Source organism: Carica papaya, chromosome 4 (genome assembly GCF_054855325.1).
Source record: "Carica papaya isolate Zhongbai chromosome 4, ASM5485532v1, whole genome shotgun sequence".
Lineage (NCBI taxonomy): Eukaryota > Viridiplantae > Streptophyta > Magnoliopsida > Brassicales > Caricaceae > Carica > Carica papaya.
The window spans coordinates 25925474-26066460 of NC_142312.1; the positions used below are offsets into that span (position 1 = coordinate 25925474).

The following is a 140987-nucleotide window of genomic DNA, read 5'->3' on the forward strand; positions in this document are numbered from 1 at the left end:
ATATAAAATTTTCCCATTCCCACTCATAATTCGATTCAGAGTCTCCCTAAGGTCATATCGGAGCAAAAGAGATGGCATGTGAGCCGAAAACTGCAGTAAAGCCCAACGAAGTCGTCTGGCCAAAACCCTAAAATTCCTCCAATGAACCCCTTCTCGTTTTCTGTTTCACACAATTATTCGACTATTATGTTCATCATCCTTTTTTGTGTAGGTTAGCTGAAGAAGAAGCCCCAGCCGCGAAGGAGAATTAGCAAAGTTGCCGCATCTAGAGACCCCCCCATTGGTAGGTTCAGTTTCTTTCAATGTTTTGGCTAATCAAAGCCCCCTAACGTGTTTTTTTTATAAGGATACGTGCTAAACCGACCAAAATTGGCCAAAATTGGCCAGGTCGAGACGAATCACCACTGTGGATGGTGGAGCTGACGCCGTCGTGACAGAACCTTAAAATTGGCCAGAAAGAATTTTCAACACCGATTTTGAGATTTTGAGGTATTTTTAGGAATGTAACGTGTATTTTGATTCCCGTAGGAAAAATTCAAAAAATCCGAGACCCATAAGGAGGCGTAATAAACAGTATAGCATTTTGAAACATTGATTTAGGTAAGAATCTCTTACATAATTCTTTGTTACGATAAATTGAGGTTTAATGATGGATAATTTTGTGTTTTGTAAAAATTAAAAAAATCCTCAAAATAATTGCAGGTCACTAGTAGAGTCGGAACTGGTTAGTTCACATTTATTCTGATTCCATGTTTATTTTCTCATACTGCCTAAATTACTTACTATTATATTGTGTGTATTTAAATTGATAATTTTTGTGGTCTTTTCAATTATTTGGTTATTCGGTTTCTCCTGCATTGTTTATTTGGTATTTTAATTATTTGATTATTTGGTTATGCTAAATTATATCGCTTGCTTGAGTGTCGTTTGAATTAATCTATGAATATAAAATGAAATATGGGTATGCGTTGATGGTTATTTGGATGATAAGAATCTATATAAATAAAAGCTTGCTGAGTATCTTGGAAAAGGGTAGACAGACCCGGTATATAAGGAATCCTACCGTTGACATTACCTAAGTCGAATGGGGCTGAGAATTCTCATACCAGAAGAGTTTTGGGATATATGATTCACCCTCATACCGAATGAGCTATCAAGGCAATGGTGTTTTTAGCGCCCATTACCGGACATGGTATGGGAATGACAAGGTTAATTGTCAAATCTTGATACTGGGTCCACGAGTAGAGGGACATCCTTATGGACCCCCAAAAATCCTAGTAAATAGTTTAAAAAGAAAGAATTGATGATCTTATGCATGAAGATAAAATGTTATTTGAATATTTGTCTTCATAGGTTGATTTTGGAAAAAATCATAACAATAAGTATTATATATAACGTTTTAAAGTTTAATGTATTTCTTAACGTAATGGCTCAATTAGTTATTTTCTGATTTTTACCAACATTTGGTTTTCCATATTAGTGATTAGTGTGATATTTTTACTGCACTAGTGTAGCTCACATTTTTATTAACCATTTAAGATCAAGAAGACTAAGATCCAGATCCCAATCAACAAGAGAGTTGTGATTAGTTCACCTTCCGGACTCCATTCAAGTGTTAGTGAAGGTTACCCCTAGGATATCTATTTATTTATTTTTTTAATTAATATTTGTTTTTTTATGAATCAACGTAGAAGGGATATTCCCATAACCCTATTGGGTATTTCAATTTACTGTGTAAGGAATGTAAACCCTAACATTAATATTCGCTTATGCATTTAAAATATAAATTCATTTCCTTTAAGGTCCGAGCTATTATAGTTGATTCAAAATTTTGCCCATTTTTTTTAAAATTATTTTCAATTTCGTCCCTAATCCATTTTCTCAAAAAATTCAATAAAAATAAATTAAAATAAATTGAATTAGTTATTTATATAATTTTTTTATAAAAAAAAATTTTCAGGTCGATTTTCGATCCCAGGTATTATAATCAGCAACATGTACTTAATTAATCAAAGGATCGCCAAACTATTTATAATTCTCCATTTATTATTGATTTAGCTTTAATTTAACCATAATAGGAGAAAATGTGAGGGATTCTTACACTGGGTCAGTGTTCAGGACACTACATTTTTATCACGGTTCTTGATAGTTTTTTGTTCTTGAATTTTTTGGGTTTTCCTGGTAGGATTGAAAATGTACGTCAAAACAGCATGAACATACACAAGGAATGACGGAAAAAAAGCAAAAATCTCACCGGAGGTTGGGTTGGGGATTCGGTGCAGCGACACTGCTGTCGTGCTCCACCATCTGGTCCTCCTTCTCCGGTGGTTCTTCCTCTCAGTCAAACAAATTTTGGTTGGTTTTTGGTAAAAATTTGTTTAAATCATGGTTAGGGGGTGTTTTTCGGCGAAAGGAGGGGAGAAATAGGGCCTTATCGGTGGTTTTGGTCCTCCGGTGTAATAGCTCAACCGAGCTTCACCGTTCCTCCCTCGCGATTTGCGGCTTCTCCCAGTCACCCTGTATCGAAATCATGTTAGGCGGCTAAGACAGAGAAATGGGAAGAACAGGAAGAAAATTTGGCTTACCGGAGTGTTTTTGGTGTTTTCGGCACGGTGACGCCGGCATTCCTCCAACAACTGAGTCCCCTTCCAGCCACCCTTCTTCTTCTTCTCCGGTGGGTGTGTTGGCTAGGGTTTGGGGAGCCGGGTAATAGAGGTTTAAATATCTCTCATTCTTCAATCAGGGTCGTCCATGCGGGTCCACTGGCGCAATGAAGACCGTCTGATCGTGTCTATTTGAGAAACAAATCCAGACCATTCGATTGGAGACACGTGGGTCGTTGTATCAATCCTATTTGAAAAATTGATCTGGGTCATTCGTGCACGCGGTAGTGGCCCCGAGCAGTTCGATCGGTGTAACAGCCCCGGAAATTTAAAATGGAATGTATATTAAAAATATCAAATGCGGAAGCGAAGTCAAAATTTGAATAACATCCCTTACACTAAAACCAAAAACGTGCTCACAAAATATAAAAGATCAAACTACCTAAAGGAGAAACTTGAAAGTAAAAGCTACGAATATGACTATGGAGTCTTTAGGCGTCCCCTTCGTCGTCCTCCTGCGGAACCGGCTCGGGAACGATGTCCTCTTGATCTGAAATGATTAAATAAGGAATGAGCAACACTAGCCCAGTAAAGACATCACGATATCTCACCGTCACGGAGGTAAAGGTGTGTAGAAAACACAAAAAGACCAATGGAGCATAATTTACAACAAATCCTTTTATCAATAATAAAACCTTTACCATTCACTTACCTCGGTGAAATTCATAAAACAATATACGAAAGCAATAACATCATCATCATCATGAAATCATATATATAAACTGTATAACATAATACTTATCAAGCTTTTCGTAATTCAATCGTTACACAACATATTTTCCTCATTTACCAGCCCACTAGTATCCCTGGGGATCCATAGGGGTGTCCCGCTACCCGTTAACCCTTCACACTTGAAATCATTTTTTCAGGGCCGTCCCCATACCCCGTCCGGTATGGGCGCCAAAACTATAAACCTCATTACCCCGTCCGATATGAGGGTGAAACGGGCCGTCCCCATACCCCGTTCGGTATGGGCGCCAAAACACATAAGATCTCCATACCCCGTCCGGTATGGGAGACCACAATCCCGGTAGGGTTCCCTACGGACCCGGTCCGTCCACCATCTCCCAGGATATCTAGTCAGGCTGACCACATTATACAATTACCCATTTACATAATCTTTCATTCTCTCTTTCCCTCAGTCAGCATTATCAATCCACATACAAACAAGCAAAACGATAATTTATGCCAAACAGACAACATACAGTATCAATATCCCAGTCATTCAATCCATAATCAATAAAATAGTAAAAATATGCACACGAAACTATAAAATGAAAACATCAAACCTCATGCTGCATTTAAAACTGTAAAACAGGCCAAATAACAGTTAACCGACAAACACACTAGACTCGGGCTCCATTAGCGACCTTAAGCAATTTCACACATTCGTTGATTCATGAAATACCGTTTTATCATTTATTGAACTTTAAAACCGTGATAGAAAATAGGGTGAGGGGTCCTTACTCGTTTCAGGGTCTGAACACGGCTTCACAGTGCGCTTGCAGGCTGTCCCTAATTTTCCCTGAATTTTTTCCGGGGAACTGAAACGCACTACTGGTACCTGCACGTGTTCTAAAAAATCCCAAATTAGGCCCAGGGCCCCTTTCGGCCAATATCGCAACTCCGTCACGGCGGCTCCGCCGTGCTCCGGCGACGGCGCCGCCGCTTGCGGCGGCAGTTCGCTTCGGGTTGGCCGTTTTCGGCCGTTTCCGGCCGAATTCAGCCACACTCGCATTGGTTCCTGCGATAAAACAACCCTACGGCTCTCGGGGGGCCGAAAATTTACGGAAAACCGAAGCTTACCGGCGGCGGTGCTCTCGGGTGCGGTGGCTCTCCGGTGAAGTTCGTGTTTTGGTGATTCGGCTCCGATCAACCTGTAGAGGAAAGAATGGTGATCACGGTGATATAAAAATTGCATTAAACAGAGGCCGGGAAGGGCCTCATCGGAGGCAAAAACCGAGGAGGGGCGCGGCGGCGCTGCTGGCTTTCGGCCGTGTTTTCTGGCCGTTTGGCTGGGATTTTGGCTCCGATTTAGCCACTGGGGAAATCAGCGTGGAAAAACGAGTCGGGAGTATGAAATTTACCTCGATCGGTGGTCGGAAATCCCTCCGGTGCGGCGGCGGGTGGCGGTGGCCGGCTTCTAGTTCGTCTTCTCCGGCGAGGGCAGGCGGCTAGGGTTTGGGGTCTGGTGTGGGGGTCTTATTTATATCCTTTTGCCTTTTGATCTCAGCCGTCCATTTTGATTTAATCTGGACCGTTCGATCGCGCGCACACGGATCGCCAACGTGGCCCGTCCCCGGTCGACGTGGTTTTGCCACGTGGCAGGTCCTGGTTGGCCAGGACTGCTGACTGGGTCTGCTGACGTGGCGCGCGCGTTTTTTTTTTCTTCTTCTTTAATTTCCCGGGCGCTACAATCGGCCTGACATGTAGATTGCCATCGTGGCTTCCTGCATGGAGCCCATGTCAGCGTATCCACCACGCGGCGTGCGGTGATTCATCGTGCCACTGACTGGGCATCCACATGGCCCGTTTTTCTCTTTTTGTGATTTGACTCTTATTTTTAAATTTCTCTTTCAAAGATATCCTACTTTATTTATAGTTTGGTCATAGTTTCTAAAATTCATTTTCAAAGACGTCCAAAATATATATTTTTTAAATAAAACAATAAAAATAATTAAAAACAAGAACTTATATATTATTATTATTATCCATAAAAAATTAAGATTTCCTATTCCGAGCCTAATTTTGGACTCAAGATGTTACAAGAAACCTATAGTAAAGACTATTTGATCACTACTATAATGTATTTATTAAAAAAAAAAAAGTTCATTATTGTTCTTTTTTTTTATATTTTGTTTATTCTTTTCTTTTTTTTAATACAAAAGTTATTCATGTTGAGAGTTTTTTTTCTTTTATTTATAAACTAAATCAATTATTTGAATGGTTCCTGCATCTCTTTTTTTTTTTTTATAAGAAGTCGTGAATTCAAACTGAATTGATTCCTATATGTGTTATTATTTAGAGATTATTTTTATTGTATTATAATAATTGATATATATTTCTCACTAATTAATAAATGTATGAATTTATTAAGAAAAAATTGGTAAAATTAGGTAAACAATTTATATATACATATATATATATATATAGATCATTTGTATACAAAAGAAGACACGAATATTATTTATATCAATTTTTAATTTTTTTTTGGATTAGCCCTCCCAAATTTAAGGCATTTATCACCTTATTCTTTTTTCAACCATGACATGTCAACAATTTATTAGTATTGTAAAAGTTAATTATTACCTCGATTGGTTATTTGGTATAATTTTATGAAATAATTTTTAATAAAAATAATATAATATTTGATATAATTTAATATAAAAATATAAAAATGTAAAATGCGAGTTTTATTAATTTGATTAATTATGGTCACGTCTATTCTTTTACTGCCGTAGATCTTGCTATGCTTATATTGTTATATTCTTTCAATAATTATGGATTAATACTTGTAATAATTAATTTAGAACATTTTATATTCTTTCATTTTTTTCATAAAATTCTTGTATTTTGTAACATCCTTGAGTCCAAAAATCAGACTCGGAATGATAAAATTTAATTTTTTAAATAATAATAATGTGTAGATTTTAATTTTAATTATTTTTGTTAGATATATTATTTTGAACGCTTTTTAAAACAATTTTAGAAATTAGGACCAAATGAAAATAAGGGATGACTTATTTTAAAAAAAATTTAGAAAAGAGTGGTCAATTCGCGAAAAAGAAGAAGCGGGTAATGTGGATGCCTAGTTAGCAGCACAGCGAATTGTTGTACGTAGCGTGACGGACACGCCGACACAGGTTCCATGCGAGAAGCCACACTGGCAATCCGCATGCCAGGTCGATCAAATGGCTCGGGGCCACTCCCGCGCGCACGAATGACCCATATCAATTCCTTGAATAGGCTCGATCGAATGACCCGTGTATCTCCAACCAAACGGTTCAGATGCATTTTCAAAATAAGTGCGATCGGACGACCATTGTTGCTCCACGTGGACCTGCACAAATGGCCCTGATTAAAGGACGATAGGTATTTAAACCTCTCATTAGATCAGCCTCCCAAATGCTATCTGCCAGGTCAATCGGAGAATAAGAAGATCGGGATGCCAGAGAGAAGCCGAGGACGACGTTGGTAAGCTTGATTTTCTCTTTTTTTTCTCCTATTTATCTATTCCCGACCCCTTTTTAACCATTTTCGCCTTAGATTGACAAAAATCGTAGTCGAGAATGGGAAAACAAGTGTCTGCAATTGAAAGCCACGACCCAATTTTAGTAAGCTCATTTTCCTTCCTTTGTTCCCTTTCTCTTCCCGTATATACTGACGATTTGGTTTTCCATTCACATAAAAAAAAATAAAAAAATAGAATGGAAACAGGAAGGAAACAGTGGAAGCTGAGAGTAAGGAGTACCACCGCGACCGACGGCTGCAAGAAATGACGTCACCGGCGTCCCAAGGGTAAGAACACCTTAATCCCTCCCTTCTAACGACTTAATCAAAGCCTGAACAAAAAAAAAAAAATAAATAAATAAAATAAAATAAAAAAGACATTTATGAATGTATGTATACATGTGTACTCGATTAAATTGAAATCTAATTCGTGTTGTGAAATCCAATCTTCCAAGTTGCCGATGGAGCTAATAAACTCTTATTTATTGTTCTAATTATTTCGCCCATCCTTAATTTTTGAACATTTATTCCCTATTTTTTTCAGTTATTTTATCGTTATTTCCATTCCCTATATTTATGTATTATTTAGTTTTCTATTCTTATTTAGTTTATTAATCTTGTCCTTATATGTATTTTGTGTGACTGTTAAAAATTAGCACATTGATTATATGGACCGAATTGCTGAATTTCACTTTATTTATTGCATTTATCTTGTGAATGATTATTTTACTTTGTAGATTCCTTGTGTTTAAATTTATTTGTCACATAATGACTTTCATTAGTAGTGTTGGTCCAATCATGGAGTATGCGTTCCACTTGCGTCGTTTGGCTAGATTTTAATTTGGTCCTTGATGAGTAACAAAGTACGATTCACATGCTTCTCGTTTTAGTAGGGTACGAATTTCACATGCCATTAATCCATTGAAAAGTGCAAGATTATATGTTATTAAATGCATGTGTAAACATGAATATAAATCAAGGTCTTGCTGGTATCCTGGGAGAGAATGTACAGACTTGATACATAGGATAAACCCTACAGTGGATGTATCCTCAGTCTCACAAGACTGGGAAGTCCTATACTGGACGGAGTTGGGAGTTAATTAATCATGCTCATACCGGACAGGGTATTGAGACAGTTCTTGGTTATGGCGCCCATTACCAGATGGAATACGAGGATGATCGGTGATTTACAAAAGGAAATGTTTGTGTACCCATGTGTAGCGGGGATCCCTATAAGCCCACAGCGATACCGGTAATGAAAATAAAATGACAACATGTAATAAAAATGGTGATGGTAAGTAATCCTAGCTTGGGTAGGACGGTAAAGAATTAATCATATTCTCACTATGTCCTTGAATATACCTTATTGTTGTGTATGAGTGTTGTTTGGTAAGAACATAGGAAAATAAAATTATTTCTATAAAAGGAAGGGTGCGATCGCACCAGGTTTATTTTCAAGTAAAAAATTATTTTATCAGTTGTTTTATGATTTTTTTATAATTCTTTGATTACTGTGTCGATGATAAGGTTTTTAGTGTTCTTACTGAGTTAACGTATCTCACCCGCTTCTTATTAATCATTTCAGATCAAAACAACCAAAATTTGGACCTGGAACAATAAGAGACTAGCTAAGCAATCATCTCTTTCCACTTTGTCAATCGCAAATCAAAGTTATTGAGTACTTTGTAGTGTTATTTTCGTTTTAGTTTCGAACATTCTTTTAGCGTCTATTTGGGCATTCTAAGTAAACATGCAAGGAATGTAATATTTAACTCTTTCATTATTATTTACATTATTATTGCTAGCCTAAATGCTCGAAATCCATGATAGGGATTTGAACTTTTATATATTTTATTATTACATGCTTTAAAATTATTTTAAGTAAATAATATAGATGGTGGTGAAATAGAGTAAATAATCTACCTATATGATTCAGATAAAGTTAAAATTTTAAATTATTAGTGTGTTAGCAAAATTATAGTGATAAAGTTAGATATCATCTCAGTGAATCATGACATTTGTAGATAAAATAAATATTTTATGATATCATAGTTCCTTTAGTTAAGGTAATTATAATGAGTTAAAAAATATGACTTAGTCTTTTTCTATAAAAAAATATATATGATAATATCATTTAAATGCTTTTTATAACTTGCAAATATTAGTTTAAGACATTGAATAGAAAGATAATAACTTAAATACATATCTTTTGTCCATATACTTCTTTCGTTCAATTTAATATGTATGTAACATTTTGCGTCAAAATAATTCATATAATTTTAAAAATTATTTGAATTAGTCCATTTTTATCGGTTACTACTAACAGTATCAATGATCATATCACATATCATCAATTTATACACGTTATATTATTTAGTTAATTTTTAATAATATATAAATTGTAGAGCTAAAGTCTCTATAACCCTAACACAATTGGAGATGGGATCCTCCTTATGCTTGTATAGATAACCTTTTTCCATTCAAATTATGACAAATAACATCCAAGTTGGCCCAATTTTCATTCTTAACTGCTTCGTCTACAACAAGCCATCAAGAGATGTACCTATGAGATCAAGGCACTAGAGTGCGTTATGTTGCATTGACATTATTTTTCACTTATCAATACCTTATCCAGCTCCAACAATCATTTATAGAAGAAGTTCATTGACATAATAAACTATTCTGGATGGTGAATGCTACATATGGCCATTTATTTCTTATGGTTTTGAAAAGCCCAAAAAAGAAGTTTCACTTTCCACGCGAAGGGCATAAATTTTTTATAAAAAAAAGGCCGAAGAGCATAACTTTCTTGCACAACTCTGTTTGGATTTCTTACAGTAAAGAGAAATTTACATGTCATCTTTGTCTTTTTCGTCTTTTTCCTTGTCAGTGTTGCTGCAATTTCCCCCTTTGACTTCTTTGAGAATCAGTTCAAGGAGCTTCTGGTACATCGTAATTGCAGATTCAAGCATCTCAATTGCTCTTCTCCTGTCTTTTGCTGCCCCCATTAACACCTCCTCCATCTCCAATGAATCTCTCAATCTCCTGCTCAGCACCAAAGCTGATAACCCTAAATCATGGCTCCCCTCTTTCCCCATATTTAACCCATGAGCTTTTCCGTTAGCCATAACCATGTCACTGATCCCACCCATGTCATTTCCAAGAACCCTTATGACTTCTCCTGATTCAATATCCCAAACAAACAGAGAACCATCTTCTGATGCAGACACCATATTCTTCCCTTCATTAGTCATCACCACTGACACCACTGTGCTGCTGTGTTTTTGACCCAACATGATCCATTCATGGCTTCTCTCTGCTTTTCTCCCAAATTTCACCCACCCTTTGTAAATTGATCCATCAAAACCAGCAGCATAGAATTGGGTCTCTGTTGGGTCTAAATCCAACCCCAGAATTCCACATGGGAAACTCACAGTCTGCAGATGGGTTCCATTAAAAAGACTCCAGAGCTTACATGTGGAATCCATTGAGGAAGATACGAAAGTTGACATACTGGAAATTATGTGTGTCACAGAATCATCATGAGCAACAAACTTCATCGACATAAAATCACTCGAAGGATTCTCATCACCTGACGACATCTCAACGAGTTGGAAAATTGGGAGAATAGCAATGGTGCCATCATCGCCGCCGGAAATCAGAACAGACCCATCTTGGCTGATGTTGAGGCAAGATACAGGCTTCTTGTGGGCAGGAAATGAAGAGAGCAAGTCTCCGGAAGGGATGGAAAGGACATGGATATGACCAGAGAGTCCGCCGGCAAACAAGAAGAAACCATCAGAAGTGGCTGCTAGTGGAGCAACAGGTTCAGGGAGAGGAATGCTATGGAGAAAAGTAGATGAATGCCAATTGTAAAGGTGGATAGAACCAGAGGGACTGGCTGAGGATACATGTGAGACAGCAATAAAGGTGTTACTTTTGTTGCCGGCGACGGCGAGGCCTCGGCGGGGAGAGCGGCTGGTGATGAAACGAGCAATGGCGGTGGTGGATGAGGCGTCGTAGGCAGTGATGGGTCCATCAGAAGAGGTGGTAAAGAAAATTTGTTGGGAGGAAGAAGACATGGTTTTCTGGCAATGGATTGTGGAAGGGTTTGATTATGGGTGCATGTTTGGCAGGGCGTTGAAAACGAGGTGCTTATGGTTCCTCAAATTTGGCCGTTTGCTTTGCCTGGTGAAGTAAATTTGTTTTGTGGGTTTGGGTTTTTATGGGTCCCTTCCAATTTGTTGAGAGTAGTTTCTGTAACACTCAATCAGGATGAGGTTTGGAAGAACTCTGCATAAACCCAGAGATATAATTGAAGGAAACTGTCACAAGAAGTTATTTATGGCATTAATTATGAGCACCCACATTTGGGAAAACCATTTTCAAGGATATTTGATGACTAATCTGTATTGTTATGTCATTAAAGATGTTCACATGTTTTTTCATGGGTTGCATGAAGTATGGAAACTGGTCTCCTTGTAATAAAGATTAGCAAAAATTGTCGGCTACAGCAGATAGCTTATTACAGACTCCTTTGACATCTTCATGTTCTAACCTCCTCGTTTAATCAGTTTAAGATCACAACTTTCTGTTGTGTTTACATGGTAAACATCTTCATTGGCAGCATGCCTGTAAAGATAAGTTACAATCATCTTTATTTTCTTTGTATGATCATAATGTCTTTAACTTCCAAACTAGGCAATGAATATTTGAGAACGTGTATAGGTAAAAATACAAGTACTGTGCATTTTTACAGGCAGTATAACTAGAATATACTTACAAAAGAATTGACAAGAAAGTAAAAGATATATATTTTTTCCCCTTTTCTCCACATTAAAATTCATTAGTACAACAGTCAGCCAAGAATTGATCAAATTTAAGCCTGTTATGAATTTTATGAAAAATTCAAAACTAATATTCTTTGTCATCCATTTTTGTGGAGATCATGATAAAGCGTGCAGCATGAACTAGGTCTGCATCCTTCAGTTTCCAAGGGCAACTTTTTGCATCAAGACTGCTAAAATGCTTCCCACAGATATGTTGATGACATTTACAGCATCATTGGTGAGCTGCATGGCATAGTGGATTTGTAAGTAAGAAGCAGAATTTATCACATTGAAAAACTAATCAGACCAGCAAATCAATTCGTTAGCCAACAGAGATGATAGATACAAGAGACTCTATAAGCACGAGTTCAATGCTGTAATGAATCATCATTCCTCTCAAAATTTTGAGGCAGCGATAAGTATGCAGGCATCAACCCCGCATCAACATATACTCATGCCTCAGTCAATTTCTTCTGTGAGGTCAGAACTAGTTGCATGTCTCAAATAAGCCAACGTGAAACCAACAAAAGTTTTAACAGAGATTTGCATGATGAGTTTAATTCAAGGTTCCTTCCTCCCCCATTACCAGCACCCTTGATATGCAATGGTCAACCCAATATACACTTCTCCACCCCCAGTTGCTTAGAATGAGGAAGCAAAAGGCAAAGAAATACCACAATCTAACAGAAATATCAAAGACCAAGCCACCAACAAAATGGTTGCCTACCCATCGAAATCCTTCTTTATCCTGAAGTGCAGCACCTATTATGCTCTCACCAAGATTAGCAATCTGAGAAGCTATTACGCATATAACTGCCTTACGAGCATCTATCTGTTTCACAACAAAACAGAGAAAACAATCTTTAATAAATACCAAGATATTCAAATGGTCATCTGTTGATGGGTACTGAAACTGAGATGTAAGGATGCCAACTACTAATCTAGATCACAATGTCTACAATAATTTTTAGCACTTCCGTAAAATAACTGTTAGATTGAAGAACCAACGTTCTTTTGTGAAATTTCTCATAAATCCATGGAAAACAAATATACATGAAGCTTAATTTATGCACAAAAAGGCGAAGAGCTTTCTCTGAGTTAAAAAATCTATTGCATCCACAAAACTTCTGCTCGTAGGAGGCTAGGATCTAGCTCGTTTGTCAATTCAACCTGCTCAGGATGTACTTGCTTAGGGTTTATTGTTATTACTTAGGACATAGCTCATGGTCCCTAAAATTTGCTCCTTGTTCTTTTGTAAAAAGAAAAAAAAACTTTTATTATTCTAAGGATAAGGAAGCAAGTTAACTTAAATAAGGGAAGTAATTTGAAGTAAATACTAATAGAAATCTACACTGTATACTAATAGAAATACACAATTGGAAAATGTAATCATGAATACCTCGCCCATCAGACAAGCAATACTAGCAAGAAGAACTGATGCCAAAAATCCAGCAATTGTTCCTTCAACACTGACAGCCCCTTCAGTTCCTCTTGGTACTACCTTAAAATTTGTAACCAAGTACCTGCTCATTATGCATCAGGAACTGATTTATTAGACAATGTAGGATACATGGGCATGACAAGTGGAAAACTGCAATGAGAATAAGCACCTGGGTAGATACACTGCCCACCAAGCACAAAAGATCACTAGGGCATGGTACTTAAACAAAATATACAACAGAAAAATCTAAGAGTTTAAGTTACTATCTTGCCAGAATGTAAGAAGTTACCAATCCTTTTAACTCCACTTATTAATTCTTTCAGTTTATCCAAATTTTCCCACTTCCATAATCTGATAACTTTAAGGATCTACAGAAAAATGTGAAATAAAGAAGGCAATTTGAGGTACTCGTAAACAATAATGACTTCATCTCTTTTAAGGGATGAATTGAGTATTGATTAATTACAGGTAATTACACAAACAACATATACCTGTTTTATCTTTATGAAATGAAACTTAAATAGTTGCTGCAGTTCTTCTGATATCAATAGGGTTTGGCTACCAGTTCAAATAGAAGCATGCTTCAAAGCTTTTGGGTAACCCTCTCATGGTCTTCTTCAACTACAGTAGCCAACTAAACAACCTAAGGATTCCATCACAAAATGATTCTTTTCTAACAGAAAACACCACATTGACACTAAAAATACATAAAACAAGCCACTAGTCTCAAATTCCCCATTCATTTTAAGCACTAGTAAGTGATTATGATGAACTTCCAGTTTAGATTAAGATGCATCCACTTACGTTGTTTTGCCATATGCCTTGCCTATCTCACTGGAAACAGTGTCACTCAACTTAGTGCAGAAACTGGCAACAAACCCTAATAGCCAAAGCTGAGAAAGCGCCTGACCTCCTATTCCAAAGATTGAAAGAAAAGCACAAACACAACCAGCAGCACTGGAACCAATTACACTACCAGGCCCTCTCCTCCCTCTTCTCTTCTCAGCCACTCCTTGTGCTTCCTTCTGAGCCATTTTCACCTTTGTTGCTGCTGTTCCCTAACATGTTACAAGATCATCAAACAATATTAAAACCAAACAAGTTGAGGATGAACTGATCTCCATCACAAAATAGGCGCATGCATTGTATAGTTTAAACTCACAATGACGAAATAAGAGGCAACGAGAAGGAAACCAGACGATCCAAAAGCGCGCCAAGTGAGAGTACCGAGCAAGAAAGCGGCGCCAATCCCGGAAAGAGATAACCCAGAGACCAGAATCGGGGACCCCAAAACGAAGATCAGGATGTTACTGAGTAAGGCGGATTGCCAAGTGGGCGGCACAGATTGAATAAGGTTCATCGCCTCCGATACTGCTCCCTGCAGTGGAACCGCGTTGGCTCTCTGGAGTAACATTTTGGAAGTTTTGGGGTTAGGGTTAGGGTTACGGTAAAGGATATGGGCCTTCCTGGGTCGTGAAGAAAAAAGGGATGGTTGTAGGGGCTGGAGAGAAAGAGTTGGACGAGGATCGATGTAAAGCAGTACCGAAAGTGCCATTTTTTTGGTTGTTTAAGCTCCTGGTTGACAAAGAAGACCAGACAGAAAGATGAGAAAGTGGATCTTGTTTTCGGATCTCCAATCGGATTCGGGTCCAACCCAATTAATGTCACCGAATTACTGTTTTACCCCTGTCATGAAAGTTTATTTTCAGCCACTCTCAAAACTTCTGCCACAGCGAGCCCATCCATCTTATCCAGTCAGCACTAAACGAGAACGAAACAGAGCTGAACACAGTAAAGCCAGAGCGAGAGAGAAAAGAACCGAGGAGAAATGGCGGTTGTTTGTGCTTCCTCTTCAGTCGGTTTCGCGACGTCTTCATCTTCTTCTTGTTCAACAAAATCATTTTTTTTCTTAAACAAAACCAGTGCCGTTGCAGGCAGGAGGAGCCCGTTTCTTGGGTTCTCAGTAGCGTTTTCAAAACCAAAGGTACCTACCACGTTTTCTGCTGATAACCGGAAGAGTTTTCTGATTAAGTGCCAGGATCAGGATCTCTCTCTGGTGCCGGAAAACCAGCGGTGGATGTTCGAAGAGGATGAAGCTGATGGTCCGGTAATTGTTCGTTTCCCTTCTCTCCTTTCCTCCGTCTTTTTGTATTTGTTTATTGCTGTTTGCTTGCTGAGAAAATGTGGGGTATTGATGAAAAACTTGGTGGTGTATCTGAATATTTCTTTTACAAGAAAAATGTGGGGTTCAATATCTTTTCTTTATCAAAGGAAAAAAGAAAAAAACAAATCATAGCCCTAATTGTTTGATTTTATAGCACCTGGTTGAAGGTTGACTACATGAATTATGATAGTTTATGAGGTTTTCTGTCCAATTGAGAAGCTATTGTTTGGGAGTTTCAGAAATGTAGTTCATGTTTCTTACCCATTCTGGACTGCATTTCATTGATTTTCAATTATGGGCATTTTTTAAAAGTAATTTTGGAGGTGGTAAATAAATATATTATTTGGTGAACATTATCATAGTTTTTGGTGTATGGAGTGGCCTGGAGCTGGATTTCATGATTCTCTATTTTGCTGATTTACTCTAAGATTGTTTTGACCATTTTCAACTTAAAAATTATTTTTTTATCTGTTTCATGTTTAATTGACCAATGCAATGATGTTCACTTTGCTTAATCCTGTTTATACCATAAATGACTACAATCTTTAAGCAAATTATGGATGCAAGATTGTTTTGAGCATTGAAGTCCGGACACTTTGGACATATGCTACTTGCTCTTAATAATTCTCATTTTTTTCTATAAATTGAACTTATGTTTTTTGCTTTCAGGACATCTGGAATAACACGTGGTATCCGAAGGCTGCAGATCATGTGAACACAGATAAACCATGGTACGTTGTTGATGCGACGGACAAAATTCTGGGAAGACTGGCTTCTACAATTGCCATACATATCCGAGGAAAAAATTTGCCCACCTATACTCCTAGTGTGGACATGGGGGCTTTTGTAATTGTGGTATGTGCTTTCCTCTCTCATGACTGATTTTACTTGATAGCATGTTTAGGAATCTTTGTGTGTGTTTCCATCTCCAGATGCCATTGTGCATGTCTGTATCTCTGTATATCAGGGACATGGTGTCTATTGTGCTATGATGCACCTTTGTGCAAAAAATCTGTTTTTTGGATTTATGTTACTTGGCTATTTTGATCAGGCCCCTAAGCTACTGCCTTCATGTTATTATGCATATTTATAATTTGACCGCATGGTGGTCTAATAATAATCACCAAAAGATGAAATTGGTTTTCTTGAAGCTTTTTAATTTTACATATTATGGATCGTTATAAGGGTAATTCTAAGATTTTTTTATGTATTTGTATGTAAAGGTGAATGCTGAAAAGGTTGCTGTATCGGGGAAGAAGAGGACCCAAAAGCTCTACAGGAGGCATTCAGGAAGACCAGGTGGTATGAAGGTGGAAACATTTAACCAGCTACAGCAGAGAATTCCAGAAAGAATTATTGAGCATGCTGTACGTGGCATGCTTCCTAAAGGGAGGGTGAGTTCTCAAGTTATGCATGTTTTATCGTCATATTTATGGTTGACGAGAGGAATCTGTGGTCAATGCTTCTGGTTTCATGTTGATCCATCGGAAAGAGTGAAGTATTCTTTGTGCCATTTCTTTAGACAATTGTTTATGCTTCTAATTTACCATCAATTGTTACATATTCACAGTCTATCCAATTTCTTAATTCTGTGAACCAAGCATTGGGCTTAAGCTGGTTGTGATCCACGAGAACTATGTTGCTCAAGTAGACAAAAATAGTTCTTACTGGAATAGGTTTTGTGGGGCTCTATTGGTTAACTTTTTTCCACAATAAAGTTGGGAACCTGTCTATCTAAGTCGAGTATATTGTCGTTTCTTTTACTTTTTGGGATATGTCTCATTTGTGTGGAGACCTTATTGGCTCACTTGGCCTCCATACTATCATTTTTTTAATGAAAAAAGACATATTATTAAAGAGAGAAGAAAAGGGTACAAAAGCAGAAGATAAGAAACAGCTCTTAGGCCAACAAAGGAAGAAAAGAAAAAGAGATAAACATAAAATCAGTACAGCTGGACAGTATTATGAATCAGGAATGGTTGATGAAGGTGATTTCTAGAGAAAAGTAAAAAGTGTTGGCAAAAATTTTAATGCTACAGAAGGCAGCAATAGAGTGCAGGAATTTGGCTATAGAGTAATAGAGTGCAGGAATTTGGTCTATAGAAGGCAGCAAGTACCTGGGATAGGTTTAAAGCTTACAAAAACGAAAAAAGGCTAACGAATTAAGTTAATAAGTAAGAAACAAGATAGAGACTAGGTCATAGGGACTGATAACACTTGCAATTGGCATCTTTTGGGATGAGAAGTTTGGTTCAATACTTGACCGCCATTTTAAAGAAGCCATTAAGTTGATAGTTTTATTGTTGCAGTAAGAAGCTGAGTAGGATCAATCAAGGAATGATCCCTTTTTTTTCTTTACTATTATGACTAAGAATTTGCCAAAGCCAAGGCCATATTGGAATGATATTCTCTCCAATGTAAGCCCTATTACTGATGCCTTAGCCTCAGAACTCCCCTTCAGAATTGAACTCAGTATATATGAAATGACTCTTCATCCTAATGTATGTCCTTGACCACTGAGGCAGGAAGTTAGGGGACATTAGCTACGCAATGATCTGTCTTTCATGCTATCTAGTTTTGATGTTATGGTCCAAAAATTATGCTATTATCAACAGCAGTATTTGTGCAGGTACAGAACTATTCATTAGTAAGATAAATTGCATGAACTCATTGCTGATTAATGAGTTCTTTTTTTTTTCTTAATATATTGGTCTCTACATTATCCAAATCTATACCACCTCCCTGCTTTAATTGTGTCACCTCTGGGGCTTCATGTTTGCTCTGTTCCCTAGATGGCCTATTGCTTGGGAGATAATGGTGGATGTTTCTTCATCTTGCTGCCCACATTTGCTTATTGTCCAACTCTTGACGAAGATAAGAGTGTTTTTCTTGCAGCTTGGTAGGGCACTTTTCAACCACCTAAAGGTTTACAAAGGCCCAGACCATCCACATGAAGCACAGAAGCCTATTGAACTGCCCATAAGGGACAAGAGGATACAGAAGCAGAGATAGATATGCAGCAGAACTGGCTAGAGGGACACCAAAAAATCCGCATTTCGCCAGATAGTTCCAGTACTCATATGGTTTTGGTCCTGTTGGGTCTGAATATGACGTTTTAGCTCTTAATTGGAAGAGCTTGCTGCTCATGTATTTGCATTTTTTTGTAGATGTGCTCAAAATCTATCTGCCATCCAGGTCCTTCAGATGGATTGGAGTCGGAAATTTGTCTTATAGGTGTAAGTTGTTTAAAGGATAATAACTCTTGTTGAATACGAAACTAAGAACAATTTAATTTATTTACCTTAGAGGAAGGACAAGATCTAGTTACATTTTTCAACCCAGTCAAAGCTGCAATCTTTGTATCAAAAAGCAGTGTCAATTGTTGGATTTCCTTGGGGTGGGAACATTATTTTACATTTGAAATGACCTTTTCTAATTCAACTGCAATGGGATCAGAAAACTAACATAACAGGATGGAACCAATTGTAACTTTCATCCATTATCATGTCAAATTACATGTATAATTAGGGTTTAGTCCCAACTAGAACAAAACCCCTATCTGGCTATATACGAAAGTACGTGTCATCCCAGCCGCCAACACTGTCAGCCGCGCCGGTGGAATTGTACTCGGGAGATGAAATGGGTGTCTTCTCCAAAGAGGTTTCGAAGGGAATGAAGAAAGCACCTGAAGCCTTCATCTTTAATGGCGCTTTCTTGGGTTTCTTGGCAGGGTTTCTCAGTTCGTCTTCGTCTCTTCAGCACCACCATTTTCGATAGAGAGGAAAACACAGATCAGATGACACAGATATGGAGAGAGAATTCAAACTTGGATGGACCAGAAAACAGAGGTATAGTGAGAATTCAAACGAATTCTTATGCTCTACCTTGTAACTACGATAAATACAATCATCACCCACTTTTTAATAAATAAAACATAATGATAATAGTTTAAATTATTTTATTTTTCTATTTTTAATATTTTCTGTTTTAGTTTTTAAATAATTATTTTATTTTAGTGAAAAAAAAACAGAAATTGTATTAGTATGAATCTTAGTGTTTATACTGATCCGCCCACTTAAATTAATGCATCTAATTTTAAATTAGTTTAATTAGTATTCTATTTTGTATAGAATTTAAACTGTGTTGTATCATTGATAAGAGTAGAATGATATATTACAATTATATTTTCAATTATACTTAGTGTTCTAATTGTAAAGTTTATACTTACATTTTTTTTAAATATAAAAAAGTAAATATATTATTAGTAGAACATAAAACAATTTTCACGGAGTATAAGATATAATTATTTTTTCTAATTTGTAAAAGATCTGCAAATATAAATATATTAGATATGATTCATAATTTATGTATTTACATGCATATGCATATAGTTGTTAATGATTGATAAACATAAATATCAGAAAATACACAAAAAAATAATCTCTCTTAAAAATAGCAAAATAAATAAATAAATAAATAAAAAGATGATAAAAGAAAAAACTAGTTTCACCAATTTCATATTCTATAATACATATACCAATTAAAAAACTAGTTTCCAACCCCCAATTGGGTTGATCATTAAATCTGATTCTAACAACTATGATTTCAAACATCTAACATTGAGCAAGACAGAATAAAACCCAGTATATACCGAGCATTGCCGAGGAGTATGCTTACCCACAACCACAAGTTCAAAGCAGTTTTCAACTGAACATCAGTGGCATAGAATGAAAAAATCTACCCGACCCTTCCCGACATCCATTCAAGCCCATCCTTGACTTGAAAACAAACCATGTCTAATCAATAAACGTAGATAAATATATGTTTAGAAAACTGTATATCATCTTTCTTATTAACCTCATTCAAGCGTCAGTTCAATCTGGATACAGTGAATATTCACTAGAACCAATTATCAAGCTCCTCAAAATGCGATATCATAATTCTAAAAACAGATATCGCCACTTAACCAGCTTGAAGACAAATGAAGGCCTCTCTTTCCTACTGGATGACAGAATCAGCTAATATAAACCGGACAATATTTTGGCTAGAATACAGTAACATCGACAAATCATCATTGTAATTCTGTAATTCGAATGTTTCGGCCAGTGATCTAATCATAGAGGCCTTCGTCTTGCCAAATATCAACTAAAAAGTCTACCATCTCCTGCACAATCCAATAGTCAATCAAATAAAAGTAAGCAGCTTTTTCTTTTCAGGGGAAGAAAGCATCCAAATAAGCACCATGCTTCCAAAAGAGTTTCTAAATGTTCTCCCAAGAAAACTGTCTTTCAATCTAAGATTATATTTCCATATGCATATAAAGCACAAATATTCTCAAGCACCACTCCCAGGGACTAACTTACGCTGCCTTTTCTTTAGCACTTTACAATTGAAGCAATTTATATTTTTTTGAAATATACAGTTGAAGCAAATATTTCCTGTGACTAACTTAACATTTTTATCATGTTAAACAGAGAAGTAATGTTGTTTGTTTCAGCTGGTGATTAACTTAAGGAGAAACTCAGTAGAAAAGCAATAACAAATGAAATCTCAGTATGTACAATATGAAAGACGCAGAGTCGGATGACCAAAAATGATACATCTAACCTTTGTACATAGATTATAATAACATGCTTACTGGTAAGGGGATTGGCTTGGAGAAAGGCTCATTCGACGAAAGGAGCTCTTCATATGTCGTTGACCAGCTACAACAGAAAGTTATTGCAGTTATTATCTAAAGTTGTTTGACCCTTGTCGTAAATAATGAATGGAGAAAACCAGTGTTGTTAGATACTAATTAAGACATTATTAGATTGCATAAAAATTTAAAGCATTGTTAGAAACTAAATTGAAAGAGAGATTGATCGTTTATTGGATCAGGGTTGATGGTGGCCTTCTTTTATGTTGGTGCAGTCCCCTCATTAATAGTCATTAATCCCAATTATTAGGACCAGCAAGTTGCAGGGAATTCTGAAGTAATTGATTCATTTCTCAACAATAGATAAACTAGAGATTAAATATCTCTCGAGTTGATTCTCAATTTTTATTACAGACCTTTTGAAGCAAGAAAAACCTTCTGATTTGTGAAATAATAAATACAAATGACCACATCTCATGAAATCATCTAGAATGTAATACAATAGGATACCCCATTTCTTGTCTAACACTCATTGCACAAATATTTGAGTGTTTGAGTTGCAAAGACTTCTTGAATCTAATAGCCGTACAAAATGGTTTTCCAGTCAATCTATCTTCCATAAGACTTTTCACATAGTGGCAATTCAATTTTTGAATAGAACCCAATAAACCTTGTTTGGCTAAATTGTTTATTTTGTCGTGCTCAACATGGTCTAGTCTAGTATATAAAACATTCATATCTATGTTTTTATTGCTACTAGAAGCAATAAAGAGCTAATCATTTATAGAATTATAAAAAGAATACTTAGTGGACACCTTGTTCCTTATCTTTCCATCCTGTTTCTTCTTGAACCTTTCTTTGGCTCTCTTCGTTTTTCCACCACATTTCAAGTTCTTCTTGGGATTAAAGCCCAATGCTTTCCTAGAGCTAGCCTCTGCAACAAATGCATTGAGTGGGTTATCCCAAACCTTCATTTTCTAAGTGAACATGAGGAGCTAGATCATCAAATGTCTTGATTCCATCATTATGGGGTGAGGTTAACAATCATATACTACCAATCACCAGGATGCTGCTCGTCAGTAAGAGCGTGTTGGGCTAACTTCATCTCCTTAATCATATTGGGCATCTCTGGGAGATGTTGCTTGATAGTATGATTTGGATGTTTCTTATGTGTGAAGATTTTATTGTCAGCTGTCTCAACTTTATCATTGTGGTTCCCCCCAAACTTTGCTTTTACAACTATCCACAGTGTCAGCAGCAGTCTCATGCTACTGATACTTAAAAACAAAGCTCATTATATTTAATCAGGTAATTATAGTCAATTTCCATAAAGGTTGATCCCTCTTCCCGTTCATAGATACTGTAGCCAGTAGTTTCAGCAAGTTCTTGCACTCTTCACTGGTCCAATCCCTGTTACTCTTCCCTCCTCTGTACATTTCTTCAAGAGTGATCTATTTGGATGAAGTAGTGGCATAAATCTGAGGAAATTAATATCTAACTACATTTTTTTACTATTTCAGATTTAACTGGATTTTAGGGCCAAAAGCTTAATGCTAAGCATCCACATTATATCTAACTACATCTCTTTTGCTATATCAGATTTAACTGGATGTTAGGGCCAAAAGCTTAATGCTAAGCATCCACATCCACTAAGAGGTTATGAGGTCAAGCCCCTATCCCTACTTCCGTCCCCTCAAAAAAAGTTTGATGGAATTTTTACTAAGATATAGGGCTTCAACATACATTTTACATTTTCTTGAATTGCAAAAAGAGAGCTACCTGTATTTTAGAACCTACACTGTGGGTGGCTATAGTTAATCTAAGACAATAAATATGGAAAATTTACTGGTTAAGAAATAGAGAATCCAGGAAATTCTGACTGAAGGATGGCTATAGTTAATCGTTTCATGATAAAGCTTGCTCCAACAGATCAACATTCCACAATATCCTTGATCACTGTGTATACGGACTCTAACACTATTACTGAATATGAAGTAATGACATCTTCTTCACATAAACCAAGTTATCTGACATTTCAGAATCCAGGTACTTTTCTTACTTGGCTTTCATAAAGCTCATTTGATTCAATCCATTTCCAATTCTTTTTCTACTCAATCACTAGTTCATGTATGAAATGAAAAACTGCAGAATATTTTCCAAGCGCAAAACCTACTCGAGACAAGATAATTTTTATCATGTGCAAGATATCAAATCTCCTACCATTATAACAAATTACAACATAAAAATAACTTCACTTAAACAACAGTACCTTATAATTGGATCCTTTGCCATTCTATGTTGTTGTGGTTGTTCCCCTACCCACTTTTTTCTACTCTCCTGCCATGCAATTGCAGCTGCATAACATACCCAGCCAGATTATGCTCAAGAAGAGCAAAAGAAACAGAAAATTATGTGATTTTTTTGGAGTAAAAATTGTAAACTATATGATGAAAAGGAAAGAGAAAAAAAAATGAACCATGGCAGGGCAATATTAAATATCCTACGCTGTACGGAGATTGGAGAAGTTCTTTTTCACAGACAACAATCCATACTTAATCTCTTATTTGGCTGATGTTCCCATTTTCATCTAAGTACTAAAACATCTCTCCGACATAACAAACAAGCTGTCTTTGCAATTGTAAATCCAAATTTTCTTATTTACAAGCATGGGGCCATCACAATCATTGCCGAATCATATGAATAATTGTTTAAGGTCAGCTGACAACTATATTCCATGGTTGCAGTATTATTTTCTGACTGAACAGCAACTGTTGTTTTATGATGTCATTTCATGTAATCCTTCTTTGCTTGTTTTCAAAAAAAAATTATCTCCTTCCTCCAGCAATGACTAAGATGGAAACGTTAGATACCACAGTGACTAAGTGGGAGAGAGTTTAAGACCGAAATTAAATGAAAGCGGTCCCAACTCAAGCATTTGTCACTCACTTTTTCATACATAAGGATACAAGAAAGCCCATGTCATAGAGGAGTCCAATTGAAATTGGCCTAAAAATGCGCATCAAAGTCCGTGAGCCACTCCCCAGTATGGTACTGAAAGAACGTCTCTAAGGTAGAAAGAGAAGGAAATAGAAGGGTAAGAGAGACGAACAATGGTGGGAAAAAAGAGAGGAAAAAGGGATAGATGATGAAGAAAAGGTTATATGAGAATAAGAGAGGGCCAGAATTAGGAATATACTTCAACTTTTTTTCGATATCATAATGATGTTGTATTACATTTGCAGGTCTATTTTGAATGGTCATGACATAGCTTATTGGGAAGATGTTGGAGCTGTTATAGACCACCTGATCGACTGTTAATTTTGTATTTTGGAATGGTACTCCCTTGATATCTTTGTGCATAATAATATTTCTCTTTTATTTCAAAAAAAAAAAAGTATTACATCTGCAGATAATAATGTTGTATTACATTTTCACTTAGAAAATACCAAGTTCTGACTATTGATGAACAGTAGAATTCTGGTTAATCGATGCTTCCTGCATGAGGATGAATGCCAGTCAATCTACTATTTTCATGTTCAGAGGACAGAAGGCTGTGGGATTAAGCAATCAAACCTTCTCAGAAAGTTTTGCTCCCCATGGCCATCTTTGGATCATTTGGAAAGAAATAAAAATATTGGTTTTTTGGGGATTTTGATTATCCAATAGAGAAGAAAGGAGTACAAATGTAGAGGATAAGAAACATTCCTAAGCCAACAAAAAGAAGGGAAAAGAAAAGAAAGCCAGAACAACACTGCATCCAAATATTCGAACTAGAGATCAATGGTTCCAAATCCTTACGTTTGGTTGAAATACATTAAATTCTTATTTAATTCTAGACCTATTTCATACCTATAAGTTAGTTATAAATTACACACTTAATACATGCCTGGATCAACTTCACTCATATTCTCAATTTCACAGCCATGAACTTAAATTCTTACCCATTAAGGAAGGGTTATATAAACTCCCAACTTGAATTGGACAAAGAATCACCCAAAAATAAAAATATTATTTTCATTCAAATCTTTATCTTATTTGTATTTTATTACTGCTCTTATTCCACAGAATTGGAATTTGGACTAAAGTCCATAATGCATAAGTTAGTCATAATTTACATATTTATTGCACAATTGACCAAGTTGTGCTTATATCCTCAATACTCTTCTTATGAGAGCAGGTCTGAGGGGTGTCATAAATACTTTGATAAAGGTTTTTGTCTACATAGCTTTTATACATGGATGGCACCCTCTCGTCCCTTGCAAGTAACATTCTTGTTTTTTTTAATCCGAAGGATAAAAAATAATTCATTATATTGCACATAACAGTAGGCAAAAAGGGCAATAACAAGATAGTAAACAAAACAAACCAATAAGGCATTGCCTCATTTTCTTCTTTTAATGGCTAAAGAGGCATTGCCTCAAGTTGAGCCAATTATAAGTTCCACTACTTTGGACAACCAAAAAACCAATGCCGAGAGTAGGAGCACTTAAACAAAGACCAATATGGTGCCATTCATCCGACAGATTCTAACAGGCCCCCTCATCTTACTACTAAAAGCGAAGATTTTTCTTGAGTATACCAATAAAAGCTAAGATATCACCTAGTTCCACCAATGAGAAAGAAAAATTAAACCGACAAAAAAAAAGTGCGATCAATGTAAAATCAAGATTCAGATGATATTCAATTCTGGTTCCTAGGCCTATAAGGCCACGTTTATTTTCATTTTTTTTTTTTAAAATAAAGTCAAGTCTTCTTTCATGTATAAAGACCAAAACTCGATACAGTAGGTAGAAGTAGAAGTCTTTAATCATGGAATTCAACATAAGAATGGAATTGCCAATTGTGAATTAAAAAATGAAAATAATTATCCATTTCTACATATCAAGACATCGAGATTGAAGAATAGGTTGAAAATAGAATAGAAATTGAACCAAACAGACCATAAGTGAATTAAAATCTCTTTTGGAAAGGGAGATGATCCTCCATTAGTCAGGCATAAAAGAGGAGCATGTGACATTACTGAATGCAAGGTTAGTGGTGGAGTTGCTTTTACATCTACAACAAAAGTGGGAGGGCCTCTTTCACTAAACTATCGAGGTGGTTCAGAACTAGGAAAGCAATATAACAACAAACACAGATTTTGAGATTACACTCAAAAGCCAACCAACTCTTACAACCTGAACCTGATTGGTGCTCAACCAAGTCTAACACTTTTATCTAAGACTTATTAATTTAATTAAGAATTAATTATCAAAAAAATTAATTTAATTAAGAATTAACATGTTAAATACATAAATTGTATTATTTACACACTTGGAGTAAATAGTAAATGATTGAATAACAAACATCTAATTATCTATGTGTGAAGACACATTTTAATCAATTTGTGTTGCATTTTTAAATGGTGAAGTGAAAAAAATAAATAAAAGCAAAAAACCTTAAAATTTAAGCCATGTATCAAAATTACAAATAAAACTAAAAGGGATAATAAACTTAGGTTAAGCCAAACCTAAATTATCTAGGCGTTGATCAACCAACCTGACCAGGAGGTGAGGCAACGAATCCTTTGTCATATGATACCCAAAATGAAAATGATCCTAATTTAATCAACCTACACCCGAAATAACCTGATCAGAGCCAATAAAAACTGGAAAATGATCCAAACAAGCCTCATCCACCCTGCCTAATTACCATTCTTGTAGGATACATTTCCAGTGGTAATTTAGAATAATAATCATATACAAGAAGATTTATCCATTAATTCCAATATAAAGAAATAACAATCTTATATAAAATCCAATTTCATTTTTTCTAAGACATTGCACATACTCATCTAACATTTTGGTGCTCTAAATGACAGAGAAAATACACTACAGCTTATCTGAAGAAAGAGTCACTTACCATGATTTATAAATGTAGAGGTGTTTGGATTATTTTCTTTAGGTCTTTTTCCTTCCTTGGTAGGCATTGAGGACTGCAAAGATTGCTTCACATTGGAACGAGAAATTCCAGCATTATGCTCCATGGTCTCCGAATTGACTGAGCACTCCCTTATGTGACAATGCTTCAGTTGGCCAGAGTTTCCTTCCACAGGCTCCCTCAGACTTTTTTCTGCTGAAACCACCACTTCTAAAGTAGCAGGAGTACCAAAACAATGGCTCAACATAGACAACTTTCTCTGTGCAACAAAGAGCAAGCAAGAAAATATTTCGGTGTGAAAGGAGATAAAAAACTATTTGCAGAAATTCCGCGTTGTAGTTGGATTTTCCTTAATCAGCAAGGCAGAAATTCATAGAAAAAGAAGAGCTAGAAAAATCCATACATATATATATATATATATATATTCATTTATCATCCCTGGTTTTGCTACCAGATACTGTATACATTCAACCACCTTAAAAAGGGAACACAGAAGACGTTGCCACATCCTCGCAACATGACTTTGTAAATGCATTTCCTCGAATAACATGGCAGATCAACCAGTCTATATTATACACAACAAAATTTCACCACTAACTCATTCGTCCTCAAAGCTAATTTGCAAAGTAAAACATATACAAAAGATTCTACATTACCGGTCCAACTGGAAAAAAATGCAGCTGCCCTAGCCCCTTATCGCAAATCAGCAGAACTGAAGATTCCGGATGCTACCCAATCTCCCTCCTTTCCCTCAATCACTTTCTCCTTTTCACTTCGCTCGCTGCCATCCCATCTCGCTCTTGGGTTTGTCCTCCGCTTTTCACCCTCAAGAGTCCTTTTACAAATTCCCTTGCCTCCTCTGTTTCCCCAATATCCCTCTGCACTCTCCCTAAAAACGAAGAAGAAAAACCTCCCTTTTTGCCTAAATCCCGGCACGTCAAAAGATACCTAGAGCTCCAGCTCTCTTGCTTCTTATAGCCGCAGCAGCTTCTTCTCACGCAACGGTCCCTGAATCTTCTGTTGACAACCGCGCTCGACCACCTGGTCCCGTGTCAATCCTCACGTCGTCCCTCTGGGTCCATCACGCGAACCGGGTTGTTATTTTTAGGGCTTAAATGGGTCGGATACAGGGGCTGGTATAAAGTGTTAGGCTAAAACTAAGGCCCAATGGGCCTAAATTAGATCTGGTTTTGAGTGTAAACCGGTTTGGTGAATTTAATATATGAAATTTGAAAGTGAAAATAATTTTTAAAAAATTCATGGAAATGAAAATGGGCTTGAAATAAATAAATATTTATAAATATATCCAAAAATTTTATTTTTTAATTTTTGTTCTTTTAAATTTTTTAATTTTTAATTCTCATTTTTTATTTAAATGCAAAAAGTAGAAATTGTGTGTGTAAGATTAAGATATTTATCTAATTCGATCAAAATTTATTAAAAAAAAAAACATTTTCACTATTTTTTTAATATATAAAATTTCTGTCTAATTAATTCACAAAGCCTGTTTGGATTTCGTTTATTTAGTTAAAATTTATATCAATAAAACGATTTTTTATTTTATTTTTTAACCAGTATTTTGCCCTGGCAATCTGCATTTTTTTTTTCTTACACAAATTTAGTAGTTATTTAGAATGAGTACAACTTGTTCTACCATAAGTTGTACTCTGATCAATTAAAATGGTTGTTTATTAAAAGTATTTTAGTCAAAAATCATTTAATAATCAGTAAAAATAGTTATAATAAGTACTATTATTTTAAAAAAATAAAATAAAAGTTTTATATTTTAAAAATTTTAAATATAAATTTTTAATAAAAATTAAATTTATTTCTAAAAATTATATATTTTAATTTTTTACTTTAAACCTATTAAAAATAAATTCTGACATTCATTGTTATCAAAAGCTTTTTGTATTTTATCGTCTTAATTTAAAAAAAAAAAAATACCTTTCACTATTAAGCCTGTGCATATTTTCTGTCTATTGTCCTAGTGCTCTGCTTTCTGCTGCTGCACTGTGCTCACTTACATGTATAAATATATTCACACATGTAAAAATATACATATATATATATAACATGATAAAAATTTAAGAAAAAAAACACACAAAAAACTAAATGAGATGAATAAGAAATGTAAAAGATTTAATAAGACGAACAAGAAAAGGGAACTGACAGAGAATAAAAATGGATTGAAACCAAGTTGATGAAAATGAATTAAACACAACTAAACTAAATCAAAGCTGCATAAAAGAGCTGGTTCCAAGTATCAGGAGCACCAGGAAGACACCAATGGCTGCAGTCGTTTAAGCTTTTACCTCTGCCGGCATAAATGGAGGGATGACCATCTTTTCTGAGCTGGGTCAATACTGAAATGTCAAGTAAATAGGCAGGATTCTTCATCTCGTTCAACACTCTTCTTATAATGGCTTCTCCGTCAATCCCAGGTCCCGGATATTTCCTTCCTTCTACTGGTTTCGTTTGCCCTATGCAACTCTTTGCTTTAGCTTCTCCCCATTCCTTCCCACTGTATACTCATATCATTCAACGTAACACAAAATTAATTTGTTATAAATAGTGAAAATAATATATATATATATATATATATGGCTTACTTGATGTGAACTGCAGCAACTCCTTGGAAGAAGACTTGGGTTTTTGAAAGATCAATGTATTGATCAACCCACTTAGCCCAAGTTGTCATGGCAATCTTGTAAGCCTCCATACGATCCATCTCTTTGACAACTTTCTCTCCGACTTGAAAATAGTCCCATCTGCAATTTTACATGTTATTAGTTCCTTACATATATGGTATACATACATACGTATATATATATATATATATATATAGAGAGAGAGAGAGAGAGAGAGAGAATGAATAAAGAGTCGATGACGAGTATATACGTTTTCAAGCGGCCTCTATGAACCCACCAATGATAGGAATTAAAGATCAAGTAATCAACTCCAAGCCATTGATTGCCGGTGCTAATGCGGTCAAGCTTTAGGACTTTCCCTATTTTCTCATACGCAAGATCCACCAAGAACCCACTTTTCAGCAACATTACCGAAATCTCATGTTCCTATATATATATATATATACATACAGAAAGATATTTATATAATACGTATTGATAATTTTTGGTAGTTTTCCAAAAAATGAATCAGAAAAATGTGTTACCGGGAGAGAAAATGTAGAGAGCAAGCCTCGGACATTTATAGTGTAGTTGGGTGTTGAAGCCGCTGCATGAAGCATGCAGGTGAGGGAAACCCACATGTTATTGCTGAGGGAGTCTCCCACAAACATGATCTTCTTCCCTCTGTTTCTCTCCAAGAAATCCTTACCGTTGAATCTAGAACCGTATAATTTTATTTTCAAAATTATTAAATTAGCATCTGAAATATGTTTACTAAAATTTAGTTTTAGTAAACATATTTTGGGGCAATAAGAAGAACTAAAACCAAGTAATTATTATATTTAAAAACTTTAAAAATCATATTAAAGAATGAAATTAATTTATTCTTATCTTCAAAGATTAGCAGGAGCTACTGACTAAAGTTCATAAATACGTGTATATGCGGAATGTTACTTTCTATCTACTACTTCCAAATGCATCATTTAGGTAAATCATGCATAAATTATGTAAGATTAAAATTTCCATTTAAAAAACAATCAAATCAATAATTATTTAAAATAGTAACACTGAGTGTAAAATCTAAAATATAAATAATTAATTATTTAATTTTTAAAAGGAAAAGGGGTAGCACTGAACAGAAGTAGCTAACATATTATATCAATATATATATATATACATACACACACACAAAAATACCTGGGAATGTTGCAGTGAGTGGGTTGCCATCTATATTTGAGATAAAGCTTATCAGGTCTGCCATTTTTGATGCAATCAAATCCTTGTCCGATGAAGGGACACGTGGACGAATCATACGGTGGGTTCCACGACGGATCGTAGACCCAACTCCCTCTGAAGACGTTACAGTTCTTCCCTTTCTTCTCTTCTTCTACTCCATCTCCATGCCCAGCTTCTACCTTCTTCTGTAATAAAACCAGAACAACAGCAACTGCAACTCCCGAAAAGAAACCAGACCAAACTGACCTCATTTTTTCTTAATGCTTTTTTCCCTTTTTTTTGTCTTGTCTTGGGAAATTCTATGAAGACTACATAAACTTTATATAAACTCACATTCGAATAGGGGAAGAAAATTAGGATCAGATTCTGTCTTAATTAATTTGGATATTTTTTTTGAATATTCAATTCATTGTTTAAAACGCCTAGATTTCTCCCAGAATATTTATTACCGTATTAATCGTATACCCTTTTTAAGATGAAATCTTATTCTACGAGCAGCTTATGGATCAGAAATTACTTGTTAATTGTCAAAATAATTCGAAAATCTTAAATTTTTTTAAAAAAGAAACGAAAATATGCGTTCATTTTACCTGCAAACAGAGAAAATTGATGTTTATTATTTCCTTCGTTACTAAAAAAGAAAGTGTAATGTCCAAATTTAATTTAATGTAAATTAAATTAATTTATAAATATAATTTTTTCAATTTTTTAATTGTAATTTAGTGTAAAATTGAAGAAAATTTGATGGAGAATGAAATTGAAAATAATTTTAAGAAAAATATATATAAAAATTTGGATTCTTTTGTTATTTTTTTTTAAAAAATCAAAAACTGTGGGTCAAAATACAATTTGAAGAAATTGTGCCACGTGAGATGCCCGGTCAGCAACCCCGACGAAACAAGACACACCGCATGGCAATAGACGCTGACGAGGTACCACGCGGGAGGCTACGCGGGCGATCCACGTGCCCATGATCGAATGGCCCAGATATGCCCCTGCGGGCACAAACGGTCCAGATTAAATCGCGTTGAACGGTCCAGATTCACTCACTATTTAATCGCGATCGGACGATTCAGATCAAATGAGATAGATAGCCCAGATCAAAAGAGAACAAGTATAAATAACCCCCTTCACACTAAACTCTAACCCTAGCCGCCAGACTCCCCCTCGCTAGAGAAGAAGATCCAGCCGCCGAGAAGGAGGTTGCCGCCACCCCCCGTCGCACTGGAGCCCTTTCCGACCGCCAAAAGAGATAAAACAATTTTTTTTTGCTCAGAATTCAATTTTAAACACTTCCATGCCTAAATCGAAGCAAAAAAACCAGCGGATTGGCGAGAAACTGATGGGCAAAGTCCAGCAGCGCTGCCGTAGGAAATTTCACAAAATGTCTCCGATAAGCCCCTTCCCGATTCCTATTTTTCATAATTTTTCTACAATTGTAATTACTGTTTCATTCTCTACAGGTTAAATGGAGCAAAACACTCAACCGCAATGTGAGCCGGAGGAGTCGCTGCATCGGAGAGTCCCGCTGCCGATGAGTTTGGACATTTTGTATTTTTTCGGCCAACCAATATCCCTTAACGTATTTTCTCGCATGGATTAATGCAAAATCGGCCTAAAACAGCTGATCTGAGGCTGATCGCCACCGCGGGCAGCGACACTGTCGCTGGAGCACGACAGAGCCGCCATGCCAGAATTCCAGAATTGGCCAAAAATAGGTCCTGAGACTGCTTTGGATTTTTGGGGCATTTGTAAGTACTTATAGCTCGTTTTAATCCCCGAAAAAAAATTCAGAGAACCCGGCCACCGTCGATAGGCGCAGTCAACAGCTTAGCTTTTCGGGCATCAAATTGTGTAAGAATCTTTCATCATATTCTCTATTATGGAATTGAAGTTTAAATAAATAATAATACAATATTTTATGTAATTTAGAAAATATTCGTAATTAATTACAGGTTACTAATGGAGGCAGAAACAGAAATTATTTATTGTTTATTCTGTTGAATTATTTTAGAATTAATTGCATTATAGTATTTCATTGATCAATTTTATAGTTTTGAATATATATATTGTTTGATTTATGTGATTACCATTGAATTAGAAAATGGAGACTAAAAAAAATAGAAAATTGTGTGATTAAGTGAATAGATGAAACGGCAGCCTTACTAGATATTCTGGGAAATGGTAGACGGATCGGATACAATAGAGAACTTAGTGTGAACATTGTCTCATACCGGACGGAGTATTGAGACTTGGTAATTTGGCGCTCATAACAGACGGGGTATAGGCATGGTCCATTTCACCCTCATACCAGACGACGTATTAAACTTTAATAATTTGGTGTTCATACCGGACGGGATATAGAGACGGCCTGTTAACTGAGAATATTAAAGAAAATAGTTTACGTGTAGCGGGGACATCCTTATGGACCCCCATGGATACTAGCAGACTTATGGAAATAGATAGTTATTGTTTGATTTATTGAATATAAATTTATAATGTGCGCATGTTACCGATTGCATATGAAATCATGATAAGTGATATGTAATTGTCTCTATAAGTTATTTTTATAAATCTCGCCGCGTTAAGTGAACGGTAAATTATTTTATTATTAATAAATATATTTGTTTAATTAAGTACTCCATTATTTGTTTTGATTTTCTACCAACTTTTACTTCTGGGTCGGTGAATAGCATGATATTCTTATTAGACTAGTGTAATTCATTTCTTATTTAACCATTTTAAATCAAAAGAACCAAGATTTAGAACTCGATCCATAAAAAAATTGCGAGTAAGATGTTAGTTTTATTTATTTTTTGTATTTTTTTCAAAATTTAATTTTCGTAACACTATTAGATAATTTAAGTTATTGTGTTAAAAATATAAATTTTAACTATTCATTTTATTTTTACGCTTAACTTATAATTTTTTTTTCTTATATTCTAGAATCGTTACAAAAAAAATTAACATTTATTACTAAATAAGAAAATATTCTTCTTTATTGAAACAAATTCTTGCCTATTTCACTAGAAATGAATTCTTGATGTATTTTTAAATTTCATTTTTAACATATGTTTTAAAAATATTTTTATAGTTTTAAAATAAAATGCATTTATCTTTAAATAAATTATGGATATCGAATCAGAAGATATTTTTCTATCTTCAACAAGATAGAATTTCACATTTTCCTTCCAAATTAACGAACATCACATTCTCAAATCATAACAGTTTTTCATCAATATCACAGTAAAGATTTGAGTTTGATGTATTAAACCTCTACAATACACCTAATGAAACACAATATATATATATATATATATATTGAAGGTTAAGAAAAGGGAAAGAGTAAAGATTGATAGATTAAAGTTTGAGCATGCTCAGACTCTCTTAAAGAATGAGAGGATGTTCCCTTGCTTAGGATCCTTGGCATTCCCAGCCTTTTTGTTTCCAGCTTTGCTCCCCGCATTTGATGGAGCTGTACTACCAACTGCTAGTGATTTCTTAGCTGCTGAGACCCTGAATTTATAAACATGATATTTAGAGCATGAGTAATAGGCATTACCCTTCTTTATTTTCTTCATTATATTTATAAACATGATACTTAGAGCAAGATTACTGAGAAGAAGAACAGCATTAACCTGTTAACGCCATCTCTGCCCATATGATTCTCTGTTTTCTTCATTGTATTGTTGTCCGCCTTCTTTGTTTCATCACTTTCAACTTTCTTCGCCTCTGTCTCCTCGCCTTCCCAAACTACCTCGACTACTGCAGAGGATTGAAAAGGAAAGTTAACGAGAAAAGTAATCTTCTTGAATCTACTGGCACAAACACTTTTCATCTAGAGCATCCAACAAATGAGTATGCAGATGCATTTCTCTCTTTAAGCTTCACAGAGCATGTCCATGCAAGTCTAAATGTTCCAAGCAAAACATAATAGATATCGAGTTAATCCAAATTCTTAAATGATATCACTTTCACAAAATCTGTTGATCCAATATAGCATGCACCATGAACAGTTCACAATAACATTCTTCCAACTCTAACCGAACTGACCAAGAACACAAATGTAGGGCAACATGCAGTCAGAAAAAGATACAAAGGAATTTAAACTGAAAAATTAAACACCAATGAAACTGAAGTTTCATCTGTTGTGTACAAGAAGTTGTAAGTAACAAGACTTTCAACATTACAAGTAATCTAATGCAAATGATATTAATGTAAAGACCCAAACAACTTTTTTATTTTTACCTTCTCTTCCACGCTCATCTATCCTTGTCTTCAAAACTTTTCTCCGTTTAGGTGAATTATTAGCAGCTTCAGTTGGTTTCTCCTTATTTATATCATTTGCAGAAACACCATTTTGGATCTTCTCGGAAGAGGAAATGTCACTCTTCATACTTTTTCTTAAAACCAAAGAATCGTCCTGATGCAATTGGTTGGAGTTAGTTGACATTTCTTCCTTGACCTTTGGTTCATTTTCTTCCTTCAGTTCATTTTCTTTCTCCTTGTTCAGTACTAAGCTGGGTTTCTCTGGAATTAGTGGTTTACAATTTCCTTTTGTGCCCAGACTTGACTGTCCTGAAATATCAGGTGATGCTAAACTAACAGCATCTTCATACTCATCATCCGAGTAATCTAAGACTAACCTCCTTTTCCTACTGTCCTCACCATTGGAAGCCCTCGTTAAATTGACATCTTGAGCGTCTTCATCATCACTATCTCGGTTATCAACAGCTTCAAGAAAATGTATCTGAGCATCTGCATTACCTATTTAGACATATAAGAACATACACATACAAAACAAAGAGTCAGCCAAGGATCTGATCTGTTGTGGGTAAGAGAATATTAAAGCTCAGGATCTTGTGCATCAATAAAAAGTTTTGAGCAGAAGCTTGTTTTGAGGAAAATAAATATAAGAACATCTACAATATTGAAACTGCTTCATTCTAGCTAAGAGGGTCGATAATTCATAATGAAACAAACCAGTGGGATCTGTGATAGACTTATTGTCATACGCTGGTGCAGAATTGGGCTTTGACTTTACGGCTGCACGGCCCCATAAATTTGCCAAGGAACTTCCAGTTTCAGATGAATTATTGTCATTTTGGCTTTTCTTTTTATTAGTGGGCATCGGAATGACTTTCTCTTTATCCATAGAAGCTTTGGTAGACTGTTCATTATCTGCTTTGCTATTCGTTTCATTTTTGACATCTTTTACCACATTCAAAGACTGAGGGCCCACCTTTGGGCTATATTGTTGAACTTTATTTTGCTGAGGTGCTGACACAGCAGAAGTAAAAGTATGCCTAGAGGAGCCAGCAATTGCCTCACTTTTGGGCTGTGGAGCAGCAATGCTTGTTGAGCTTCCCTCAACATTACACTTTACAAAAGAATTAGAAATCCCACAGAACCTGATAATACCAAAAAAAATTATCATTGAGAAAGTGAAACCAAATAGAGGCATAACAAAAGTATGTTTAACTTACTCCTGCTAACTTTTGTTTATCCAAATGAATATTAGAAGTTCCTCAAAAAATACTGAATGTTAAAAGTAAATGACATTGAAAAAGAAGTAACCAGAATTGTAGATCATCTTCAATGTGTAAGAAGTTATAAGATGCACATTACAGAATTTAGAAAAAATTAACTTCCTAAAACAACCAACTAATTTGCTAGTAGCAGTTAAATGATTTTATTTTTTCTTTTGTTATCAGCAAGTCATAATATTTGCCATGATAAAAATATATCATGACAAGCTAGTGAAATATATGCGATCTATTTTCCAATTCATAGTTCACCATATGAAATTCCTCCACCAGAAATGCTAAATGCTGCAACAACTATCAAGCTCTCAGGTATCCAGATTATATGTACCAAACTAGGGTTTCACACAGGAAACAGGGACACCACACCTGTTGTCTCTCAAGAAATTATCAAAAGTATGCGGCTGCTTGAAGAGCTCTTCTGCCTGTACATATTCAGCATTCCAGAGTGAAGCTGGGTCTTCCGGGATGCTAGCTTGCACACTGTAGACCTGGAGTGAGCAATTTCCATCAAAATCTTGCTTGGCTTCTGCATTAAAGGCAGGGGAAAAGACAATTTAAATAATCTCTCTTTTGTCACCTCCCCCCCTTATAATAAAGAAAAAAGGACAAGAACAGTCAATCATGGCATGGAAAAAACACAAAATGAAGACTCTAAAGCCACACCTTTTTCTTGGGAGGTGATTTCAAGCCACACCTCTTCCATTTCCATTTTGTATATACATGTGTGTGTATAAAGAAAAGAATGCCTATTGTAGAACTTACCCTAGGAATGAGGCAGTCTATATAATCATGCCACCTCAGCATAAAACAATCACAGCAATAGCAATAAAACCTATAATCTAAAGTTAGATGTATCAAAATGAACACATTAACCATTGTATTTATGTCCTTTCAGAAACATATTTTAAGAGAGAAATCAAGAACAATTGAATAATTGTTCATATCAAGTATAGCAAATTGTTGCCTCCAATTGCAACATTTTCCCTTATTTACATTTCAATAATATCAAGTAGAGCTAGGAGTGGCAACACAAGGATTGACCTGGTGAACCTGAATTAATCCATCTAATACCCTACCAGTTTTTTACCCCAAAACCAGCTTAGTTATATATAGAATAGATACATTGAATTATTATATCACTCTTAAGCCCAAATGAACTAACCTGTCACACCACATCAGTTTTTTAACATGAAAACCATCAAATTTGATTTTGACTCAAGGGAGAATACCCAGTTTGCCATATGTACTCTTATTAGTTTAATTTCAATTAAATACATAACATATATTTATATTTAATACAATTAAAAATCCTAACCCTAGCATCTTGCTCTTCCAACAGCCACCAATCTTCCATTTCCTTTTTGTTATTCTCTGCTTCTTCCAATCTTCCTCTTCTTCTTCTGTTATCTTCTTTTTCCGGTCTTCCTCTTCCTCTTCTGCTCTGCACCGCAGCACCACTGGAGCCTGTACCACGCATTATCTCATCTTCCTCTTCCAGTCTTCACCACGTACGCTTCCAATCTTCCTCTCCCTCCACCAGCCTTCACCACATTTGCTTCTTCTCTCCGTGCATAGTCTTCCTTTTCTTCCTAGTTAGATCACCACTCATCTCTGAATTCAAATCTTCCTCTTTGTCTTCCACCTGCTCAAGACTCACTCTTCATCTTCAACTCTTCCAGCTCAGAGTGTCTTCCATCAGATTAGGTCCCAATCCTATCTGATTTCACTGAAGACTTTGTGCTCACTCCCCTTTCTATTCTTGAGATTACTTGAAAAGGAAGAAAAAAAAGAGTTTTTCAAGGGAATAACTCTTCTCTTGACAAGAATAGAGGACATTGTTCCATATCTTTGGATTTTTTTTTTTTTTTTGTAGAAAGTATATCCTCTTTCTCTAAGTTAGATCCAGAGACATTATTAATATTTTGATTAACATGTCATTTTGGTAATTGAACAGCACCCCTTGATGAGATGTTAAAAGACTTATCCTTTTTTTGCAAGAAGTGAATAAAAAATGAGAACTAATTTATGTTCCAAAAATGATGCGCAATAAATTAGCTATTGATTGTCTAAATAGATTAAAAATCATAACTTTTTTAAACATAAAATTACTATACCATTTATTAGTTTTCCTATTTGTAATAGAAGTAGTATTTCTAATCTTATTAATCTTAATGTTTCTTAATCCAATCCTACTCAGGAAAAGATTACTCTGCACTATAAAATCTTTTAGAAGTAAAATTGTACAATGTGGTATCAAGGGGATGCAACCGGTAGACAAAACTATTTGTATTTCTAGTAAAATATCGATAAGGTTCCCAAGATCCTCACTAGAGATACAACGATTGGCTCCTTAACAAAAAAAAGTTAGAGCCTGAAGCTATGAATCTTTAAATCTATCAAAAGAAAATTCATCCCCTTCAAAAGTTATTCTATTTTGCTCTCCTTCCGAATTGACCAAAAGATAACTAAAGCAATAAGCCTTAGGAATTGCTTATCCCTAGAATGTCATTCCATGCCCACAACCCTTAGAGTGCTAACAATAACCCAGCTTAACCAAAAAGGCCGTAGACCAAAGACCGAATGAGGGTGAGGAAACAGGCGTCAAAGGAGGATACGACCGCCTGTCTCTTTACCACTTTTACATAGATGAGTAGCTATTCACCAAGATTCTCCCCCTTCTAACCAACTTATCCAATGTGAGGATACTCTCCTTAGCCACTTCCCAAGCAAAAAAAGTCACCTTAGGAATCACCTTCACTTCCCAAATCATATTTGAGGGGAATTTATCATCAAATTCTCCTCTCTTGCTCAAATGCAAAATAAAGAGATCTAACATAAAACCATTCATTCTTCGTTGAGACTCCATACAGGCTTGTGCTCAACCCCATTGGCACTCCATAGATATCTTTAAAATTTCCTTGTGATCAACATTCAATTGTTTAATTACTTTGAGTATTTCTCAATACTTGTGTGTTATTCAATCACATCTTAGGCATGACAGTTAATAATCCTAGGTGTGATATCTACATTTCTATTCCCAAATCTGTGAGTAGGCAAATTAGCTGTAATTTGTCCAACATCAAAAAGGATTTCAAACTTATATAAAACCATTCTAACATACTTAAGCAAAAGCATTGAGACATGCAACAGATGCTACCATGGTTAACAGATGCAACTTTTCCAAATCGTTTGATGAGACATACAACCATCTACTTCTGTGGTGCCCGACGACCTACATCATATGGAATTCTGTCTTGGGTTTACTAGACTTAAGTGGATAATAGCTGAAAATGTGAGTAAAGAGTTGTGGGCTTGGACAGGTTATTGTAAGAAGAAAAAATATTTGTTCCTTATTTCCCTAACTATTTTTTGGGTTGTGTGGAAAGAAAGAAATGCAGGAGCTTTTGAGGGTATTGAGACTAACATTACAAATATTAAAGATAGATAGATCTATACTTTTGGTTCTATTTTATTAGGTTATGACATCAAAAATTAAGATGATTTTGAATGGGTCATGGACCACTTAATCAACTCGTAACTATGTTTTGTACATGAGCAGTACCATCTTGGTACCTTTGTGAATAATATTACTTTTCTTATATTTCAAAAAAAAAAACATACTTAAGGAAAAGCAAGGTATCCTTATTTTATTCATGAAAACAGTGCTTGTAATTGCATCAACCCATATATCAGCTAAAGACTTGTAGGACATACTAAAGATCTAACTTGTAAAGCCATCAGTCAAGGAATCTAACAGTGATAACCTGTTCAAATTTCAGTTCAAATGGCTTCTCTTGCCTATAATAAGCTCTGAGGAACCATTATTCTTTAATAGGAACATGGCCACGATAATATAAGAAGTTTGAGCGTTATGATAAAAAATCATGAATTTGATCAACCTAGCCCTCTTAATCATACTTTTTCCTTCTTTACAAACAAACACACATTGGTTATCATAATTTGGACAAAGGACAAAACTTATGAGGAAGCACACTTAGTCTTCATTCAGGCTAGAATGGTGATTCACAATTGATCCAATTGTCATATGTTTCACAAATTGGTTTTTCATGGCCTGCCCATCATACCAGCCCTTCATTAGAGTTGACTTTATTAGTTCCGAATTTTCCAAATTGATCTTCGTTTCTAATTAAAAAAGCTCTATTTCTCCTCTCACTGACATTGTTATAATTGAATCAACATGAACTTCAATACAAATCTAACCTGTGAGCTTAGAGCCAGAAACAAGCCTTATATGGTAACTTTCAGGACTGTCCTTCAGCCAGCCAGATAACGTATATAGCACTTCCACACCACTTCCATGTTTCTCAACAAACTCTTTAAGCAACCTAAACATACAATGACTTCTTTTAATGAAAAAATTAAAACAAAAGATCAGCCACTGAGTATATTCTCAAACAGAAGTTTTCTTACTGTTTTGCGGCATTTGATGACACCAAAAAATTGCGACTCAACCACTTGTAGGATACCTAACAAACATTTCAATGAAAGGAATCGATTATTCGCAGTTCAAGCAGACATTTATCAAAATAACAACACTACATGGACCCCTCACAAAAACTATCTTTACGTAATGCCAAGGTTACAAAAAAGAAGCTTTTGGATTATCCGTAGGACCTACTAAAATGTGAAAACAAAAATTTATATTTAGCAGAGTTAGCTAGAATTGAACATAGTAAGGCTCTGTTTGAATAAATTTTAGTGTTGGGTAATTAATGTATAACAATATCAGTGATTAAATGACAATGACATAGGATGATGATGGTAATTTTTTTTTATATTTGGATAATTATGTATTAATGTATGTTAATGACAGTTGTTTTATTTGGATGATAGAATGGTATAATTATATTTTCAGTCAAATTACTAATTTACCTATGTTTTATTATATGCAATAGTAAATGGTATATAAGAACTATGTAATGAAAAAAAAAATTATATAAAAATATGATTAAATTTGTATTTAAATAAATAATTATTACATATAATCAAATTAAATTTTTATATTTGATAAAATAAATAATTATTATTTATATTATCACATTAATTTAATTTTAATAAAAAAATTATTTATATATTAGAAACAAATAGTTGTAATTATATATTATTATATTAAATCTAAAATTATTTCAAGAACTAAAAAATTAAATTGTGTTTGAAATAATCATTTACCACAAGTTAATTTATTAAGCATATTTTATGAGAGTATAACAGAAAAAAAATTATCTGTCCATCACATACTACCGATTCGGTAGTTTTTAAAATTCATTCCAAATTTGCCAATCGGCTTCGTTTACTACCATCTCATTAGGTTGGAAGTTAAAACAAACAGAATTTTATCACACCTGTGAAATATTGTACATTAATTGAGTACCATTTACCACCAAACAAACGGGGCCTAAGAGTTCTTATTCATCTGAGGTCAGCCTAATTAACCAAAAAAAGAAGTGATTAAAGATTTAACTGAAATTGGAGTGCATAAACCCATGTTTAATTTCAGGAACAGCAAAAGCTTCTCATGCTTAGGTAGGTGCTCCTCAAGAAGACGCATTTGGGAGCATTTTGCCGCAAAAGCAATCAGAGGCATGTCAGGGTTCTGGCTCATGTGTAGCCTAGACCTGAACTTGTGACGGTTGTAGAGAAGAATGAGGGATGAGAAGGAGAAGAAAATAAATGAGAAGGAGAGTAGAGGGAAGAGAATGATAAGGAGAGAATAGAAAGAAATCGAAAAGACTGATAATATTAGGTTTTTCATTAGGAATCCCAATCTAAGGTACAGGATTATATAAGGAATCACGCCGGCTGGCCAGTACAGGTGCCAGGCCGTGCATAACGGTTTTGTCAGGACGTATACAGCGGCGACGAATATATGAAAATACAGAGAAAAGATCTTGCCTTATCCAACAATTCGAAACTCTAATTAATTAAGTTCCTTTACTGGTTCCTAAACCAACTAACTTGACATTACATTCCCGCCAATCATGATAAGTCATTCACAGTGGCTGTGAATATATGAAAATACCGAGTAAAGATTCTGCCTTAACCAACAATTTAAAACTCTCTTTAACCAACTTCCTTTATTGGTTCCTACACCAACTAACTTGACATTATATTCCCGCCCAATCATGACAAGGTATTTCAGGAAACCTAAGTGTATAGCAAACAACTATTTCAGTTTCAGCTAGGTAAAGCATGTTATATATTTCAAACAGGCTGGAAATGCTGAAACGAGTTTTCTAGACTTCTAAAAAAATAGCCATATTCAGCTCATATTGTTCCTTGCAGCTGAAGGACTTTTAAACAATTTGGCTAACAAGCTCAAAAAGTATCACAACTAAAGAATAATCTGAGATGAAGGAAAAAAAAAAGCTTAACTGGCCTTTTTATCAGGATCACACTCCTATAGCATTATGGTTGTGTTCCTAATGAAAGCATGATGAGCCCCTCAAAGCTCATAATGGCAAGAAAAGCCATTTCAACTAGAATTTTCACCGGGATATTAACGTTAAAATCCTCTTTTGATGTCGTTCCAAATGAGATCTTCTAATTATGTTCTATAAATGATGATTGGTTGACGCTATTACAGGCATTATTTTTATAAATATCGGGATATCTTGCCTTTCCCAAAGTACCTTATGTGACTTGGAGAATTTAAGACTTCTTTTGGTACAAGAAAATATTTCTTGGCGGAAGGTGATCACTGCCAAGTTTGAAACTGATGATGAGGGTTGGAGGGCAAAATAACATAGAGATCCATATGATTCAAGCATTTGGAAGAATGTTAATATGGGTGGGGTGAGTTCTATGATTGCATGAGAATGAGGATCAGCTCTAGGCATTGGATAAGGTATGATAATTATTGAGAAGGAGGGACCTTACACCAGCACTTTCCTAATGTAGTCTAACTAAAAGAAAATAAGCAACCATAAGTGAGTTATTCTCTTCCCCTTCTAGCCAGGGAGTATAGGCTATACTCTAGTGAGAAGTTCAAATGCCTAAGAGATTGTTGAATAAGCAAGCCTTCTTCAATACCTCTGCTTGCCACATTTCCATTTAGATGGAAATCATAACTGTTCCGAAGTTGGGCTCTACTTGTGCTTTGAAAGTGAAATCATCTATATGCATTGTGCAATGTGCATTCTGGCATGACCCAGGAGTGATTTCTCCAAGAAATTTCATCTGGAACACAGCACTTCTTCTATAATTGCCTTCTTTATTTGGGAGATAGCGAAAGGAAGGATCATCCAGCATAACTCAAAAGTGATTTCCTATTGAAGCTCATCTGGAAACTCAATGTGTCTCCTAGAATTGCCTTCTTTATTCTGGCAGCAGTAGAAGTACCACTGATTTTTTAAAAAAAGAAAAAAGATTGTCACCATTAATAATCTTCAAAAGAGGGAGAATGTCTAGTTAATGGTCTAAAGGTGATTGAGACTCCAGATCATCTCCTTTTGGCATATCCTTTCTCCTTCCATCTTGGTGCATAGCCCTTGATTCCTTACTTTGGGTTGGGTACTGGAAGGTTCCACAGGAGAAGAGATTTGGGGCATGGCATAGCATCTGGAGTAATGAGTGCAAAAAAGGTCATTTCTGTTTTTGAGGGCTTAGTTTCTTCCTTTGGTAGAGTTAGAGCTGTTTGGTTCCAATTGTTGTACTTTTTGTTCAAGGGTCGTCCTTTAACTTCAGATTATAGATATTCTGACTGGTTTTCCAAAGCTTTTATAATTGGGTTGTACTCCATGGTGCCCTCTTGATACAAGTATATTCCTTGTTTCTCAGTCCTAACACACATTTAATTTGCTTAGCCCTTCCACAATTTTCCAAACCAGTTTTTATTCTCAGAAAAGACTTAATCTTGTGTTATACTGATCTACTATAGCATTACATATTACCATCTGAAATGGAAAGCATAATCCTAAAAACAAGAAAAGCATAACAAGAGCAGCCAAGCAACAATCCCATCCCCATGGCACAAGATGCATTCATAGCATCAAATATTGAACATCAAGAACAAGAGACCCGCCTCAATTAACATATTTTCACAACTTATTGTCTCTAAATTTCCAGTTACATCACCAAAATAACTACATAAATATTGAAGAAAAGAAAAGTAAGGAAATTTAATAGGGAGGAAAAGAAAAAAAAAGAATTACTCCCGAACCGGCTTAAAGAGCATAAAAGCCAAAGCTAAACTAATGCCGCATCTGATTCAATTTTTTCCAAACACCCAGAACGTTATACCAAAAATTTAGCCAGAAAGAAATCTTCAAAAAAGAACCCAAAGCCCAAAAAATAAGTCTTAAATTATCATTATGAAGACTGAGACCAGAGCATAAGTGAGATGAATATGGAAAACTAAAGCAGAAGTGGCAAAATTTAAACTGACGGATCAAAGCGAGATGGAAATTAATCTTTCAGAAAATAAATTGTAGCGGAAAGAGGAGTAGCTTTAGTTACCACTTTAAGTTGATCAGAGACGAGAGCTTGGATCTCTTGGAGAATGCCTAGGGTTTCGATTTGCGCCATTTCGTTGACAGACAAGATTAGGGGAGTCTTCCCTCTTGTAAGGGCACTGATTTTCCCGCCACTCTCTAGCGGGAGCTTTAATCCGATGATCGAATCCGATATGTTTTTGGCACGTGATTGATTACGGTGTCACGTGACTTGGTGTATTTTTCATAGATTATTTAATTCTGGACGGATAAAACATCCTAATATGATACTTTTACACGTTTAAATGCGAAATTAAACAAATAAGATTTCGTATTAGTCTAATAACCGATTAAATATCTGTTTTGTCAAATTTTGATTATATTCATGTGAAATATTTGACTTGTGTAATTTGTCCGAATAATTTTTTTTATTAATATTATTATAAACAAATATGTAACACCCTGAAATTTTGAAATGAAATATGTGTATTAAAAAGGTCAAATGTGGAAGCGAAATAAAAATTATGATTAAACATCCCTTACATTAAAACCAAAAATGTTCTCAAAGTATAAAAGAACAAACTAACTAAAAGAGAAATTCGAAAATAAAAGCTATAAATATGACTACGGAGTCTTCAAGCGTCCCCTTCGCCGTCTTCTTACGAAACGGGCTCGGGAACAATATCTTCCTGATCTGAAATGATTAAATAAGGAATGAGTTACACCAGCCCAGTAAAGACATCACACTATCTCACCGTCACGGAGGTAAAGGTGGGTAGAAAATACAAAAGACCAATGGAGCATAATTTACAACAAATTCTTTTATCAATAATAAAACTATCCACTTACCTCGGTGAAATTCATAAAACAATATATGAAAGCAATAACATTATCATCATCATAAAATCATAGGATCTGTATAACATAATGCTTATCACGCCTTTTGCATCTCAATTATGACACAACATATTTTTCCTTATTTACCAGCCTACTAGTATCCATGGGGACCCATAGGGGTCCCGCTACCCGTGAACCTTTAACACTTGTAATCAGATTCCAAGGCCGTCCCCATACCCCGTCTGGTATGGGCGCCAAAACTATAAACTTCAATATCCCGTCCGGTATGAGGGTGAAACGGGCCGTCCCCATACCCCGTCCGGTATGGGTGCCAAAATACATAAGGTCTCCATACCCCGTCCGGTATGAGAGACCACAATCCCGGTAGGGTTCCCTACGGACCCGGTCCATCCACCATCTCCCAGGATATCTAGTCAGGCTGACCATATTATACAATTATCAATTTACATAACCTTTCATTCCCCTTTTCCTCAGTCAGCATCATCAAATCACACACAGACAAGCAACCAGTAATTCATGCCAAATAAACCAACATACAACATCGGATTCTCAGTCATTCAACCCGTAATCAATAAAACAGTGATTTATGCACACGAAACTATGAAATGAGAACATCAGACATCATACTGCATTTAAAACTATAAAATAGAACAAACAACAACTGACCAACAAATACACCAGACTCGGGCTCTATTAGCGACCTTAAACAATTTCACACATCTACTGATTCATGAAACACCGTTTTATTATTTATTGAACTTTAATACCGTGATAGAAAATAGGGTGAGGGGTCCTTACTTGTTTCGGGGTCTGAACACGGCTCCACAGTGCGCCTGCAGGATGTCCCTAATTTTTCCTGAATTTTTCCCGGGGAACTGAAACGCACTACTGGTACCTGCACGTGTCCCAAAAAATCCCAAATTAGACCCAGGGCCCTTTTCGGCCAATATCGCAATTCCGGCACGGTGGCTCCGCCGTGCTCCAACGGCGGCAATTCGCCTTGGATTGGCCGTTTTTTGCCGTTTCCAATCGAATTCGGCCACATTTGCATCGGTCATTATGATAAAACAACCCTAGGGCCCTCGGGGGGCCAAAAAATTACGAAAAACTGAAGCTTTCCGACGGCGGTGCTCTCGGGTGCGACGGCTCTCCGGCGAGGTTCGTGTTTTGGTGATTTAGCTCCAATCAACCTGTAGAGAAAAGAATGGTGATCACGGTGATATAAAAATTGTATCAAATGGAGGCCGGGAATGGCCTCATCGGAGGCAAAAACTGAGGAGAGGCGCGGCGGCGCCGCTGGGTTTCGGCCGTTTAGCCGGGATTCTGGCTCCGATTTGGCCACATGGGAACTCAGCGTGGAAAAACGAGTCGGGGTATGAAATTTACCTCGATCGGCGGTCGAAAAACTCCCCGGTGCGGCGGCGGGTGGCGACGGCCGGTTCCTTCGGCGTCTGGTTCGTCTTCTCTGGCGAGGGCAGGCGGCTAGGGTTTTTGTGGTCAGGTGTGGGGCTTTTATTTATACCCTTTTGCCTTTTGATCACAGCCGTCCATTTTGGTTAAATCTGGACCGTTCGTTCTTGATTGAATCTGGACCGTCCGTGCACGTGCATCTGGGCCGTCCGTGCGATTGCATCTGGGCCGTCCGTGCGCGCGGGGACGCATCTGGGCCGTCCGATCGCGCGCACGCGGATCGCTCACGTGGCTCGTTCCCCGGTCGATGTGGTCTTGCCACGCGGCAGGTCCTGGTTGGCCAGGGCTACTGACTGAGCTGCTGACGTGGCGCTGACGGGGCACAATTTTTCTAAATTGCGTTTTGACCCCCGGTTTTCGATTTTCTTTTCAAAAATACCCTCAGAATCCTAATTTTCACCCCTTTTTCCCAAAATCAATTTCAATTAAATCCAAATTATATTTTCACCTAATTTTACAATTATTATTATTTTTATTATTATATTAAATTAAATTAAAATAAACAAAATTAATAATAATAATAATAATAATAATTTAAAATTATTTGGGCGTTACAAAATAATTATCAAATATTATTATGGTAAATTATTATGTAAAGTAAATAAATAAATATTATTAATATTAACATATGAATTTAAGTTTATTAAAATTATTTTTAGTTTATAAAAATAAATAAATAATTATTGTATATTAATAAATATAAATTATTTAAAAGAAAAAACTAACACATGTTAATTATCAATTTTTATATATTTTATTAATTAAATAATATATATTAATATTAAAATAATTTTTAAATAAAAATAGAAAAATAAAATATAACTTAAACCCTCCATTATAAATTAATAGATATCACAATAAATTAGTTTCCTCATACCATTTAGGCTAGTATTGTAATGACTCCGAAAATCAAAAGAAAACGTATATATAAAAATTCTAAGTGCGGAAGTGAAATAAAATATTATGATTAATATCTCTTACACAATAACCAAAACATATTAAACGTATGAAAGAATAAGTTAACTAAAGCAGATACTAGAAATGAATATTATAAGAAAAACTATAAAATCTTTAGGCATCTACTCACCGTCTTCCTTCGGAATGGGCTCAGGAACTAAGTCCTTCTGATCTGAAATGGTTAAGTAAGGAATGAGCTACACTAACCCAGTAAATATGTCACACTATGTCACTGTCCCAGAAGTAAAGGTTGGTAGAAAAAAAAATGACAAATGAAGTATAATTTATAACAAATTCATTTATCAATAATAAAACCATTTACTGTCTACTTACTTCGGTGAGATTCATGAAAATAACTAATGAAAATAATAATATTATAATATCATGAAATCATACGTACTTTGTAACATAACATATGTCATACTTTTAATATTTCAATCATCAGGCAATAAATTTCATTTTTTACCAGCCTACCAGTATCCATGGGGATCCATAGGAGTCCTCGCTACACGTGAACCATTCACCTTAATAACTTAACTCCAGGGCCGTCCCCATACCCCGTCTGGTATGGGCACCAAAACCATAAAACTCAATACCCCGTCCGGTATGAGGGTGAAGCGGGTTGTCCCCATACTTCGTCCGGTATGAGCGCCAAAACATTTAAAGTCTCCATACCCTGTTCGGTATGATAGACAACGTTCTCGGTAGGGTTCCCTATGGACTCGGTCCGTCCACCATCTCCCAAGATATCTAGTGAAGCTGTCGACTTATCCATTTATCAATTCACATACTTTTTATATTCTTTTCTTAGTTTTCTGTTTCTCACATAATCATGAATATTTAAACCAGTAACGAGCATCCAACAATATAGGCATATCATCGGATTCACAAAATCAAGCAGTAGTGAAGCAAACAGTGATTCATGCATTCAAAACCATAAAATAAATAGATCAGACACCATAATGCCTTTAAAACTGTAAAATAACTAAAACAACAACTGACCGAAAATATATCAGATTCGGGCTCCATTAGCAATCTTAATTAATTATACATATCAATTAATTCATAAAATACTATTTTATCATTTATTAAACTTTAATGTCGTAATAGGAAATAGGATAAGTGATCCTTACTTGATTCGAAGTCTAAAATCAGTTTTTTACTGTGCCTACAGACAGTCCCTAGATTCTCTAAATTTTTCTCCGGGAACTGAAACACACTTCCGGTACCTACACATGTCCTAAAAAAATTTCAAATCAGACCTAAGGCCTCCTCGGCCAATTTTAGAATTCTGGCACAGCGGCTCCGCCGTGCTCCGGCGACGGTGACGGCGGCGATCCGCCTCTGGTTGGCTATTTTCGGCCGAATTCAACCAAACTAGCACCAGTTCCTGCGAGGAAACACATGTAGGGCCCTCGGTGGGCAAAAAAAAATAGAAAACTGAGACTTACCGGCGGCGGAGCTCTCGGGTGCGGCGGCTCCTCCGACGCGAGTCGCTATTTGGTGTTTTGCTTCGGTCAACTTGTAGAGGAAAGGACGGTGGTCACAGTGGTGTAAAAATTAGATCGAACGGGAATCGGGAAGGACCTCATCGGAGGTAAAAATTGAAAAAACTCGCGGCGGCGCTGCTGGGCTTCGGCGGCATTTTCTAGCCAATTGACCGATGGTTTGGCTCCGATTTGGCCACAGGTGGGTTTAGCATCGAAATCCGAGCCAAAGGGAGAAATTTTACCTCGTTTGGCGGCTGAAAAGTGCTCTGGTGCGGTGGCGGGTGGCGGCGGTCAGTTCCCCTGGCGGCTGGGTTGTCTTCTCCGGCGAGGGCTCTGACGGCTAAGGTTTGGGGTTAGGTGTGGATGAGATTATTTATAACATTTCCCTTTTAATCTGAGCCGTCCATCATGATTTAACCTGGGCCGTTCGATCGCTATTAAATTAGAAATGAATATGGATCGTCCATCGCAATGCGATCTGGGCCGTCCGTGCATGATTCAATCTGAGCCGTCCGCATATGTGAAATCTGGGCCGTCCGCATGCGCTTTTTATCTGGACCGTCCGTGCGCGCGGGAACGGATCTCAGCCGTTTGATCACGCGCACGCAGATCACCCACGTGGCTCCCTTCCGTGTCAACGTCTCTGCGACGCGGCACGTTTTAGTTAGACGGGGCTGCTGACCGGGCAGCTGACGTGGTGCAATTTTTTTAAATTACGTTTTGACCTCCGGTTTTCAAATTTTCTTTCAAAAATACCCACAAAACCCAAATTTTCACTCATTTTCACAAAATTATTTTCAATTAAATCCCTAAAATAATTTTATCCCTTTATTATTATTATTATTTGTTTATTTCCATTTAATTAAATTAAACTAAACTTAAAACTATATAATTATTACATAATAAATCAATTATAAGAATTAAAATAAAATAAAATAAAAATAATTCCAATAATAATAATAATAATAAAAGAATTAGGGTGTTACAACTCTCCCCCCTTAAAGAAATTTGGTCTCCCAAATTTGTCTCTTACTCCTGGTCGAACAAATGGGGATATTGGGCTCTAAAGTCTTATTCTAGCTCCCAAGTAGCCTCCCTTGGCGTGTGGTTCTGCCACACGACCTTTACAAATGATATTTCTTGGTTGCAGAGTATTCTACTCTTTTGATCCGTGATAGCAACTGGTACTTCCTCATAAGATAAGTCCTCTCGGAGTGGAAGCGGTTCATGAGCCAAAACATAAGAGGGGTCCGGGTTGTACTTACGTAGCATGGACACGTGGAACACATTGTAGACCTTGAAGGGCTCTGGAGGCAGTGCTAATCTGTAGGCGGCAGTACCAATTCTGTCTAAGACTTCAAATGGTCCAATAAATCAAGGGTTTAGTTTTCCCCTCCTGCCGAACCTACTAATTTCTTTGAAAGGAGTGACCTTAAGGAACACCCAGTCGCCTTTCTCAAACGCTAAATCTCTCTTCCATGTGTTCGCATAACTCTTCTGCCAGCTCTGAGCCGTCTGAATGTTTTTTCTAATTTTAACTATTTTAGACGTGGTCTCCTCCACCAACTCCGGGCCGAGTAATTTTTTATCGCCCACTTCTTCCCAACAAATCGGCGATCTGCATGGGCGCCCATATAACGCCTTCTACGGAGCCATGCCAATGCTCGCTTGGTAGGTGTTGTTGTAGGAAAATTCTATCAGGGGTAGATGATCGTCCCAATGGCCCCCAAAGTTAATAACACAAGCTCGGAGCATATCCTCAAGTGTACGGACTGTCCCTTCTGATTGTCCATCAGTTTGAGGATGGAAGGCAGTACTGAGAGACATTTTTGTTCCCATGGCCTGCTGAAAGCCACTCTAAAACCGAGAAGTGAACCTAGGGTCCCTGTCGGATACCACTGTCACTAGAACTCCATGCAATCTGACTATTTTTCGGATATACATTCTTACCAACTTTTCCAAGGGATCGATCATCCTGATGGCTAGGAAGTAGGAAGACTTGGTAAGTCGGTCAACAATTACCCAGATGGCGTCATGTCCTGAACGTGCCTTGGATAATCCCGTTACAAAGTCCATGGTGGTATGTTCCCACTTCTACTCCAGGATCAGTAAAGGCTGAAGTAACCCGCCTGGGCATTGATACTCTGTTTTGACCTGCTGACATACAAAGCATTTAAATACAAAGTTAGCTATGTCCCTCTTCATCCCATTCCACCAAAACTCGGGTCGCATGCTTTGGTACATTTTGGTGATTCCAGGATGCATGGAAAACTTCGAGCTATGGAACTCTATCATGATGTCTCTCTTTAACTCACTGTCATCTGGGACACACACCCTGTCCTGGAACTGGAGTAACCCATCGGCAGAGACTCAGAATTCTGAGCTCACTCCCTGTTCTGCATCAATCTTGCGGGCTACTAGGGCGGGGTCGACTGACTGGGCTTCCCTTATTCTTTGTATTAACTCGGGCTGGACGGTTAGACAGCCCAAATATGCGACTCTCTTCAGGTCTTGAAGTCGAACCAGTTGTGTGTCCCCAATTTGCCTATGTTCTGAAACCATCAAATGGGCTAAGACACCTACATTTTTCCTACTGAGAGCATCTGCCACCATGTTACCCTTACCCGGATAGTACAAGATATCACAATCATAGTCTTTAAGGAGTTCCATCCACCTTCTCTGACGCATATTGAGATCATTTTGAGTGGATATGTATTTTAAACTCTTATGATCGGTATACATTTGAAAGGTCTCTCCGTATAAATAATGGCGCCAGGTTTTCAAGGCATGTATGATTGCGACAAGTTCCAAGTCATGGGTGGGATAATTCTTGTCATGATTCTTTAACTATCTGGACTTATAGGCTATGACCTTCCCATGCTGCATTAGGACATAACCCACGCCTAGATAGGAGGTATCACTATAAACTGTATATCCCCTCGATCCACTCGGTAAAGCCAGTACGGGTGCAATGGTCACCCGCTCCTTTAATTCTGAAAAAATTTCTCTCACAATCCTCATTCCACTCAAACTTGGCATTCTTCTTTGTGAGTCAGGTTAGGAGAGCTGCTAGACTAGAGAATACTTCGACGAACCTGCGGTAATAACCTGTCATTCCTAGGAGGCTATAGATTTCCTTAACTAATGTCAACTTCTCCCAGCCAAGTACCGCTTCAACCTTTTCGGGATTCATTGATACTCCTTCCTTCGATATAATGTATCCTAGGAAGGCGGTCTGCTCAAGTCAGAATCTACACTTACTCAACTTTGCATATAACGTCTTTTTTCTGAGGACCTCAAAACATGGGCTAGATGGTGAGCATATTCTTCTCTGCTTTTTGAGTAGACTAAGATGTCATCGATGAACACGATAACAAATTGATCTAAGAATTCTCTGAAGACCCTATTCATCATATCCATAAACATGGCCGGGGTATTGGTTAACCCAAATAGCAAGACCAGGAACTTATAGTGTCCGTACCTGGTTCGAAAGTCCGTTTTAGGGGATGTCTTCTGTTCTTATTTTCACCTGATGGTAACCTGATCGCATGTCTATTTTGGAGAAGAACTGCGCACACTGCAGCTGATCAAAGAGGTCATCAATTATGTGAAGGGGATATTTGTTCTTGATTGTGACCTTGTTCAATCCTCTGTAATTAATACACAGTCTCAACTTTCCATCTCCCTTCCTGACAAAAGTGACTCCAGTACCCCAAGGAGACACATTGTGTCTAATAAAACTAATGTCTTGCAATTCAGTTATCTGTTTCCTCAGCTCTTCTATCTCAATGCGGCTCATGCGGTAAGGAGCAACCGAAATGGGCTGGGTGCCTGGTTGTAGGTCTATAATGAATTCAACTTCTTTGTTTACTGGCAGTCCAGGTAGTTCGTTCGGAAAATAATCTAGAAAGTCTCGGACTACCGAAATCTCTTATATACAAATTTCCTTCTTAGACTTGCCTAGTTATAGAAAATAGCAAGGTTAAAGTACCTGAAAATTAAGGAAACTTGCCATCAAGGAATAAGTATCAAATGATTTTATTAATTTGTAGATTGCTCCTCATTAGGAGGATTAAATACAACCTTCTTGTTTAAGCAATCTATGGTAGTGTGATACGCCGCTAACCAATCCATCCCTAAAATTATATCAAAATCCCCCGTGTCTAACCCTATTAGGTCTACATTCAGTTTTTTATTTGCTATCTCCACGGCACAAGCCTTGTAGACAACTTCCCCTAATAGTGTTTCACCCCCAGCAGTAAACACAAATAACTTTAAATCAAGTTTATCAAGTGATACATTAAGTTTGGATGCAAAAATATGTGAAACAAATGAATGCGATGCACCAGTGTCAAATAAAACATTAGCAATATAGTTACAAATAGTGTATATACTCTGTACCACGTCTGGGTCGGCATCGGCATCCTGCTGTGTGAGGTTGTAAACCTTAACCTGAATAGGAGGTCTTCCTTGGTTCTGGTTCCTCGGGCACTCTCTCGCATAGTGCAGGGCACTACCACATATGCGACAGGTGTTGTTGAGGCGATAGCATGGTCGGTCCCCGTGATCCCTGTCGCAGTGCTGATAGATCTTGCCACGTGCTGCCCCTAGAGTCTGAGGGGGAGCCTGGATCACCGGTCTGGGCCTCTTATTTTGTTGGACAGGTGCAGTAGGTGCTGGTCTGCGGGGTGGAGCTGAGGGTCTGTGACTCCATGCTGACTGAGGAAGGGTGTTGAAACTCCACTCCACGATTTGCGCATTTGCTAGAACAGCTGAATATGTCTTAAGTTCTAGTACCAATAAGTGCTGCTTAATCTCTGGGCAGAGGCCCCACTGGAACCTCCTAGCCTTCCTACCCTCATCTATCAATGTCTCAGGGGAGTATCGACCTAGCTCTAGGAACTTACGAGTATATTCTTATACCATTATGTTTCCGTGGACCAGCTGGACAAACTCCATTTCCTTTAGATGTCGGATGTGCTCGGGGAGGTACTCCGCATGAAAGGCTGCTAAGAACTGCTCCCAAGTGACTGGTGTAGACAGGGTGGTCTGCTTGAGATCCCACCAATGACCTACTTCCCCCACCAGCATGTAGGAAGCAAGGGTAACTCTCTGCTCGGGAACCACTCCTAAGATTTTGAAAGCCTTCTCTGTCTCCGCCAACCAGTACTGGGCATCTTCGAAAGAGGACTCCTATGCAAAAGTGGAAGGGTTCAGTCTCCTGTACCTCTCTAAGTAGCCCGGGTCAATCAGGGAATGAGCTGGGTCCCGTGTAAGAGGGACTGGGCCGGGCTGAGGATAGACTGGAGGGCCCTGTGGTGGCACTTGTTGATAGAATAGAGGCACTAGATTGTACTGTGGCGGTGCCAGATAGTACTGTGGCTGGGGCACCGGATTATACTGCGGCGGTGGTGCTGGGTGGTACTGTGGAGGAGCAGGCTTGTGCCGGGGTGGCTCGGGATCTGCTCGCTGTAGCGGTGGCTCAACCTGTGGTAGTGGGGGAGGGTCGAGTAACTCCCTTCTCTCCTCTCGGCCTTGCTGGGCAGCAATGATCCTTTCTAGCATTTCAAATATTCTGTTCACATCTTCCCAAAACGAATCATCCCGGGCTGCTCGGTTTAGTGGAGGTCTTCCTCTCCTCATCTTTTATTATTATTATTATTGGAATTATTTTTATTTTATTTTATTTTATTTTTTATAATTGATTTATTATGTAATAATTATATGGTTTTAAATTTAGTTTAATTTAATTAAATGGAAATAAAAAAAGTAATAATAATAATAAAGGGATAAAATTATTTTAGAGATTTAATTGAAAATAATTTTGTGAAAAAATGGGTGAAAATTTGGGTTCTGTGGGTATTTTTGAAAGAAAATTTGAAAACCGGAGGTCAAAACACAATTTAAAAAAATTGTGCCACGTCAGCTGCCCGGTCAGTAGCCCCGTCCAACCAGAACGTGCCGCGTGGCAGAGACGTTGACGCAGAAGGGAGCCACGTGGGCGATCCACGTGCGCGCGATCAAACGGTTAAGATCCGTTCCCGCGCACACCGACGGTCCAGATCAAAAGTGCGTGCGGACGGCCCAGATTTCACGTGTGCGGACGGCCCAGATTGAATCACGCACGGACGGTCCAGATTAAATCATGATAGACGGCTCAGATTAAAAGGGGAAGATTATAAATAATCTCATCCACACCTAACCCCAAACCCTAGCCGCCAGAGCCCTCGCCGGAGAAGACAACCCAGCCGCTAGGGGAACCAACCGCCGCCACCCGCCGCCGCACCAGAGCACTTTCCGGCCGCCAAACGAGGTAAAATTTCTCCCCTTGGCTCGGATTTCGATGTTAAACCCACCTGTGGCCAAATGGGAGCCAAACCATCGATCAATTGGCTACAAAACGCCGCCGAAGCCTAGCAGCGCCGCCATGGGTTTTCTCAGTTTTTGCCTTCGATGAGGCCCTTCCCGATTCCTGTTCGATATAATTTTTACACCACTGTGACCACCGTCCTTTCCTCTACAAGTTGATAGGAGCAAAACGCCAAATCGCGACTCGCATCGGAGGAGCCGCCGGTAAGTCTCAGTATTCTATTTTGTTTTTTTGCCCACCGAGGGCCCTACATGTGTTTCCTCGCAGGAACTGGTGCTAGTTTGGCTGAATTCAGTCGAAAACGACAGAAAACAGCCAACTAGAGGTGGATCGTCGCCGCCGCCGCCGTGCCGGAATTCTAAAATTGGCCGAGGAGGCCCTGTGTCTGATTTGAAATTTTTTAGGGACATATGCAGGTACCAGAAGTGTGTTTCAGTTCCCGGAGAAAAATTTAGAGAATCTAGGGACTGCCCGTAGGCACAGTAAAAAATCAATTTTAGACTTCGAATCAAGTAAGGATCACTCACTCTATTTTCTATCACGACATTAAAGCTTAATAAATGATAAAACGGTATTTTATGAATTAATTGATATGTATAATTAATTAAGATTGCTAATGGAGCCCGAATCTGATATATTTTCGGTCAGTTGCTGTTTTAGTTATTTTACAGTTTTAAAGGCATTATGGTGTCTGATCTATTTATTTTATGGTTTTTAATGCATGAATCACTGTTTACTTAACTATTGCTTGATTTTGTGAATCCGATGATATGCCTGCATTGTTGGATGCTCGTTACTGGTTTAAATATTCATGATTATGTGAGAAACAGAAAACTAAGAAAATAATATAAAAGGTATGTGAATTGATAAATGGATAAGTCGACAGCTTCACTAGATATCCTGAGAGATGGTGGACGGACCGGGTCTATAGGGAACCCTACTGGAAACGTTGTCTCTCATACCGGACGAGATATGGAGACTTTAAATATTTTGGCGCTCATACCGAACGAGGTATGGGGACGGCCCGCTTCACCCTTATACCGGACGGGGTATTGAGGGTTATGGTTTTGGCGCCTATACCGGACGGAGTATGGGGACGACCCTGGAGTTAAGTTATTAAGGTGAATGGTTTACGTGTAGCAGAGACTCCTATGAATCCCCATGGATACTGGTAGGCTAGTAAAAGAGAAAATTTGTTGCCTAATGATTGAAATATTAAAAGTATGATATGTGTTATGTTACAGAGTTCGTATGATTTCATGATATTATAATGTTATTATTTTTATAAGTTGTTTTCATGAATCTCACCGAGATAAGTGGACAGTAAAGGGTTTTATTATTGATAAATGAATTTGTTATAAATTATGCTCCATTGGTCGTTTTTGTTTTCTACCAACCTTTACTTATGTGACAGTGAGATAGTGTGACATCTTTATTGGGTTAGTGTAGCTCATTTCTTATTTAACCATTTCAGATCATGAGGACTTGATTCCCGAGCTCGTTCCGCAAGAAGACGGCGAGTAGATGCCTAAAGATTTTATATTTTTCCTTATAATATTTATTTCTAGTATTTACTTTAGTTAGCTTATTCTTTTATACGTTTAATACGTTTTGGTTATTGTGTAAGAGATTTTAATCTTATTATTTTATTTCGCTTCCGCAATTAGAATTTTTATATATACATTTCCTTTTAATCTTCGGGGTCGTTACAACTATTAAAATGTATATATACTTTATTAATTGCGTTAAAAGAATCATTGATAATTTAATTGAAAAAAAATAATTTATATTTTCCACATGTATCAATTAATAATAAATCAATTGATATAATATATTTTATTTTGTCAAAAGGCAAAATAATCATTTTTATCCATCACCATTCTAGACAATCCAATTTTCCTTAATTTTTTAAGTCCAACAAAAAAAAAACGTTAGGACTTCTCCACTAATTTATTGAGATAAAACGTAAATTTTTCTAATTTTTATAATTTTGTATTTAAAAATTTTTAAGTATTCATTTATACAATACATTTAGTTTCATATTTTCAGTTTCGCTAACACTCAACGGTTTTATCATATAAACTGAAACTCTTTTTTATATTTTTAACCAAAATTATTACTATTTTATCACTTTTTATATTTCGCAATTATATATTTCAGCTTATAACATCTAATTATTATTCAACATCTCTAAAAAAAATAACCTGATTAATAAACTTGATTTATTGTTTTCTAAAAAAATATGAATATAATTATAATTGTAATTATATCAAAACTTCACGTTCTTCCTTATAATTTAACAAAAAAGAGCGGCCACAAGTCAAAGGAAACAGAAACTAATTAGGTTCAATCATCAAAATTTTATTTTCTTTTATTGGAACAACAGTTTTCACATCTTGAAAGCTGTTATATCACTAGTTATGTATGTACACATCATCAATGGGAGATGGGAGTATAGGAGTCATGTAAATATGTAAACCTCGTCAAATCCCCTTCTGCAGTCAAGAAGACAAGATCATCAAGCCAGTAAATTCAGTTGCATATCCAGATAGGTTTAGCTCTCAAGAAAAATAAAACAAAATCTTACCCAGCCTTCCCACAATATGTGGGACTATGGTTGTAAATGAGGTTGTCAAGCACTTTTTGGATTGGCGGTCTGTTTAATGACTTCCTAGCTTCACTGCACAGCAGTTTGAGATTACAAATGAGTAATAATTTTGATTAGTAAAATGAGGATTGCTTCTATACGAGAATCATTACTATTTATATCGTCTTTGATTCAAGTCTATTTGTTCTCAGTCAATCTCTAAATTTAGTTATTTAATATATAGAATTTAACCATATAATTTATATAAGGTGCTAATTTTTTTTTGGAAGTCCGATTATTTAATTTAATACTGGGTATTAATAGGACTTAAAACTTGTAACTGCTACAAGGTTTCTGATGAGTTCACATGCTGGGTTCCTGCTTGATCTAATTTTCTTAGATTTGGGAGGTCTGTATATATAAAGATCCTCTTAGAAAGCTGGGAAATCAAAATCCCTATATAATGATCTCACTAGAGGCTTTCATCGATCTTAGGAGCTTTAACACATTGTATGGGCATCCAGATGATGGTGTTCTTCTATCTGTAGGAGCTACTAAGTTACTGGCATGGGTAAAATAATTGTCAATGACAAGATTTTGGAGAGGAAGAATGCAAGAGATTACTTTGTCTAAGATTCTCTCTGATTTAGTGATTTATATGGCCACAAGACAATTTGGACAAACTACTAATATATCCTCATCCGCAAACAAACAATTTTCTTTGCCATTTTAATTTTACCTTAAAAGTAATCATTTTTATCATATCCTAGTTCAGACACTAACGACTAGGTAACATCGAAGCAAGTACTGCTTGGTCCATGCAAAATTGCCAGTTGAGATGTTGAAATCTATTGTATCAGCAGAATATCCTGAACCAAATATAAAGAAGGCAATGTGAATACTCTCCTTCTTAATGAGTACTAACCTGATAAAATAATTTGCAACATGTTGAGTCACTTGAATAGCCTCTTCTGAGTGTGGAATCGCTGATACACCCCATTCAAAAGCATTTTTCTGCGTGTAGGATGGTTTATAATCAATGCATCATCAAATTTAATGCAAACATTTAAATTATGAAATTGAGGCCCCCATGTACACCCCAGTACTTGTAGATTGTGACAATTTTATTTTGAATACTCAAGTTCACTATACCTTCTCAGATTTTTACTTTTTATATTGAAAACAAACTTAAAAGTCTCATATTCTGAATATAGGAGAATTTTGAATAACCTAAGTTTCTTGGTTCTCTGTTACAAGAAAATGATCACCAATGTGGCTAAAAATTGTCCAAGGCTAGTTAAAATAGAGGAAGCTTCCCACTGTAACAGAATATAATAGATAGTTGTGGATATGTTGAAATTGAAGAAAAAAAATTTATTTTTTTAAGTTATCCACGTAATTAATTGTGAATAGTTACTAGAAGAGATATTTTGAATTAGACAAATGCCTCTGTGGCCCAGGCCATGAGACTACAAACATTCTACTCACAATACAGCCCCCTTAGTGTTTCATTCTGCCTCCCTCACTCTTTCCTCAACTTGGACCACTGATAATCTCAAACCTGACTCTTGGTCTGGATTGTCCCATGTCTCATTTCTAGCACATTACAATGTGCTTATTTAGGTCTTACTAAAATCTATGCATAATCCTATTAACCCTTTTGGCAATTGAATATAGCAGGATTATTATCGTTGTAGAATACCCTGAAATAATATTAAGATGATAGTGTGAAAATTAAATGCAACGAAAAAATGAAGTAAATTGGTGACAGTACCTCAGGATGCCACTGGAAGGCAGTCACAGGATAGCTATGTGCCTGAACTGTGGAGACATAGACCTGATGGAGACAGCTCTCGAAAGATCAGTACCCAACCAGTGAACTAAAAGGAAGCATAAGTATTCTAACTTGTTCATTGATATAAATTTAAGGAACAGTTAGTTTCAGCACCTTATTATTTTTATCTGCACTTGTTGTCAGCAACCTAAAGAAGCTAGTTAGATGCCGATTGCCTTTAAGTGTTTCTGGTGAAATTCCATACTGTTTCATGGCAGTATCAAATCAAGTTAGACTTGTGCTAGGAAACTTAAGCATAATTACGAAGATCAAGGAAGAATCAGAATAAATGCACACGGTACAGAAAATAAAGGAAAAAGTAAAAATTCATAAGAAATAAAATTAGCGGCCTAAGAATGCTGAGCTATTATATAATCAGCTGCGGTAATTACGCAAACATGACCAATGCATTAATCAGAGAAAGTAATATTCATAAAAGACATCAGGCCAAAGATAGAAGAAGATGCTTCTTTCAAAACCAAAAGAAGATTTATATGTTAACTGATGTATAAGAACTGAGCACAATGCTAAGCAAAAGAAGACTCATAAGTCAAATTACGTCAATACATCTCAAAAATCAGAAAGAAGAGAAACTCACTTGATGATTTTGCATAACCAGGCAATTTGTCTCAAGCTTTCTCCGCAGACCTGGCGGAAATCTGAAAAGAGAATAGCAAGTTCCACTTACGTAAAATGTCATTGCAGCAGCCAAGAGCAAGATGTTCCAGACAATGAACGTGGACATATGAATATCAAAGAAAGTAACACAACCAAACTTCAGCACTTGTTGCGAGCAAGTGATCAAACTTCAGCACGTGTCACTTTCTAAAGTGACTTATTATGCTTACATGCTTATGGTTGCCTGAAGCCAAGTGAATGATTTTCTATAAGCTTGAGCTAAAAATAAACTAGTCCAAATTTATTATTTATAGCACAGTATGTCCCCTAATTAGTTGGAGTAGACAGCATGAATCTTTCACAATATCTGTTTTTTAAATTATTATGTACGTGTAAGATAGGAAAAGGTCTAGAGCTGAATCCCATGTTGCATGAAGAAATTTTTAGATTGATTCAATTTTGTGATTTTGGCCTCCCTTTTAGCCTATTCCTGCTTCATATCAGATCAAGCTTCTACATCTTTTCTACTTTGGAGAAGGAAGGGGGATTCACTGACTACTTCTGATTGAAAAGAAAAAGAAAAAGAAAAATCTCTGACCACTAGTCTTTCCATATTCTTGATTTCCTAATTATAACTCCAGTCATAGTGGAGCATTGTTGGAGAATAGTTGAAATACTTTGTTTCTGGAGCTCCTGATGAGATCCTGATGAGAAGCTGAAATGCTGGTCAAAAAATGGTGGTGATGAGGAGTTTTTACCCTCGTGCTGGGTATTTAGAATATGGTTCCTACGTCAATTTATACAGTCATTCACCAATCCAATGACATTATGGCTTTTTGTCCTATTATGGAGCATTTAACAACATTGAATGGCAGGTAACAAATTCAAAAACCAAAAGTATTTAAGCATGCTTGATAGAGCATACATGATGTGTATTCTGAATGCTATAAAACTCCGCCAAATGCAACTAAATCCAGAATAATTTTTAATAAAGGCCACAAGAATATGTACCTTTGAAATACAGTTCCTTCAACATGACTGCTTTGCACAAATTGGAGAGTGGATGCCATATCTGTTGCACTAAAACCTTCAAGAATTTTTTGGTTCTGTTATCAAGGGGAAAATGAGACACTTATAAAGTCAAACATCTGCCATTTTGTAAGAGAACTGTTGAGTCAAAAATAATTTGCAACTAAATCCAATACAGCATTGTATATAAAACTAATGCAAGAAAACTGTCACTGAAGAAAGACAGAAGAAGTGCGAGGGAAAACAGCAAAGATAAACTAACGAAATGGAGCAACAACTTACCTTGCTTATGATCATTGTTAGAAGCTCAAAACCTAAGCAAATGGCATACAGCGGAAAATGATCACCAGCATCATTCTTCTTTAAAACTTTCTGCAAGAAACAGCAAAAGGTGCTTCATGTAATCAAAAAGAGAAAATGCATTTGTGACCAAGAAAGGATAATCTATGTTCTTGAAATTGGCATCTGAAAATAACTTAATCCCAGCCAATCAATCTCCTGGTATTAACTTCTTTTTTCACTTGAAAATATTATTATGGGCAAATGCAAAAGTCAAAACCAATATCCTGACCAGAAAAAGCCCATTTCAGCTTTGCCATTTTTAACTACGTGTTTCTAAGAACAAAGAGAGTTTTTGAATTAGTTCCAAAACAATAGTGAAACAGTGTCAGTAACTAGAATAAGGAAAATTTAGGTTAGCTTTGTAACAGAAAACATGTTCTGTTTTTTCATTTTCCAAAGACCTACAAGCTTGCCACTCACCTGAATAGCGTCACCAATTCACCCCTGGCCTCCAGCAAAGTGGACCTGACTGGAAATGGGTTTTTATGACCAATTTCATCGGCCAATTGATTCTTTCCACCCTTTTGTATATCTTGTTAAATCAACGCCAATCAAATAACAGATTCAAGGGTTCCAAATGCAACCAGTAACCAGTTTTTATTTCTTTAAATAACTATCATTTCTTCACCAAAAGAAGACATTTATACATGAATCTTGCATTCCTTGAGATAAGGATTCATAATATAATTTTCGATCTTCTAATTTTTTTTGTTTGAGATAAAAGTATGGTAAATCACTTTGATAACTATGGTACTCATTTTACATTTATAGGTTCCTCTCACCCAATATGCAACAAAATCAAATTAGAAATTTATTACATAATTTCTCTTAACAGTTAATTTTAATTTTAACCATTTGATTTCAAAATTGTCGCATACATTCATAAATATGAACATATGAGTTTTCAGGTTAGTTTCAAACTAATCCTTTTACTTTGCACAAAAAAAGATTGCATCATACCAGCTAGTTGACAGTGTTGAGGAAATTTTGGATCAGACAAGCTGCCGCTGGCAAACTAGGCTATCCATGTGCATCAGGTTATAGTAGTGAGAAAATGCTTAAATTTATTGTATGGTTATCAAGTGCTCATAAAATAATTCGTGGCATTGTTTACCTTGAATATTCTCTCAACAATGTCATAATACAAACCGCTCTTAGCCCACCCTCCAGTAAACAGCACGCCATTGACCAATTTTAGCTTCTGCAATGCAACAGTACAGATTAAGCATCGTGCCATACAATCAACCGACGTAGCAAATGGAAAATGAATTATCATTAATAGAACTATAAAAATTAAATTCAATTAATTTATTTAAAAATCAACTGAATAGATAATAAGGCCGTAAAGGTAGCTATACGAGGAGTGATTATTAGAAGCAGAGTATAAACCAGTTGCAACACCAATAATGTGATTATTTAATTTTAAACCTTAGTCAGAAAATAACGAAACAAAAATTCAAAGTATAATACGAAACTCATTTGTGCTCTGCAGCCGCAACCAACAGTTTCTTGGAGATGAGACCTCTAAATTTCAGGAGAAAAAGAATCCACATAGAGATCACCTCCCGGGAAATGAACACTAAACAAAGTTAAGTCCCTCGAAAACGATCTTCCAGCCTGTTTTCACTGAAAAAAAAAAGAACTGAAGCTTATTTCAGCTACCTCGAAAAGTACTTCTCGTGGCTCGTTGTAGATGAGCGGAATGACGCGAGCACCAGCGGACTCGACGAACTTAACGTAGGAAGCCGCGATGTACGAAGCGCTCGTGACGTTCCTGAGGCGTCCGGAGGCGCCGTCCCCTGGATGACTCAAGATACCGATAACCGGACGATAATTCAGCTTTGGGGGAACGGGACACCTCGGCACATGAGAACTCAACGAATCAGTTACGGAGTCATCGCCACTCGCACTTAGTTGACCAGGGAGTAAAATCGAGGACTGAGCTCTCGCTAGGGCGAGCTCCTTGGAAAGAGTAATCAAGAAAGGAATCCACAAGTAGTTCCACATATCGGAGAACTTAGAAGATGAGGAAGTAGAGGATGAAACGGTGTCGGTTGGAATATCGGGGGAGAGGGAGGGAGGCTCAGATGATGAATTAGAAAGCAAACGGGAGTGCATTTTGACGATTCAGAAATGAAGAGAGGTCAGGATTTTTGGTGAGACGAAGATGAAGAAAATGGGTTGACATTGTAAACGAAGGCTGAGAAGAAAAGCTCGAATTCTGTACAGTACGAACGATAAAGATGACCAGAAGAAGACGAAACTTGGATTAGTCACGCAACTGGTTTTGGCAGACCAAACAGTTTTTCAGAGGATTTATTTTTGAATGAATGAGGAAAGAGAGCCACCTGCTCCAAAAAAAATTGAAAATTCTTATTAATTATTTATTATATATTAATTTTTTTTTCCTATAATATTATAATATAAGGATATTAATTATTTATAAATTATAATAATTGAGGAGCACATTAATTGCTTCTAAATCTGCTTAATAGGATAATAATTATATTGAATCTTCTAGATAAATATGACTTTTTCAAGTGTTTCTTTTATTACGAGGATTTGACATTTGAAGAGAAATAGGACTGTTTAAAAAATTTACATTTATTTCTGTTTATAATTGAATACAGAATTCAAAAAATCTAAATTGAAACAGGAAACAAGAAAATAATAAATTGAATCAATGAAATGTTGTTTGGTCTTCACTGGGGATTTGAATTAGGAGAAGATTTTTTAGGAAATTTCTATAATTTTATTGAAAAGTGAAATTTCATCATTCCTTCTAAAATGAACAAATATAATATCATTTATGTAACATCCGAGCCTTAAAATTTAGGTCGAGATAATTTTTTTAAATTAATAAAAATATATATAAATAATTATATCTTATTTTATTTTAATTTTTTAAAATTTTTGAGAAAAATAGAATCAACGGAGAAATTGAAAATAAATTTGAAAAAAAAATAGGTACAATTGTAAATAAAGAAGGTGTTTTTGAAAAAAAAATTGAAAACATTGAATAAAATCGCAAAAAGAAAAAGTATGGACACGTAGGATGGCCCTGTCAGCAGCCACGATGAGTCAAAACACGCTGCGAGGAGGACACGCTGACGTCGACTCCACGCGAGAGGCAACACAGGCGATCTGCATGCCTGAGTGATCCGACGGACCAAATCGTATCTCACGAATAGCCCATATGTATTCCCTCTTCAGACACAATTGAACGGATATAATTAATCGCGATAGACTGTCCAGATTTGTCCACGCAATCGGCCTAAACAAGCAACAATCATACGACTTTCCTCGCTCTACATCGACACAGATGAACGACTAGGATCAGAGAGAAAAGAGATTTAAACATCTCTTCAGTCGACCCCAAAAACCCTAGCCGATAACCCTTATCAGAAAAGAAGAAAGCAGGTGACCGAAGGGAACACCAGCTACTGAAGGGACGCCGTTGCCGTTGCACAGGAGCCACCAATGACACCGAATGAGATAAAATTTTCTCCTTTTCACTCGTAATTGAATCTCAAGCCTCCCCACACCTATATCAGAGCAAAAAGGGTAACGGATGAACCGAAAAATATGAGTTGAGCTCGACTAAGCCGTCGTGGCTATAACTCGAAAACCTCTCTGATAACCCCCTTCCCGTTTTTCGTTTCTCTCAATTTTTTGACTATCATGTTCTTTGTTATTTTCTGGTGCAGGTTTGTCAAAGGAGAACCTCGGCCATGAAAGGGGAACGGCGAAGCCACCGCACCTAGAGACCTTCAATTGGTAGGGTTTTTATTTTTTTTTCCTTTTTTGACCGACTGAGACATAACTTAGTTTTTTGCATGTTTACGTGCAAAACCGGCCAAAACTAACCTAAACCGGCTAAAAATGGCCAGACTGAGGCGAACTGCCGCCGTGGGTGGCGAAGCTGACACTGTCGTGCCAAAATCCTAAAATTTACAGAAAAAGTTTTAAAATGCATATTTTAGCCTTTTGGGATATTTTTGAATACATGATGGGTTTTAATTTTCATATAAAAAATTCAGAAAATTCAGGAATCGCTAGGAGGTGTAATGAAAAGTACGACATTTTTGACATTGATCCAAGGTAAGAATCCATCATCATTTTTCGTGTTATGATAAATTGAAGCTTAATAATCAATAATACTGTGCTTTCTGAAAATTAAAAAACTTAAAAATTAATTACAAGTCACTAATGGAGTAAGAACCAGTTAATATATATTTATCCTAGTTTACTGTTTATTTTCTCTTGTACTGTTTAAAATGTTTATTGTTATATTGTGTGCTTTAAATTACTAGTTTTAATTCTTTTTCTCAGTTATTTAGTTACCTAACTGCGTAGCCCTTATATGTTGGTTCATTTTACAATAAATGTCACAATCATGTTTTCTTTATTTACGTATCTCTCTTTGCATGACTGATTCTTGATTTATAAAAATGAAATATCGGTATATAAATGGTGATTGGTTGATAATGTGAATCTATGTTGGAAAGCTTACTGTGTACCCTGGAAAAAGGTGGATGAACCTGGTACATAGGAAGAAACCCTACTGTAGACATTATCTCAGTCGGACGGGACTGAGAAGTCTCATACCATAAGGGTTTGAGAGATATGGTTCACCCTCATATCGGATGGGGTATTGAGGCAATAGTATTTTTGGCACCCATTAACAGATGAGGTATAGGGACGGTCGGTTAATTGACAAATTTGGATATTGGGTTCACGCATAGAAAAATATCTATATGCACCTACAAAGGTACCAGTAAGCAGATAAAAAAGGTACGTGACTATTCTTGCTCACTTGGATATAAAAATCACAATGTTATTTGAGTTATTGTTTTCATAGGTCGATTTTGGAAACTCATAAAGGTAAGTATGGAATAAACGATTTTTCTGTTAAATAAATTTACTTAAATTAATGGTTTCATTAGTTGTTTTATAATTTTTACCAACTTTCGCTTTTTCATATCAGTTATTACTGTGATATTCTTACTGGGTTAGTATATCTCATCCCCCTTATTTAACCATTTCAGATCAAAAAGACCAATATCTGGATCCTGAACAGTAGGAGGATTGCGAGTAAAGGTTACCTCCTATACCCCATCAAAGTTACTAGTGGAGATTAACTCAATAGGATTTTAGTTTTACTTCTGTTTTTATTATTTTAACTTTTTTTAAATGAACATTTTCGTAACCCTATTGGATATCGTGATCTACTGTATAAGGAATGTAAATCCTAAATTATTATTTGCTTATGTTATTACAATATATATTATTTTCCTTAAGGTTTCGGGGTATTACAGTTAGTATCAAAGTCACGTTCCTCGAAACCATTCCTTATACAGAGATTTAAAAATATTAGAATATAACTCGACACTCAACTATCTATTATGAAATCCAAGTATAAGAATGTGAGGAGATGAAGACCCCCCACTAAACCAACTAGCCCAGGATGAGTCGATTCAAGAGAATATCGGTTGACTCTTTGATATACTGGAAAGACTTATCTCCGCCCAACAATCTCAAAAAGAAATGAGGGAGCTGTCTGATTCTCCACCCATGCCACAATTTAAGCTACCCCTATAACGAGAAGATTCGGTGCCACCTTGATACAGTTTTGTTCCTCCATTATATCATTCGGCACTGCCATAATACAATCTAGTGTCCCCACTATACAGCCAGGTGCTTTCACAAGGCCATTTGGCCCCTCCCCAGCATAATCCAGTTCCTCTTCCACAAGACTCAGTTTCACCCATGATGGATTCAGACTATATTGAGAGATACAACATACTAAACTCATATATCTTTACAGGGGCATCCTCCTCCGAAGATGCCAAGTATTGGTTAGCAGAAACATAGAAAGTCTTCGCAACTTTTGGGGTGGTTCCTAAATAGAAGGTTGTACTTATCACCTACATGCTCGTGGGTGAGACAGGTCACTGGTGGCAACTAAAGTAGGCCACTTTGCCTATTTCAATTACTTATGAACAGTTCCTGTTAGCCTTCAATACAGAGTACCTCCCGAAGCATCTTCGACATTTGAAAAAAATGAAGTTTGCACACCTTATCCAGGGTGAGATGATAGTATCCAAGTATCCCAAAAGATCCTAGAGTTTGACTGGTATTCTCCTGAGAGTATGATAGATGAAGGCATAAAGATAATAAAGTTTGAATGGGGCCTCCGTCCTGAGATCAAGCGATGATTATATGTATTCAAGCTCAGCACCTACTCAGTAGTCTTGACCAATACACAACTAATAGAGAGGAACCTCCGTATCTTCCCTCCAGTAGTGAAAAATTTCAGACCTTCGATCCCACACCACAGACCAACACCTATTGCATCGATTCAGTAGAATAAGAGATATAGACAAATGACTCAAGCTTATTCTCAAGCTCCAGTAGCAGGACGCAGCAGGACTTGTCAGTACTGTGGCAAAGATCATGGAGACCGACTCTGCTATTGTCTCGACAATGTATCCTGCATATGTGCGAGTGTCCAATACTATGTGAGAGAGTGTCCGCAAAATCAAAATCAGGTCAGACCTCCCATCTAGGGCAGAGCGTACACCCCCACACCAGCAGGATGTTGAAGCTAACCCGAACGTGATACAAGATACGTACACTATCTATAATCACCGTACACATGTTTTGATTGATAGTGGTGCTTCATATTCTTCTGTCTCACATATTTTTGCAAAAAAATAGAATGTGTTACCTAAGAATCTTAATTTTGTATTGTTTGTATTTACTATTGGGAATGAGACACTACTCGAGGAGGTCATATAAAAAACTTGTATCGTAGAAATAACATATAAAAAATTGAGTGTAGACTTGATAGAAATAAACACGAGGGATTTGATGTAATTCTGGGGATGAACTGGTTAGCGGCATATCACACTACCATATGCTACTTTTATAAGTTTATATTCAATATTCCTAATGAAGAGTCATTCACAAATTAATAAAAGTTTTAGATATTATTTTTTTATAGCAATTGCATTGTTTATATGACGTTTTAACTCAATTATCTTTTCTACATTAGTTAAATCTAAAAAAGAAGTTTACATTCAAGAGATCCCTGTGGTCTGAGAATTTTCAAATGTATTTTCTGATGAACTACCCAGACTGCCAATAGATAAGAAATTTATCATAGACCTTTTGCCTGACACTCATCCCATCTCAATTGTCTCATACCGTATCAGTCGTGTAGAGATGAAAGAATTAAGAAAACAGATTAGAGAATTGCAGGATAGTGGGTTCATATGATACAATGTATCTCATTGGAGTGTTAGAGTCACATTTGCAAGGAAAGAGGATGAGTCCATGAGTTTGTGTATTGACTACATAGGATTAAACAGAGTCATAATCAAGAATAAGTACCCCTTCCCCCGGATTGATGATCTTTTTGATCAGCTACAGGGTGCTCAGGTTTTCTTTAAGATAGACTTGCGTTTAGGTTACCATCAGGTAAAAATTATGGCAGATGACATTCTTAAGATAGCCTTCAGAATCAGGTACGGATACTATGAGTTCTTGGTCATGCCTTTTAGGCTAACCAATGCGCTAACCATTTTTATGAACTTGATGAACAGAATTTTTAAGCAACTCCTGAATCAGTTCGTTATTGTACTTACTGATGATATCCTGGTCTATTCAAATAGTAAAGAGAAACACGTTAATTACTTGACTCAAGTTTTACAAGTTCTCAGATAAAAGAAGTTGTATATAAAATTAAGCAAGTGTGGGTTCTGGCTTGAGTAGACTACCTTATTGAGGCACATAATATTAAAAAATGGGGTGTCGGTGAATCATGAGATAGTACTCGGTTGGAAAAAATTGACTTCGGCTAAGGAGATTCGTAGCTTTTTGGGAATTGTAGAATATTACCGCAGGTTTGTGAGAGAGTTTTCTAACCTTGTCGCTCCATTGACCCGACTTAAAAAGAAGAACATCAAGTTTGAGTGGAACTACGAAAATAGGTTTACAGCCTCAAGAAGCGGTTGATTATCGCACCTGTTTTTTCTCTACCAAGTGGAACAAATAGATACACCGTGTATAGTGGTGCCTCCTACCTAGGGTTGAGCTGTGTTCTGATGCAGCATGGAAAGGTCATAGCTTATGAGTCCAGACAGTTGAAGAGTCATGAAAAGAATTACCTCATCCACGACTTAAAACTTACCGTCATTGTCCATGTCTTGAAGACCTAACGCTACTACTTATATGAAAAACCTTTTGAGATTTATACAAACCATAAGAGCTTGAAGCATATATTCATTCAGAAGGATCTCAACATGCATCGTAGGCATTGAATATAGCTCTTCAAGGACTACGATTTTAAGATTTTGCATCATCTGGGTAGGGAAATGTGGTAGCTGATACATTCAGCAAAAAAAGTGCAAGTATGTTGGTTCATTTAATGGTTTTTGAATACAAGGTAATAGGGACTGCACAACATATATGACTTCAGGAGTTGAAGAGGGTTACATGTCTAGCCCATTTAACTGTTCAACCTGAATTAATTTAGAGAATAAAGGAAGCCCAATTGACCGATTCCACCCTAGTAGCTCTCATAAATGATACAAAACATAAAGTAAACCCATAATTTCAAGTCTCTACCGATGGGTTGCTCAGGTTTCAGGATAAGGTGTGTATCCTAGATGATAGTGAACTAAAAAGAGACATCATGACATAGACTCATAGCTCAAAGTTCACTATGCATCATAGAAGTATTAAGATGTATGAAAATATGCGATCTCAATTTTGGTGTAGGATGAAAACAGAAATCGCCGATTTCGTCTCTAAGTGCCTTATATATCAACAAGTTAAGGTAGAGCATCAATGCTCAGGTAGTCTACTTCAGCCATTATCGATCCCGGAGTGGAAATGAAAACATATCATCGTGGATTTTCTAATAGGGTTGCCTAATGCACACTCGGAACATGATGTTATTTGGATAATTGTCGACTGACTCACCAAGTTCTCTCATTTCTTGGCTATCAAAATGATCGACCTTTTAGATAAGCTATCAAAAATTTATATCCAAAAGATAGTCAGGCTACATAAAGTTCCAGTGACAGTGGTATCCGACAGAGACTCCAGGTTCACATCTCGATTTTGATTTAATTTTTAGCAAGTAATGGGAACGAAACTGTCTATCATTCCTGCATTCCACCCTCAAACCGATTGACAATCAAAACGAACAATTCACACACTGGAGGATATGTTTCGAGCTTGTGTTTTAGACTTCGAAGGTCATTGAGATGATCACTTGCCCCTAATAGAGTTTGTCTATAATAACAACTATCAAGCAAGTATCGACATGATCTTGTATGAGGTATTGTATGGGCGACCTTGTAGGTTGCTGATGTGTTGGAAAGAGATGGGTGATAGAAAATTGTTTGGCCCAGATCTTGTAGAGGAGACCACAACCAAGATAGTTAAAATTAGGAAGAATATCCAGACAGCTCAAAGTAGGAAGAAGAGTTATGCGAACACCTGGAGAAGAGATCTGGAATTTGAGAAGGGCGATTGGGTGTTTTTTAAGGTCACCTCCTTCAAGGATATCAACAGGTATGGTAAGAGGAAAAAGTTAAATCTCTGGTTCATTGGACCGTTTAAGATCTTAGACAGGATTGGTACATCCGCTTACAAACCAGTGCTACCTCCAGAGCTATCCAGAATCATAAAGTGTTTTCATGTATCTATGTTACACAAGTACAACCCAAATATCTCACATATCCTGTCTCACAAGCCACTTTCATTCCATAAGTATCTATCATATGAGGAGGTACCAGTAGGAATTTTGGATCGGAAGAGCAGAGTACTTCGTAACAAAGAAATTTCATTTGTCAAGGTCTTATAGAAAATCACGTAAGGGAATAGGCCACTTGAGAGCTAGAATCGGATTTCAGAGCCCATACCCTCAAACTGTTTGACTCGTGAGATGACAACAAATTTGATGGACCAAATTTCTTCTTAAGGGGGGAAGGGGGGGAGTTGTAACACCCAGACCCAAAAATTTGGTCCGGGATAATTTTTTTGAATTAATAAAAATATATATAATTATATTTTATTTTATTTTAATTTTTTAGAATTTTTGAAAAAAATAGAATTATGGTCAAAATTGAAAATAATTATAAGAAAAATGGGTAAATTTATGAATAAGGAGGAGTGTTTTTTGAAAAAAAAAATTTAAAAAAAAAGAGGTAAAATCACAAAAAAGAGAAAGTATGGCTACGTGGAACAACCCTGTCACCAGCCACAACGAGTCAAAATGTGCCGCGTGGCGAACACACTAACGTCGCTTCACGTAGGAGGCCATACGGGCAATCCGCATGTTTGGGCAATCTAACGACGGAGATTGCATCCCGCACGCACGAACGACCCAATTGCATTTATTCTTCAAACGTAATCAGACGGATGAGATTAATCGCGATGGATGACCCACATTTGCCAATGTAATCGATTTAAACAAGCATCGATCGGACGACTCTCCTCAATCCACATCAATGCAGATGAATAACCAGGATCAGAGAGAAGAGAGGAATACCTCTCTTCAGTTGACCCCCAAAACCCTAACAGACAACCTAACTAGAGAATAAGAGTGAGGGCGGCCGGAGGGAAGATCAGCTACCGGAGGGACGCCGTCGTCGCTACACTGAAGCCATTGCCAACACCAAAGGAGGTAAAATTTTGTTTTTTTTCACTCGGAATTGAATTCTGAACCTATCCACACCCATATCAGAGCAAAAAAGGCAGCGGGTAAATCAAAAAATACGAGCAGAGTTCGATCGAGCTGCAACGGTCGTAACCCAAAAACTTTCCCATTTCCTGTTTCTCTCAATTTTTTGATCATTGTGTTCCTCGTCCTTTTCTTGTGTAGGTTAGCCGAATGAAAATCTCAACCGTAAAGGAGGAACGGCGGAGCCGCCGCTCCTAGAGACCTTATATTGGTAAGGTTTTAATTTTTTACATTTTTAGCCGACCAAGGCCTTCTAACTTGGTTTTTTGTAGGTTTACGTGCAAAACCAGCCTAAATCGGTCGAAAACGGTAAGACTGGGGCGAATCGCAGCCATGAGCAAGGGAGTCGGCGTCAGAAGACAGCGGCGCTACCATGCTAGAACGTTGAAATTTGCCGAAAAAGTTTTAAAACACCTAATTTGATATTTTATGATATTTTTAGATACGTGACGGGTATTTTAATTTTTGCATAAAAAATTCAAGAAACTCGAATGTCGCCATGAGGCGCAGTATAAAGTTCGATATTTCGGACACCGATTCAGGGTAAGAATCCCTCACTCTTTTTCATGTTACGGTAAATTAAAGCTTAATAATCAATAACGTTGTGCTTTGTAAAAATTAAAAAATCTAAAAATTAATTATAGGTAACTAGTAGATCCATAACCGATCAGGATATATTTGCCCTAATTTATTGTTTATTTTCTCATATACTGTCTAAAATATTTATTATTATATTATGTGCTTTAAAATGTTAGTTTCAATTATTTTCTTGGTTATTTAGTTACCTAACTGCGTAGCCCTTATCTGTTAGTTCGTTTTGTAATAAATATCTCAATCATGTTTTCTTGATTTACGTATTGTCTATTTGCACGATTGATTCTTAATTTGTAAATATGAGATATCGGTATGTAATTGGTGATTAGTTGATGATGTGAATCTATGTTGGAAAGCTTACTAGGTACCCTAAAAAATGGTGGACGGACTCTGTACATAAGGAGAAACCCTACCGTGGACATTATCTCAGTCGGGCGGGACTGAAAAGTTCCATACCGAATGGGATTGGGAGATATGGTTCATCCTCATACCGAATATGGTATTGAGATAATTGTATGTTTGGCGTCCATTATCGGACGGGGTATGAGAATGACCGGTTAATTAACAAATTTAGATATTTAGTTCACGCGTAGAGGGACATCCCTATGAACTCATAAAGGTACCGATAAGTAGATAAAAAAGATAAGCTATTATTTTTACTCACTTAGATATGAAATCATAATGTTATTTGAGTTATTATATTCTTAAATTGATTTTGGGAACTCATAACGGTAAGTATGGAATAAACGATTTTATGTTAAATGAATTTGCATAAATTAATGGTTTCATTAGTTATTTTATAATTTTTACTAACCTTCACTTTTATGTATCAGTAATTAATGTGATATTCTTACTGAGCTAGTGTAGTTCATCCCCTTATTTAAGTATTTCAGATCAAGAAGATCAATATCCGAATCCTGAACAGCAGAAGGGTTGCAAATAAATGTTACTTCCCGGAATCCATCAAAATTGCTAGTGGAGGTTAATATCATAGGATTTTAATTTCACTTATATTTATGTTATTTTAACTTATTTAAAACGAACATTTCGTAATCCTATTGAACATCATAATCTAATGTGTAAGGAATCTAAACTCTAAATTATTATTTACTTTTGCCATTACATTATATATTCTTTTTCTTAAGATTTTGAACTGTTACAATTAAAATATATATAACTTAAATATCGTTTTTATAAATTTATAATTTGTTGAGTTTATCAACTATTTAACATATTTTTGCAAATAAAAAAAACATAAGATTAATAAAATATTTATGTAGTACAAATTTAAAGTTTTATTTATTTATTTATTTGGTAATAATATTGGGACGGCTAAAATTTATAAAAGAAATTTCTCAAACATAAAAACTTGTGACACTTTAGATGAAAGTTGAGGACATAAACTTTCTAAAAACGTTATTATTATAAATTTTAATTATTAAACTTAGTTTATATTTCAATTAAATTCGTAAATGACTCTATTTATTTATTTTTATATATAATTTAATTTAAATATTTATATATATATTTATATATTTATTAATTAAGTTATATATAGTATACTTTTAATTGAAAACACATATTATTGGACTTAAATTGATTTTTTTTTTAAGAGAATGATGTAATAAAAAATAAAAAGTAAGAAAAAAAATACTGATAGAGTGTTTTTATTTCGTTACACGTTAAATTATTCTAGACATTTTTTTTAAAATTTTTTTTTATTATGAGAACAATTAGTTATTATATTTTATTAAATATAATGTATTAATGCGTAATCTATACGTCATATCTGCCGGCCTATTGCCACAACTTTTATTACTTTTGTTCATTTTTCTATTATGGCCTTTTAGTTTTCTCGAAGTATAATGATTCCAACAATATTTGACAAAACTCCAGGCGCTTGAAGTTGTCACTTTTACTCTCTACGGAAATTCGTTGGAGTGCCAAAACAGGAAACCGGGTCCAAGCTTAACTGATTAGGTAAATTAATTGAATTGACAAATGTTGCTTGAATAGTTTAAAACCTCCAAATTGGTCTGATTAGATTTGCAATTCCGTGAAACAAAATTAAATTTGGTTAACTTTTTATAAAATATAATTAGTGATTTTATATATATATATTTATATAAAGTAAAGTAAATTTAGTTATAAATTAATTGATAAATGTGGGGATCTCTCTGCGTCAGCCGAGCACCCCAGCAGTCCAGTCAGATTTTTTTTTTGTCTTTATCATAAGAATATGAAATCTCGCATGCACACAATAATCATATTCTTTCGCGAATTTATATAAATGTACTCATAAAAGTATAGTTGAATTTAAATTTATAATTTTATAAACTCATATTTAAATAAAGAATACACTAATTATTTAATTATATAGTAGTTGATAAATTATGATTCTTTGATAATTATATAATAATTCTATAGTCTTTAAGGGAAATACATGATGGGTAACTTTATATACAGACCACACACTTTTTATGTAAGAGTAAATAGTTCTTGAAAAATAATTGATAATTATTACAAAATGTCATTTTGTAATGATTTGAAAAATAATTTTTTAATGATTATGAAAAATAATTTTTTTAGTTATGATGAAGTTTAGACTTTTTTTTTTCTTAGCTTTTAGAAATGTCAATAATTCAATTTTTGGTTTTAATAAATTGTTGGTCCACAAAAGTTTTTTTTTGGTGCAGATCTTATAATAAATAAATAAACATAACATATATTTGACTAAGAACAAACCATTGCCGAGTTTACCAAACTTGTGTTTCGTCCAATTCAATCTTATTTTAGCTTGTTAATATTCTGGTTATATTTTTTTTTGTTTTAAATAAAATTCAAAATTTATGTTTTTCTAATAAAACTGAAATTATGTAAAATATAAAAATTAAATCAACCTTATAGTATAAAATGAACGCGCCAAGAGGGTTAAAAACACATGCAAAAATATTGAATTTAAGAAGATAACATTAAAAAGGAACTGAAATATTAACTCTCACTTGTATTATTATTTTATTCAAATAATATAAAATATTATTCCATTAAATTTGTTTCTTAATAAATTTTTAGACTTCGGCTACTAAGAAATATAGACTTTACAAATAAAATTTGATGATTGACTTTTAATTATTATTATTTATATATATATATATTTTCCATACATAAGTGATGTGGCACTAGATATATTTTTAGCCTGTGTATAATATCTTATGAGAATATAATATAACGTAAATTAATAAAAATAAATATGTATAAAAATATTTGCTATCATAAAATTTTATCTATTTTCTATGTTCGTAACATACATACAAATTTGTAAGAATGAAAATCCTATAATGTAACACCCACCTAAAATTTCTTTTTTATTTTTTATTAATAAATATAATTTTTTAATTTATTTTAATTTAATGAAAAAAATTGAGTAAATTATAAAAAATTAAATTGAAAATAATTTTGAAAAAAATATGTAAAAATTTAAGTTCTGAAGGTATTTTTGAAAGAAAAATCAAAAATTAGGGGGTCAAAATATAATTTAAAAAAATTATGTCACGTCAGACGTCCGGTCAGCAGCCCCGACCAACCAGGATGCGCCAAGTGGTAGAGACACTGATGCGAGAGGCCACGCGGGGGGAGCTACGTGGGCGATCCGCATGCGCGCGATCGAACAACTGATGTCCGTTCTCATGTGCACGGACGGCCCAGAGTGAATTGCGCATGGACGACGCAGATTGGATCGCGATGAACGACACAAATTCACTCCCTATTTAATCACGATCGAACGGTCCAGATAAAAAACAATTGATGACCCAGATAAGAAACAGATGTGTATAAATAATCTCATCCGCACCCAAACCCAAACTCTAACCGCCAGAACCCCTCGCCGGACAAAGACAATCCAGCCACCGGGGAGCCGACCGCCGCCATCCACCGCCGCACCGGAACCCTTTCCGACCGCCAAAAAAGATAAAAATTTATCTTTTTGTACGAAATTCAATTTTAAATCCACCCATGACCAAATCAAAGTGAAAGAACCAGCAAATTGGCCGAAAAATACCGACGAAGCTCGGCGGTGCCGCCGCAGGGAATTTCACAAACCACCTCCGATGAGGCTCTTTCCGATTCCTGTTTCGTGTAATTTTTTCAACGTTGTGATCACCGTTTTCTTTTCTACAGGTTGATTGAAGCGAAACACCTAACCACAACGTGAGCCGAAGGAGCTGCCGCACTAGAGAGCCCTGCCGCTAGTGAGTTTCAGTTTTTCGTATTTTTTCGGTCCACTGAGGCCCTTTAGCGTGTATGCTCGCAGGAATCAATGTAAAATCGACCGAATTTGGCTGAAAACAGCCAACTCGAGGCGGACCGCCGCCGCGGACGATGGTACCGTCGCCGGAGCACGGTGGAGCCGCCGTGCCAGATTTTCAAAATTGGTCGAATAGGCCCTGTGACTGATTTTGGGTTTATTTGAGACATTTGTAGGTACTATAAGTACGTTTTAGTTCCCGGAAGAAAATTCAGGGAACTTAGCGATCGCCCGTAAGCGCAGTAAACTATTTAGCTTTTCGACGTCAAATCAAGTAAGGACCCCTCACCTTATTTCCTATTATAAAATTGAAGTTTGAATAAGTAATAATACAATATTTTGTAAAAATTAAATATATGTGAATAATTAATTATGGATTGTTAATGGAGCCCGAATTGGACATTGTTCTCTGTTGATTTATTTTACAGTCTAAAAGTATGATCGTATCTGTTTTATCTATTTTATGGTTTAAATATATCTATTACTGCCTTACTTGACCGCTGTTTGATTTTGAGATTTGAGACATGATTGCAATACCGAATTCATGTTTATTTATTTATGTGATTATATTTGATTTGGTAATTGAGACTAAGAAAAAACAGGAAATGGGTATGATCAAATAAACAGATATAATGACAACCTTACTATATATCATAAGAGATGGTAGATAGACTGGGTATGTAGGGAACCCTACCGTGAACGTTGTCTCATACCGGACGGAGTTTGGAGATTAGGTAGTTTGACACTCATATCGGACGTGGTATTGAGGTTTAATGTCTTTGCGCTCATACTGGACAGGGTATGGGGACAACCCTGTAATTGAAATTATTAAGGAAAATGGTTTACATGTAGTGGGGACACCCATATGAACCCCCATGGATACTAGTAGGCTGGTAAAATGAGAAACGGTTATAATTTAGTTTATTGTTAATGAATATGAATTTATGATATATTTTATGTTACTGATTGTTCATGAAATTCTGATCTGTATGGTATTATTGTCTTTATAGGTTGTTTTCATAAATTTCACAATGGTAAGTGAACGGTAAATGATTTTATGATTGATAAACAAATTTGCTAAATTTAGTGTTTCATTAGTTGTTTTTGTTTTTATACCCACATTTATTTATGTATCGGTGATATAATGTGATATCCTTACTGGATTAGTGTAGCTCATCATTTATTTAACCATTTCAGATAAAGAGAACCTGGTTTCAGAGCCTGATCAGCAAGAAGATTGCGAGTAGATGATATATATTTTTTATTTTATATACTTTTATTATTTCTCGTATTTCTTTTTGAAAATTCATTTCATAATGTTTGTTTAGTACTTTTAAGTTATTGTGTAAGGGATGTAAATCTTAATATTTTATTTCACTTCCGTACATAAATTATTATATATTTTCTTTTAAATTTTCGAGATTGTTACATATATATGTTGAAAGTTGATTAAATCAAACTTTAGTCTCAAAAAAAATCTCTTATAGGAAGCCCTTAAAGAAGTACATGGAATAATATTTGTTCGCTATTATAAACCATGTGCAGGGACAAAATTGCAAGTTTGATTTTTTTTTTGGGTGTTCAATTAACGTTTTGTATTAAAAAGAGGAGGTAAATGTATATTTTATAAGTATAGAAAAAATTGTGTAGAATATTTTAAATTATAGGGCGATTTATGTAATTTGCAAAAATAAATATATTCCAGGAGACCGCCTCTGGCTTGTCAGACACTGAACTGCTTTGCCTGCCCTCCCTCAATTTCGAAAATCTCAAATACGCGGGTCGGAACCTCTGAACTAAAATAAAAAAGGAGGAAAACCCAGAAGAAGGCTCGATTTTTTCTCCATCTTCCGAGGAGAAATGGATTTGGACCCGGATGAAGTTTTCAGAGACGATGAAGATGACCCAGAGAACCAATTCCATCAGGTATTCTCTTATTCCTTTGCAACGACGCCTGTCAACTTCTGGTTTACAGTTCAAATATTTTATGTTCAATATATATGTTACATGGGGTTTTACTTTGTGGTCTGATCATTGTTGTTTTATTGTTATTTACAGGACAGAGAGGTTACCAAAGAACTTGTGGTTTTCTTGGTGGATGCTTCCCCGAAAATGTTCAGCACCGCTTCTCCATCAGTACGTCCCGTTTACTTCAACAAAAATCAATACCCTTTTTTGATAATGACAAAAACTGTGTGGAGCATTTGTGAATTACACTTCTTTTTTTATATGCAGTAAGTTCTTTTTGTAATTTTCTCCTTCAAACATGGTCAATTTGAAAAATTTTGTTGTCTGCCTAAGTTATTGGTAGAGTTGGGGGAGAAAATGTTTCTAAGGAAGGTTTGTATTGTTTGATTGTGATCAAAAGTTGGTAGTATGATGATGATAATGATCATATTTTAACTAAAATTCGAAAAATTTATAAACTGGTATGGTGGTCGGCGCAATACTGAAGTTGTTGGTCTTATTCCGAAAATTTCTCTTGATGCTTATTTGTTTTTTTTGGTTATGTAATGATCTTCCTTGTCTTCTTGTGTCAAGTATAACCAAACAAGGGCTGTGAATATTACTGGAGATGTATGTTACTTTCTTCTTTATATTGCTATTGAATAAAAAAGGTATATGTAAATATGGAGCCTTGGAGAGTTTGCTTCTAGGTTGGAAAAGACATGAAATCTTCCCTTTTAGCAGAGGAAAAAGGAGATAGGAATTAATATCTGTTGATTGACATCCACAGGCAAAGGAGGATAAATGACTACAGGGGACAAAGTAATTACTCATTATACTCATATACCCTTCTCACCGGCACTTCTTGTAAACTGTTCTAACTCTCCATGCCTCATTCCCTTGCACCCATGGGTATTGATAGGCTTCAAAAGGTGGTAGAAATCTATCCAGTTTCTGCCACCGAATCTTACATATCTTGAATTTCAACTCACCTACACATCCGTATATTGACTTTCAGCATGCCTACACATAGGTTTAGATGAAAGTCAGTTTTGAGATCTCCATGTTGGGTGGCTTTGTGGGCAACAAATGCTCACTTCTCTTTGGTCTTGACGTCAAGAAATATGCATGTGTAATTAAATTCAAGCTAACATTACTGTTACACATGCAAACTGTATTTTGGAGTTTGTACTATTTGCTGGTACAACTGTCTATTAGTAGTTGAGGACTAAGGTTAATCACTGGTAACTTAAGACAGTTTTAACAGAAAACAGAAAGAAGGGTAACAACTGAACAATTTTAGTGCTTCTCATGTAGCTACCAGCAGTATTATAAGCTTAAACTGTTGCGTACTAGGTGTTTATTTAACATGGTTGTCCATGAAAATATGTTAATATTATGTTTCGAGTGTGGTCATCAGTCTCATCCTCTATTGTATCTGCGTGCTTCTTGTGATATGGTTCATAATTACGAAGCATTTCTCTGTCATGTGATTGCTAGGGTACTCATCACCATCAAATACATATATGACAGCATATAATGCATTCTGTATGTTTACCTTTTGTGCACATCTGCAGGCAGCCTAATAACAGGTATATCTGTTAAATAAAACAAAAATCCAAGTTCAAGTGCCCCCCTCTTCATGTAGAGACAATATCTTTTGATGTTAAGAGTGGTAACATAAGCCCAGAGGATGTTGACCATTGAGGGGTTGAATCGCTAATTTCACTCTTTAAAGCGATTTGGTTCCTTTGTTATCCAGGATTGCTCAGCATACAAAGGACATCAACTCTCTGTGACCATCTGTAGTTTTTTTGTGTTGTACAGAATGAGGAAGGCTATGTTTGTTGTTTCCTGCAGGTTCAATTGTTCCACATCATATGATACCTGGTTTTGTGTGTCATCTCAATTTTAATCCTGTAATTTTGATTGACAGTACTTGATTTTTTAATGGTGGTAGGAGGATCAGAAGGATGAAACTCATTTCCACATTGCTGTTAGTTGTATTGCACAGTCGTTGAAAACCCAGATCATTAATAGATCATACGATGAAGTTGCAATCTGCTTCTTTAATACTGTAAGATGTTGCTCAGTAAATGTATTTTTTGTTTTTCCAATGGTTTATGATTTAATGTATTCTGCTTTCTTTTGGTTATCCCTTGATGTCATTTGTGGCTTTCATAATCATTGCTTCAGTTTACAGTTAGGTTGTCTGGTTCTAGGATCATGTGTTAACTTTGACATGCCCATTTTTTTTTCCTTCCCATGTCATTTGCAGAGGGAAAAGAAGAACCTGCAAGATTTAAATGGTGTTTATGTCTTCAATGTTGCTGAAAGAGAAGATCTAGATAGGCTGACAGCAAAGCTTATAAAAGAATTTGATCTTGTTGAAGGTAACTCCTAAGGTGAATACAGTGTACACTGTATTCCAAGGTCATGAATATTGTATTTCTTATTTTAGTATTTATTTCTTTCATTGACTTTGTCTTGTTCTAGAATAAATTTTGCCGTTAAAAGTTCCCATAGCTTTAAACTTCATTAGGTTTTAAATTATTTTGTTCATGGAAGATAGTAGTAACTTATAATAACTACTGTTGAATTCATATGTCACTATTTAATCACTTTTCACCATATTAAATTCCATTTCGATATGGTTTATTTGATTTTCTTTATGTTTTGTTGGTAAAAAAATTTTTGCTTATATAATCATTTAGTTCTTTTAGGGAGCAAGAGAGGTTGCCATCTTCTTTTATCAGAATAAGCTTCTAGTATGACTTGTTGTTGACTTTTTATTTTTTAGCAATATACAAGTTCCAGGGATGAGAAAAAGGAAAAGTACAATTAATTACAAAAAGTGTATTTTACTTTAATATTGATTATCCTAGTTTAGCCCTATTTATACATAAAATACATTGTTTAACTTGAATAACAACGTTTCTCCAAAGAAAAAGAAGAATCATGGTTAAAAAGTACTCTCACAGAAAAGGACTTTCAGGTGAGACCCTTTTGGTGACGGTATCCAATGTTGAAATTTTCTGGAACTTTTCTTCTTTGCAGATTCATTTATGAAAAATATTGGGAGTCAATATGGTATTGTGTCAGGATCTCGAGAGAATTCCCTTTTTAGTGCACTCTGGGTTGCACAAGCACTACTACGCAAAGGGTAAGACTAGATTTTTTTACTTTGTAATTTATAGAGCTGAATTTCTTATATGTCAGTATCTTTTTTTTTTTCTGGGGGATTCTTAGACTCTTCTCTTTAGGCTTTTTTGGTAATGTTTAGTTGATAATTTCTCAGATCTGTAAAGACTGCTGATAAACGGATACTTCTCTTTACAAACGAAGATGATCCGTTTGGGAGCATCAAGGGTGCTATAAAAACAGATATGACAAGAACAACTTTGCAGCGAGCTAAAGTATGCACACCTGAGTTGCATTTGCTTCACGGCTCACTGGTTTATTAGAACACTTGATGAATGAATATTTTTAGTCGAACTTATGACCTTCTGTTTTATTTTTTGTCTTCAAGGATGCACAAGATCTTGGCATTTCAATTGAACTTTTCCCCCTGAGTCGACCTGATGAGCAGTTCAACGTTCCTCTTTTTTATGGTGTATGTCGGTAGCTGTACACTCTCATTTCTTGACTGATCAACATTATTGATTGGATTCATTTACATTTTGTATCAAACTTAAACTTTCAGGATATGATTGGACTAGAAGGTGATGAACTTGCTGAATTCATGCTCTCAGTAGGATACAAGTATGCTTCCTTCCTTTACTGCATTTCTTATATACAATTATAGATACGGTTACAGTTTGTATTATATGTACTGGAACTGGTTCTTTCCTCGCCTCTCTATCTTCATGCTTCCAGTTTCAGAAACAGCTCTAGGTTTTTCTGTTTGTTAAACTCTAACAGATATCCAAAGTTATGCATTCAGATATTCTGTTGCCTAAAATGTTTTGACATCAAAGAAATGATAATAAAATAGCCACAGAGAATGGCAATAGCACCATAACGTTAGTAAGAGCGAAAATTATGTATGATTATATCTACCATCTGTGAATTCATGATGGGTAAAAACAGTGACATCATATTTATGGAAAAAAATATTTGAATAATAATACTTTAAGAGGTTAGGAGAAAGTTTCTATTAAAAAAATGTATCAGACATATAAGATCAAGTTAAAATTTCATTTTAGGTCTGATGAAGTTTATTGCAATATGTCCAGTTTGAGAAAAAAAGTAATAATCTTCTTTTAATAATTCCACTTAGATGGCCATTTACTGATAAAAAAATTTACTTTTTAAGAATTAGTGATTGCCTACTTTTTCTCACAAAAAAAGCTATTTACTGGTTGGCTGGGAATTGTGCAAGATCCATGTAATTTATGTCAATTTGAGCTAGATGCATAGAGTCACTCAGGGCAAGATGTGAAAGGGGAAAAGGGGGCATTTATTTTGTTCTTGCATCATAATGAAGCAGATAATAGGAAGAAAGGAGATGCCTTGGTTTTCTGGTCTGTGCTAATTTTACCTTTCAAACCTAAAGAAGACTTTGAGGGCTTGGTTGAAGTTACTCTCTACTGAAAGTAATAGGGAGTACATTTTTACATATTGAAATTTCCCTGTCTCAGATATTGTTGATGCTAGGACATTCTTCATATTTTGCTTGACCTGCCTCATTGGCCTTAAAATGCTTATAATATAATTTCAGAATAGAAGATATGAAGGACCAATTGAGGAGGCGTATATTCCGAAAGCGAATAGTTAGAAAGATTACATTCATAATTTCGAGTGGATTGTCAATCGAACTTAATACCTATGCTTTACTTCGTCCTACGGTTCCAGGTAGAGACAAACTAACATTTCCATTTGGAGTTTTAGTAACGGTTTTACATGTCACCCTATAATGTGCATGAAAACTATGTTTTCCTTGGGTTTGTAGGGGCAATAACGTGGCTTGATTCTGTCACTAATCTTCCTTTGAAGGTAGTATGAAATTGTCACATGATATTTTCACTTGTGTTTGTCTAACTGCTTGCAGGCAGTATTGATTTACTAACACTGATATCTAGTTCCTTCTAAACTTATTGTAATAAAATTATATGTAAAGAAAATAACAGAAGTGATGAGGAGCTTATCTAGATAATTAAGGAAACAATCTTGATATTTGGAATTGATTAGATAATTAAGGCATTGCCCAGCTTGTTGAAATTGTTGAAATCTGGATATATTTCTAACTGGCATGTTAATTCATTCCCGCCGTTCTATTGTTCTTGTCTTGGTGGTGGCATTTTGAGGAGTTTATCTAAATGTTATTATTTTCTTTGTGTTGAAAACATATGCAGACTGAAAGATCTTTTATCTGTGCTGATACTGGGGCATTAATGCAAGAACCTGTGAGACACTTTCAGCCTTACAAGAAGTAAGCATGTGAGATTGCATATTTACAACCATATCCTTCGTAATGTCCCAGCTACTTGGTTTTTATTTATTTAGTTTTTTAAAAATTTTTATGCTCATTCATTTATTTTACCTTTAATTAGTGATTATGTTTTGTTTTTTCTTGTGACAGTGGTTCAGATATTGTAATGCTTAAGAAAAGTTTAAAAAGGAAATGTTCTTATCAGTTTTTAATCATTTTGATGGGTGTTTGGTTTAGTATTAAATATATGAACTTACAAGCTATGAAGCTTATAAACTCTTCAATAGCATATAAATTGTACGAATATCTTTTAAATAAACTGCTAAAGTGTTTGGACAGCATAAGTCTATAAACAATATTAGTTTGGGATAATCGTGGATCTCTACTTGGTCAAACAACTTATTTTAGTGAGTTCAAAAGCTTCTAGAGTAAAAGCTATCCCCTACTATTTTTTTTTAAATGTTGTAAGAGTTTAATATGTAAACCAGAATCTCTATTGAACCTCAATATCAAGATTTCTTAGCCGAATCAAAATCTTGATGAAGAGACATTTTGTTTCTTTTGCTTGTCCCACACACATGTAGTATCAGTAAACTGATCTTGGAGCTTGGCCATCAACAGTAAATTTCAGAATTTGCTAAAATTAGATTTCAGAATTTCTTTTGGCCATCCTTCCTACCAAACGGTTTAAAAGATATGACTGTTAAAGGCAATCCTGAAATTACTTTTGATTCATCTATAAGGGTGGTGTGGCGAAGTAGCTTGGTGACTTCCAATTGCATAACTGCTTATGTTATTGTTATGTTATCTTTCCTTTAGGTGCTATTTTATGTTCTGTGTATTAATTATTCCTCTTTCGTTGATATTTGATATATTTTTTTTGTTTGCTTTCTCTTGGGATTTGACCCAATCTTTCCACTTGTAGTGAGAATATCAAGTTCTCAGTGGAGGAGTTATCTGCCTTAAAAAGAGTTTCATCCGGGCACCTGCGTCTTCTTGGATTCAAGCCATTAAGTTGCTTAAAAGATTATCACAACTTAAGGCCATCAACCTTTGTGTATCCCTGTGACCAGGTTACATCAATTATTATCTTTGTACAGTATTCATGTTCTATTGGGCTGAAGCTCATGTCTTGCTTCTTCAATAAACTACAGTTAAGGGTGAATGATCCATTGTGCATTTCCAATGCTATGAACATTTAGGGGTTGCATGTGGTTTTATAACTTAAGCACTGGGTCATGAATTTACATATGTGCCTATTTTCTCTAATGTATCCCTTTGTCTCCTTCACTCCCATGTTTAGGGACAAATACATGCATGTGTGTGCATGTGAAATGGTTCCTAAGATTATTTTAGAGCTTTAAAGGAGAAAGTGTAATGCTTTTACAACAAAATAGGAAGTCAGCATAATTGTTTCTGCATACATATTCTGTTCTCCAGAAGCAATTGCAGATCTTGATATAATTTAGATATGAATTCTGCAGATTTATTTTTTGCTTGTTCATATCTTCTGTCAAGCAATTGTTCCGAGCTTGCAGCACACACATGTCCCTTCTGAATTGCCATTATTTGATTTCATCATGAAACATTATTATTTGATGTCTGTCATGTTGTGACAAAGCTGTTACAATGTGGCAATTTTAATGCTATTTTTGTTCTTGACTTTCATCTTTATTTTCAATGTATATAAGAATTTAAGGCTATGATTATAAGCCAAAACAGAAACACATATAAGGTACAATTATAGTTATTATTGTCATTGTTATTGAACTTTTTTTTTTGTTATCCAATGCAGGAAGTGATTGGTAGCACTCGTGTCTTCATTGCCCTGCACAGGTCCATGCTACGACTTCAGCGGTTGGTATCTATATTGTTCATGCACTCGACTGTCTATTGTTCCTCAAACTTGACGCCATAGGCATTTCTGCTGTAGGAATATATTGCATTTAGGGCTGGTTTGGTGTAATTTCCATTCCATTTCGACCTAATTCTTGCTTTCGATTTTCGCAGGCTTGATAGATACAATTAAAATGTGATTCTCTATGTTTAAGATACCATCATTCGCTTTTTGGATTTCTTGAATTCTTGATGTTATATTATTGGAATTGAAATCCTAATAACAAGGAATTTAAGGAGGGAGTAATTGAACCTTAAACATAAAAAAATCAGTAATTGAACCTTAAATATAAAAAAATCATGTTATAATTGTATATATCAATTCTTTAAAAAAAAAATAATTGTATATATCAAGACTGTTATGTAAATTAATCGTCAAAATTAGCTTGAAATGGAATAGGAAATGAATAGGAAGTGAACAAAAAGGGACCTTCATGCTGTTGGTTATACGCTTCATTCTCATCATGATAAAAATCAATGATACTTCATTTGGATTCAAAGAAAATTTCTTTTCTTTTTTTTTTTTATGCTAATGCAAGATTTATCTGTCATAGTTCCTACTTAGGATCTTGTTATGGGATTTTGATCGATAGTATGAGCTTGTTAAGAAATAATTCAATGATCTCCTAGGGTTCAAAGAGATCTAATAATTTTGTATGATTGGTATAGAAATTCCTATAACCATTTATATCCTCCACTCTGAAATTCTGCGATGCTACTGCAAATAATCGTTCATGTTTTCATAACTTCCTCTCTTGTTTCGACAATATTATTGGTGTTGTATACTGACTCAGAATAGTGTATGAACTTATGGTCTACTCATCTTGATTATCTGTTCCTCTTTTGTTTCACTATAGTCAATTTGCCATATCAATAATTATTTTTATATGAAGTTTGCACTGCATGAAATTGAAGGTGGGTTACAATGAAGTAAAATTTTGACATTTCAGGGTTGTCCATATATGCAGAAATTTACTTGTACTCTCTCTCATGCAGCTTTGCTGTCGCATTTCATGGTAGTTCATCTCCTTATCGATTGGTTGCTCTTGTTGCTCAAGTAAGAATTTCATTACATGTTTTTATCATTTCATTTATAAATGTGAAAAACTGTTCTGAAGGGTGTAAATCTAATTATGCTTCATTTTCGTCAACATCAATAAGTTCAGAGCCAAAAGCCTGTTTGTTTGGGCTTATGCTCATAACATTTCCATATTATGGTATGAGCCCTTCCAAAGGGATAGCTTTAATGGATTATATTAGGTGCAGTTCCTAGGATCTAATAATAATAAATAAAACGAACTAGTTAACTTTTAATCTTCATCAAAACCTGATGCAATTGGACTGTACATGCATGCATACACAAAATATATATGTATGTATTGTTTGACAGAGTAAATTATGGATGGAACACCATTATTTCTACAAAAAGTCATGCTAAAGTAATAAGTTTTTCTACTCGTTGGAAGCAACAAAAATCTGCATTAGCTCACCAAACAAACTAGCCAATTTGTCACAAGATGAACAATGATGATATATACTGCTGCAATATGTCTCCATGATTCCTTCCTGTCTTTCTTTGCTTTTGAAAGTTGGGCCTAATTTTTACTTGTAATTACTGTCAGGATGTGGTACTTGCTCTTAAAAGAAGCACTGCTGCTCAACCTTTATCATGGCATCTGTTTCTCTAAATTATTGGTTGGTGAACATTAGATGACTATAATGCATATTTGCAGATGATAGAAGTCATCTATAAATTAACAATACTGTTAGGACATATGCCCGTGGCATATGCAAAGACGTCATGGGTTGATGGAACTTTTGACATAAGAGAAAGGGTCCTTGTGGGAACCATAATTACATCTAGAAAGAAAAAAAGGTCTTCACAAAAAAGATAAACTGGATAACTAATTATTTTCTAATTTCCTCATGGTTTTTTTCTTTCTCAACAAAAAAATATTCTCCCTCTTTTTTGTTTTACTTCACTCATCTTGCTTTTGTTGCATCATAATATAATTTTCTGATCCAATAGATCAAACTCTGGTTAATAAGTAAGACCCACACATGTATGTTCTATCTAGCATTTACTGTATAACAACAGCCTTTTCTTTTTCACATATGGTTTTCTTTTAGTGTGTTCTCACTGGTCACTTTGAAACTTCACAGGATGAGATTATTCGTCCAGGTGGTCAGATTGAGTCACCGGGAATGCACATGATATATCTTCCATATTCTGATGATATCAGACATGTTGAAGAGGCAAGAATAGTATTTGATCTTATAAGTTATTAGTGTCCCTATAAATGGTTTTTCTGAAAGAACTGGCAAAGTTTTGCAGCATTTTCTGAACACTGATGCTGCTGTTCCCCGAGCAAGTGACGATCAAATTAAAAAAGCAGCTGCTTTGATGAAACGCATTGACTTGAAAGACTTCTCAGTTTGCCAGTTTGCTAACCCTGGTAAATTTCCATATACTATGTGGTAAATCTGTAGCTTAAAGAAGCACACGGTATCTGTATCTCTTTTCAAATAACTCTTTCTTTTAGTATGTTGTTGTTGTTCTTTCTTTTTCATGACTTGTGTATTTAAACAAAAAAAGGTTAAATTGCTGAAAGATCATCATCATACTTTACCAGTAAACTGATGATTAGTTAGTGACGTGCATGTTACCATGAGTTTTTATCGTTTTATTTTTCTTTTAAATAAGTTCATCTGTTAAAATAAACAAATTTGTGGACACACCACCACCATACGACAGTCATGTAATCAAATTCTAGTATCTATATGGCTTGATATACTACATTTAAAATCTTATTCAGATCCAAAACTAGCGTGTGGCAGGCTATTTCTTTTGGCTTTTCTCCCCTTTGTATTTCAACCCAAGCGGTAGTAAATATGCTTTGTCTAGTTTCGCTCAAAGTCTTTGTAAATTTCATCTACATGGCAGTTATGTCATCAAATTTTAATAATATGTCCATCACATGATAATGATCTTTTCAAAAATTTGTTTACTTTAATAAATGAGTTAACTGAAATACTAATTATGAAAAAAATGAAAGTAGGAGATTGGATTGCAATAGTTTAAAAGTCAAAGATCAAATTGATAAGGAAGAAAAAGGTGAGGGTCCCTTTTTTTAGTTAAGTCTATATTTATCCATATTCTCATTGTGCAACAAAATAAACTTTTGCAGCCTTGCAGAGGCACTATGCAATATTGCAGGCCATAGCATTAGACGAAGATGAGATGCCTGAAACTAAAGATGAAACACTCCCTGATGAGGAAGGCATGGCCAGGTGGGGAGAAGTTACCATCTTTAACAGCATTTGCCATCTGTAGACTCTTTCCTTGGTTTCATTTCGAACAGAATTTGTTGATATGGTTTTTAAAAACTTAATTGCATATGGCATGCAGACCTGGGGTGGTGAAGGCAGTAGAAGAATTTAAACTTTCTGTTTATGGGAATGATTATGATGAGGGAAGTGAGGCAGGCAATGGAAAAGCAAGTGACACCTCTAAAAAGAGAAAAGCAGATGCTGAACTTGTTGCTAAGGAGTATGCAAATTATGATTGGGCTGACCTTGCTGACAAAGGAAAGGTAAAGCTCTGTACTGTTTTAATCAGACCTTGGATTCTTTAGGTTATTTTTTTAACTGGAATTACAAATGACGGGTGCTTAACCAAAGGTCACTCTTTTTGAAATTTTTAAGCTTTATTGGTTTGGACAAACCTGAATTCCAAAACCCTCCCAGTAGAATGTGAACTTTTTGAGATTTCAGAGATAATTATTTATCCCAAAACTAATGGAAGATGAGCACCGATTAGCATAAACATTTGAATTTCAGCATTCGGCTAATGTTTTATTCCAATCTTTTTTCACACTTGAAAAAGTACTTCAGGAAAGTATCACTTGAAAAAGTACTTCAGGAAAGTATCACTTGAAAAAGCTTGGATACGTCATGATATTTGGAGTCTATTGTAAACCTATTCACGTGTATTGGGCGAAAATAAACTTGGTTCCCTATGACAAACAAAAAGGTTGAAATAAAAACTGGGAAGAGTTTATAGTCATGCCATTAAATATTGGGATTTGGTTGTACTCATTAAAATTTGAAGTGATTTTTTTCTTTTTTGGTTCTGCAATATGTTTGCAGTTGAGTTATTTGACAGTCGCCGAATTGAAGTATTACTTAGCAGCAAACAATCTTCCCCTTGCTGGGAAAAAGGAAGTTCTCGTTGGCAGAATACTGAAACACATGGGAAAGTACGCAAGTGGAGCTGATTAGTTCTCGTTAAACCACGGATTTGTATTTTGTTTTGTGAAGATGAGAAGAAGTAGCCTGAATATTTAAAGGGAGCGCTGATCATCACAAGTGTTCTTTCTTCTTTTTGGTGTAAGATCATTGCAGGTGTTTAGGCTTTAAGCAGAGGCAGGAAAGCAATGTAAAATGAATTTGTTTACTGATCAAATGAAAGTAAAACAGGTAAAAAGATTATGTATTTATTCAGAGATTGTGTCTCATAGTCTCATGAAACACTTTTATCTGAACTTTTACTTTGTGTTGAGACTTGTGCAAAATGAAGAACTCAAAAATCTCTGTTATCCTTATCAATTGTCAAATATCACATAAAGCTTCGACTCCATAGCATGAGTCATACAAATTTACATTTAAATTTGGTTCTAAATTAGGTCATGCAGTAAATAAATTTTTATTAAAAGATTATATTATGATAAATATTATACATCATTTAACTATAAGATACATATTTCACTTAATAAAATAAATAAGTAGATTGTATTATTTTTTATTATATTTAATACCTATCTTTTAATTTCGCTTACCTTATATTTCTCCTTATTTTAAAAATATAAACTTCTCTTATCATAAATTAAAGATTTTAGGACTCAATAAAAAAAATTATTTGAAAAGGATTTAATTAAAAAGTTACTTTTTAGCCAAAAAAAGAAAAGAAAAAGTTTAATAATGTCTCTCTTATAAAAATTACCTATTTACAGAAATTTATATCATATTATTTATTTTATAATATAAAATGTTTAGTAGTAAAAACTTACAGATACAATGATATAAATTTATTCAGGCAAAATTATTAGAAAAAAAATATCATTAAATTTTCAAAGTAACAATTATAATAAAAAATAATAATTGACTTAAAAAAAAATTTAGTAAAGATATAGTTTAAAAGTTTGTTAAAAAATAATTATATTCAGGGTGCCAATAAAAATTACACTAATTAAATAAATAGACTGACTGGTTACACTGCCCCTAAAACCCCACTGAAACAATCACTGCTGGACCCTTAAAACCCCAGCATCTCCACTCTCCAGACTTCAATGGCTTCCTCTTCGCCAAACTCACTGCTCTTCTGAAACTTGTATCATCCTCCAATACCCTTTATCTCTTCCCTTCAAAATATTTAAAAAGAACCCTTAAATCCGATCATGTTTCTCCTCAAATCTCTCCTCGGAACCCGAACCCCTCTTTACATTCCTCATAAGTCCCTATGTCCTTCAAATTTCTTCCGATCTCTTACTTCCTCATCCCCCCAAACCATTCCCGCAACAACCCAAGACGAGATTAGCCACAAAGAGAAGAAACCACTCTATGTTTTATTCGAAGAAGCAGTAGGATTGCGTCCCAGAACGGAAACCGATGGACACGGAAGGGAAAACCGCGAATTTAACAAGAGGTTAATTGAATTAGAGAGAGAACTGAGGGAGCTGAAGGAAGCAGATTCTTCGGAGGGAAAAGAAAATTTGCCGCGGACGAATCCAGAGCAGTTAAAGAAATCAGAGAAAATGGAGGATAGCAAGAGCTTATTCTCGCTGTTTGCTGGAAAGGGGAGAAAAAATCAGGGAAATAGGATGAGAGAGGAAGCGGGAAGGATTCTCAAGGAGCTTCAACCGGAAATGGAGTTGTTTCTGAAGGTTCTCTATAAAGAAGGGTACTTCAATAAAGCCAATTTTTTGCCTGGGAGTAGGTTTGATAGTGGGTGTTTTGATAATAGCTACGGAAGGGAGTATATCAAGTTTTCCATTGAGAAGTTCGGCAAGGATCATCAAGAAATTGGAAAGTGAGATTTCGGTATCTGGTTTGTCTATTCATTGGGTTTGATAATTGCTGTTTAGCTGATGTTGAAAAAATGCAGTAAGTATAAAATAAGTTGTGATGAAAATGGTAAAACACAAATTGCAGAAAATATTTTGAGTAAGAGTTCTCAAATGAACTTGGGAAATCTCTGTATCTTAGTTGAAATTTAATGTATGTTAAACAGCTGCAATGAAACCCAGATAAAAGTTATATAGTTATGCTTTAAGCTTCTGATAAAATATATAGGCCGTGCCAAGATTATTCAACTTATATAGTTATGTAGATGACATTATTCAACTTATGGGATTTTGGAAGTGTCATAGATATGCTAACACTTCTGTAAAGTCTATGTACATATGTGGTACTCTTTTTTTTTTTGGTACCGTATTAAAATGATACTTCTTATTTTTATTTCAAAAAAAAAATTATGCATTTTGAGATGAAAATTATGGACGATGAGAGTTTCTGTTAGAATCTTGCATTAGTGATCGCAGGAAACAAATGGAAATTATTCTGCTTACCCATGGGGTTGAAGATATTGATGGTTTTGATATTCTTAATAATGGTTCCACACTCGGTTTTTTTGTTTAGGGTTCATCCTCCATATTTTAGGGAGGATCTAGAGAACTTTTTTAGTACTTTAATTGACTTGTAAATATTGTACATTGGCGGCACCCCCTTGGTGCCTATGTTAATATTCAGTTCACACTTTTTATTTAAAAAAAAAAGTCTTTGCATCTGGAATTGTATCACAGGCAGTTGAGCATGAAATCGACTAACAACAGGGAATCTAGTTTATTCAACTTGCGACCTTGCCTTCTTATGGTGATAGTTAGAATTCGTTGAGAGAGATGCACGATCTCTATAGAGATGCTTTCAGTATAGGTGGTAATAGTAACAGATGTTTTATTCGGGTGGAAAAGGCTATATATATATACGAGAGGTTGCTGCTAGCAGCCGTATAGTTTAACAATTATTCTCGCAAATGTTTCCAAATGTAATACAAACCCTGAGTACTTTGATGTAATCCGCACTCTACACTTTATAATTTGGAAGTATATTTGAACCAAGGAGAGCATCTTAAGTAAGTAGGAGCTTGTTGTGCAGCTGGAGACTTGTGCTTCTTTCCGTGAAACAGTTGCATGTAGACTTTTCTAGTAAATGAATCACTGCTATCAGATTGAACCGTAACAATTACTGAGATATTTGGACTAGTAACAAAAGATTGCTGTACAAATCATGGACATTTATGAATATGGGTGAGTGATATACATACTTAATATTGTCCATATCTGTCAAAAAGATTTCATTATTATCTTGCTGAATAGAATGGTGAACTTGGCTTATTCATCTTGTCATGAATTGCTTCTGCAAATATAGATGGTTATATTCTGTATAAACGTCTATTGAATCAATTGGTTTCTTGTTTAGCATTATTGATCAGCTTCTTTGCCTTTAAAATGTTATATTTCCATCTTGGAACTTTCTTAAATATTATCTCTAATTTTCAACTTACAGATGGTTGTCAGGCAGTGAGGTTAAAAAGGTGGCCCTCTTTGGTTGCCCTTCCCTCGATAGAAAGACTGTTTTTTCTGCTAAACGACTGCGCAAGTTTTTTGAAATTCAAGAAGATACTGTAAGCCTTATACTTGCTTTCTTTATCTCACGGTGATCAACTCTGAAAGTAAAATTGATTGTGATGTTCTAATGTTGCTCGTGTTTCTGCTCACTACAGGTGTGCAATAAATGCACATTAAGAGAGTCATGCAAGTTCGTAAACCAGAGTGTATGGAAAGGTGATACAAATAATTTGAATTTGGCTGATGTACTGAGGATCATAACTCTGTATGCTTCAGGGTTGGTGCCTAAGGAGCTGGAAGTTCCTGATGAAATAATGGTTTCTGTTAGTAAATTGCTGAAGGACGTCATCCGTTTGAGTGAAACTACAACACAAGGCTACTTGTGATGACATGCCCAGATGTCCTGTTGTTTCTAATATAATTAGTAAGCTTTCCTTTTTCGTTTTAGTTCTTAGCTGCATCATGCCTAGGACTCTAGGGAATTAAGCTATAACTATAACAGGCAAGAGGAGGTTGTAGGATTTGGATTCTGAGGAAGATGTTATGCTGATGGGTTGACTAGGGTTCTTGATGCTTGGAGATGGTGCAGTATACTTTTCTTTTGAAGGATAAAAGAACCAAAGAATTTAGTCGTTACAAAATATTTCTTTCATTTGAAACTATAATAATTTGTTAGGACGAAAACCCAACTTGATTACTATATCCCCGTCAATATACTAATGGGTTAAGTCTTAAGCTCCTGTTGGATTAAATGTCAGCCACCGTCAGTATATAATATAATACACACTAATATCTACATATGCAGTCTCCTTAATCAAATCATTACATTTATTTAAAGCTGAAACACCCCAAATTGTTGTGTATCATAGATCAGTTAACTCGAAAATTTTTTGGGAGTATAATCTCACTCTGTCTCCACTTGCAGTTTGCTTTACCAAAGAAGAGTATGTAGTAGCGATTTCTTGTCATGCACATCGGAGTTCCATGAGCTGCGGGATCTAATTATTCGGCCAAAGATGTAAGGAATTAGTGACATAGGACAAAGTAGATTTTAAATTAGGTTAGATATATTGTCATTATGAAGAGAAAATTTATTTGCTTATTTTTCCAAAGTTAGTATGAAGCACATTCTTGATATTTAAAGGAAAAATGAAAATGAGAAGTGAACGAGAAAAAGAAAAGCTTTACTTACAGCATGAAGTAGTTTATATACGCACATAAAACAAACATGTATCTTAGTGTGTTCACGTATTGGTGAACATGAACTCCTTTTATATTTGTTTAGGAAAAGTAATAAATCATTTGCAAATATATATATATATATATATACATATAATATTTTTTGCATATCAGGAAAAAGAGAGAAGAAAAGAATTTGTTGGTTATCGGTTATGAAGTTGTTAGCATTTTCCATCATTGCAAACGTGAACGACCACCCTCCCCTCTCTCTTCAACAACAACAGAATAATACGTAAAAGGAGGAATGTCACGTGAATGTCACGTGAACCACGTGGTAGACACGTGATCTGCCAGCGGTGAGGGGGGGCGCCCTACTTGGCAAGTTCAAACTACTTTTGACCATAAAACTAGAAAGCATGATGACCGACCTTTTGTCCGCGCAAGAAGATGGATGGAGTTTTATTCATATTAGATTGTTAATTAAGTCATTAATTGAACATTAATCTTATTTAATGTTATTATATAAATACATTAGTTGTGGGTAATTACTACCCTCTCTTTGAACTTGATATTTATCATTATTCGTTATGTATGCCTATTTATAAATTTTAAAATTAATTTAATACCATATATTGGAATAATAATAATTTTATTAATTACTCATCATTTTCAACATATTATTATAGAAGTTAAAGAAAAAATCGATTAAATGGGGAGGGAATTGAAGTGGTGGGAAAAAGTATGACTTTTTCAATTGAAAATGAACTTTGACTCGACCAAATATCACTCGGACATTCATGCAACACATGTCTTTCTAACTTTATTTTAAATTTTAATTTATTTTCAAAATTTTATGACAAATTATTACTTGTAATTTCCTTCGCTATAATTCAATTATCAATTTTATGAATAAAATTCATTGCATGCTAATTAAATATCTTAGTACGCAAAAAATTAAGTCACAGTTTCATTTTTGATATTTTAGAAATTAAGCACAGTCTTCCACCTTACATTTATTTATTTATTTATTTTTGCATAGATTAAAAATTTAAATACTGTAAAAAAGCCCGTAAAAATAAATTTACAATTTTTTAAGTAAATTTAATTAATTAAAATTTAAAATTACTATCAATTTTTTTTTTTTTTATAATTGGAGTAAAAAATTTATATTAAAAAAAGTAGTAAGCTTTATGCATAAAAAGCAAAATTTGACCATGTGAAAGCAACCCTTTGTGGTTACGTATGACGTAGTCCTCCAACAGTGGCAACTTTGTAAATCAAGGAACAATCGTGGGCAATTGCAGCTTGGGCCAATGTATTTCTAGCGAGACTCTCCTAAATCATCCTCCCAACTAAGACCCGCTAGTAGTCCCATACATGCTTCCGCAACCTTTTCTTCTTCCAGACTTTCACCTACACAAGAAAACCACTCCTGGTTTCCCGAGCGGTTTTACGATCACCACCATGTTTCCCAGGCTCTCTCTAGGCTATTCCCTTCTCTCATTCTCCTAGGTAAGATCAGATCACGGTTTTGTACGTTCTTCTGGATCCGGTTTGTATCTTTTGATTTTTCCTCCAGTCTCCTTTGCTTCTGAGCATACGTTACCGTTTTGACAGATATTCACCAGCTCACACCTGCAGAAGCAATATTTTTTCCTGAAAAATTTTTGCTCATTTTTTGCCTTTTCATTTGCAGGTTGTTCAAGGCAGTTTCTGCTTAGTCTAGATTATACTGTGGTTTTCAAGTGAGTTTTGAGTTGACTAATCTGATTGCAAAATTTGGTATGGCTTAGTTGATAGAATTGCTCGGAGATTAAACTGTTAGTTGTTGAAAGAGATCTTATAAGAGGGAAAATTGGTTAGACAGAGAGAAAAGGGAGATGACATCCGGGACGAGGCTGCCAACATGGAAGGAGAGAGAGAACAACAAGAGGAGGGAGAGGAGACGAAGAGCGATAGCGGCCAAAATTTTTGCTGGCCTGAGGATGTACGGAAACTATAAGCTTCCCAAGCACTGCGACAACAACGAGGTCCTCAAAGCCCTCTGCAACGAGGCCGGCTGGACCGTGGAGCCCGACGGCACTACCTACCGCAAGGTTCGTCTATATATATGTACATATATTCGTAGTTATGTTATATATTCAGCAGTCTCTGTCGCTAGCTCAGTAGCTTTTGAGTTCCCGCTTTTTGAAAGCAAAACGAAGCTGCTGTCAAATCGGTCCGTTAGGTTTTTCTAGTGGTGTTCATTTCTGCTTGTTCGGATCGCTCAAATGTATCGGTTGCTGGTGTTTATGATTCTGGTCAATTGCAAGGACCTGTTTGGTTAATGCTTTCTTGGCTCTTTCAAAGCAAATGGATTTTCATTTTTCAACTCTTTCGGGGTTAAATTTCTGGAAGCTCATGATTCTGCTGTCCAGAAACGATGTTATGCCAACCTTTTTTGATATTTGTGGCGCATGTTAGCGATGATGAATGTTATTGGCTACTGCGTCCTGTTCTCTGCAATCTGCATCACGTCTCTAGTATAGGGATGGATCTGTTGCTGATCACGTAGGAATTCTCTAAGAAATGTGCTAGCGTGCGCCGCGGCGTACGCTAGATATGCACGCTAGCTTTCTGCTAATGTGTACCTATTCATTTTAGCAACAGAACAAAACAAGTGATCCGATTCCGATCTGTCGCTGAGGTGCTAACATGCACTACTGGTACGCGGCGCATGTTAGCAGCGGATTTTACGGCTTGTTTGTCATTTGTTATGATCATCAGTTTGGTTTGGATTCTTTTGCTACCTTTTCTCTAGATCTGGTCAGAATTGCTGTCTATTTATTTATTTTTCCTTTCTTTGAACGCGTGATAGCACTCAGGATTCTTTCTTCCTCTCAGCAGTCATGACTGGTGGTCTTAAGGACAAGAAATGGCATAGATCTCGATGGAGACGGAAATGCCTTTCGTCAGCTCGCCAATTGCTTTATCTGATGCTTCTTTTAGATAGTAATTATTGGGAAAGAGAGGGGTAGTTTGGTACGTGCAAAGTCTTCTGCTTTTTTAAGTGTCGCTGCAGTCTGGACTGTTTATTGAAAAACATAAAGAGCAACCCTTTTTGTGGACAGCTCAGTTTTTCACTTTGAAGGCATCTTTCCTTTTTTATGATGAACAACTTCTGATTTTCTCTGATTGCAGTTCAATAATGAACAGCATAGTGTTTTGGATTTTCAGGACAGAAAAATTATTTTGTTTAACCGGTATATATTTATCTATTTTTATTTTTTTCGGTATTCCATTTTATTAATAGATGGACATAAATTTTTTAAAATGGCGGATTGACATAAATTTGAGTTAACTAGCAAAGTTCATGAATTTTTGCCAAATTATTGGAAATATGATAACAGATGAATGAATACTGGTTTTACAAGAAAAAAATTCTCTTCAAGACTCACATTGTGAGGTATTAAATTGTCACCTTATTATATTTAAGTTATTAAAAATAAGTGAATTATTAAACTGTCCCTGGCTTTGTGAACCCATTAGATATCAATTAAAAATAAGTGAATTATTAAACTGTCTCTAGCTTTGTGAACCCAATAGATATCCTATGAACTTCCAGTCTCGCTTGAATAAGATTATTCTTCTTCTTTGTAACCGAATTAATTGAACTTCTGGAGCTCAGAAATAAATTTTTAGTCATTCTACGACTTGTGCATTTGCAAGAAAGAAAAAGAAAAAAAAAAGAAAAAAAAGAAATTGATTGTAGTTTCCGCACCTCCAGCTCTGCATCCTTTTAGTTTATTACTCATCTCACTATTGTTCCGTATTCTTAGGGGGGGCCTTTGTATATTAGTGTTCCATAGCCCATTTGTTGGAGGATTGGCTTAAGATATTACTCCATGCTGGGTAATGATTTTGTGGCTATAATATCATGCTCCAAGGAGGTACTTGAAGTGATAAACCAGCCTGACTTATAAAACACTCTTCCATTACTTGCAAGTTTATTAGTTTTATGTTTTAATAGGTAGTTTGTCAATAAAAAAGGTCAAATTTATTCAAGTAATTGTTTCTGAAATAGATCAACAAGCTACATCCCTGCTTTGAGTTACTAGTTGGGTACATAAGAAATGTTAATCAATTGATTTGACTGAATCTGAGTATATTTGATTGCAACTTAGGACACAGAATTCAAAGGTTTGAAATAGGATAATATAATGATGTGTGTTAATGTCAAGAGAAGCATCATTAGCTGAGTCAGGGAGGTTCAAGTTCAGTGTATTGGTGATTATACGGGAGGCTGTCATGATCGGTAGAAGTTATTTTAGCTCATTAGGCTATTATCAAAATAATCAGACAATAAAATCACCGGTAGGTTTTGAAAGCTTAGAAAGTTAAAAAAAGTTGTATTGCTCATCTGTCTACATCTAATAGGAAGTTGAATCTGTTAATTATCATGGTGGTTCTAGCTGAAACAAACATTTAAATGAGTATTAAATTCAGTTGCATGGTTACTGTGTTTTGTTGTTATGATTTAGATCCACAGTTGAGCTGTAACAATCATGGTCGCAATTTTTTTGACTTAGCCATCCGTATTATTCAGGATGGCGTTGGCATAGCAGCAACTGTTATATGAGTCGTATAGCAGTCATATTCTTCTAATATGTGTGTTACTCTTTCAAATCTCAATCCACTACTACTAGAACTCCCTCAAGTTGGTATTTTTGTGAAAGACACTCTATCTGTCTTTAATATGATGAAATTAGGAACTGATGTTCACATCAGTTTTTAACTTTAAGATTATGCATACTAGCTTGTAGAAATGTTGCAGAAGTTTTCCGTGATTATTGACTTGCTTGGATAGCATTTTAGTCCTTCAAGGTTGATACGGTTATGATGAATTGGATTGTGAACTCTTCTCCTTGATTTATTGTCATGATTGTCTCTTGTTGTATAACTATATCAGACATTTTGATCTGAAGGTGATTTTGTTATTAATATGTCAAGCACTGGTTTTGAGCCAATCAAGCTGAGTTTTAACTTAGTTAACTGCTCATGTGAAGTTGGGTTTGTCAATTTTTTTCTCCCTCCATAAAGTGAGTTTCTATTGTTTATTTATATCTGTTAGACACTATGCATCACGGAACCAAGGGAAGCCTTAGATAATGACAATGGAAGGTATCCTGTGGCTTCTAGTATTGTGATCATGATTAAAGATTGAAATTTATTTTTCAAAAAAATGATAAACGGTTGAGATAGCATGGCAGCAGATATGGCTGATACGTGAAGTCATTCTCAAAATCTCAGTGTTTTGTATATGCTTCTGCTTTCTAATCATATACAATTTTTGTTTTTGGGCAGGGATGCAAGCCGGTGGAGCGAATGGACATAGTGGCTGGATCTGCAACAGCAAGCCCATGTTCGTCGTATCATCCTAGTCCTTGTGCTTCCTATAACCCAAGCCCAGCTTCCTCTTCCTTTCCTAGTCCTGCATCATCCTCCTATGCTGCTAATCCTAATGGTGATGGTCATTCTCTGATCCCATGGCTGAAAAACCTCTCATCTGCATCATCATCAGCATCTTCTGCCAAGCTTCCCCATCTCTACATCCATGGTGGTTCAATCAGTGCTCCTGTTACTCCTCCATTGAGTTCCCCTACGGCTCGAACACCTAGAATCAAAACTGACTGGGAGGACCAATCTGCACGCCCAGGATGGAGTGGGCAACATCATTCCTTTTTGCATTCTTCTACTCCACCAAGTCCTGGCCGTCAGATTATTCCTGATCCTGAATGGTTTGCTGGAATTCGTCTCCCTCAAGCTGGCCCAACTTCCCCCACATTCAGCCTTGTCTCGTCCAAGCCATTTGGCCTACCTAGTGGTGGATCTCGTATGTGGACTCCAGGGCAAAGTGGAACATGCTCCCCTGCCATGCCAGCAGGCTGTGATCAAACTGCTGATGTTCCCATGGGTGAAGTGATCCCAGAAGAGTTTGCATTTGGGAACAACACAACTGGCCTAGTTAAGCCATGGGAAGGAGAGAGGATTCATGAGGAGTGTGGGTCCGATGATCTAGAGCTTACTCTTGGAAGTTCAAGGACCAGGTGAGCTGGTAATTTATGTTCAATAATTTTGATAAAAATCGGCAGTTTCTTTATACGTGAACTGTATCCTGCTGCAGATAATGGATTGTCCATAGTTATAGTTCAGTGGTCTCTTTCAATGAACTTTGGTTCCTTACTAGTGCTCTCAGAAAATTAACAAAAGAAAAAGAGTATAAGGGGATCAAGGTGAGCGGGAGCAGTTCCTATCTTGTTTGATTTTCTTGTAATTTCTTCATTTGTATGTTACTTTGTTCCAAATTAAATATAGTTATTAGCGCTTAATTTCTTTTAGTAATTTTGTTTCAAAACTTGGTTTCCTCGAAAGATGAGAAGTACCTGTAATGATTGGATGCCTTTAATATTGGTCCAATGACCAATTGAGCGGCCAAACCATGTGCAGTTGGTATCTATACATTCTTTCACACATGTTGTAAGACAAACCTTTTATAGACAGAGCACAGTGAGCATGGACCAGTCTTTGTTGTTACATTATTATTAGCTACTGGAGTCTACTTTGATAATCTTTTTTGACCAAGCCCGAAATGGTGGCTTATTTTTATATTTGTTGTGTTTAGTCTTCGGCTTTTGTTGTGATGATTACGAGGGATCTATTTGACGACCATTTTGCGCATCTCGTTTTATCGTTGGCCACTAACATGCTCTGGTCAAACCCAATTAGGCTCTACATATCTTATCCCTTTGTCGCAGTTAGTTCAACCATCAATTCAGACTCCTGTTATCAATTATTCGGTCTTAAGTTGCTCACCCAGCCCAATTATTATGAATCATGAAATGAGCATGTGGCTAAAAACATGTCATGTTCAGATTTTTTGTTTGTTTCATAATTTTATGTAATTCGCAGTTTTTGTTGAAAAGAAGAAAAGCCCACACGCATTTGACATAAATCTTTTAAACAGTTAAACGTAGAGAAGTTTATTATTGACTTCTTTGAACTGATGAATATTTTTAAAGTAATAACATAAATTATTAATTTAATATGTACTTTTACATGTTCTTTAACAATTTAAGAACTAAATGACGAAGATTTAGATTAACATTCATATTTAATAAATATATGCCAAAATTGAGTTAAACCTTTAAAATGGTAAAAATAATTCTAAATACTAGAACAATTTGTAATAATTATACATATATATATATATATTTTATTGCTATACTGGTATTGATAATTATGCATACAGGTGTATCATATAAATAAATCCCTATCTTAAACACAAAATTCCCTATTCATCATCACTCACTATTACCAAGTGGGCAAGTAAAGTGATCCCTAGCCGAGAAATCATAAAATTCATAGAATTTATTTTTTATTTTTTTATCATAAAATCATAAAACCGATAGGTTAACATGTTCATAAAATTCCACCACCACATGTATTTGCGAATTACCGGCCATTGACAATTACATGCCCCTCAAAATTTACACATACATATACACACCCGCACATATATCTATTTACATATTTGAGGAGCAAGTATTGGTCAAAATATTTAAATTAGGTTTCTTTCGCTCAAGAGGCAGAGCAGCAGAGACACCCAAATCATAATACAATGAAGTATAATTGAGGTGAGTGATCACTATAGCATTCTGCAATTCAATGGAGAATTTTAAGATGTTTAAACCATATACCCTACGTTATGTACAGTCGGCAACAGCATTTTCAATCAAATTATACCTTGCTCCAGAAGCCAATTGCTTTAGTTGGTAGAAGAAAGGGATAAAATTTTGTAAAGGCGAAGACCTGTTGATAGAATGTACACATGGGTTTGAGCCACTTCCCTGCTAATATGCTTGCTTGGGAGATGTGCACCAGTCAGTTCTCAAACTTTTTATATAGATTTGAAAGGGCTTGATACAGAATGGAGCCAGCAGGAGGCTGCGGCAACGACCCAAGAAGGATATCTGATGCGTCTATAGACAGACTACCATAGAACCTGAAATTTTCTTGTTTCCTCGTAGCGACTATACTTCCCTCAAGTGAGAACCCAACAAAAGCACCTGCAGTATATACACACACACACACACACACACACAAATAAGCAATAAAGATATAAAATGAGATATATTGGCTATGTGCTCTGCCTATCAGGGACCAGGGTCCCAAGGTGATGGAAAAGAAAAGTTAAAACAAAACATCTACATATCGTAGACAGGCTCAAGGATGAATGCTGCACATGGTCAAGGACTCTTTCTCTAGCTTGTCATATCTCAAAAGTTTATTTCTTGAGCCTGTCAATATATATATATAAATTCACAGCTTAAATATCTAATATTTCGCTAGCTTTCTACCATTTCATTCTTTATATTTTAGAACCATCCATTTTCTACTAGCGCCACTAAAGAGCATATAACGTGCAATATGAAATTCTCACAACCAACTTCTCCCACGTTATTTTCATAAGTGCTACTTCCACTTATGGAATATATTTCTCTATTAGTCTGCATATACTTCAGTAAGCCATAAATAACAACACTGTTTTACTATTTCTGTGTCTTCTGTGTCTTTGTGATGTCGGTCTGAGTAAGCATGCAGAAACATCCTAATAGCAGAGTGTTAAACCTATCTTCTATAGTTCTAGCAGTTCTTTTTTGTTCTTTTTAAGGGAAAACAGAAGGCCAAAAAAGTTTGAGTAAATAAACGAGACTGTCACTGGAAGTCCCATTGCTGGGAAGTTCAGATTGATGGATAAACAGAGGTTGTTTAATCCTAATACACTATAATCTTTTCTTTTTTTTTTTTTGAGGTAAACTCAATACAATAAAATTTGTTTTAAGATGTTAAATAATCATGACAAATGGGATGAAGAAGAATCTTACCTTTACTGCAACTGTATGTATAGCATGCGGCATAACCACCATCACCAGCTCGTATATCAGCTTCAGCAGCTCGTCCAATAATGCCAGCAGCTGCACTCAAACCAGCTCCAACAGACAAATGGACATTCCCACTAAATGTTTTAATTGCACTGTCACTCCTCAGCACAATTATAAAGTCAGTGAATTCACCTCCAGCCTGGTAAAATTATAGTAGTTAAAAAAGTGCACCTCTTGGATATACATATCAGTCATTACATGCCAGTTAGAACAATTTTGTTTTAAAAAACATTTCCCTCAGGATTGCTCAAACCAGTTTCCCTGAACCAAAGAAATTTCTTTCAGCCAAAAACTTTTAGGTGGCTTTCAAGAATAGCATTTTTAAATCAAGAGCAAGTATAAGATGAAAATCATAATATCCACTAAGAAAAAAGGTTGGGATGGTAGGTGCTCACGGACAATCATACAAGGCCCCTCTTTATGCTAATCACTCATGTCATACACACATGGAAAAACCCACAGCACATATTTCTGAAAACTTAGGAATTTTGCAAAAGAACACTCCATAATAAAACCAGGAAGTATAAAAGACTTATTGCTCCTTTCCTCAGAAAGTGAACCGAAAAACAAAAAGTAAAATAAGCTATCAATCAAAAAAAATTTAAGGAAACATGTTCTTCAACTGTCTAACAAGCTAAGAAGCATACTTTCCATGAATAAAGTAACTCTACCTGTGCTCCCCAGCCAATGCCAAAGGTAGAGATGGCAGATGGTGGAGACCATGATCCATCTTCTTTTCGGGCAACAACAAGTCCTGTCCCAACATTATAGGTCACCATGACTCCAACCTTTGCAACAGTAAGAATTGCAAGGCCTTTTGCTTGTCTTAAGATAGCATCTGGTATGGACTTTTCAGGCCTCAAAGAGCCAACCTGAGAAATGATAAAATAGTTTGATATGAATCATATAAGAATTTGGGAATCAAATAAACAGTCAGTGAATGATCGAGAAACTTCACCAACCATCTATTCTTACCTATTCATTCAACCAAGGAAAAAGAGAAGGTGGTCATCACCAAAGAATGAACTAAACTATATACTTTCAAGTAACAAAATACAAGCTTATGAAAAATAATAACGCCCTTTGATTTTTTTTAACATATAATGTTTTTTTTTTTTTAGTATAGGCAATTTAATGGGTTATCTGAATTAAGGGAATCAATAAGGTTAATCTTAAAAGGATATATTAGGAAGTGATTTATTACCTTATGGTAACTGGAAATAGTGTTTGCAGCCTTATAAATCTCATATTCCATGGATTGTCCCCATGGAAAATTAAGCCATGATCTCAAAGTACTGAGATCTGTCAAATCATGGGTCGGCATCTGAGCAGCACGACTGACTTGGTTCATTAAGAATGACTGAACAGGTTCAAGCCTCACACAGCAAACATCACAAACACGTTGTGGATTGCCAGTCCGGAACTTTGTAGGCAATAAACTCCTTCCTTTTGAGCATCCATTGCAGAATATCCCTCCACAAAAACGGCAGTGATGCCTGGAACGTAAAATAGGATGAAATCTCAAATTACATAGCATGCAAGCAGAAGCTCCACTGTCTGATAACCATTTTGGTGGTTCTGCTTCCAGAATTTCCCTAATGTTACCAAGATTAGCTTCCGAAAGAGTTTCAGCCATCTCTTTCCAAGCTTGGTCAAGAACATGATTTGATAACCAGGAAACTCTACATCGACGAGCATCACTTGACGAAATAGTACTCACTTTTTCCCTAGCAGCAACTAACATCTCACTGAACACATCCCACATGGTCAGCTCCTTATGTTCTCCAGAAAACCAATCCCAAGCCAAGTCTCGATCAGGAAAACATCCTCCATTGTCAGAGATTCCACTACTCTGCTTTTCAGATTCAGTTGTTTCCAATGCCGGGACAGAAACAGGTATCCAGACCCCAGTTTCTTCAGAAACTGGTGTATCATAGTAAAATAACTTACCATTGTTCTGACGGTGAGCAGCTGAAACAACTTGTGCATCATTGAATCCTTTACTTCGAGGTGTTTTGCTTTCCAATGGCAACTTCTGCTCTTGCATGATGCCATCCCTTTGTACAAGGTTATTATTTTCTGTGTCTTCCACCACTTCTTCAGGAGCCTGCCATTTAGGAACTCAAATCATTCTCTTATCAAGCAGGTATAAGCCAAGTCTAATAACAGGAAACATTAAATGCTAAAAATGTGCAATGAACGATGTCAAGGAGTGAAGAGCAAATAGGAGAAAATAACAAACGAACGTGAAGACCTTGGATCTGAAAAATTAATCTAAAATTCTCAAGTCAATTAAATAATAATCATTAGTTTATGTCGATAACCATCTTAGAGGTGCTCTTTGTATACACAATAAGTATGAAAAGAAAATGCCTACCATAACAGGAATTCATAAAATGTATAGTGGAGCCAAATAAATTTCGGAAATAACTCTTGATCTCCTAAAACTAATATTTCCTAAATAAGCAAAATATTCCTAACAGTATATAACTAAAAAAAAATACCAAAGTTGGATAATTATTCTTACAATATTTCCAAATGTCGTAAATCTTCCATTTTAGTGTCTTCTCATTCTCCATTAGTGTGACATGAGAATCTTTCCTATAGGTATAAAATGGAGATTATATCGCTATTGCATCTCGCTCACAGAATTAGATAATTATTTTGACAATATTTCTTAGTATTATAATTCTTCTATAGTCGTGTCTTTTCATTCTCTGTTAGTATGTCAGGGGGAATCTTTCATATAGGTATAACTGAAAACCACATAGTTGCTCCATCACACTTATGTGAAGACACAACTTAGCAGGCACAAACACAGCCAAAAACTGACGATCTAATCTAAAAACTCAAACAAGATGAACTAAAGCCTACATGACTGCTAGTAGAAAGTCAAGGAATATGATTCAAAGCCTAAAATGATCTGTTTAAACTTGGTTTCAGTATATTAAATATTAAAGATTTGTGTGGTTAGACCTAAATTACCATGACAGTTCAGGCAGTTGTGCATGGTTCAAATCAAGGAGAATATCAGCTACAAATAAATTCTCCAAGTTAAGACATCTAATTATCATTGAATAATCAAACTATAAAGCCACAACTAAAAAAGAAATATAGCCCTTTCAAAACCATCATCAAATTTTTTGACAAGGATTGACCCCTTGCATTTGGTCGGCAAAACCTCAACATGAATCTCCAAGATCTAGAACGTAGAACGCAAGGAGGTTTTTTAGGTTCTAGGAAGCTTTCCCTTGTGTTGAGAGCTTCAAGGACCAAACGGAATATGATACTTTAGGGCCACCGTTGCACCCCAAGGCCATCAAAATGGATCAGTTCTGTATTCATCCTAGAGACAAATTTGAAGACCTAGAATCAGACTTATAATTACTCCAAAGCTCTTCCTGAAGTCATATAATTCCTAATAGCATATACTAGAAATCAGATACATGTTCTTTATATCCCATAAATTTCTTGAAAGTTTGTATTCAAAGATTCTCCAGAAATTTCACTCATCTACTCATGAAGTATCCATTTGTATAGACTATCCTCTGCAAGGAGTATAACCCAAAATGAAGAAAAGAAAAAAAAAACTGAGATAGCCAACATAAATTCACCAAACAAATTTCTTAGCTTTTTACATGAAGCAGAAAGGTTTAAATGTTACATTTTCATTCTTTTATTAATTGTTTAACAACCCGTGGAACTTCTAGTTCCTTTTCATTTATTCTGTAACAGAACATACATAAGACCCTAAAGTCAAACGCAACTTCTCCATTTACTGCTTTGCACTTTCTGGAAAACAGTGGGAAACATGTTAAAAACACATGATTAGAAGTTATCACTTTCTATTGCTTTCGCGACTACCAAACCGACGATAACAAGTAAACGATCAGGTATAATTTAGAAAGAACAGGAACAGAAAAAGAGAGAAAGAGAGAGGAGAACTACCGAGGGATGGATAAACTTAGGTTTGATGTCTTCGAGCTCAATTCTAGGGTATCGTACGTCTCCCTCCATCGAAGGAGCTTCACTTGAAAGTTCTCTCTCTCTTTTTTTTTTTTTTTAAGGTGGGTTTTGGGTTTGAAAGGAGAACACAGGGAACAGGATACCGTACCCTGTTTTACACGGGATACGGACTCCCTGTTATTAAAGAAAAAAAAATATTATTATTTTTTTATTTTTAAAACATTCAAAAACTAAATCCAGTGTTTAATAATACAGAATAATTCAAATTTCTAAATTTTAAATAACTGAGAAAATCAAAGTCTTCATTTATTAAACTGCCAAATTTATGAATTTATTAATATTATAATATTTTATTCAAAAATATATAGGAAAATTTTTTAGAGTAATTATTTTTAAAATAAAAATGATAATATGTACAAAATAATAATAATAATAATGAAATTCTTATATAAAAATAGAATGTAAATTATTTCCAGCAAAAAAAAAAAGTGGTTATTAATTACCAAAAATGCGGATATTATTATCCAAATTTGGAAGAGACATAATCGAAAAGAGAGATGGGGAAAAGTGATGGGTTGAATTGACTTTACCTGGCCTAAAATTTCTGTATATTAGTCAATTTTTTTTTTATTTATAATTTTATAATTATTTTATAAATATATTTATAATACTTGAATTAACAAAATAATTTATTAATTAAACTGTATTCATCAATAAATTAATTAAAATTTTTAAAGAAACATAAAATTATAGAATTTATTATTTTATAAATTTATAATATTTAATTTAATAAAATAATTTATTGATAAGATTTGAATAATCACATTAAATTTAGTAATAATAGATTTATTAAATTTTAATTAAAATAATGGCAGATGAGCTTCGACGTCTCTGATTGGCTGTGACCATAACGCTGTTCACAACCCCCGTAACCTGAAAAGCTGCCTCCAATAAAATCTCTATCCACAATCGCCACAAAACTATGACCATCTACGTGGCGGCAAATCAATCCATGTGCGCATTACGCACCCACTTTCTCCCTCTAATCTCCGCGGTTTTCTACTCGTTTCCTCTGTGCTCAACCCTCTATCTTCTCTCTCCGGGTTATAACACAAAAAATCTCTGGTTTTCTTTTTATTTTTTTGGTTTTAAAATTTTTGGTTTAGGTTGTTAAATAAAGAAGCCCTATTTCCATATGCTTTGTTGCAACGTTCTTACTCTGGATTTTATTTTTCACTAAGAGCTTTTTCTGTTGGAATCAATATTAAGCTTTAGTTTCATGTTTTTAAGGTCTTTACTTAAAAAGCCGAGAATTTTATTATTTTTAACGTAACTATATCAAACCCTAATATTGAGCTTTGGAAAAGTTTAAGGTTTTTACTTGTTTGATTGGACTGTGATTCTACGGTTTCTGGGTAGTCTGAGCTCTAAGGTCAATCTTTTGGGCTTGAAAAGAATTGAAGTTGTGAATAAGCTCTGCCTTTTTGAGCTGAAACTCAAGTTGCTTACCCTATTTATATATATATATATATGTATATATAAACACTCGATTTTATATTTACGAGTTTCTAAATTTAAACCATAGTCTTGGTTTCTTTCCTACTATTGCCTCTGCAACTACTTTCAGCTGATACAAAGTGTTTTTGGGTTGGAGCTCGATTTATACAGCAGTGAGCTTCGATATTTCCGTCAAAATATTCATACTTGGTTTGATTGTTTTGAACAATCCTGTTCTTACTAGTTAATTAGATGGAAATATATTGTTAACTTCGTAGGAGGATTTGAGTTCTTCACAAGATGTCTGTAGAGAGATCTTTCGAAGCATGGGAGGAGGTTCAGCGGCATGGGCAAGACTTAGCGGACAGGCTTGCCCAGGGTTTTACTGGTTTGATTCAATCTCATATAAACCCTCATTCTTTTCCATGGCCGACACCACAAAAGTCGAGTCTCTTTGATCTTGAGTTTCCCAGTCAAAATTTGGTTAAAAGGGATTTCGGGGTCGCCATTGATCATTCAGGGATTAATGGGGTTTCGGCGATCCTTGATATAGGCAGTCGAATTGGGCAAGCTGGGGCGGATTTTGGGGCTTGCTTGAATGGAATGGTTCAGCAGTTTTTCAGAAGGTTACCTATGCCTTTTCGGCATGAGGAGACTGAAGTGATTTCCATTCCCGCCGATATGAGGAGTCAGAGGACTGATGTGGGTGTGAGGACTCAGGAGGATTTGCGATCAGTCACAGAAAGGTTGAGAGATATGGGGTTTGCCGAGAAGGATACCATCTCTGGTACATCTGTAGATGAGGAAATTGCTGGATTTAACCTAAGTACTGTGGGAGTTCTAGGGAAACCACAGGTAACACTGCTGATTCCAATTATGTACTGCTGTATTCTAGTGTGAGGTTGATATGCTTGTTCAGATGTAAGCCTGTGTTTGCTAGGGAAAGTATTGGACATCTAAGTTGTTATATTAATTTCTATAAACACAGAGTCATTGAAATAACTGTTTATTACTTAGACATAAGGGAAGATATTGACTTAATTGGAGCTGAAATATCCGTTACGCATTATGGTGGTGATTAGAAAGAAGTTCTTCACTTGGTTTGGTGATTAGTCTGCACTTACTTTAGATCCATCGTACTTGAAAACTTTGGTGTTGTATCATAGAATCTTCTTCTTTGTGTTTCTTAGCAACTGAGGTTTAGATCCTAATGGCATGGACGAGTAATTTTATCTTGAAAACTATGGTGTTGTATCGTCTTAGAATCTTTCTTCTTTGTGGTTCTTAGTAACTGAGGTTTAGATCCTAATGGCATGGGCTAATAATTTTATCTTGTTCTACATGCTATTGTGTTAGCGTTGTCAGAAGGCATTATTGTCTTTGGTACTAGTTTGTTATTTATCTTTATGTAATTTTTTATCCATTTCAAGCAACTTATTGCTCTATAGGTGGATAAGATAACATGAACAGGTTCTTCATGTTCACTTCCCATGTACTTAGGTGAACTCGTTTGTTCTGTTTGTCCTTTTGGATTGCAGTTTGTTACATGGTGAAAAATAAGATAAATGAGCCCACTCAGAAAATTCAGTTGAGTTCAGTGTTAGGCTTATAGCGATTTCAGTTACAAAATTGCAAGGATGCAGAAAGAGTGCTGTAAACACAAATTTTCTGGCCCTAAATTTTAGATGCAAATATATTGGCAGTTGAATGGTTTACATTGTTTTATACTGACCCTAGAAATTTTGGTGTGGTTATTATCAACATAGCATGATGTACTTTTTTGGTGAGATCATTGCTGGTTTTGTGGCTATTGCCAGCATCTTTTAGAGACAAAAAGTGATGATATATAAATATGAAGGGGACACCAAGAGTGTACCACCCGATTAGAGGAGAGGAATTTACAACTGAATTATTGCTGTAAGTCAACAGAATTTAAGTAGCCGATCATCAACTAAAAAGAAAAACACAGGTTTTGAAACCATAAATCCTTATATATTGTTTTCAGTCTTGAAAGAGACCACTTTGCACAAAAGGTTCCAAAGTGCATATCCTTGATGAGATCATAAGTGGGTCAAGACTCTTCTGGGGTTACAGAAGCTAAACTTTTAAGGTTCCTTGAGCAGTCCAATGAAATAAAGAACTAATGAAAGTTCGGATAAGGGGCAGTTTCTTGCAATGTGCAAAATAAAGCTAGAATTGAGGGTTTAGTTTTTAATTGAGTTTGTGACAAAGCGCGCAATCTCTACGGACTTATCAATAGAAAGAACCAGCAACTTACACAGCTTGAAGAAGAACTTTCTGTTTTTTTTTTTTTGGGATTTGCTAACTATATGTTGTGTTTCTTTTGTTTGCTGGGGAATTCTATGTCGTGATCTTTTCTCAAAGTTAACTGGTTAGGAAACTAGTTATAAATTTAAGCTTAATTTTGTTAAATTTTTTATTTCTCATCGGTTGCAGGGTACTGTAAATATGACATCTACGTATGACAGTAGGACACATGACCTGGAACATTCCTTGGTCGCAAGGGGAGATCTATGGAGAGTGGAGGCATCAACTGCTAGTTCCACTTCAGGAAACGACAATTCATCTCTCTTTCTTGTCCAGCTTGGACCGGTACTGTTTGTTCGTGATACAACGCTTCTTCTACCAGTTCATCTGTCAAAGCAACACTTGCTTTGGTATGGGTATGATAGAAAGGTATGATGCAAGTTTGGGCACTTAATATGGTGCTTTGGTACTAAACTTATATTAAATTAGGTTTGATACAATCTGTTACATGCATTATAGCTTGGTATTCCTTTGGGAAGTATCTGGGGACTTTTTTCTCCAGAATGTTTACATATCAGACTAACTTCTAATAAAATGGGAAATGCATGACTAATATGGTTGCCTTTTTTCCAAAAAAAAGTATAAAATTATAAATCACAAGCACCAAGAGGGTGCAACCTGGAATGGTTGTGTTTGGTTCTCCTTTAAGGTGTAAATGGCCACCAAACTTCAATGTGTCATAGCCAGTGAGTCAAACCACTATAATAGCATAGAATTAATGTTTTTTCTGATGTTGGTAGGTCTTAGGTAGCCGGCACCTGATCTTTGTTTATTCCAGTGTTACATAAGGTTTCAAAATGCTCATATGTGAGTGCATTTGGTAAAATGGAATTATATGGTCATCGAGATTCGTAACTAATATCTGTTATTGTCAATATATTAGCTCCTAAAAAAGTTGTCAGATATTAGATTTGATATTCCTATTGGTTCTTTTGCATTATTGTTCGTCATCCTGACTTTTTCTGCCACCTGGTAGCATATCGTCTTGGTGATTCTGCTTTTGCTGTTTTTATTGCCTTTATTATACTCTACTAATATTAATTTTTTTATCAGAATGGTATGCATTCTCTTTGTCCGGCTATGTGGTCAAAGCATCGCAGGTGGCTGTTAATGTCAATGCTCTGTCTCAATCCTTTAGCTTGTGTAAGTTCTTCTGAAATATTTACTTCCTGCAGGTTCCCTTGATCATTGAGCTTGGATGATTTACTAATTTTTTAAGTACTTAGGCAAATGAAGAAAATAGCAGCCCAAAGGTAATAAACTTTTGAGTAACCTGACTTCAAAAGACACTCACAAGAATGATTTAGAGTAGCCATCTTAAAATGTGTTTATGCACTTCTCAATATTGGAATCTGGTTATCCATCTTGGATAAAATATAAAATTTCATTTTTATTTTGAAAATTTTTATGGAAATTCTGAAATTTTCTAATCGTAAGTGTCTCATATTTCAATCAGCCCTAAACTTGATTTTTTGGTAGAGAGAAATTAAAAGAAGAGGCTTGTTGCTGTGGGGTGACTATCTTTAATCTCCTCTTTCCTATCTCCTTTTTGTTTTTCTGTACTTGCTGGAAGAAGAGTCTTTTCTTTCTTGTAATTTTCTTTTGATTGATCTTCTTGACAATTTAATCCACGAAGATGGCATATGTAGAAAAGCAGTTATATTTTGATTCTAAGATTAAGAAAATGTTTTCCTATTGGGTTAGTTTTTTCACCTTAGTATTCTTATGATGGGATCAGTTTCCTCCAAAGTAATGTTCTCAAGATTTCCTGCTTGCATGCAGTCATTTGTAGATTTGCAATTTCCAAATGGGCAGTTTACTTATGTCTCTGGCGAGGGATTGACAACAAGTGCTTTTTTGCCTATTTGTGGTGGTCTTCTTCAAGCACAGGGTCAATATCCTGGGGAGATGAGATTTAGCTTCTCTTTCAAGGTTAAATCCTGAACAAGCAACAAAACAAAATGTGATAATTACTTAAGTGAAATAAATATTGGTAGATATTCTTATGATTGTAATTGGTGTACCTGCTTTGAGAACTGAATTTTATCGTTGAATGCTTCATCAGAATAAGTGGGGAACACGTATCACGCCAATGGTGCAGTGGCCTGACAAATCATTTACGCTGAGTTTTTCTCAAGCCATAGCTTGGCAGAGATCTGGTATCATGATGAGGCCAACCATCCAATTCAGGTAAATTCATATGCTTTTGTCTACTCTTTAGTTGAACCTCTATTTGTAGATAACTAAATATTTGATCTCTGTGTGCCTTTAGTGGCTATATATGTGAAGTGCCTTATGAATGAAAACTGAAAAAGCTGCCTAATGATTATTGATTTGGCTTTTTAATATTGCAAGTGAACTTAAAACTCAAAGTTGAGCCAGCTCCTTTTTTGTTATTGTCATTATTTTTATTATCTCTGCTGTCATCATTTGGGCTTGAGTATTAGTAAATTGCCTTAGGTGGTACCTGGTTGCTTTCTACCAATTTTTTATGACAGTTTGTGGGTCTTTGATATGGTTCTAATCGTTTCCCCCCAAAAAAAAAAAGAAAAAATCTTTTCACGAGAAAAACATGTTTCCTATGGAAATCAGTTGGAGACTTGGTTTGGGTTCTCTTGTAGTGGGTACCACTTATTTGCTGAATAGTTTATAAACAAATTTCCTGAATAATTGATTGCATAATATTATTGGTAAAATAAATCTGAATTTCATGTCCTACCAATTATTGCTGCAATTATGTAGAGTAACAAAGTAAATTACTTGTCATCGTCTTTTTTCAGAAACTACAATGTTGGTTTGCTCTCTTCCACCATGACCTCTTTTCTATTAGTTCTAGTTTTTCTCCAACAACTTTCCAAAGCTTGGCTGTGCATGAACCCTGTTATCAAAGTGTGTTTTTCAACATCAACATTGTTTTTTGCTCTTGTCATTTTGGTGTCTTTGGTATATAATATTCGCATCAACGAGTTTCTTTTTCTATTTTCAATTTGAAAACTGTATTCAATGATTACATATATAACCTTTTGTTTTATCACATTGACCAGTTTATGCCCAACACTTGGTGGAAGCAGTCCTGGAATGCGAGCAGAACTTATTCACTCGTTGAGAGAAGATCTGAATTTGATCTGTGGCTGTGCTGCAACATCTCATCCTTCGGCATTTTTATCAATATCGGTAAGCTAATTCTATAATGTTTCATGGAAGATTTATTGTGCTGAAGTGGTTGAGATTGATTGTTGGATCCTTGCTGTGTATTTTTGCATCAAATTTAATTCTTAACTCTTCCTGATGGGTATGATTTATAGAATTACATTTTTAAGGAGAAAGATCTCAATGAAGTTTTTAATGGCTTGTTTTCTGGTAACTTGCTGAAGATGGATAAAACCATCAAAGCAGTGTGAGAACCCTGAGTATGTGCTGGGCTTCAATTTCTTGGCCTTTTTGCTGTTACCCAATCACCAAAACCAGGGTTTCTGTGTTCCATTTCTTCTTAAACCCCCTTCCTCCTCTCTGTTTCCAGCCATGTTGGCTCACGGGAAAGTAAAAAAGAACTATATTTGTCCTTTGTTAGAAGATTTATCCAATCCTTGTTTTTGTTTTGTTTTGTTTCCACTTTTTTAGCAGCACTAACAGATTGCAGTTTTCCATGAGATTATGGGCTCATGCAGTTTTCTTCTTCCATATAATGCAGTTTGGCCGGTCTAAATGGAACGGGAATGTGGGGAAGACTGGGATAGTTGTGAGGGCTGATACTCCTCTTTCCAATGTTGGCAGACCTTCCTTTTCTATTCAATTAAACAATGCTATTGAGTTTTGATTGTTTCAGACCCACATAGTTTTGGTGTATATAAATCTAAACACAGTAGCACATGTGCATGTATAATGTTGCCTCTGTTGATTATGTATCAATCGCATGGGTCTCCTCTTACCTACCTGATTGGCCATTTGATCCTGCAAGTTTATTTGCTTATCCAGTGGTTGATGCCTTGGGAAAAATCAAGTTGACAAAATAGACTTGACAAACTCAAAATTAGAGGTTTGTACATATTGATGGTTAAGCATCTGTGTCTTTGCCTTCAACGGAAGATAATTTTATCAAATTGGAGATCATGTTGGCCACAAATTTTGGCACGTAAGTAAATGCATCAAGAACCAGATAAGTTGTATAAGTATCTTCAACAAGACGTAAAGAAAAGGGTTAGTACTACATGGTTCAGAATATGTCCCATTTGAGCTGTGACGTGTCTTTTCCATTGATGGTTTTAAGCTATTATGAATGACTTTAAGTGGGCAAGTCAGAAAGTAGAAAGCAGGTCACATTGTCACAGAAAGAAAAAGAAAATGTTGTTTATTCATTAGTGATATGAACATTAAGGATGTATATATCCTAGTCATGATATAAACAGTTGGAAGTACATCCAAAGAAAATAACCGAAACTCCATCTCCACTCCTGCTGCCGCTAAACTATGAGAAATTAGGATACAAATAACTCATTTTATTCCTCTACTGTTCATCATTCTCAACAGAATTATCACAAGTTATCAGCTTTCAGCTGCATTTATTCCAAGAGATGAACTTAAAATGAGATCCTTTTTTCCCATGAACAAGTATTTGGCTTCCTCCTGGCATAATCATAGGTCTATAGCATAGTAAAATGAGTAGCAGTTCTGTTAGGAACCAAAAAAGACTAGCCCAAACAAACATTGTTATCCTCCAATTCCAAATAATCCTTTTCAATGGAGGAAGTTCAGATTCAAGAGTTAGTGATGCAGCATATATTTCAGGTATTCCTGCACCAGGTCTGTACTCGGCTCGCTGTTCCAGGATCACCTTCAAGCATGCTGTAGGTTCAAGTCCTTCCCTGAATTCATTCATTTTAATGTTCAGGATCTGGGATTCTGATTGCAGACCGGCTAGCAGAGGAACGCTTCTGATAATGGTTTCTGCAAAACGGATAGCATGGCTCTTGAACTGCAGCATGCAGGGAAAGCTTGAGCTTGCAGTAACTTTACCATTTGCAGACAGGAACTCTACCCTAACCTTCAAGCACACCAAAACTGAAAAGAGTTATAAATGGTTTCTCCTTCCATCAGTCATACAAAAAAGAAAGAGTAAAACAAAGAATGATAACATAAGCATATTCCCCCGCATAGATAATCTATATGGCAGAAACTGTAGTGTAACTACGATCCATACCTGGAAAACACCAAGTTTTCTGTTATACTCAGATTCGGGTACTGTTAATGAGACAGTAAGCTGCAGCTTGTGATTATAAGGAATTGTATGAGTACTAACAATCTTCTCATCAATTTGCTGTATATAATGTTGAGGATTGCCAAAACTAGCAGAAGACATTAATGGCATGTAAGCAACTGGACTACTTTTCGTGTAGTCGAAATTGAGGTTAGTTGAAATCTGTATAGGCTTCTCAACCAGGCATCGCATAACAACACCTCCAAACACAAACCCAGATAGTAGCAACCCAAGAAGCATGGAACAGACATATACTGACCAAAACAAGGCAGATCCGAACCTCATCACCATGCTTCCCATTGATTTTTGAGCCTTGACAGTGGTGGCAGCTAAAATTGTCACCAGCTTTTTCATCAGATGCCCTCTAACATGCTTCATAACACGAAATGGGAACATCAAGAACATGAAAGAAAAATTCGATAACCAAATTGGAAGCATGAAGAGGCCAATAAGCAGATTGAATTGGAAACCAGCAAATTTGAAAGCCAAAACTGCAAGGAAGGATATAATGTTGATGAAAGGCAATTGACCAACTTCCTCATCTTTGAAGGTACACTGTTGATCGTCATGACCAACTTGATTAGTCCATGAAGTAGGAGTATTATTATTTATGATTGCAGTATAATTTGATATTGGCTGCTTAGCTCTTGCTTTCCTTGATTTTCCATCCTTGAGGACCTTGTCAGCTCCATTTATAACAGCCTTGAGGACAAAACATTTTAGATCATCATAAAAGCCTCCCGACTCCAAATTATTGCAGTAACTATCAAATGAAGAAGATTCATTGTTTTTCAGGACTAACCCATTTAGGCCATCAATGGAAGGATTAATTTCATGAGTAAGCTTTTTGGAACTATCCATGGCAATACCTTCTTTGGGTAAGAAGGCTTAAGAGGCAGGAAAAACTGAAAGATGGAATTTATAACGAGGGAAAAAGTGACAGTTATTATAGGGAATAAGATGATCAGTACAGAGACCAATATGATTGGTTTTGGGCATCTGATCCTACGGCTGTTATTGGTCGATCAGAGATCAAATTTTGGGTAAGGGATCAGGATAATCTGCAGCATGACACACACTTCAACAGTGGTCCTGCATATCGTATTTTGGTGGGATGATTTTACATATTCACTTGGCACACACACCTAAACACACGTGCAGCTCACATGGCATTACTCTGCTGGTGTAGGAAAATTCTTTTATATTAAAGACCATGAACTAAGGTGAGGCAGTTGAATATAGCTTATTTAAGTTCAAGAAGAGACACTTACTAGCTCGTTTTGTCATCTTTTTGCTGAAGATTTAACATGAAAGTAAAAACATAGAGTATACTTTCAAAGTATTTATCGATTTAGATTCCCAATCACTTAAAATGAGTAATATTTTCTGCTATTTTAAGATTTCATAGTTAGTAAATCACCATATAAACTCATAAGCCTCAATGCTTGTGACATTCCAATCTCACATCAAAGATATGTGATTGTTAAATTCTAAAGAATGACTCAAATTAAATACTGCCAATTACTTAAATTTGAGATTGAACAAGAAACAACACAAGAACTTACTCCTCAAAAAACTAAAAAATTACAGAACTCTGGAGGTTCAAGTACAAAGATCTTGAGGAATCTTCCTCACGTATTTTATTAATCTCATATTTTACACCAAATATATGTTTACAGTTACTCCTATACAAAGAATCTTAAAATAAAAAACAATAATAATACAATTCTCAGGCAGTATCCCTCAGGTTCTCCATTCTTGGCTCTTAAATCTTTGTTATCAAAGTCCTAGAGCAGTTTACTTGAAGAATATTCTTCAGGATCATCCTTACTTGGAAGAGAAATGGATGAATCCATCCATGGTCCAGACATGCCCCTATTCACTTGACTGTCTTGAGAGTGTGTTTGGCTGTCTTGTGATAAAATCTCAAAGGCTCTGAACCTTGCATCTTGGTTTGAGCGATTGCGCTTGATTATTGGTGCTTGGATCGGAATCTTGCCTTCTAACATACTCACCACAGAAGACATGGATGGCCTTAAAGTGGGAGATGGGTTAGTGCATAACAGAGCCAATTCAAGCATCCGCATTACCTCTTCCTCGGAGTAGTTTGAACCAAGGCTTGGATCCACAAGTTCCAGAAGGCTTCCTTGTTCTTGCAGTACATATGCCTAGTATAAATTTGGAAGACAGAAATTAATGTTTCGAACAAATGTTGTAGGTACATAATATTACGGTATGAATTTTCATGGAAGAAATGAAAGGAATCTTTTTAAGTAGGCAAAGAATAAAAGGTTACCCAATCAAGAAGATAAACAAATTCCTCCTTCGGCCTGTAGTTAGTGTTACTCTTCCCACTGACAATCTCCAAAGCAACAACCCCAAAGCTATAAACATCTGCCTTGTCAGTCAAGTAACCTCTCATCGCATATTCAGGTGCCATGTATCCGCTGAATTTATTAACAAAAACAAAAGCATGAACAATGTAAGCGCTCTGAGCCATTACCAATTAGAGTTAGAAGGAACTGACAACCATTATCAAATGAAATGAAAATTGGAACTCTTTTGATTAGTCAAAAATTGCATTTCAATCCAAGAGACATTTCAGAATCCACCCATCCCCTTATTAATGCTACTATTTTCAAATACAAAATTCCAATGTGCCTACCCTGTGCAGCTGTGCAGAACCCATGTTGATTTCATCTATATATGCCATCTCAGAGCAGAAAACTTCAATCAGAGAGAGAGAAGAAAAAGAGATTTACATTGTTCCCGCTATCCGTGTGCTGATATGTGTGTTCTCTTCTTCATCTAACTTGGCTAACCCAAAGTCAGATATCTTAGCATTAAGGCCCTTGTCTAGAAGCACATTGGTTGCTTTTATGTCCCTGTGAACAATTTTCAACCTAGATTCCTGATGAAGATAGGCTAAACCCTTTGCTATTCCCAAGCATATTTTCATCCTTGTAGGCCAGTCCAAATGAAGACGTTGTTCATCACGACCTAAAACAGAACATCAGATGGTAGAAGGCAGTTCAGTCATCATTCTGAATCAAAAAGTTACATACACTAGGGTTTAAGGTGTTAGCCTATTACCGAAGAGTGCCCGTGCAAGACTGTTATTCTCCATGTATTCATACACAAGCAACAACTGGTTTCCTTCAATACAACAGCCATAAAGCCTCACAAGATTTGGGTGTTGCAATGCTGATATCATGCCTATCTCATTGACAAATTCACGGTTCCCTTGTTTTGATTTGGAGGATAACTGTTTAACAGCAATTATTGCACCATCTGACAGAACACCCTGAAATCAAGCAAGGGTAGTGTTTCAGAAAGACATACAAAGACAATCCTGTTTTATTCCACTTTTGGCATTGTTAGGTTTATACTCCATATAATCAAATCAATGAAATACATAAGCAGACTTGCGCAACAGAATGAATAGTATGAAACGTCCATTATTACCTTGTAAACTGGCCCGAAGCCTCCTTCACCTATCTTGTTTTCAGGGTGGAAATTCTTTGTAGCAAATTTAATTTGCTTCAAAGTGAAATAACCCGTTTGAAGGTCCAGCCCACGAAGTTCTGCAACAAGAAGAACGCAAAGATTAGTCAAACAGGTTGAAAATTAAAACCAGCACTAAACCAGCTAAACAAGGAACTTTCAGTTATTCTTTCGAAGATTGGTCTACATGACCTTAAAACAAGTCAATGAGAAGCAGACATGATCAACTTATCCAGAGTAAGTGTTACTTGCAGAATTAACAATATGCAAGGGACAAATACTAATTGTGAATGATTTTCCTGTTTTAGTAGCCTTACCGTTATCTTCAGGTTCTTTCCCGCCCAAGTATCCTTTCATTCGAAGGACTACCAAAAACAATCCAAGAACTATGCATGAAGCAGCTACAATACCAACAATTGCTCCAACTGATAACCCTCCAGTGTCAACCTTGAAGTCTAAAAGCAGAAAGCCAATTACTAAAACAAAAAATTTATGAACAGAAGAGTAAGATCCTTGCAGATAAGACAGGCTTACTTGGTGTTATAGTTATAGCAGATATAAGAGGTCCGTAGACCCCTCTGTCAGGAATGGCATTAGTTCCTTTTCCTGCCCAGTACAAGTGGATCTCCAAAGTGCTACCATTGACATGAATGTTATCAAAAGTCTCAGTGATGCCCTTACCAACACCGCCAGCTCGCTCCGCAATATTAAAATCCTTATGAACTAAATTCCCCTGTGGAAAATTGGAGGTTAAATCATTATGAATTAAATTCCTGTGGAAAACTGGAGTTAGAATTTTACCGGTTTAAGCCAAACTAAATAGTTTCAACTTTCCGAAAGCAAAACAGTCTTTTAAAGAATGCAAGTCAATGAAAAATTTGCATATTAGCAATGAAAATGTAAAACACCTCTCTTTTTCCTTTGTTACTCACTTGAATTGACATATCAAATACACGCTTTCCGAGGCTGCTAAATGTCTCATTATTAGAAAACATAATTTCAGCAAAGTGAAGCCGGACTTTATAACTGCCTTTACGCATGCACAGGCCATAATAGTTGAGTGACTGGGGTGCAACACGAGCAGATTTATAGTAATCCGGACCTGTCACATTCAGACCAAATACATTTGATGCAATAAACTGTCCATTATCTTTGGCCACGAACAGTCCTGTACTGCTGTAGCCCCATGTTGAAGTTGAAGCAAAGTCTGATGGGCCCTCTTTGTTCAAGTCCTCCTCGTAATTATTTCCATCAACTTTTACACTGCCTCCTCCACAATTAATAAACAAGGAATGATCTGCAAATATCATGATGTTTGAATAATTGAGAACTTCATTCAGATCAGAGATCTTTCTTAATTCATCAAAATAATAGCTTAGATGTGTGCACATGTACTCACGTTTTGCATCATCAGAGCAAGGAAGGTCCTTTCTTAAGCACCACGAAACCCTGTGGATTGGAAACTTCAAGTGAGTAAATCATTTATATATGTAGACATTATATAGGCAAACAAAGTTAAATATAAAGCCAGTTAGCAAAGAACTCACGAGTTGTCTGTCAAGGATGAGTAAGCTGAGACTAAGTTCCTGTTAAGTGAAAGGGAGAGAGAAGATTAGAAGAAAACATAAGAACTGTGAGCATAAAACCACTGGATAAATAGATGCTTACACACTCATTTGTCTGCAATTAATTTGAGGAGCATTTGTAAAATTGTTGTAAGACAAATCCCTGCAGTAGTTTGTTTGTCATGCATTTGTACAAATATGGGAAAAAATTACTGGAATTTGCATTCTTGATCACCTTGGTTTAAAGAGAGATTCAAAGGGAATAAATTATGAAATTAAGCAAACAAATAACTTTACAGAAAAATCGAGGTACAATATGGCTCTGAGGATTGACTTACATGTTATTTTTGTTGTCCAATATAAATCCAGGAACTTGTCCAGTCAGTGAGTTATTATTCAAAAACCTAAAGCAAATAGAAAATAAAAAATAAAAAAATAAAAATCTCATTCTATGGTTCGAAAAGCAACTAAATGAAGATACAAGCTAGAGAAATTAGAAAAAATAGAAAAGTAACAAACACAAGAGGTTCAAGTGCTTGGCCTGATATATGAAATAGACTTACATAAAATCTACTGCCGTCAAGCTCTCAAATGTTCTTGGAATTGGACCAGTCAACTTGTTGAAGCTCAGGTCCCTACAATTTGAGAACAAAAAGATACATGTCAGAGTAATCGGAAACAACATTATCTCAATTAAGTGACAACCAGATGCTACTGCCAAAAAATTCCAGTTATCTTTTCTTCTCGGTATCGGTTATCTCATTCCTGACTGGCATTGCATGTTAAAAATAAGTGGAAAGGCTATTAACTTCAAAGATATGATAAAAGCTACTTACAAAACTTTTAAGCTAGTAATTTCACCAATGTAATCTGGGATTATCCCAGTAATTAAGCAATTCCTCAATACCCTGAGTCACATAGATAAAACTAGTCATTTGAAAAAGAAGGGAGCAGCAGAATGAACATTTAAAAGTCAAAAGGAAAATGTGTCTTGAAGAATATTGAGCCAAACTCACAGTTCTTCCATGTTTTTCATGTCCCGTAGATCAGGAAAAGTAGAAGGTGATTTAGTCAAATCAGATATCCTCCTGAACAGACAAAATACCAAAGAGAAAGATAGAGAGATCAATGTTTTCCCCATCTTGCACTTTACACCAATAATCAATACAGGTTGCTAAACTGATCACACTGAGTAGCCAGAGAAATTCTCTTACAAATCAGTTAAGTTCTTCAAGAGAGATATAGACAAAGGAATTGGGCCTTCCATGGACGTACCCTGCATATCCCTTTGACAGAGTAGTAGGCAAATAAATACGGCTTCCATACAGTTTATTCAAGAAGAAAAAGAAGAGAGAATGGCATACAAATGAAAATGGAAGACATCACTCACAATCTGGTAAGGTTGGTCCAGTTCCCAATGAAATCCGGTATCTTCCCAGAAAATGTATTTCCATCTATCCGACTGTAAAATTACTTAAATAAGGAGTTACTCTACTTAAATTTTCAAAGGTCCATGTCGCAGGGTAATATCTCATTACTTACAAATCACCTAAGCTCTTCAATTTGCTGAATGACTCGGGTATCGATCCTGTAAAATTGTTCGCAGAGAGAAGGCTGCAGGAATTCAAAGCAGTTAGTCATAAATTCACTCCATGTAATGCAAATTAATAGGGAACGTAAAAAGAATTTGATGGCAAATATCCATCTCTGATACTCATGCTTACTTCAGTTCCCGAAGAAATAACATGTAATATATCTACAAAAACTGGAATGTAAATGCAAATTGCATATTATCAAAATAGCGAGATTACATTTAAAGAAAAAAGAAAAGAAGAAACAGGAACTAAGAGAAAAAAGAAACTAGAATGATATCATGACGTTAAATAATAAAGCTGAACCGATTTTCATAAAATTTTAACTAAAACGAGAATAATATACTTTTCACTCCAATATCAAATAATAGAACTGAACTGATTTATCAAAAAAACTCGAAGGTCAAATAATAGAACTGAACTGATTTACCCAAATGTGAGAACAATATACATTAATAAACAAGAATCAAGGTAAAGACAGGATGTCTTACAGTCGGTTCAAGCGGTTCAAATTACCAAGGTTCGGAGGGAGGGATCCGCTAAGCTGGTTATCTTCCAGGACCCTGATGGTTTCAATTTAAGCTTCAATAAACAAATGCAGATTTAAAGTACATATTTTTATTTGGGTATAAAGCTCGATTTTCGTGACTTACAGCTCCTCCAATGTAGCAATATTGCCAATTTCAGAAGGAATTGATCCAGTAAGCTGGTTTCCCAAAAGAGACCTGTAGTGCGCCAATTGCCTAAACCATCAGATTTCTTCACCATCTAAATAATTGTTACATAAATTCTCAAAGTAAATAATCACTCACAAGATACGAAGGGGAAGTCTAGAAAAATTTCTAGGGATTGATCCATTAATGAAGTTGCGTGTAAGATCACTGTATAACAAAAGGAATGTCAGTCTCTTTAATTTTAGATTATCAAATGGAATCAGAGCAGTTTTACATACCAAAGAAACAGTGATGGTGGATTAACCTAAAAAAAAGAAAATCTGAAACAAAAGGAAATATATTTTATTAAATTCTTAATATAGAAATTTGAGAAAAGGCACTTACATTTCTTGTAGATGAGTGAGTTCTAAAAATTCTTCTGGTAAAGGTCCGGTTAAGTTAAGACCCTTGAGCAGCCTGTAATTTTTGAACAAATAAATACCAAAAATCACTAACCCTTAATATTTTTATATCAAAATCACTAAATCCTCAAAAATTCAAACTCAATTTATTAGCATATACAATTCAGAGTGCTCATATTAAGTTCAACAAGCGTACATATTTTTAATGTGGGATGGGGTATCACAATAATATTCTTATTAAAATAGTTGCAGATGATGTGATGAATTGAGAATTAAAAGTAATGGAAAAAAGAAGGACATACATATTAGTAACATGGCAAACTGTGCCATTACAGTTGCAATTGATGAGGCTTTGAAGATCTTTAGTAATGTTAAAATTCCATTGCTGATCATTGCAAGAAGTCAGGGTGGCAGTCACATTGTGACGCATTTTTCTGAATATTGTTTGAAGGGCTTTCACTGTTACAAGAAAATTTCATTACTAAGATGAGCATATAAAGACATAAGCATCAAAATTAATATCACAGTTACGAGGAAGTTTGAGTGTAAATTATGTTACAGATTAGAAAAGAACATGTTAGCAGAAAAAAGTCAGAAATTTTTGTAATGCCAATTGAAAAAAGTCATGGGCGGAGATGTCCATAATGGGGAACATGGAGACCCTTCAGAGGATAGAGTAGAGTTACGTTGACCAGCTAACTCAAGCATCATGGCCATAAAGATATTATCACATTATCCAAAATATATATATATATATATATATATATTTAAGTGTAAGCCATGTCCTTAGTTTGACTTTTCTCAAAAAAGAAGCTACAACAATACATTCAAAAATTATTTGTAGATCAATGAAAATATCAATTAGATGTTCCAAAGTCTTGCTTGTAGAAGGCGAGTGATCTTTTAATAAAAAAATTCAGAATCTTAAATCATAAATTCTTAAATCTATCAAAGTTAAATTATATCTTCAGTTTGACTATAAATTATTTTCGAAAGTGTACGACGAGAATGATCAAATCTGAAATGTTTTTTTTTTAATCTAAAACATGTTCACATTCAAAAATCGTATGCATTTACAGCTTCGTCAAAATGTTAAAATCATAATGCAATTATTTTTCTTCTCATAAAAAAATAAAAATCACAATAATTATAAGTAGTAATAATATTACTATTTTTTTTTATCTTTATTCATCTCTATTAAGATATAAGTACGAGTCAAATTGTACTCTTGCGTATTTTCTTCTTAAGAGTTGATTATATTTTTATTAATATATAAATATTATTCAATTATTAAAATTTATAAATTTTTTGCAATTATTTTCCATCTCTAATATTTTCGGATTAGCAATTTTTAATGCTCTAATGGATCCATATAATTTCTGCCTTTTTCAATATTTCTCTTTTCCTTGGTCACTTCTTTTCAAAAGGGAGAAAGACAAAAGCAAGAACACTTACTAGATATTAAAGTTTAGGACATATGATTGAACCCAGAAAACATTAGAAAATAATAATAAAGTAAAATTCATTTGCCAGTTAATACCACTATTCTTTGTCATGGAGCAGGGAAGGCATTAGCTTCCTTCCATGATCCATAAGGTCTTAATGATAACATGTACCATCAACCAAAATTGACATGACCATGATGATTCAGTATATATCATAATAAAATTAAACCAGAAATTTTTACTCTCACTCGATAACACAATAATTTAAAAAATTATGTGATCAACTTTTATACGAATATACACATGAAATACATTTTCACTTCAACTCACAATTTTATAAAAAAATAAATAAACGTATTAACTATTCAGTTAAGAAAGAATTAATCAAATTCAAATTGTTAATAATGAGCAACTTGATCATTTGGACGCGGAATTGGAATACGACATGTGTGAACAATAGTGCCGTGGGTGAGACAAGAAATATGTCAAGATCCATCCTATGAGATGATCACATGGATGACTCTGCTTTTTTTTTTCTTTATAGAAATCATAAATGTGAATATTCAAATGGAAGGACACAAGCAAGGACCCTACCTGAAACTAAAGGCTAAATTCTGATCATGCATGAAAATGACTAAATCAAAGTCTAGCATTCAGTCCTTATCCTAATTCTGTAACATGACAAACGAAAGTGCTTCTTTTATGTATTAATTACATGATGGCTATGAAAAGGACATTAATTTCAGACTAATGCTGTACTCTACAACTTGATAAAGGAATCAGATCCAGAGAAACATTTGATCATCTAGGTAATTTTCTTTCTTCTTTTTTTACTTTGTTTTCTTGTTTTAAACCAAAGATCCAGAGAACCATTTCATCATCTGGGTAATTTTCTTTCTTCTTTTTGTACTTTGTGTTCTTGTTTTAAACCAAAAATATAATACCAAAAAGAGAGGGAAAGAAAAGGTTGAAGTTATATGTATCCTTCTTTTTCTGGGTAACCAAACAGAGGCTCGATAAATCTGTGAAGCCAGTGGTGAACAAAGAATTCCTTTTAAACTTGAAAGAAATTGAAAAGAATTTCTTCTTTGCCATTGCTTTTTTGTGATCAATCGAATCGGGTATGATATTGAATAAAAAAGCAGCACTCAAAAACTTTGGACTTTTGTCTTTTCCACTCATTTTCTCGGACTCCAATCAAACGGATAATAACAACTCATCCGACCTCAAAAGCAAAAGCTCCAAGATTCAAAAGCAAAACGCACCTAACTTTCTTGCCCTCATGTGGAATAAATATCTTACTTTTCTGGAGTGTTGTATTACATGCCCTGTATTTTCTTAGAAGCCAAACAGACAGAGGTTTTTTTTTTTCTGGGTCCTACTAGCCAAACTAATCTATGAAAATTTGTTTTTCTTCTTCATTTTTCACTTCAGATTATTTATTTCCACTTGAAAAAAGAGAAATATACTGTAAGATACTATCTCCTAGAAACCAAAATCACTGTCTAAAAGCTCCAATAAGCTTAAATGACAAAATTCTCTGTTCTTTTCCCTCAAATTCTAGGCAACCAAACAGAACAATCATGCTCATATATTATTACAAAGCAAAAACTAAGACATTTAAAACTAAATAGGCCAAAATAAGCAATGAACTCTGAGCATACAGAAACATTAAGATCTATTGAACTCCAAACAAAAAACCTTTTCTCTTTTCACGGTCTCTGGGTACCAAAAACCAATTTGTTGAGACAAAATCGAAACAGAGCAAAGAAAACCAAACCCAGGAAATCAAAGCTGCCAAAGATAGTAAAAATATTAAATTTCAGGTCATACCTTCTTCATCTGGCAAGGGTTGAGCCTCTGAACCCTGAGTTGTGAAGCAACTCAAAATAACAGAGCTGAAAACAAGAAGAAAGACAACCTTGTTGACAGAGAAAACAAAACCCATGACTCTTCCTGTCTCCTTCTTTCACTCTCTCTGACTCTGCTTGATAGTTTCAAAGCCTTCAGTACAAGAACCGAATCACTGGAAAACAAAAAAGCAGTAACAAGAAAAGACAAAGATAGCAGCGAAAAGAACTAAGTTCCCTTTTCTCCAACTTGTCTTGTTTGTCTTCTCTCTTATTCTTGAGAGGAAAAATGAAATGGTAATAATGGAGGGTGGGGGGAAAGAGATCGAGTTCAAAGTTAAACAGCCCCGAGTAGGAACTTTCTTCTTTTAATTTTCTTAATGGGTAACTTTTGAATGTTCAAAGATCAAATTTGGAAGTGGGTAACTGCAAAAACAAAGAAATGAATATGGGTGCGTGGAAACTTGGAATCGTAAATTTTAAGAAGCCGCCGATAAGGATTTTCGTACACCAGCAGGCCGCGGTTTATGATGCGCTATACTCAGTTTTTCATACGTGTATATGTATATTTTTCGCCAATATACTTTAACGTTTATAATATTTTATAGAGTCAAGGGAACCCATCTCTTTTTTACTTTATGAAATTATTTTATTCCCTCAATTTTTCACATTTTTAAAAAATTTTCTTTACAATTTCATCTTTGAATTCATAAAATATTTTTAACTCATTATATTTTATATAATTATAAAAGTAAAATTTAACCAAATGTTATATCTTTATTTTTTGAAATAATTTTTAATTACATAGATAAAGTTGAAAAACTATTCAAAAAATTTAATTTAAATAATAATTCGATAAATTTAATTATCTTATTTTTTATAAGTAAAAAAAGTTAGAAACAAAAAATAATCTCAATTATAATTACAGAATTAATAAGTAGTTAAAAAATGAATCTATTATTGATTATAATTTTTAAATATAAAATGAGTTTAAATAATACTAAAAATCAGAATTTGTAATAACTTGAATTATTCAGAAAAAAATAAATAGATAAATAAATATGTAAAGACCCGAAACTTAAAAGAAAATAAATTTATAATTTAAATACGGAAGTGATTAATAAAGTTAGAGTTTACATTCCTTACACAATAATTTTGAATGCCTAATAGGGATACGAGAATATCCCTTTTAAAAGATAAACGAAATTAAAGAAATAAAATGAAAAGCGAACAACTAAATATCCTAAAACAACCTTCACTAGCACTTGAAGGGAGTTTAGATAGTAAACTACTCACAACCCTCTTGCTGACCGGGATTTGGATCTTGATCATTTTGATCTAAAATAGTTAATGAAATGGTGAATTACACTAACCCTATAAAAATATTACACTAATCACATATATGGAAAACCGAAGATTGGTAAAAATCGTAAAACAACTAATAAAGTATTTAATTTGAATAAATTCATTTAATATAAAGAAGATCGTTTATTCTGTACTTACCGTAATAAATTTTTCAAAAACAACCTATGAATACCCATATTCATACCACTTTTTATTTTTACGCATAAGAGAAAAATAATAAGTTTTCCTTTTTACTTGCTTACTGGTACCCTTGGCCGGTCCATAGGGATATTTTTCTACTTGTGAACCAAATATTTAATTTTAACAATTAACCAGCCGTCCCCATACCCTGCCCGGTAATGAGCACCAAATATTTCATCACCTCTATATCTCGTCCGGTATGAGAGTGAACCATATCTTTTAAACTTTTCGATATGGGACTTCCCAACCTAGTTCGACTGAGGTAACATTCACAGTAGGGTTCCCTATGTACCAGACCCGTCCGTCCTTTTTCTGAGTACCCAGTAAGACTTTCATATAAAAATTCTTATTAATAAACAACCAATCACGCATACCAATATCTCATATTATATTCATAGGTCAATTAAACTAATATAATGCTGACGATATATAACCGAATAAACCAGATGAATCGAAAAGGCTATAGAAAATATAAATTAAGAGTATATATCATATAATAACAAGCAAATAAGGTAGTACAAAAAAAATAAATAAGAAATCGGAAAAATCGTGAACTAACCGGTTCTATCTACACTAGTAACCTGTAATTATTTTTAGGGTTCTCTAATTTTTCATAAAAATACAAAATTATACATCGTTAAGTCTCAATTTATCGTAACAGAGAATAGGGTGAGGGATCCTTACCTGGATCAGTGTTTCGAGATGTTGCGCTGTTTATTACGTCTCTTAACGGATACCAGATTTCCTGACTTTTGTTTGTAGAAATTCAAAATATTCATCACATACCTAAAAATACCCCAAAAGTCTAAAATTGGCATCTAAAACTCTTTCCGGTCAATTTTTGGGTTCCGGCACGGCAGCGTCGCCGTGCTCCAGCTCTGGCTCCACCGCCCACCACGGTGGTTCACCTCAGCCTAGCCGATTTTGGCTGATTTTTGTCTGGTTTGGCCAATTTTTGTTGTATCCTTATAGAAAAACACGTTAAGGGCCTCGGTTGTCCAGGAAATCATAAAAAAACTAAATCTATCGGCGGGGAAACCTCTAGGTGTAGCAGCTCTGCCGGTTCTCCTTCGCGATTGAGGTTTTTTCTTCAACTACACTGCACAGAAAAGGACGGTGAATATAATCATAAAAAATTCATGTAAAACGAGAATCGCAAAGAGGCTATTAGAGGGGTTTTGGAGTTTTAACCGCTGCTGGTCTACTGGACTTCACCTGCAGTTTTTTGCTCACCCGTCGTCTCTCTTGCTCTGATTTGGCCACAAGGGTACTCAGAATCGAATTCCGAGTGGATAGGGGAGATTTTTATCATTTTTGGTGGTCGGCTGGCTCATGTGTGGTGGCGATCGGCGATCAGCCTCCTTCTCTGCCATTTGGTTCTTCTTCTCTAGCAGGGGTTGACAACTAGGGTTTAGGTTCCTGTGCGATGCGAAATATTTATAACCATCATGCGTTAATCTGGACCATCCATCGCCATTGATTTCGTCTGTTTAATTGCATCTAAGAAAGAAACAAATCTATGTCGTTCATCTCGATTAATCTCGACCGTCTGATCCTGCCTAAGGAGAAAACGAATTTGGATCATTCACGCGCGCGGGATCAATTTTGGGTCATCTGATCATGGGGCACGCAGATCGCCAGTGTAGCCTCACGCGTGACATCGACGTTAGCACGCCTTGCCACACGGTGCGCTCCGGTTCGTCGAGGTTACTAATTGGGTGGTCCTACGTGACCAAACTTTCTCTATTTGTACTTTGACTCTCTGTTTCTAATTTGGTGGTCTTACGGCTACTAATTGTGTTTTAAACTCTTATGGTCGGTATAGATATGAAATATCTCTCTATACAAGTATTTGCGTCAAGTCTTCAAGGCATGAATAATTGCGGCAAGTTCTATGTCATAGGTGAGGTAGTTTTTCTCATGACTCTACAACTACCTGGACCCATAAGTTATGACCTTCCTATACTGCATCAAAGCACAACCCAACCCTAGGTAGGAGGCATCACTATAGACTGTATACCCACCCGACTCCATTGGCTAGGCCAACATAGGTGCAGTAGTCAACCGTTTCTTTAGTTATGAAAAACTCATTTCACAGTCCCCGTTCTACTCAAACTTGACGTTCTTCTTTGTGAGCCGAGTCAGATGAGCAGTTAGGCTAGAAAACCCTTCCATAAACCTGCGGTAATAACTTGTCATCCCCAGAAAGGTACGAATCTCCTTAATCGATGTTAATTTTTTCCAGCCGAACATTGCCTCAACTTTTTTGGGGTTCATTGACACTTCATCCTTTGATATGATGTGCCCTAGGAAGGTAGTCTGCTCGAGTCAAAACTCACACTTACTCAACTTTGTATACAACTTCTTTTCTCTGAGAACCTGCAAAACCTGAGTCAGATGGTGAGCGTGTTATTAGGCCATTTGAAATCTTAGATAAAATTGGCACCGCTGCCTACAGACTTGCGCTACCTCCAGAACTATCCAGAGTCCATAATGTATTCTATGTGTCCATGCTACGCAAGTAAAATCTTGACCCCTCTCACTTCTTGGCCCACGAGCCCCTTTCACTCCAGGAGGATTTATCCTATGAGAAGATACCGGTCAGTATTATGGACTGAAAGAGTAGAGTACTTCGCAACTAAAAAATTTCTTTCGTTAAAGTCCTACGGTAGAATCACACACAGGGAAAGACCACATGGAAGATAGAATTAGATTTCAGGGCCCAATATCCCCAACTATTTGATTGAGTGAGAGAGAGACAAATTTGAGGGAACAAATTTCTTTTAAGTAGGGGAGAGTTGTAATACCCTTAATTAATTTTTAAAAAATTTAAAACTAATGTATAAAATTTAATTTTTTAATTTATGAATTTTTATTTAATCTAAAAATTAGGAAAAAAATAGGTGCACGATGAAATTGAAAATAATTTTAGAAAAAAGTGGTAAAAATTTGGATTATGTGGATGTTTTTGAAAGAAAAATCAGAAACTGGGGATTAAAACATAATTTAAAAAAAATGTGCCACATAGAACCGCCTGGTCAGCATGCCCGACGAACTGGAGCGCGCCGTGTGGCAAGGCACGCTGACGTGGTGCCACACGGGAGGTCATGCTGATGATCTGCATGCCCGCGATCGAACAGTCCAGATTTGTTCTTACGCGCGTGAATAGTCCGGATCCGTTCCCTCCTTAGGTGCGATCGGACGGTCGCGATTAAACGCAATGAACGACTTAAATTATTTATCTCTTTAAACGTGATCGTACTATCCAGATCAAATCATGATGAACGGTTTAGATTCATTTTCTATTTAAACGGGATCAGACGGTCAAGATCAAACGCGATGAATGACCAAGATTAAAAGGAGATGGATATAAATATCTTATTTCACACCAAACCCTAACCCTAGCCACCAACCCCCTCCGCCGAAGAAGAAGAACCAGTTGCCGGGAAGGGAGCCGACCGCGCCCGCTGCTGTGCCGGAGCCATCTCTGATCGTCCAAAAAAGGCAAAAATTCTCCCAGTCGCTCGAAATTTGATTTTAAACACGCTCATTGCCAAATTGGAGCAAAAGGATTGGCGGATGAGCTGAAAACTACGGGTAAAGCCCGGCGGCACCGCTACGAGAAAAATAAAAAACTACCTCCGATGAAGCCCTTCCCGATTCCTGTTTCATGCAATTTTTTCACCATTGTAATCACCATTCCTTTTTTCTACAGGTTGACTGAAGTAAAACACCAACCACGAAGGTGAGCCAGCAGAGCTTCCACGTCGAAAAACTCCACCACTGGTAAGCTTCTATTTTTCAAATTTTTTGGCTAACCGAGGTCCCTTAACATGTTTTCTCACAGGAATGAGTACAAAATCGGCCGAAAACGACTAGCCAGAGGCAAATCACCACCGCTCGTCACCGTGCCAAAATTCTGAAATTGGCCGGAAAGGGTTTCTAACACCGATTTTAGATTTTTTGGAATATTTCTAGGTACTCGAAGCATGTTTTAATCTCCAAAGGGAAATTCTAGGATTCTAGGAACTTAGGGACCACCAGTTGGTACAGCTGCAAGTTTAGCATTTTTGACAGCGATCCGAGTAAGAATCTCTCACTTTATTCTCTGTTATGAAATTGAAGTCTAATTATAAATAATATGGTATTTTGCGTGATTTAGAAATATCGATAATTAAAGGTTACTAATAGAGCCTGAACTGGTTATTTATTACTGTTTGTCGTGTTTTAACTGATTGGTTGATTTTACAGTTTTGAATGTATGATAATATACTAGAATTGGTATGATAATTCGTTTGTGTCCCTTGATGCATGTATTGCTTGTTTTGCATAATTCATAGTTAAATTGGAAAACTGAAAGATTAAATGTAAACGAAAAATTGCTTGATTAACTGAATGGATGAATGATAGCCTTATTAGATATCCTGGGAGATGATAGACAGACCGGGTACAGAGAAAACTCTATCGTGAGCGTTGCCTCATACTGGATAGGGTATCGAGGATTGGTATTTTGGTACTCATACCGGACGGGGTATGGGGACGGTCTATTTCACCATCATGCCTAACGGGGTATTGAGGGATCGTATTTTTAGCGCTCATATCGGACGGGGTATGGGGACGACCGGTTAATTGGAAATATTGAATAAGGGTTCACGCGTAGTAGGAACACCTCGATAGACCCCTATGGATATCAGTAAGCTGGTTAAAAAGGAAGGTTATTGTTTTGATTAATTGAATATGAGATTATGATATTATTGTGTTATCGCCTCCAATGGGTTAGTTTTGAAATTTTCGTTACGGTAAGTATACAATAAATGATTTTATTTATGATAAATGAATTTACTTAAATTAAGAGTTTTATTAGTTATTTTCATGATTTTTACCAACCTTCATTTCTGTATCAGTGAGTAGTGTGACATTCTTGCTGGGCTAGTGTAGCTCACCCTTTCATTAACCATTTCAGATCAAGAGGACCAAGATTCAGATCTCGATCCACAAGAGGGTTGCGAATAGGATGTTCAATTGTTTACTTTCCATTTATTTCTTTGATTATCCTTTGTTCCTTTAGAATGGTCAGTCCAGTAGCCCTATTGGGTATTCTGAATTGTTGTGTAAGGAATGTAAACTCTAACACTATTATTTTATTTTCGTACTTAATTTATAATTTATTTTCTTTCAAGTTTTGGGCCGTTACAGTCCACCCCGGCTCCGCAAGATCCATCGATGACATCTCAACGGGCACCTTCATTTTATTAGGAGCCCCCCTCTACTTTTCAGGGACTGCCCCCTTACCAAATTATACCACCCACCTCACAGCAAAGGCCCCCTTCTGCTCCACAAGCACCGCATGCGAGGTAAACAGCTGCCCATCAGAAGGACTTCAACCGTATAGAGTAGTTTAGAGTTTGGCAACGACTATTCGGGAGAGAGAATTATGGCCGGAATCATCCCTTTTCCCATAGCAGAGTGTTAGTCAAGGTGGGATAAATACAAGCAACATTGAGAAATACCAAAGACTTAACCCCCCGGCATTCAATGGGAGCTTCGACCCACTAGTGGTAGAAGATTGGATCAAAGAAACAGAAAAGTTATTTGATGTAATAGCAGTTATAACTTAACAGAAGGTACAACTAGCCACCTTTATGTTAAGAGGACCAACAGAACGTTAGTGGAACTTGAAGAAGGGACTTTAGTTTCCCCCATCACCTGGGAGATATTCCTTGAAACCTTTAATGCAAAATATTTTTTGAATTTTTTCAGACAACGGAATTAGGTGGAATTCGCAGAACATAGATAGTGAAAATTTTCAGTGGCAGAATATACAGATAAATACTCAAACTATGGGTGTTTTGTCCAAAGATCATGATGAATGTGTTGGAGAAAGCTATAAGGTCTGAGAAAGGGTTAAGGCCCAAACTGTATCACCACTAGGTAGCTGTGTTCGCCTTGCCTACATATCAAATGGTATTATAAAAGGCACAGTTGGTAGAGACATTATACAGGGAACACACTGAGTATAATAGAGGATTTTTTAGTTATAAGCGGCCACCACCACCATTCGGCCAGATAGAAAAGAGACAGAGGACAGTACAGAATCTAACTCCAAGTCATCAGATACCTTCGAAGAATACAGATTGTGTGTGCTGCAGTAAGAATCATGGAGATCGCCTGTGTATCACTATTAGTCGGGGATGCTACAAGTGTGGTAGTACTCAGCATGTCGTACGTGATTGTCCCATGCCTAGGGAGCCCAATAGATCAATGGTTCAAGGTCAAGTATTCGCCATGACAACTCAAGATATAGAGGCGACCTCGGAAGCCATGTAAGGTACACTTTATATTTTAAGTTATCCTGTTAAGGTCTTAATTGACCTTAAAGCTACACATTCATTCACTTCATACCTATTTGCATCTAAGTTTAAGGTAAAACCAGTAGTGCTAGATCACATTCTTGTAGTATCCACTCCAACTAGTCGTGTCTTGTGTACTGATGTAATGTTTAAGTCATATGGGGTTAAAAATAACGGGAAGGGAATTAGAGGAAGATTTAATTTTACTAGATATTAAGGATTTCGATGTAATATTGGATATGGATTGGTTCACTGCACATCACACCCATGTAGATTGCTTTCATAAAAGAGTTGTGTTTAAAATTCCCAACAAAGGGTCTTTTACCATATAAAAATGTAAAGTACACGTAAAGTACAATAAAAATTCAACTTGACTGGGTAAGGTAACCAGTTGTTGCATCCCTTTTGTTTCTTTAGGTTTGGTATGCATAATATACTGACAAATATTATAGGTGTGGTATTGAATACTTTTGAGTTTATGAATGTACAAGGTAAATGTCTTACAAGTGTGTTTGATAAAGAACAAGGGTAAGAGACTCACACTTCATGAGATACTAGTGGTAATGAATTTTTCTGATGTATTTCCATACAATTTTCTTGGCTTACCACAAAACCGAGAGATTGAGTTCACTATAGAGTTGTAACCTGGAACACAACCCATTTCCATGGCCCCATATCGGATGGCAAGATTGGAATTGCTAGAGCTAAGTAAATAGTTACAGGAGTTGTTAGGCAAGAAATTCATCAGGCCGAGTGTATTATCATGGGGTGTACCGGTATTATTTGTAAAAAAGAAGGACAGAACTATGCGAATGTGTATTGATTATAGGGATTTAAATCAAGTAACAATAAAGAATAAGTATCCATTCCCGAGGATAGATTATCTTTTTGACCAGTTGCAGGGAGCACATATATTTTTAAAAACATATTTACATTTTGGGTACCACCAGTTTAGGATTAGAATAGAATATATCGCAAATATGACATTCTGCACCGGGTATGGACATTATGAATTTCTAATTATGTCGTCTGGACTAATAAATGCACCTATAGTATTCATGGACTTGATGAATCGAGTGTTCAAATCCCTCTTAGATCGCTATGTGATTGTCTTCATAAACGACATACTGATATATTCCAGAGATTTGGTGAAACATACTAAACATCTAGCAGTTGTACTAGAAATTCTTCGAAAGGTCAAGTTATATGCAAAATTCAGTAAGTGTGAATAATGTCTTAATCAAATATCATTTTTGTGCCACATCGTGTCGAGAGATGGGGTATCCGTGAATCCAGCAAAGGTGGAAGTAGTGGTAAAATAGGAAATACCAAATACTATAACAGAGATAAAGAGCTTTTTATGGTTAGCGGGGTAGTATTGCTAATTTATCAAAGGTTTTTTTAGAATTGTAGCACCATTTACTAGACTAACCAAGAAGAATGTAAAGTTTGAGTTAGATGATAATTGTGAGAATAGCTTTCAGGAACTTAAGTAAAAACTCACTATTACTCCAGTATTGGTCATTCCATCTAGTGACAGGAATTATGCAGTGTATAATGATGCATCTCGTCTAGGGCCAGGTTATGTATTGATGCAACATTGGAGGGTAATTGCCTATGGGTCCCGACATTTGACGATACATGAAAAAAACTATCCAACACATGATTTAGAATTTGCCGTAGTATTCTATACTCTAAAATTATGGCGATATTACTTGTATGAAGAGGCCTTTGAAATTTAGACCGATCATAAGAGCTTGTAGTAGTTATTCACACAAAGAGAACTTAATATGTGGCACAAGAGATGGATGGATTTGTTAAAAGATTTTGATTATAAGATCCGTTACCACCCTGGAAAAGGAAATGTGGTGGCAGATGCAGAAATACTGACACACTTGATGGTATCTGAACGGGAACTACACGAAGCCATGCAACAACTACAAATTCAAGAAGAGAGTAAAGGAAAATTTGTAGCTAGTTTGAGAGCCCAGCTGACTTTGATCCAGAGAATTAAGGAAGGACATATGGTGGATACCGATATATAGTCAATTAGGAAGGGAGTGGAACAAGGAACATTGATAAAATTTAGTGTGCATAGTGATGGGTTGCTCAAATTTCGAACCAGAATGTTTGTTCCCAATGACAATGAGTTACAGAAGGAAATACTCAACGAATCTCACAACACAAGGTTTATTATGCATCCTAAGAGTACTAAGATGTACGAAAATTTGTAGAAACATTACTAGTGGAGAGGAATGAAGAGGGACATTACAAAATATGTTTTGAGATTCTTGACGTGCCAGCAAGTGAAAGTTGAACAGTAGAGACTCAAGGGTTTGTTGCAACCCCTACCAATACCGGAGTGGAAGTGGGAAAATATCTCTATAGACTTTGGGATGGGACTGTCAAGAAACCACAAGAATCATGATAGTATCTAAATAGTAGTGGATCGTTTAACTAAATCCTCTCATTTTATAGCAATAAAGGTGTCAGACTCAATCGATCAACTGGTTAAGTTGTATGGGAGATAGGTGATCAGATTACACAAAATTCTTGTTTTGATTATTTCAGATAGAGATGTTAGACTCACTTCTAAGTTTTGGAGAAGTTTACAAGAGGCATTATGCATAAAATTAAATTTTAGTACAATTTTTCACCCACATATGGATACGCAAACATATAGTATACAGATATTGGAGGATACGTTATGGGTATGTGTTATCGATATTGGGGGAGATTGGGATGATATGCTACTCATAATGGAATTTTCTTATAATAATAGTTACCATGCTAGCATTAGAATGACTCTTTATGAGGCTCTCTATGGTAGACCCTGCAAGTCACCTATTTATTGGGATAAAATTGGGGAGAGGTAACTGATCAAGCCAGAACTGGTGAAAGAAACTACTGAAAAAGTATTGGTAATAGAGAAGAACTTCCAAGCGGCACAAAGTAGGTAGAAGGGATATGTAGAAAATCACATGAGGGCTTTGAACTTTGATGTAAGGGACCATGTGTTCTTGAAAGTGTCCCAAATGAAGGGCTTGTTGAGATTTGGAAAGAAGGGAAAGTTGAGTCTCCATTTCATAGGACTTTTTGAGATTCTTGAGAAGGTGGGTATGATTGTGTATTGGATAACACTTCCTCCAAGGTATGATTGAGTTCATAATGTATTTCACATTTCAATGTTATAAAAGTATCAACCCGATCCATTGTACATTATATAGTATGACTCACTGCCATTGGAGCAGGATTTAGCCTATGAGGAAAAATCGATTCGTGTCCTTAAACGACAAGAAAGAAAATTGAAGAGTTGAACAATACCTATGGTGAAGATACTATGGCAGCATCACACGAACGAAGAGACAACTTGGGAATAGGAGGACGAGATGAGAATCAACTATTCGTAGCTCTTCAAGGTAATGTAACAAAATTTGGGGGACTAAATTTCTTTTAAAAGGGGGGAAAGGGATATTGTAATAATTTGAATTATTGAGAAAAATAAATAAGGAGGGAAGTGATCAAAAAAGGTGGGGGCTGGTTTAAGCAGCTAAATAGTGCTGATTTGGGGGTAATAGGAGGAGATGACTGGGATTTATTTGAGCTGAGTATAAAAGGGGTGATAAGCTGAGGGGATGAGAAAAGAAAAGAAAAAGAAATAAAAAAAAAAAAGAGAAAAGGAAAGAGAGGTTGGGGAAAAGGAGATGAAGAGAGATTTAGGAGAGGGAAGGAGCAACGTGTGGGAAATTGCTTAAGGAAGTAAGATTTGAGGAGAATTGGTACTAAATTTGAGGATGATGGAAGCAAGATGTAAGTAAATTCTAAATTTCAAACACTGTGTTGGTATTTTGTATTTAATTTCCTACGGTGCAGTGATCGAATGAATGATTAACACCTGAAGAAAGGAATGTAGTGGAGTGTGAAAGGAATTTGAGGAAGGAGT

The 140987-nt window shown here is 35.7% G+C and overlaps 14 protein-coding genes and 3 long non-coding RNA genes across 25 annotated transcripts in view; 8 read left to right on the forward strand and 9 right to left on the reverse strand.

The window, feature by feature from the left end:
• Nucleotides 1-6801: 6801 nt before the first annotated feature.
• Nucleotides 6802-8644, forward strand: LOC148266490 (uncharacterized). The gene is made up of 4 exons (XR_015818779.1): nt 6802-6857; nt 6930-6997; nt 7090-7181; nt 8479-8644. It is a non-coding gene; the product is annotated as an uncharacterized LOC148266490 (long non-coding RNA).
• An 872-nt stretch (nt 8645-9516) lies between these two features.
• LOC110812526 (protein ROOT INITIATION DEFECTIVE 3-like) lies at nt 9517-11316 on the reverse strand. The gene has a single exon (XM_022039318.2). The coding sequence runs from the start codon at nt 10973-10975 to the stop codon at nt 9743-9745; it is 1233 nt and encodes a 410-aa protein (XP_021895010.1). The 5' UTR covers nt 10976-11316; the 3' UTR covers nt 9517-9742.
• A 275-nt stretch (nt 11317-11591) lies between these two features.
• On the reverse strand, nt 11592-14755 carry LOC110812527 (integral membrane protein (Protein of unknown function DUF92, transmembrane)). Its single transcript, XM_022039320.2, has 5 exons — nt 14326-14755; nt 13968-14221; nt 13122-13245; nt 12450-12554; nt 11592-11965 (listed from the first exon to the last, which is right to left on the reverse strand). The coding sequence occupies exons 1-5, from the start codon at nt 14716-14718 to the stop codon at nt 11879-11881; spliced, it is 963 nt and encodes a 320-aa protein (XP_021895012.1). The 5' UTR covers nt 14719-14755; the 3' UTR covers nt 11592-11878.
• A 146-nt stretch (nt 14756-14901) lies between these two features.
• On the forward strand, nt 14902-18627 carry EMB1473 (Ribosomal protein L13 family protein). 2 transcript variants are annotated; one of them, XM_088218478.1, is made up of 4 exons: nt 14902-15270; nt 15997-16182; nt 16551-16721; nt 18120-18627. In XM_088218478.1, exons 1-4 carry the CDS (start codon nt 14992-14994, stop codon nt 18228-18230), a joined length of 747 nt encoding a protein of 248 aa, XP_088074604.1. In that variant the 5' UTR covers nt 14902-14991; the 3' UTR covers nt 18231-18627. The 2 variants fall into 2 exon arrangements, with proteins under 2 accessions (XP_088074604.1, XP_021895049.1); XM_022039357.2 differs by having other exon boundaries at nt 18223-18627.
• A 174-nt stretch (nt 18628-18801) lies between these two features.
• Nucleotides 18802-27979, reverse strand: LOC110812513 (uncharacterized). 3 transcript variants are annotated; one of them, XM_088218479.1, is made up of 6 exons: nt 27541-27979; nt 27360-27449; nt 26867-27143; nt 23235-23319; nt 20966-21032; nt 18802-19080 (listed from the first exon to the last, which is right to left on the reverse strand). In XM_088218479.1, the coding sequence occupies exons 2-6, from the start codon at nt 27432-27434 to the stop codon at nt 18931-18933; spliced, it is 654 nt and encodes a 217-aa protein (XP_088074605.1). In that variant the 5' UTR covers nt 27435-27449; nt 27541-27979; the 3' UTR covers nt 18802-18930. The 3 variants fall into 3 exon arrangements, with proteins under 3 accessions (XP_088074605.1, XP_088074606.1, XP_021894996.1); XM_022039304.2 differs by lacking the exon at nt 18802-19080 and adding an exon at nt 20150-20491 and having other exon boundaries at nt 27541-27974; XM_088218480.1 differs by lacking the exon at nt 27360-27449 and having other exon boundaries at nt 27541-27977.
• A 1026-nt stretch (nt 27980-29005) lies between these two features.
• LOC110812559 (protein trichome birefringence-like 42) lies at nt 29006-31038 on the reverse strand. Its single transcript, XM_022039367.2, has 5 exons — nt 30712-31038; nt 30060-30231; nt 29786-29961; nt 29497-29655; nt 29006-29408 (listed from the first exon to the last, which is right to left on the reverse strand). Exons 1-5 carry the CDS (start codon nt 30999-31001, stop codon nt 29114-29116), a joined length of 1092 nt encoding a protein of 363 aa, XP_021895059.1. The 5' UTR covers nt 31002-31038; the 3' UTR covers nt 29006-29113.
• Nucleotides 31023-32677, forward strand: LOC148266491 (uncharacterized). Its single transcript, XR_015818595.1, has 2 exons — nt 31023-32136; nt 32214-32677. It is a non-coding gene; the product is annotated as an uncharacterized LOC148266491 (long non-coding RNA).
• A 1256-nt stretch (nt 32678-33933) lies between these two features.
• POLD3 (DNA-directed DNA polymerase) lies at nt 33934-44920 on the reverse strand. Its single transcript, XM_088218482.1, has 8 exons — nt 44772-44920; nt 40728-40783; nt 40518-40642; nt 36663-36822; nt 35734-36161; nt 34999-35517; nt 34389-34515; nt 33934-34266 (listed from the first exon to the last, which is right to left on the reverse strand). Exons 1-8 carry the CDS (start codon nt 44838-44840, stop codon nt 34128-34130), a joined length of 1623 nt encoding a protein of 540 aa, XP_088074608.1. The 5' UTR covers nt 44841-44920; the 3' UTR covers nt 33934-34127.
• Nucleotides 44921-58231: 13311 nt separating this feature from the next.
• LOC110812565 (gamma-glutamyl hydrolase 2-like) lies at nt 58232-64650 on the reverse strand. The gene is made up of 10 exons (XM_022039375.2): nt 63964-64650; nt 63416-63502; nt 62242-62331; nt 61942-62036; nt 60911-60971; nt 60427-60516; nt 60253-60315; nt 59404-59492; nt 58479-58571; nt 58232-58386 (listed from the first exon to the last, which is right to left on the reverse strand). Exons 1-10 carry the CDS (start codon nt 64417-64419, stop codon nt 58353-58355), a joined length of 1158 nt encoding a protein of 385 aa, XP_021895067.1. The 5' UTR covers nt 64420-64650; the 3' UTR covers nt 58232-58352.
• A 15025-nt stretch (nt 64651-79675) lies between these two features.
• KU70 (ATP-dependent DNA helicase 2 subunit Ku70-like protein) lies at nt 79676-91731 on the forward strand. The gene is made up of 19 exons (XM_088218483.1): nt 79676-79880; nt 80013-80090; nt 81862-81978; nt 82180-82294; nt 82959-83064; nt 83200-83317; nt 83431-83514; nt 83605-83663; nt 84622-84755; nt 84853-84896; nt 85256-85332; nt 86258-86405; nt 87128-87189; nt 88225-88285; nt 89392-89484; nt 89564-89684; nt 90417-90519; nt 90638-90821; nt 91378-91731. Exons 1-19 carry the CDS (start codon nt 79815-79817, stop codon nt 91507-91509), a joined length of 1902 nt encoding a protein of 633 aa, XP_088074609.1. The 5' UTR covers nt 79676-79814; the 3' UTR covers nt 91510-91731.
• A 767-nt stretch (nt 91732-92498) lies between these two features.
• LOC110812570 (craniofacial development protein) lies at nt 92499-96720 on the forward strand. 3 transcript variants are annotated; one of them, XR_002539308.2, is made up of 5 exons: nt 92499-93316; nt 94852-94969; nt 95069-95337; nt 95839-95931; nt 96267-96720. XR_002539308.2 is itself a non-coding variant. In XM_022039384.2 (4 exons), exons 1-3 carry the CDS (start codon nt 92685-92687, stop codon nt 95297-95299), a joined length of 981 nt encoding a protein of 326 aa, XP_021895076.1. In that variant the 5' UTR covers nt 92499-92684; the 3' UTR covers nt 95300-95337; nt 96267-96720. The 3 variants fall into 3 exon arrangements, 2 of the variants coding, with proteins under 2 accessions (XP_021895076.1, XP_021895075.1); XM_022039384.2 differs by lacking the exon at nt 95839-95931; XM_022039383.2 differs by lacking the exon at nt 96267-96720 and having other exon boundaries at nt 95839-96226.
• A 706-nt stretch (nt 96721-97426) lies between these two features.
• On the forward strand, nt 97427-102469 carry BEH4 (BES1/BZR1 homolog 4). 2 transcript variants are annotated; one of them, XM_022039303.2, is made up of 4 exons: nt 97427-97604; nt 97789-98188; nt 101436-102178; nt 102256-102469. In XM_022039303.2, exons 2-4 carry the CDS (start codon nt 97973-97975, stop codon nt 102257-102259), a joined length of 963 nt encoding a protein of 320 aa, XP_021894995.1. In that variant the 5' UTR covers nt 97427-97604; nt 97789-97972; the 3' UTR covers nt 102260-102469. The 2 variants fall into 2 exon arrangements, with proteins under 2 accessions (XP_021894995.1, XP_021894994.1); XM_022039302.2 differs by having other exon boundaries at nt 101436-102469.
• Nucleotides 102470-103489: 1020 nt separating this feature from the next.
• On the reverse strand, nt 103490-109198 carry LOC110812516 (uncharacterized). Of its 2 annotated transcripts, XR_002539291.2 has the most exons (6): nt 109022-109198; nt 106278-107180; nt 105745-105945; nt 105017-105212; nt 103875-104197; nt 103490-103786 (listed from the first exon to the last, which is right to left on the reverse strand). XR_002539291.2 is itself a non-coding variant. In XM_022039307.2 (5 exons), the coding sequence occupies exons 1-5, from the start codon at nt 109088-109090 to the stop codon at nt 104013-104015; spliced, it is 1554 nt and encodes a 517-aa protein (XP_021894999.1). In that variant the 5' UTR covers nt 109091-109198; the 3' UTR covers nt 103490-104012. The 2 variants fall into 2 exon arrangements, 1 of the variants encoding a protein (XP_021894999.1); XM_022039307.2 differs by having other exon boundaries at nt 103490-104197.
• Nucleotides 109199-110062: 864 nt separating this feature from the next.
• Nucleotides 110063-116796, forward strand: LOC110812530 (uncharacterized). The gene is made up of 7 exons (XM_088218485.1): nt 110063-111391; nt 112994-113233; nt 113918-114007; nt 114647-114796; nt 114930-115054; nt 115909-116038; nt 116556-116796. Exons 1-7 carry the CDS (start codon nt 110837-110839, stop codon nt 116679-116681), a joined length of 1416 nt encoding a protein of 471 aa, XP_088074611.1. The 5' UTR covers nt 110063-110836; the 3' UTR covers nt 116682-116796.
• A 400-nt stretch (nt 116797-117196) lies between these two features.
• LOC110812500 (seipin-2-like) lies at nt 117197-119017 on the reverse strand. Its single transcript, XM_088218486.1, has 2 exons — nt 118062-119017; nt 117197-117905 (listed from the first exon to the last, which is right to left on the reverse strand). The coding sequence occupies exons 1-2, from the start codon at nt 118977-118979 to the stop codon at nt 117414-117416; spliced, it is 1410 nt and encodes a 469-aa protein (XP_088074612.1). The 5' UTR covers nt 118980-119017; the 3' UTR covers nt 117197-117413.
• A 702-nt stretch (nt 119018-119719) lies between these two features.
• Nucleotides 119720-129688, reverse strand: LOC110812489 (Leucine-rich repeat transmembrane protein kinase). Of its 2 annotated transcripts, XM_088218484.1 has the most exons (24): nt 129133-129686; nt 126157-126313; nt 125838-125909; nt 125592-125660; nt 125433-125504; nt 125271-125342; nt 124730-124801; nt 124578-124649; nt 124402-124473; nt 124204-124275; nt 124024-124095; nt 123751-123822; nt 123526-123591; nt 123291-123350; nt 123170-123208; nt 123022-123071; nt 122555-122919; nt 122157-122355; nt 121940-122077; nt 121584-121702; nt 121212-121422; nt 120881-121118; nt 120415-120565; nt 119720-120286 (listed from the first exon to the last, which is right to left on the reverse strand). In XM_088218484.1, exons 1-24 carry the CDS (start codon nt 129245-129247, stop codon nt 119906-119908), a joined length of 3006 nt encoding a protein of 1001 aa, XP_088074610.1. In that variant the 5' UTR covers nt 129248-129686; the 3' UTR covers nt 119720-119905. The 2 variants fall into 2 exon arrangements, 1 of the variants encoding a protein (XP_088074610.1); XR_015818597.1 differs by lacking the exon at nt 119720-120286 and having other exon boundaries at nt 120443-120565; nt 120784-121118; nt 129133-129688.
• Nucleotides 129689-139763: 10075 nt separating this feature from the next.
• The window catches only part of LOC148266492 (uncharacterized), a 2869-nt gene continuing 1645 nt past the window's right edge, over nt 139764-140987 (forward strand). The window contains exon 1 of the long non-coding RNA XR_015818599.1: nt 139764-140854. This is a non-coding gene — a long non-coding RNA (uncharacterized LOC148266492). The remainder of the gene's footprint in view (nt 140855-140987) is intronic.

Excerpts from the sequence above, each read along its gene's own strand:
- LOC110812526 (XM_022039318.2), bottom strand. The coding sequence starts at position 10,975 with ATGTCTTCTTCCTCCCAACAAATTTTCTTTACCACCTCTTCTGATGGA.
- LOC110812527 (XM_022039320.2), bottom strand. The coding sequence starts at position 14,718 with ATGGCACTTTCGGTACTGCTTTACATCGATCCTCGTCCAACTCTTTCT. Across the intron at positions 14,222-14,325 it reads TTGCCTCTTATTTCGTCATT|GGAACAGCAGCAACAAAGGT; the intron begins GTGAGTTTAAAC and ends GTAACATGTTAG. Across the intron at positions 11,966-12,449 it reads ATAAAGAAGGATTTCGATGG|CTCACCAATGATGCTGTAAA; the intron begins GTAGGCAACCAT and ends TATGCCATGCAG.
- EMB1473 (XM_022039357.2), top strand. The coding sequence starts at position 14,992 with ATGGCGGTTGTTTGTGCTTCCTCTTCAGTCGGTTTCGCGACGTCTTCA. Across the intron at positions 15,271-15,996 it reads AGGATGAAGCTGATGGTCCG|GACATCTGGAATAACACGTG; the intron begins GTAATTGTTCGT and ends TTTTGCTTTCAG. Across the intron at positions 16,722-18,222 it reads GCATGCTTCCTAAAGGGAGG|CTTGGTAGGGCACTTTTCAA; the intron begins GTGAGTTCTCAA and ends TTTTTCTTGCAG.
- LOC110812513 (XM_088218479.1), bottom strand. The coding sequence starts at position 27,434 with ATGTTATTCGAGGAAATGCATTTACAAAGTCATGTTGCGAGGATGTGG. Across the intron at positions 23,320-26,866 it reads CTCTACATTTATAAATCATG|CTGCAATTGCATGGCAGGAG; the intron begins GTAAGTGACTCT and ends TATGTTATGCAG. Across the intron at positions 21,033-23,234 it reads GCAAAGGATCCAATTATAAG|CTGGTCAACGACATATGAAG; the intron begins GTACTGTTGTTT and ends TTTCTGTTGTAG.
- LOC110812559 (XM_022039367.2), bottom strand. The coding sequence starts at position 31,001 with ATGAGGTCAGTTTGGTCTGGTTTCTTTTCGGGAGTTGCAGTTGCTGTT. Across the intron at positions 29,656-29,785 it reads CATAGAGGCCGCTTGAAAAC|ATGGGACTATTTTCAAGTCG; the intron begins GTATATACTCGT and ends GTAAAATTGCAG. Across the intron at positions 29,409-29,496 it reads GTTGCTGCAGTTCACATCAA|TGGGAAGGAATGGGGAGAAG; the intron begins GTAAGCCATATA and ends ATGAGTATACAG.
- POLD3 (XM_088218482.1), bottom strand. The coding sequence starts at position 44,840 with ATGGCGCAAATCGAAACCCTAGGCATTCTCCAAGAGATCCAAGCTCTC. Across the intron at positions 36,823-40,517 it reads TTCTGGCTCTAAGCTCACAG|AAGCCAAGCAAGATTTTGAT; the intron begins GTTAGATTTGTA and ends CCTTTAATGCAG. Across the intron at positions 34,516-34,998 it reads AGATGAGCGTGGAAGAGAAG|TAGTCGAGGTAGTTTGGGAA; the intron begins GTAAAAATAAAA and ends AATCCTCTGCAG.
- LOC110812565 (XM_022039375.2), bottom strand. The coding sequence starts at position 64,419 with ATGCACTCCCGTTTGCTTTCTAATTCATCATCTGAGCCTCCCTCCCTC. Across the intron at positions 63,503-63,963 it reads CACGAGAAGTACTTTTCGAG|AAGCTAAAATTGGTCAATGG; the intron begins GTAGCTGAAATA and ends GTTGCATTGCAG. Across the intron at positions 62,332-63,415 it reads TTGTTGAGAGAATATTCAAG|AAAGTTTTAAAGAAGAATGA; the intron begins GTAAACAATGCC and ends TGTTTCTTGCAG.
- KU70 (XM_088218483.1), top strand. The coding sequence starts at position 79,815 with ATGGATTTGGACCCGGATGAAGTTTTCAGAGACGATGAAGATGACCCA. Across the intron at positions 87,190-88,224 it reads TCCATGCTACGACTTCAGCG|CTTTGCTGTCGCATTTCATG; the intron begins GTTGGTATCTAT and ends TCTCTCATGCAG. Across the intron at positions 89,485-89,563 it reads ATATCAGACATGTTGAAGAG|CATTTTCTGAACACTGATGC; the intron begins GCAAGAATAGTA and ends AAAGTTTTGCAG.
- LOC110812570 (XM_022039384.2), top strand. The coding sequence starts at position 92,685 with ATGTTTCTCCTCAAATCTCTCCTCGGAACCCGAACCCCTCTTTACATT. Across the intron at positions 93,317-94,851 it reads GATCATCAAGAAATTGGAAA|ATGGTTGTCAGGCAGTGAGG; the intron begins GTGAGATTTCGG and ends TTCAACTTACAG. Across the intron at positions 94,970-95,068 it reads TTGAAATTCAAGAAGATACT|GTGTGCAATAAATGCACATT; the intron begins GTAAGCCTTATA and ends TGCTCACTACAG.
- BEH4 (XM_022039302.2), top strand. The coding sequence starts at position 97,973 with ATGACATCCGGGACGAGGCTGCCAACATGGAAGGAGAGAGAGAACAAC. Across the intron at positions 98,189-101,435 it reads ACGGCACTACCTACCGCAAG|GGATGCAAGCCGGTGGAGCG; the intron begins GTTCGTCTATAT and ends GTTTTTGGGCAG.
- LOC110812516 (XM_022039307.2), bottom strand. The coding sequence starts at position 109,090 with ATGGAGGGAGACGTACGATACCCTAGAATTGAGCTCGAAGACATCAAA. Across the intron at positions 105,213-105,744 it reads GCATTGGCTGGGGAGCACAG|GCTGGAGGTGAATTCACTGA; the intron begins GTAGAGTTACTT and ends TAATTTTACCAG. Across the intron at positions 104,198-105,016 it reads TACATACAGTTGCAGTAAAG|GTGCTTTTGTTGGGTTCTCA; the intron begins GTAAGATTCTTC and ends TATATACTGCAG.
- LOC110812530 (XM_088218485.1), top strand. The coding sequence starts at position 110,837 with ATGTCTGTAGAGAGATCTTTCGAAGCATGGGAGGAGGTTCAGCGGCAT. Across the intron at positions 114,008-114,646 it reads GTCTCAATCCTTTAGCTTGT|TCATTTGTAGATTTGCAATT; the intron begins GTAAGTTCTTCT and ends GCTTGCATGCAG. Across the intron at positions 114,797-114,929 it reads GATTTAGCTTCTCTTTCAAG|AATAAGTGGGGAACACGTAT; the intron begins GTTAAATCCTGA and ends ATGCTTCATCAG.
- LOC110812500 (XM_088218486.1), bottom strand. The coding sequence starts at position 118,979 with ATGGATAGTTCCAAAAAGCTTACTCATGAAATTAATCCTTCCATTGAT. Across the intron at positions 117,906-118,061 it reads GAAAACTTGGTGTTTTCCAG|GTTAGGGTAGAGTTCCTGTC; the intron begins GTATGGATCGTA and ends GTGTGCTTGAAG.
- LOC110812489 (XM_088218484.1), bottom strand. The coding sequence starts at position 129,247 with ATGGGTTTTGTTTTCTCTGTCAACAAGGTTGTCTTTCTTCTTGTTTTC. Across the intron at positions 123,823-124,023 it reads ATTACTAGCTTAAAAGTTTT|GGACCTGAGCTTCAACAAGT; the intron begins GTAAGTAGCTTT and ends CTCAAATTGTAG. Across the intron at positions 122,920-123,021 it reads TTGCTCTGATGATGCAAAAC|ATCATTCCTTGTTTATTAAT; the intron begins GTGAGTACATGT and ends TGATATTTGCAG.